The sequence below is a fragment of the Kogia breviceps genome, chromosome 2, assembly GCF_026419965.1.
Source record: "Kogia breviceps isolate mKogBre1 chromosome 2, mKogBre1 haplotype 1, whole genome shotgun sequence".
In the NCBI taxonomy this organism is placed as follows: Eukaryota; Metazoa; Chordata; class Mammalia; order Artiodactyla; family Physeteridae; genus Kogia; species Kogia breviceps.
The window spans coordinates 23296051-23440229 of NC_081311.1; the positions used below are offsets into that span (position 1 = coordinate 23296051).

The following is a 144179-nucleotide window of genomic DNA, read 5'->3' on the forward strand; positions in this document are numbered from 1 at the left end:
TACAGAGGAGAAAATTTTAATTTTAATGAAGTCCGGCTTACCAATTATTTATTTCACGGATTATGTCTTTGTTGTATCTAAAAAGCATCATCATTTCCAAGGCATCTAGGTTTTCTCCTATGTTATCTTCTAGAAATTTTATAGTTTTTCAATTTACATTTATGTCTATGATTTATTGTTTTTAAAATTACTACTCTATTTATTGGCTGTGTTTGGGCCTTCATTGCTGCATTCAGGCTTTCTCTAGCTGCAGCAAGCGGGGCCTACTCTTCATTGCCGTGTGTGGGCTTCTCATTGCCATGGCTTCTCTTGTTGTGGAGCATGGGCTCTAGGCACATGGGCTTTCAGTAGTTGTGGCATGTGGGCCCTAGAGCAGGCTCAGTAGTTGTGGCACACGGGCTTAGTTGCCCTACACTATGTGGGAACTTCCTGGACCAGGGCTCAAACCCATGACCCCTACACCACCAGGGAAGTGCCTATGACTCATTTTGAGTTAACTTTTGTCATGGGTGTAAGGTCTGTCTCTTTTTTTGTTTGTTTGGTTTTTTTTGCATGTGGATATCCAAGTTGTTTCAGCATCATTTAAGGACTATATTTGCTCCATCTTAATACTTTTGCTTCTTTGTCAAATGTCAGTTAATTATATTTATAAGGGTATATTTCTGGACTCTGTATTCTGCTCCATTGATCTATTTGTCTGTTCTTTCACCGATGCCATACTGTGCTGATTACTGTAGAAGTCAGGTAGAGTCAGCCCTCCAACTTTGTTCTTTTCCCTTTATTCTTTGTTTTTAATATGTGGCAAGATGTACTGTATTTGAACTGAGAACTTCAGAAAACTTTACAATTCCAGTATAGTTTACTTAATTTGAAGCATCCAGAAGGTCATGTTGAAATGTTTGTCAAGGTTCACTTAAGTAAAGAAGGGACTTGGTAGTGTACTCATTTGAGGAAACAAATCACACTGAGTGGGGATTTTTATGCATGTCTAATCCTGTTTTGAACTTGACATTAGGTCTGTTTGCTATGGTCTGTGTGTGTTATAAAGAAACATATGAATCCTGTCTGAAATGAAGATTCCTATTTTCTGATACAGTGAATATTTAGACCTTAGGCTAGCCTCACAACAATCTTCCTTGTGCTAAAATATTGCAAGTCAAATTTGGCCTGGCATTTAATCAGATTGTGTAATTTCAGGAATATGCATATGATCTTTATGACTCTTCTTTCTTCAAGATCTTCTTTGCTTTTTTTCTCTTTTTTAACCACTAGAACAGTGACTTAGTTTTTTACCTCAATAAAAAGAAAGCAATTCTAGGCTATAAATGAGAAAACAGACGTTCAAACCAGATGATTATAGATATTACCAACTTTGGGCTTTCCTATAGTTAGCTCTTAAGTTAATTAACAATAGCTAGATTGAAGTATGAGTAGAATCATCCAGAAAACTAATACTGCTGTAATTTTGTTCTTTATATTAACTTACACAAAGGACTCAGCACTGTACCTGATGCATGGAAATTACATTTTGCCCTGATTTTCTCATTTACTCCTCACAATAACATTAATCAGTATTATCATTATCTCAATTTTAAAAATAAAGAACTGAGGCACGGAGTAGAAAGTTGACAAGTCACATAGCTAGTGATCCAGAGCTGAGATTCAAACCCAGACTCTAAGTAACATGTATACTCAGACTCTTAATCCACTATGCTCTAGTGCCCCATGATTATTACTAAAAAGCCAAATGCTTATTTTGTGATGATGGAAGGGAAGAGGATACTAGTTAATATATATTAAGTGTTTACCACATGCCAAAATTATAATGATAACTTTAATCTCAGAAGATATAAGCAATATTTGGTATTTTCTCTGTTAGTACCATTCTTCTCCTAGTCAAATATCATGTGCATTATTAGTCACATTATGTAGGTTGTTTTTTCTTTTTTTCAGTTTAAGGCACAGAGATCTTTCTGATACAACTTAAAAATTTTTTGACTATAATATCCTAAACCTGTTTAAAATGTATAGCAGGGCTTCCCTGGTGGCGCAGTGGTTGAGGGTCCGCCTGCCGATGCGGGGGACGCGGGTTCGTGCCCAGGTCTGGGAAGATCCCACGTGCCGCGGAGCGGCTGGGCCCGTGAGCCATGGCCGCTGAGCCTGCGCGTCCGGAGCCTGTGCTCCGCAACGGGAGAGGCCACAACAGTGAGAGGCCCGCGTACCGCCAAAAAATAAAATAAAATAAAATATATAGAAACATATTTATAAAAAGCATAATCAAGTAGCCACATGTGTACTCTGTACAGATTAAAAAACAGAACACTGTTGAAGCGCTGTGTCCCTTCCCCACAGGGATAACCGTTACTTTAAGCGTGTATTTATCATTCTCTTCCTTAAAGACATAGTTATAAAATGAGACAGTCTCCCCATATAAAAGAATCTTTAGTTTTTATTGTTTTTAAACTTAACATAAATGCTGTTTGACTCTGTGTATTCTGACTTCATTTTATCAGACGACATTGTTGATACAGTTTATTCTCATGGATGCAGGGCAGCAATAGTTCATTCATTCACCAAACTGAATCCGAATATATCCCAATTTATTATACATTCCCCTTTCACTGAACATTTGGTTTGTTTCCAAAGTTTGCTGTTACAAACGTTTGTTTATCATGTCTTTTGGTACACTGATTGATTCTAGAGCTTCTCCAAAGGGTAAATGCCTGAAAGTGGAAATAATTGGTAAGATATGTGCATTTTCAACCTTACAAAATAACGCCAAAGTCTTTGTACCAATTTGCATTTCTCCTTATACTAGTTCTCATTGCATCATACCCTTATCAACACTTGGTATTATGTCTCTCCATCTATCATATAGATAGATGTCTACATCATATGTATGTCTATCTCTAGAGAGAGACTTAGTAATTGACTCAACAGCTATGTAAAATTTGTGATGTATGGAATAATGGAATAGACAGATTCACTCAGGAAATAATAAAAATTGGGAGGAGAAGTGAAGAGGAATTTAAGGGTTATGTAAAGTTAAAAACCCTGATCACAAATGATCTGGCCATACAGTAATATGAAAAATTCTTCAGTGTCAATAAATTTCTACAAGTAGGGACTTTCCATAGTTGTAAATTTCTAAATAGTGGAATCAAAACCAAAACGATATTCAGAAAAACGGAATACTTTAGTTCAGATGCAATAGAGAAAGGCATATATTTATCTAATTAAATTTTTATTATTCTAATTGGTCAGAGGTCTCCTGATAGTTTGCTTCACAATTCTTTTGTACAAATATGAGATCAGATTGTGTACTTTCATTTGTATCAGCTTTATTATAAGCCTACATTATTAGATATAATTTTGCTGCCTATAAAATGCTTCAGGGCTTCCCTGGTGGCACACTGGTTAAGAATCTGCCTACCAATGCGGGCGACATGGATTCGAGCCCCGGTCCGGGAAGATCCCACATGCCGTGGAGCAACCCCTGCTCACGGCAATTAGAGAAAGCCCACGCTCAGCAATGAGCAACGAAGACCCAATGCAGCCAAAAACAAATTTTAAAGAAATTCTTCATTATGCTTATATTCAGTGTTGGTTCCATCTCTTTTTTTCTTGGAGCCTTTCTCCATACAACCCTGGTCTCATCATCAGTGCCTTGTATTGCTTGTCCTGCGACAAAGAATATTGCTCTGGGGTACCATTCATGCCTGCCCTCCTCTGACTATGAGTGTTTCCATTAACCTTCCTCCTGATATTCTGTCGATCAGAATTTACCTTTGCTGGATCCCAGTCTAATTGAGATTACTCACAGGAGGGATTATTGGGTGCTCCTGGCATAAGTTATTTTTCATGTCTGCATTTGCGTCCTGTAACTGGAGAAAATGTCTCTTTAAGAAACCAGGATTTTATGGTACTATGACAGGGTAGATAGACTTTCTTCACAGAACTGCAAAATAAGGATTAGCACCTTCCTTTGGGTCCAGCCCTCCATGTGGGGTTTTATTTTTGGCAGTAAAAGTATTAGCTGATGAAATGAGGGGTTTTAATTCCTCAGGCCAAATTTAGGTGAAATCCCTATCTATCTCTATTTTAATTTCTTTATTGAGGGGAAATGAACAGCCTTAAATTGTATTACTGTGGTTTTGATGAAACAATCACACAATAGGGGGCTGCTCAGTCTTTGCTTAGAGTGAATAGAAAGTACTAACATCTCAAGGTCCCTTTGAAATACATTTGTTCCTTTCTCATTGTTTTTGCTTTTATTAAAAAGAATCCTTATGCAAACCCCCCCCCCCCACACACACACACACAAGGTATCAAACTGCATACATTAAAAGTTTCCAGATGATCAGATCATCTGGAAACTTTTAAGTAGAAGAGAAAATGCAATTGTAAATATCCTAGCCCAGTAACATCTGAATGAGTGTTAAATTCAGTTTGAATCCAGACACAAAGGTCCCTGAGTAACTGTACAGATTTTAAAGCTTCATTCTGCTACCATTTCTGGAACCTGTGGTTTTGCGTTTTTGATCTCGCTTCTTTCATGCCCCACAAAGCTCATAAATATTGTTCAGGCCAAACCTACTCATTGATGACCTTCCAATGACTTGGGTTTTATTTGTATGCATCAGCTGCTCTCATAAACATGATACATACATACATATATATACACAGACTATATATTTCTATTATAGAGCTTTCCTTTTTATAAATCATTTAGTTCCCTTCTTTATCCTCTACATCCTATGATAACCTGTACTTAAAACCAAGAGAACAAACTACCTGAAATTATTATGTGTTAGTGATCTGTTTAGTACTTGCATGAGACTACTAGGTGAAAGGTGATATATATGAAATTAGCTTCTCCCACTTACGCTAATAGCCAATGCCAGTTAGTGACTGCCTGGGGGAACTTTGCCCTTAAGGTAACACAGGGACGGCTCCAAGGTGTGTGTGTGTGTGTTGAGGGAGAGAGTGAGGGATATTTGAAATGCCATTGCTGTTCTCTCTTTGGAGATGCCACTAAGGTTAGGAACAGTACTGATTGAAATTTTTAACTGTAGCATAAAGGATAAAAGAGACCCCCCCCCCAAAGGACCTTTTTCAACTTCTTTAGGGTTCCTTTATCTACTTTTCCTCAAATGAGAGATTGAGTATATGTGTACTTTGTTGGATACAAAATTTTCTTTCACTCGTTCTGGAGTACTCTGCCAGACCTTGGTGCTACCTTATCACATTGACTATATTCACCAGTAATAATAGTAGAGCTGTGGCTGGCCGATGATATTTATTTGCAAGAACCAGATTATTAAATCCTTAAATCTCTTAGTAATGCCCAATCTCTCCTAAATATAATGACTTTTTAATTGAATAATTTTAGAATCAGATTTAGTAAGTATCAGTGCCAAGCACTTGGACCCACCTAATTTTTTTGACATTAGAAACACTTACTTTTTTAAGATGACCAATAGGCAATCTGAACCTATACCTTTTTTCTCTATGACAATGTTTCTCAAAGTATTGCCCTTGAACCCTGCATCATAGCATCTAGAGTGACTGCCAAAAACTCAGATTTCTGGACTGTATCCTAGACCCATTGAACCAGAATCTCAGGGAGGGGGTAGGATGAAGGAATATGCATTTTAACCTGCATTCTTCTATCATAATTATTTTACTGATTGACATTGGCAAAGCAGTTATCTGGAACAAGTGAAAATTCACACTTGAGCTCCTTTTACTCTGAACATAAGATGATGCTAACAATATATTAAGTCATTCTAGGATCTGCCAGTGCTCTCAGTTCTGCCATTCCTTTGCTTGTATAATGTTGACCAGGATAATTCTGGTACATTAGAAGTAAGTTGGGAATTGAACCTCGTCTTGCAAGTCCTGACTCTTATCATTTATCAGCTCAGTAAGTGCACAAGGCAGATACCGAGAGTTTCCAAATCTCAGCCACTCATGTGAAAAATGGGGTTAGTAAGAGTACCTTTCACTTTTGTTTCATGGCATTACTGATGTTGGGACTTTTTTGAGACCTTGTATGTGCTCTAGTGAGGAAAACATAGATTGAATATTTATTTTTCCTTAAAATCTTTGGTTTGGGTTTTTCTCTAAGTAGAAGCAAGTAAGAGAAATTCTAAAATTATGAGTACTTTGCAAGGTACTCCCATTTACAATAAAGAATAACTGAAACAGCCAGTCCTATGAAATAGTTCTATAGTGTCTCCTGTTGTTGAAGATGTAGTATGCAATGATTTGTTAATTATTCATAATATGGTTAACAGATGGTGAAATTTAAATTTGTAGGGGAACAATGTGTGTAAATCTGTATAGGTACCTGGAGCTACATCTGAACCTTTTAAGGATATAAATATGTAAGCACCATTCTATTTGTGAATACGTCAGGGTGTTGTGATTTCAAGAAATGTAAGAAATATACGGTTGAAATGTGAAACTTACAAAATATTTATGAGTTGATTCACTAACAAAGATAATGCTGATAGATTTTGATTCTTTCTCAACTGAGAACTGGAAACCATATTTAAAGATTTGAGACTACTCTTTGGGTTACTCGCTGTCAGTCTCTTTCTGTGTGGGTATTAGTTCTTGTTGCTCATCACAGTGAAGTAGGCTTTGGTGATGCTCAAGACAAATTATGCAGTTAAAAAATGTTATAACAGCTATCGATGTCTAAAGACAGGAATCTAGGGGTGACTAGTCAAAAAGATATATCTTTTCTCACTTTTAAACACCTTTAAAAATCTTAAATATCTAATAACATGCATAGTGTCTGAAGTTTAACGAAATCATCTCAACATAGTTCAAAGAGTTTTAAAACATTTGGTTGGTTTTGTGTCAGTGTTTCTCAATTCATATTACTTTGACTTATAAATAGCTGGACTCCTCTAGTTTAATGGAACAAACAGGACAATTTGTCACTTACCTCCTGATAGAAGATTCTGAAAGAAAAGTATCTTGCCATCTGGGTCTCACTAAAAGCTGTTGTTGGCTGCTGCATAGATGACCCACAAGAGAATCTGGTGTGCTGCAAGTTATTAGTAGGTCACTACTAATAAAACTTGAAAATAATTTTCTTTAAAAAATTGCACAGTTTCAAGGTTTACTTACAACAACCTTATTCTCACATGCAAGCTTTATGATATGCTTTCTTAAGCAGGACAGGATAGATTCTTACCTCATACAAATATTAGCCTTACCTTGTGCATAGTTCCGAATCAAACGTGAAAATTATGTGGTGTGTGTCATAAGATGAAAAAAAAACGTTGCGATCCACTTGCCTGTAAATTGTATTTTTGCCTCCTGAGGTTGCAGAGGGAAGAGTAGTAGTTTAGTGTCAAAATCTCTGTGTTCTTCCTTTCTTGGGAAACTGTACACGGTACCTTAAAAATAAACAAGCATCAGGAGGCTTTAATATTTTCTTGGGGCTGTTTGGGTAAACCCTTTGAGTTTGCTATTTGTTTCCTCTGGGATACTTACTGACTGATATACTTGTTCTAAAGGTTTCTAAAGTTAGGGTAACTTTTACAGATTTTAAGGGTCAAGTTAATTAAACAGCAACAAAACAGGTGATGCACCCAGGGACCAGGAACCAGCAACAAAGGCAAGCCATTACCACCCTTAGTCCTGATGGAGGGAAAGGAAGGAGTTGTACAACTGGAACCTTTAGAATGTGTTGAGCCATGAAAGAGAGATCATCCCATAGGACCTGTAATTACTGAGTGCATTTACCAATCAGTAAAGGAGTAGAGGAAATAAACATCCCAATCTTCTAGTTCCTGACAGTTCCTCTCACTGGCAAACTCAGCCAAAAGAGAGAATAGAAGCCCAGGTGACACAGTCCATAGAGGTCAGTATCCCAGAGCACAAGCCAGACAAAGAAGGGCACAGGGTGAGTCTGAGAGGAAAAGGGAGGGTCAACCACAAAAGGATTACCTTGTTAGATGTGAAGCAAATTAAAAAAAAAAAAAAACAAAAGAAAACCCGATTCTTCCTCTGTCCTCCAGCTGACTTTGCCAACTCCCAATTTCTATGTACTGAAGGAAAAGCAGCGAGCAGAAACATCATGCTAGGGAAATCTGGAGCTAATGTATTATCTAGTTCCACATACTAAGTTAGACTTTTACTTTGGATATTTTAACTTTAAGCAAAAGAGTCCAGGCTAAGCCAGCTCTATGTTATTTCTGCATTAAAATCCAGATGGGAGTGGTGTTTTTCTTTGATGGCTGGTCGGCCTTTGTTGGGACTATGGAAGATAATGTATCATTTGATGATCTCTCTACTTTATCTGCTTCTGACAAGTGTGATCTTCTATTTCAGTGTGTGTTATTATTTCTGTTCCTAGAAAGAAAGGAAGAAAAATTATTAAGCCATTAAAAAACCTTTTGAATATTCATAACAATATGCCCGTGCATGATTATTTAGAACAGGAAGTCAGTATAAGATAAATAAGTAAAAAATGAATCATTTTTCTTCTTCAGTCAGTTTCAGGACAATTACTTACGGTTAATCTTCATTATTGCTAAATTATTTTTGTTTGGAGTCTCTCTCTCTCTCTCTACTAGCAAAGGTGCGTAGATTGTGGGGAGCCATCCACATCAAAATTAGTGCTTGAACAAATAAAATGGTTTACTTGTTATATATTAATCATGGATGAATGTGGGATGGAAATAGAGTTGGCTTAGTAAGTGCTGGAGGTTTTCTTAATCAAAATGTGCTTGAGGAATGCTTTTTAAGTGAGAAATGTTTTTTAAGAGAAGTTACGCACAAACTTTTCCTGACTCCCGCTGTATATAGCTGTAATAGATTTTTTTAAAAAGTCTGACCAGTAAAATGTATTACAGAGTGTATAAATATATATTCCATGCAGATATAATTAGGAATACCCATGTATGGGCAAAGACAGTGAAGAAGACTTGGTGATACTAATTCACCAATTAAACCACTGATGTAATAACTATTATATATATATATACACACATGCATAAAGTTTTTTCCCCAATTATTGTAGTTAATATGCAAACATATTTTATTAGTAATATCATTGTATACCTCACTTTTCCCCACTACACTGTGTTCCCTTGAGGGCAATAATGGATCATAGGAGGTATTTAAAAATATTATAATGAATATATAAGTGCGTTGAATATAAACATGTTGAAGTTGAATGAGTTTATGAATATGATATATCAAGTTTCAGTTCAAAAAACTGAAACTTGATATATCATATTCATAAACTCATTCAACTTTAACATGTTTGTTTATATTCAACACACTTATACAAAGGGAGGCATCTATATCACACATGACTTTTTTCTTACACAAAACTTGCTAGTATTGGAGGCATTGATAACTCAAGAACATCCTCTCAAGGTATAGTTTCCCTTTGGAAAAATCAGAATTTACGTTACTGTCAGAAATATATTAGGCTCCAAACAACAAGAGCAACAACAATAAAAACTTGGATTGTCACAGTTAAAATAGAATTATTTACTTACTTTCCTATGTTAGTCATTAATGTCAAAGCCCAAGACATCTTCTCTTATTCCACTCTGCTATGCTTGAGGAGATGTTATTTTGCCTCATAGTCGTAAGAGAGCTATGCTAGTGCTAGCTATCGTACATATGTTTAAGGTAGGAGGATGGGAGAAAAGAGCAGTGCCAAATGCATCTATACCCTTAAATCTATGCATCAAAGTTTTGCTTAGGTAACATTGACTATCACTGGACAATTGGGTCTTGTGAGCATGTGTTAAATGAAGAGAGTCAGAAGATACTGGGAAAACTATAAAAGCTTGTATCAGGACGTTACTCAAGGAAGATCTGTATGTTATTCAGATCTGGAGTTTCCCATGGAAATATGAGTAAGGGAGAAAAAGAAAGGCTAGGTCCCCCATTCATAACAGAGGAAAGTGGAATTTCTCTGGTTCCTTTGTAGAGATTCCATGAATGTTTCATTTGATAAAGTATCCTATGAAAAATGCTCTCGTAGACCTTTTCCATCTATGTTATCTTATTTTGTATAAATTAGAAGAGAAACTAAAGTATCTCTCATCAAGTGTAAAGCCTTACCCTATTCTAATTATCCCCGGAGACAATACAACTGTATCACACATCATTTGGATATGAGTTTCCACTTATTTTTTTTAGAAACTTATATGTTTGAGTAGATTCTAAGGAAAAACAATTCAAACTCTTATAATTGTGATTGAAATATAAGTTAATTTCCATACCTAGAGGAAAGTAGGTAGATATCTACACACATGGGATATCCATCTACAGCTGATATATATCAAATATAGATGCACATATATGTACATACATACTTGAGCTAGATATACTTGGGATATATATTTATATACTTTATAGGTATACCTGATAGATATACTTACTTGATAGAGCTATACATTTTCATATATATATATATGAAAGAATGGATAGGATTGGAATCTGTAAAATTCGGGAAAAAACTAATAGAACATGAAGGATAGAAATGGAGGAACTTAAGTTTGGGGCAAATAAAGTAACAATCTACTTTATGCAAATGGGTAGAAAATTAAGAAATAAATGCCTTTAAACTTTGAAAAGAGTATAGGTGTGTCTTAAGCTTATGAACTGTTTGGACATATAACAGACAAGTTGTTTTTGACATACTCTACATTATTTCATAGTATATGCTGTTAGTCACTGGCCTCTTCTAACCAAAATTCCTTGGTGTTACTGTTCTCCCCAAAAACATAGTGGTAAAGAGATCAGACTGACTGAAAGGTACGTTTTCAAAATTTTTGTGAATCAAATATATTTACATCTCTCATTCTGCACAATTCCCCATGCTAAGCACAGTAAAGCCTACAAAGAAACATAAGTTACAATGCCTACCTTTGTGAGTGCTTACCACCAAATTAGGAAGTTAAAATGTACTTCCATTTATTTTTCTATATGTTAACATATGGGCACACAATGTGAATTCAATGACTGTTAGCAATTATTACATTCTCACATCTATCATATAACAGTATTATTAACAGTATTATTATCCCTGTTTTGCCGAAGAGACTGCTCAGTATTACCCAACAAATAAGCAGTGTCGAGAGTCTCTTTATCTTCACTTATTGAGATGCTCAGAACCATTGCACTATAATACATTTTCGATGATAAAATTAATCTAAACCTTTTTTTTTCCCCTCAAGCCTCTTTTGCCCCAGCAGATGACATCGTCCCCTCCTAACAAAGAAAACTGAGAGCTTGGATGAAAAACTCTGGGATCTGTGTTTTGTTTGTTTTTTCTTTTCTTCTTCCCCGAGTTAGGGAAGAAGAAGAAGAAGGAAACAAAGATGAGTACAGATGTAAATAAAAGCCTTGCCAAATAATTCTATCACCACTACTCTTGAGACTTCCTGGACATCTTTTTATCTCTCCCCCTCCTCCCATATACCTTTCACTTCTCCCTCTGTTGTGACTAGTTTACCTCTGCGTTAAAATGTGAACACTTACTCTATTTTCCCTAAATAAATGTAACATATCAAAATCACTATAATGTTAAAAGAACACAACCTTTTCCTTTTTTCCATTCTGGCCACCAATTTTTCATTCATGACTACATTCAGTAAAGAAGCACTAACCTTTTAAGTGTTTTACTCTTAAACCTCAGAGCATGGGCCTACTTCATCAGTCTATTAAGAATGGCCTTCTAAGAATACCAAAGACCTGTGAGCTGCCCAATTCAATGAAAAATCGAGAATGCTTACTTACCCAAACTAATGATATTTGACACTGTTGATGATAATTTTTTTCTTGAAAATGAATATCTTCTCTATCATCTTACTTTCTGGAATACATAGCATTCATCTCTCAACATTCCTCTTTGTTGTATTCTCAAATGTCAGTGCTCTCCTGCAGCCTATCCCTCCCTTTCTTCTCTTCTTCTGGATGATTCTATGCATATCTCTATAATACAGTCTCTATAGCAATGAATTGATGTCATCGGTTTTTACCTTTCTCTTGAGCTCCAATCTCCAAAGCAGTCCTCCAGTACCTCCATTCTGATAGTTTTTTGAACCTGAAAATCAACATATTCCTTTCAAATCTCATATTTTTTCATCCAAATCCTCTTTGGTTTCATCTTTGAACACTATTCATACTTTGCTTTTTTTCCACCTTATGATCTAATCTCTGCCCAAATCTGCAATATTACTAGTCCTGATCTCTCCTTCCTTCTTGTTCCAACTTTTCAGGACATATCAATGTTTGAATTCTCCTTGAACTTCTCAAACTTTATATATAGACATAGATATATCTCTGTTACAAAGCTCACTCCTATTCCTACTGCATTTCTATACATCCTCCATGAGCTAGGAGTGCTATCACCAAGATGATGGCATAAGTCATACCTGATTTTACTCTGCTTTACAAGAATAACAACTAACAACCCCTTTTAAACTCACATCCAAAAAATAAAATACTTAGGAATAAACCTGGCCAAGGACATGAAAGACTTATATGCTGAGAACAATAAAACATTAATTAATGAAACTGAACTTGATTCAAAGACAAGGATAGATATCCCATGCTCTTAGATTGGAAGAATGAATATTGTTACTACCCAAAGCCATCTACAGATTTAATGCAATCCCTATCAAATTACCCATGACATTTTTCACAGAGTGAAACAAATAATACTAAAATTTATATGGAAACATAAAAGACCCAGAATTGCCAAAGCAATCCTGAGGAAAAAGAACAAAGCAGGAGGCATAACCCTCCCAGACTTCAGACAATACTACAAAGCTAGTAATCAAAACAGCATGGTATTGGAACAAAAACAGACATACGGATCAATGGAACAGAATAGAGAGCCCAGAAATAAACCCACACACCTATGATCAATTAATCTTTGACAAAGGAGGGAAGAATATAGAATGGAGAAAAGACAGTCTCTTCAGCAAGTGGTGTTGGGAAAGTTAGACAGCCACATGTAAATCAGTGAAGTTAGAACACTCCCTCATACCATAACAAAAACTCAAAATGGCTTAAAGTCTTAAACAACAGACATGACACCATAAAACTCCTAGAAGAGAACATAGATAAAATATTCTCTGATATAAATCATATCAATATTTTCTTAGGTCACTCTCCCAAGGCAATAGAAATAAAAGCAAAAATAAACAAATGGAACCTAATCAAACTTACAAGCTTTTGTATAGCAAAGGAAACCATAAACAAAACAAAAAGACAACCTACGGACTGGGAGAAAATATTTGCAAATGATGTGATCGACAAGGGCTTAATTTCCAAAGTATACAAATAGCTCATACAATTCAATGACAAAAAAACAACCCAATCCAAAAATGGGCAGAAGACCTTAATAGACATTTCTGCAAAGAAGACGTACAGAAGGCCAACAGGCACATGAAAATATTCTCAACATCACTAATTATTAGAGAAATGCAAATCAAAACCACAATAAGTTACCACCACAGGCCAGTCAGAATGACCATCATTAAAAGGTCTACAAATAACAAATGCTGTAAAAGGTGTGGAGAAGAGGGAACCCTCCTGCACTGTTGGTGGGAATGTAACTTGGTGCAGCCACTATGGAAAACAGTATGGAGATTCCTCAGAAAACTAAAAATAGTGTTGCCATATGATCCAGAAATCCCACTCCTGAGCATGTATTCAGAAAAAACTATAGCTCAAAAAGATAAATGTACTCCTATGTTCAAAGCAGCACTATTCACAATAGCCAAGACATGGAAACAACCTAAATGTCCATCAACAGAGGAATGGATAAAGAAGCTGTGGTACATATCTATCATGGAATATTAGTTAGCCATAAAAAAGAATGAAATAATGCCATTTTCAGCAACATGGATGGACCTAGAGATTATCATATTAAGTGAAGTAAGTCAGACAGAAAGGCAAATACCATGTTATTACTTATATGTGCAATCTAAAATATGACACAAATGAAGCTATCTGTGAAACAGAAATAAACTCACAGACATAGAGAACAGACGTGGTTTCTGAGGGGGAGGGGGAGTGATGGTTTGGGAGTTTGGGGTTAGCAGATGCAAAATATTATATATAGAATGGATAAATAACAAGGTCCTACTGTATACCACAGGGAACTATATTTAACATCCTGTGATTCATATATATATATATATATATATATGAATCACTTTGCTGTACAGCAGAAATTAACACATTGTAAATTAACTATACTTCAATTTAAAAATATATAAATAAGAAACAGCTAACAACTATTCATGAACAAGACACCACTGAGAGAATCCTCGAATATGGAGGCAAGGCTAAAGAACCCCCCGGCAACACAGAGACCAGGACAGGCTCCATCAGAAGGGTAAGAGGAGCTGCTACGTGCTGACCACATTGTTCCTCCCCAAGGCTGGCACAACACCATGCTGATAGATCTCCCTTGAGCTTACGATTCCTCCAGTGGGAAAGAGAACACAGGGTGGACATACAGCACCTCTGCCAATATTGTGCGTCACCTCTTGCGAGCCCCCTCTCTGGTCTCACCCCACAGCAATTGCAGGGAAATCTCTGAGGCTTTACTACTAGGAACCTCTTTATGACTGAGAAAGGGAGAGGAACCTGCAACAACCAGCACTCAAATCTCAGCAGACAGTTCCTACCTGCAATGAGCGAGTATAAATCCTGGCCAGCAGCTTCGCTCATCTGCAGAACAAGGTCAGTTGCATAGTCAGACCAAGGAACTTAGCAGGGTACAACTCTGCCTACTTGGGCTCCTCAAACAAAGAGATGTGCTGGTCCTGGAGCCTGGTCTGCCCTCACCCAGGCAGGTAAGCTGAGTTATAACCCCAGCCTTTGCTGAGTGAAGCTTCCAGCCCTGCTGGGCCAAAAAATCCTGGACAAAATACATGGAAAACTGGGTAGCCCGAAAACACTTGAACAGAGAGTCTGGCAGCAGTGATGATAGTCTGTGGAGCAAAGCCAGTGGCTCTGTTTAACCAAGGAACTTAGGGCATGGGTTGGCTTTAGACCATAAATGAAGAACCTTACTGGCCTTGGAGCTAGTTCTACTGGCCCTGAACAGGGAAACTAATTTGCAAACCTGCCCATTGCTGAATACATCTTTTAGCCTGCCCAACCAGGGAATCTAACCAGAGCACATAGGAAGATGCATAGCCCATCCAACAACCCTGCTTACAGTGGCACATGAACAGAGAGAATAGCCCATGACTCTCCCTGTCTGCAAAGCATAATCATTGGCTCTATCTGGCCAAGGAGTCAGGGTTCCTTGAAACAAGCTATGCAGACCCCAGGGCACTTCCTGCTACCCTGCCAGGGCAGAAAAAGTAATTTGTAACCCCACCTACTGCTGAGTTTAGTACATAAACCTGACTTTCTAATAAGCCTGACTAAACAATCCAATCCAGGTGATTGTGGAACCCTCGCTAGAGCAGGAAACCAACGCTGCAGTCTTGTTCAACTGTTTTCAACCAAGGGCCTCCTCCAACTCCTGAGCTTGGGTAGTTGCTTCACCCCAAAGTAGACCCTGATAGCAAGCGCTAACTGCCTAAGGCATTATCAGCAGACATGTCGAGAAAACCAAACTGAGCTGACTGGTGAAGAACTGCCTTTGCTGAAGCAAATCTATACGTCTGGAAGAGGAAACTACTTACTTAAATGTGCAGATACCAATATAAGGAATTAAGGGTCTCAAAAAAATCTGGTAAATGTGACATCACCAAAACAAAAAACAAACAAACAAAACCTAATAAAACTTTAATAACCAACTCTAAAAAGTGGAGATCAATGAACTGTCAGACAAAGGATTCAGAATAATTCTCTCCTTAAAGCAGCTTAGTGAACTACAGGAACACACAGATACCTGAATGAAGTTATGAAAACAAACAATGCATGGACAAAACAAGAAGTTCAACAAAGAAAAAATCAAACAACAAAAACCACATAGAAATCCTAGAGCTGAAAAATATGATCACTTAACTTGAGAATTCAATAGAGACGTTCAAAAGCAGAATCAACCATGAGGAAGAAAGAATCAGTGAACCAGAAGGGAGGACATTTGAAAGTATCCAGTAAAAGAAGCAAAAATGAAAGAGTGAAGAAAACCTATGGGATATATGGGACACAATCAAAGAAAAGATATGGACCTGACAAGAATTCCAGAAAAAGAGAAAGAAAAAGGGAAAATGTATATTTAAGTAATAGTGGCTGAAAACTTCCTAAATATGGGAGAAAAAATGCACATCCAAATCCACAAGGCCCAAAGGAACCCCAAGAGGTTGAACCTAAATAGGGCTACACTGAAAGAGCTTATAATTAAATAGTCAAATATACAAGACAAAGAAGGAATTTTGAAAGCAGCAAGAGAAAAAAATTGCATAGAAGGGAGCTGCCATGAGACTATCAATAGATTTCTCAACAGAAACATTTCATGCTGGAACGAATGGGATGATATATTTAAAACACTGAAAGATAAAATTGTGAACCAAGAATTCCATATTCAGCTAAACTGTTCTACAGAAATGAAGAAGAGATGAATACTGTCCGCAAAAAACAAAAGCAAACAGCCTTACAAGAAGTGAAGGGAATTCTCTGATTGGAAATAAAAAGATGCTGATTAACATGATAAAAACACAGAAAGGTAGTGTAAAGCTCACTGATAAGTAAATATCGATATATAGTCAAATTTTGATTCTATTATATGGTAATGGTGGTATGTAATTCATTCACAACTCTAGTTTACAAATTAAAGAAACAAATGTAATAAAATTTACCATAACAATAATAATTTGTTCTTAGTAACATCATATAAATGATAAGTAAACATCAATAACCTGAAATGTGAGAGCAAGGAGAAGTAAAATTGTAAACTTTAGGAATGCTGTTGAAGACATTATCAGTTTAAAATGGGGTGTTATAATTTCAAGATATTTTATGTAGTCCTCATGGTAACCATAAGGGAAAACCTGTAGTAACTATACAAAAGAACATAATAAAATCGAAGCATTCTGGTACCAAAAGGCATCAAAACACACAAAAAGGTAGTAGTATATGAAACAGTAAACAATGGATCTAAAAAACATCCAGAAAATAAAACAAAATGGTAATAGTAAGTTCATAGCTGTCAATAATTAATGTAATTAAATTATCCAATCAAAAGCTGTAGACTCTCTGAATATATTGAAACAAACAGACAAACAAGATCCAAAAATATGTGACCCCCAAAGATTCACTTTAACTTTAAAGATACACATAGAATGAACGAATGGGAAAAAGGTATTTCAATCAAATGGTATCCAAAAAAGCAGGGATAGCTATATTTAGAGCATACAAATTAGACTTTCAGCTAAAAATAGTAGAAAAGAGAAAAAGCAGCTTATTATATATTGTGAAAAGGTGTCAATCCTTCAAGAATATAAAACAGTTGTAAATATTTATGCATCCAATATCACAACACTACAATATATACAAAGCAAAAACAGAGGTAAAAGGATAAATACACAAAAATATAATAATAGCTGGAGATTTTAATACCCCACTCCCAGTAATGGGTAGATCACACAGACAGAAATCAATAAGAAAAGAGCGTATTTGAAAATCACTATGGACAAAATGAATCTAAGACACATATACAGAATATTCTATTCAATGACAGCAGAATACACATTCTTCTCTAGTGCATATGGAACATTTTTTAAGGATACACCACATGTTAAGCCACAAAACAAGTCTTAGCAAATTCAAGAAGACTGAAATCTTACCAAGTATCTTCTCTGACCACAATGGTATGGAAGTAGAAATCAACAACGGAAGGAAAATTAGAAAAATTTATGAATACATGGAAATGAAACAATACTTTCCTCAATGACCAACTAATCAGAGAAATTAATGGTGAAATAAAATTGTATCTTGAGACAAATGAAAATAGAAACACAACATATCAAAACTTATGGGATGCAGCAAAAGCATTTTTAAGAGGAATGTTCATAGAAATAAATGCTTACATTACCAAGAAACATCTCAAACAACCTAACTCTATGCCTTAAAGAGCTAGAGAAAGAAAAAACTGAGTGCAAAATTAGCAAAATAAAAGGAATAATAAATAACAGAGCAGAAATAGAGAATAGGAAAACAATTTTTAAAAGATTAACAAAACTAAGAGTTGGTTCATTGAAAAGATAAACAATTCAGAGATTTTTACCTAGACAAATCAAGAAAAAAAGAGAGAGGACCCAAATCAACAAAACTATAAATGAAAAGGAGACATTACATCTGATACCACAGAAATACAAAGGAACTTAAGAGGCTACTATGAATAACTATATTCCAACAAACTGGACAACATAGAAGAAATGGAAAAATTATTGGAAACAATGTAACAAGACTGAATCAGGAAGAAATAAAAAAATCTGAACAGACCAACTATCAAAAAGTTGCCAACAAAGAAAAGCCCATGACTAGGTGGTTTCACAGGTGAACCATGCCAAATATTTAAAGAAATAATGCCAATCTTCTCAAACTCTTTTAAAAAACTTGAAGAGGAGGGAACACTTCCAAACTCATTTTACAAGATCAGTATTACCCTGATACCACAGCCAAAAAAAGGACACTACCAGAAAAAAAACGAACAACCCCTCACTCCCAGACTACAGGCCAATATCCCTGATGAATATAGATGCAAAAATTCTCAGTAAAATACTAGTGAACTGAATTCAGCATCACATAAAAAATATTATTCACCATGACCAAGTGAGATTAACTCCTGGGAATTGAGGGTGGTTCAACATATGCAAATCAATCAATCAATCATATTAATAGCATAAAAGAAAACAATACATGCAGAAACATCATTTGAGAAAATTTAACATCCACTCATAATAAAACGCTTAACAACTTAGGTATAGAGGGAACATACCTCAACACTATAAAGGCAATATGTGACAAGCCCACAGCTAACATCATACTCAATGGTGCCAAGGTATAATGCTTTTCCTCTAAGATCAGGGCCAAGACAAAGGTGCCCACTCTCATCATGCTTATTCAACACAGTACTTGAAATCTTAGAGCAATTAAGCAGGAAAAAGAAAGAAAATGCATCACAATTGAAAAAGAAAAGAGAAAATGTCTCTATTTGTAGATTACATGATTTTTATATATAAAAATATCTCAAAGTCTCCCACCAAAAAAAACCTGTCGTATCTAATCAATGAATTCAGTAAAGTTGCAGGATACAAAGTCAACATGCAAAAATTTGTAGTGTTCCTATATACTAACAGTAAATTACCTGAGAAAATAAAGACAATGATTCCATAAACTATAACATCTAAAACAATAAATACTTTGGAATAAATTTAGCTAAGGTGAACGATCTCTACAGTGAAAAATACAAGACATTGACAAAAGAAATTGAAGAAGGTGTTCTGTGTTCTTGGATTGGAAGAATCAAGATTGTGAAAATGTCCATTCTACCAAAAGCCATATATGGATTCAATGCAATCCCTATCAAGATTTCAATGGCATGTTTATAGAAATAGAGAAAACAATCCTAAAGTTTATTTGGAACCACAAAAGACCCTGAACAACTAAAGAAATTTGAGAAAGAACAACCAAGTGAGAGTTATCATGCTTCCTGATTTCAAGCTTTATTATAAAGCTATACTAATCAGTATGATTCTGGCATAAAAACAGACAAATAGACCAATGGAACACAATCAAGAGCCCAGAAATAAACCCAAGAATATAAGGTCAACTAATATTTGACAGGAGAACCAAGAATACTCAATGGAGAAATGACAGTCTCCTCAATAAATGGTGTGGGAAAATGGGGAAATTCTTTCACATGTAGAAGAATATCTTACACTATTTAGAAAAGTTAACTTGAAATGGATTAAAGACTTAAATGTAAGTCTGAAAGCCATAAACTCCTAGGTGAAAATATAGGAAAAATCTCGTTGACATGGGTCTTGGCAAGGATATTTTTGGATATGGCACTTAAAGTTCAAGCAATAAAATAAAATGTAAACAAGTGGGAATACATCAAAACTAAAAAGCTTTTGCATAGCAAATGAAATGTTGAACAAAATGAAAAACTATGAAATGAGAAAAAATATATTTGCAAACCATATAGCTAACAGGTTAATATCCAAAATATATAAATAACTCTTACAACTCATTATAAGAAAAAAATAAAATAATCCAATGAAAAAGTTGGCAACAAACTTGAATAGAGACCACCCCCAAAAGAGGATATACAAATGGCCAAAAGGTCCATGAAAAGATGCTCAACATCACTATCATTAGGGAAATTCAAGTCAAACCACAATGAGAGATCATGTCACACTTGTTAGAACAGCTTGCATCAAATGACAAGAGATAATAAATGCTGGCACGGCTGTGGAGAAAACCCCTTGTGTACTGTTAATGTGACTGTAGACTGGCACATCCACTAAGGAAAGCAGTATTGAGGTTCCTCAAAAGATTAAAAATAGAACAACCATATAATTCACTTCTGAAAATATATCCAAAGGAAATGAAAACACTATGTTGAAGAGATACCTGCACCCTCATGTTCATAGCAGCGTTATTTACAATAACCAAGACATAGAAACAACCTAAGTGTACAGTGAATGGATAAAGAAGATGTGGCATATATACATATATGTAATATTCACTTGTGTATATATACATAAGTGAATATTATTCAGCCATAAAAAGGAGGAAATCCTACCATTTGTGAAAACATGGGTGGACCTTGATGGCATTATGCTAAGCAAAATAAGTCTGACAGAGAAAGAAAAATACTATATGATCTTAATTATTTGGAGATTAAAAAAAAAAAAAACCTCAGAAAAAGAGATTCAATTTGTGGTTACCATTGGTGGGGTGTGGGGAGAGGGGAAAGGTAGTGAAAATGTACAAACTCCCAGTTATAGGTTTTAAAAAGTACTAGGGATGTAATGTACAACATGTTTGCTATAGTTAACACTGCTACGTGGTATGTATGAAAGTTAAGAGAGTATATCCTATGAGTCCTCACCACAAAGTTTTTCCTTTTTTCAGTGTGTGTCTGTATGAGCTGGTGGATGTGAACTACATTAATTGTGGTAACCATTTTATAATATATGTAAGTGAATCCATTATTCTGTACAACTTAAACTTACACAGCACTTAATAAACTTATACAATAGTACATGTCAATTATATCTCAATAAAACTAGAAAAAATAAAAAAATAAGTGCCCTACCATATTCATTATCCCTCCAGCTTAAAATCTCTACTGTCTGGCACATATTAATGATCATTTTAAAAAAGGAATAAACCAGTACATTTTTAAACTCCTTTCTGTTCCTTGCATTCCCATTTCCACATTCAATTTTCAAGTGCTTCAAAGTACCTTCACAACATCTTTTGAATTGGGTCTCTCTTTCTCCCTATATCCATTGTTAGATTCTCATTGTCTATACTGAAATAACATTCTACCTGATTTCATGATCTTCAGTCTGTTTGCCTTTTATATGTCACTGATGAATTAATAAAACTGAAACATAACACTGGTCCTGTCTTTCAAGAGGCTCAAATTTTTCTTTGATCACCATTTCCCTGTGTCCCCAAACTAATACTCATTTCCATGTTTCTACTTCCATTAGCCTTATTCAGCATATATTTGAATGAATAAATAGATAAAACTATTCCTTTTGTCTTCCTTTTGATTTTTACTCAATTTTCATCATTTTCTGTTATCACATCTTAACTATAAATCTAAGTGAACTCTACTTTTCAAATCTCGGTTAAAATGCTTCATGAGGACTTCTGACAAGACGGTGGAGTAGGAGGACCTGAGCTCACCTCCTCTCACGAAAACACAAAAATCATAACTGCTAAACAACCATCCAAAAAAAAAAAAAAAAAAAGACTAGAATCTACCAGAAAAGATATTGTACTTCCAAAGACAAAGAAGAAGCCACAATGAGAAAGTAAGAGGGGTACATTCATGATACATTAAAATCCCATACTTGCCAGGTGGATGACCCACAAACTGGAAAATATATCTCAGAAGTTCTCCCACAGCAGTGATGGTTCTGAGCCCCATGTTAGCTGTCCCCCATGTCCCCAGTCTGGGGATCTGGCATTGGGAGGAAGAATGCCCAGAGCATTTGGCTTTGAAAGCTGGCAGGGTCTTATCTAGGGAACTCCAAAGGACTGGGGGAAACAGAAACTGCACTCTTGAAGGATGCACACAAGGTCTCATGTGCACTGGGACCCAGGAGGAGAAGCAGTGACTTCACAGGAACATGAGCCAGACCTACCTCCTGATCTTGGAGGGTCTCCTGGGGAGGCTGGGGGAGGCTGTGATTCACCGTGGGGACAAGGACAATCCTGGCAGAGATACTGGGGATTATTCATTGGCATGAGCTGCCCTGGGGGCTGCCATTTCACACCAAGACCTGGCCCTACCCAACAGCCCATAAGCTCCACCGCTGGGTTGCCTCAGACCAAACAACCAACAGGGAAGGAACATAGCCCCACCCATCAGCAGACAGGCTGCTTAAAGTGTCCTGAGTCCATAGCCTCCTCTAAACATACCCCTTCAAAAGGCTCTTAGACCAGCCTCATCCCCCAGGGGGCAGACACCAGAAGTAAGAGGAACTACAATCCTGCAGCTTTGGACTGCAAACACAGAAAGTTAGACAAAATGAGATGGCAGAGGAATATGTTAGAGATAAAGGAACAAGATAAAACCCCAGAAGAACAACTAATTGAAGTGGAGATAGACAATCTACCTGAAAAAGAATCCATAGTAATGATAGTAAAGGTGATACAAGATCTTGGAAAAAGAATAAAGGCAAAAAAGGAGAGGATACAAAAACTGTTCAACAAAGAGCTACAAGATATAAAGAACAAACAGAGTTGAACAATACACTAGAAGGAATCAATAGCAGAATAAATGAGGCAGAAGAACAAATAAGTGAGGTGGAAGAGAGAAATCACTGCTGTGGAACAGAAAAAAGAAAAAGAATGAAAAGAAATGAGGACCGTTTAAGAGACCTCTGGGCAACATTAAACACAAAACATTCACATGATCAGGGTCCCAGATGGAAAAGAAAGAGAGGAAAGGCTTGAGAAAATATTTGAAGAGATAATAGCTGAAAACTTCCCTGACATGGGAAAGGAAACAATTACCCAACTCAAGGAAGTGCAGAGAGTCCATTACAGGATAAACCCAAGGAGGAACACACTGAGACTTATATTACTCAAACTGACAAAAATTAAAGATAAAGAGAAAATATTAAAAGCAACAAGATAAAAGCAACAGATAATATACAAGGGGATTCTTATGAAGTTATCAGCCGATTTTTTCAGCAGAAATTCTGCAGGTTAGAAGGGAGTGGCACAATATATTTAAAGTGATGAAAGGGAAAAACCTACAACCAACAGTACTCTACCCAGCAAAGCTCTCATTCAGATTTGATGAAGAAATCAAAAGCTTTATAGACAGGCAAAAGCTAAGGGAATTCAGTACCACCAAACTAGCTTTACAACAAATGCTAAAGAAACTTCTCTAGGTGGAAAAGAATAGGCCATAACTAGAAACAAGGAAATCATGAATGGAAAAGCTCACTGATAAAGGCAAACATACAGTAAAAGTAGGAAATCATTCAATACACAAATATGATATCAAAACCAGTAATCATGAGGAGAGTACAAATTCAGGATATTGGAAATGCATTTGAAATTAAGAGACCAGCAATTTAAAACAATCTTCTTTACATGTAGACTGCTACATGAAAACCTCATGGTACTATCCTAGGTGCTGAGGATGCAAAAATTAGTAAGAAACACACCTTGCACCCTTAAGAAGCTCAGTATTTGCAGTGAGTCTCTCTCTAGTGGGTTTAAAAAAATAAATTGTCTAATCTAGTTATCTAGTTTATTCCCAAAGGACCTGCTGATTATACAAGGTCCAGATAACAAGGAAGATGAGTCTCTTCTTTCCTATTTTCTCTTGAATCCAAGCCAGGGGAAGAGTAGCCGGCTCAAGGAATGTGATACTATTGTTTTATTGCACTTGAATTGGATGCTTTGCTCACATTCTTTTTTTTTTTTTAACATTTTATTGGAGTATAATTGTTTTACAATGTTAAGTTTCTGACCCAACACAAAGCAGGTACCCCCCAAAATGTGTATGTAAAACAAAAACTAAAACCAGTATTTATTATTAGGTTTTTATTACTATCATCATCATTATATCCAGGTAGATCTAACTTTGTACCTTCCATTTGGGATACTGTAGATAAAGAAATATGTTCTCTAATAAAAGAAAACAAACAAACAAAAACCTCATGGTAAGCAAAGACCAAAAATCTACAGTAGATATACATACAAAAAGAAAAGGAATCCAAACGCAACACTAAAGACAGTCATCAAATCACAAGAGAACAAAAGAGGAAGGGAAGAATAAAGACCTAAAAAAACTAATCCAAAAGAATTAACAAAATGGCAATAAGAACATACATATAAATGTAAATGGATTAAAAGCTCAAACCAAAAGACATAGGCTGGCTGAATGGATACTAAAACAAGACCCATATATATGCTGTCTATGAGAGACACACTTCAGACTTAGGGACACATACAGACTGAAAGTGAGGAGATGGAAAAACATATTCTGTGCATATGGAAATCAAAAGAAAGCTGGAGTAGCAATACTCATATCAGACAAAATAGACTTTAAAATAAAGACTGTTAAAAGGGACAAGGAAGGACATGGCATAATGATCAAGGGATCAATCCAAGAAGAAGTTATAACAGCTGTGTATATATATACGTCCTCAACATGGGAGGACCTCAAAATATAAGGCAAAGGAGAAATTGACAGTAACACAACAATAGCGGGGGACTTTAACACCCCACTTACATCAATCGACAAATCATCTAGACAGAAAATCAGTAAGTGAACACAGGCCTTAAATGACACATTAGATCAGATGGACTTAACTGAAATTTATAGAACATTCCATCTGAAAGCAGCAGAATACACATTCTTTTCAAGTGCATATGGACCATTCTCCAGGATAGTTCACATGCTGGGCCATAAAGCAAGCCTTGGTAAATTTAAGAACATTGAAATCATATCATGCATCTTTTATGACCACACACTATGTGATTAGAAATTGACTACAAGAAAAAAACTGTGAGAGACACAAACATGTGGAGCCTAAACAGTATGCTATTAAACAATGGATCACTGAAGAAATCAAAGAGGAGATCAAAAAATACCTAGAGACAAATGACAACAAAAACATGACAATCCAAAACCTATGGGACACAGCAAAAACAGTTCTAAGGGAAGTTTATAGCAATAGAATCTTACCTCAGGAAACAAGAAAAATCTCAAAAAAGCAACCTAAACTTACATCTAAAACAACTAAAGAAAGAATCAAAAAAGAAAATCCAAAGTTAGCAGAATGAAAGAAATCATTATGATCAGAACAGAAATAAATGAAATAGAGACGAAGAAAACAATAGTAAGATCAATAAAACTAAAAGCTGGCTCTTTGAAAAGATAAAGAAAACGGATACACTTTTAACGAGACTCATCAAGGAAAAAAAGGGAGAAGGCTCAAATCAATTAAATTAGAAATGAAAAAGGAGAAGTTAAACTGACACCAGAGAAATATAAAGAATCATAAGAGACTATTATAAACAACTATATGCCAATAAAATGGACAATTTAGAAGAAATGGACAAATTCTTAGAAAGGGACAATCTCCCAAAACTGATCCAGAAAGAAATAGAAAACATGAAGAGACCAGTCACAAGCACTGAAATTGAAACTGTGATTTAAAACTCCCAACCAAAAAAAGTCAAGGACCAGATGGCTTCAAAGGCAAATTCTATCAAACGTTTAGAGAAGAGTTAACACCTTTTCTTCTGAAACTATTTCAAAAAATTTCAGAAGAAGGAACACTCCCAAACTCATTCTATGAGGCCACCATCACCCTGATACCAAAATCAGGCAAAGATCACACAAAAGAAAATTACAGGCCAATATCACTAATGAACATAGACTCAAAAATCCTCAACAAAATACTAGCAAACCAACTTCAACAGTACATTAAAAGGATCATACACCATGAGCAAGTGGGATTTATCCCAAAGATACAAGGAACTTTCAACATCTACAAATCAATCAGTGTGATATACCACATTAACCAATTGAAGAATAAAAACCATATGATCATCTCAATAGATGTAGAAAAATTTTTGACAAAATTCAACACCCATTGATGATAAAAACTCTCTTAAAGTGGACATAGAGGGAACATACCTCAACATAATAAAGGCCATATATGCCAAACCCACAGCTAATATCATAATCAATGGTGAAAAGCTGAAAGCATTTCCTCTAAGATCAGGAACAAGACAAGGATGTCCACTCCCACCACTGTTATTCAACATAGTTTTGGAAGTCCTAGCCATGGCAACAAGAGAAGAAAAAGAAATAAAACGAACCCAAATTGGAAAAGAAGAAGTAAAACTGTCACTGTTTGCAGATGACGTGATACTATACATAGAAAATCCTAAAGATGCTATCAGAAAACTACTAGAGCTCATCAATGAATTCAGTAAAGTTGCAGGATACAAAATTAATACCCAGAAATCATTTTGCATCTCTATACTCTAACAATGAAAGATCAGAGACAGAAATTAAGGAAACAATCCCATTTACCATCACATCAAAAAGAATAAAATAGGAGACGGCTTAAAGATGGCGGAAGAGTAAGACGCGGAGATCTCCTTCCTCCTCACAGAGACATCAGAAATACATCTACACGTGGAACTTCTCCTATAGAACACCCACCGAACGCTGGCGGAAGACCTCAGACCTCCAAAAAGGCAAGAAACTCCCCACATATCTGGGTAGGGCAAAAGAAAAAAGAATAAACAGGGACAAAAGAATAGGGACGGGACCTACGCCAGTGGGAGGGAGCCGTGAAGGAGGAAAGACTCCCACACACTAGAGGCCCCTTCGCGGGCGGAGACTGCGGGTGGCGGAGGGGGAAGCTCCGGAGCCGCGGAGGAGAGCGCAGCCACAGGGGTGCGGAGGGCAAAGCGGAGAGATTCCCGCAGAGGATCGGTGCCGACCGGCACTCAGCAGCCCGAGAGGCTTGTCTGCTCGCCCGCCGGGGCGGGCGGGGCCGGGAGCTGAGGCTCGGGCTTCAGTCGGATCCCAGGGAAAGGTCTGGAGTTGGCAGAGTGAAGACAGCTTGAAGGGGGCTAGTGCGCCACGGCTGGCCGGGAGGGAGTTCGGGAGAAGTCTGGAGCTGCCGAAGAGGCAAGAGACCTTTTCCTCCCTCTTTGCTGCCTGGGCGCGAGGAGAGGGGATTAAGTGCGCTGCTTAAAGGAGCCCTAGAAGCGGGCGCGGAGCTGCCGAAGAGACAAGAGACTTTTTCTTGCCTCTTTGCTTCCTCGGGTGTGAGGTGAGGGGATTAAGAGCACCGTGTAGAGGAACTCCAGAAATGGGCGCGAGCCGCGTCTGTCGGCACGGACAGTAGAGACGGGTGTCGGACGCTAAGGTTGCTGCTGCCACCACCAAGAGGCGTGTGTGTGAGCACAGGTCACTCTCCACACAGGCCCTCCCGGGAGCCCGTGCAGTCCGCCACTGCCGGGGTCCCGGGATCCAGGGACAGCTTCCCCGGGAGAACGCACGGCGAGCCTTGGGCCTGTGCAGCGTCACGTCGGCCTCTGCCGCCGCGGACTCACCCCGCCCCCGTGCCACTCCCTCCCCCCAGCCTGAGAGAACTGGAGCCCCCGAATCAACTGCTCATTTAACGTCGTCCTGTCTGAGCGAAGGGCAGTCGCCCTTGGACAACCTACACGCAGAGGCGGGACCAAGTCCAAAGCTGAACCCCAGGAGCTGTGCGAACAGAGAGGAGAGGGGGAGGTCTCTCCCAGCAGCCTCAGAAGCGGCGGATTAAAGCTCCACAATCAACTTGAAGTGCCCTGCATCTGTTGAAAACCTGAATAGACAACGAATCATCCCAAGTTGAGGAGGTGGACTTTGGGAGCAAGATATACTATTATTTTCCCTTTTTTTTTCTTTTTGTGAGTGTGTATGTGTGTGCTGCTGTGTGAGATTTTGTCTGTATAGCTTTGCTTGCACCATTTGTCCTAGGGTTAGACCGACCCATTTTTCTGGTTTTCTTTTTTTTTTTTTTTTTTCTTTTTTTTTTAAAGGAAATTTTTCTTCTTAATAATTATTTTTTATTTTAATAACTATACTTTATACTACTCTGTCTTCTCCCTTTCTTTCTTCCTTTCTTCCTTCCTTTCTTCCCTCCTTCCCTCCTTTCTTCCTTCCTTCCCCCCTTCTTTCCTCCCTTCCTCTCTTCCTTCCTACCTTTCTTCCTCTGCACCTTCCTTCCTTCCTTTCTTGCTTCCTTCCTTCATTTCTTCCTTCCTTTCTTCCTTCCTTCCCTCCCTCCCTCCTTCCTTCCTTTTCTTTCCTCTCTATTTATTCTACCTTTTATTTTGAGCCGTGTGGATTAAAGGTTCTTGGCGCCCCAGCCAGGCACCAGGGCGGTGTCCCTGAGGTGGGAGAACCAACCTCAAGACACTAGTCCACAAGAGACCTCCCAGCTCCACGTAATATCAGACGGCGAAAATCTCCCAGAGACCTCCATCTCAACACCAAGACCCAGCTTCACTCAAGGACCAGCAAAGAACAGTGCTGGACACCCTATCCCCAACAAAGAGCAAGACAGGTCTACAGCCCCATCCATTAGCAGAGAGGCTGCCTAAAATCATAATAAGGTTACCAACATCCCCAAACACACCACCATACGAGGACCTGCCCACCAGAAAGACAAGATCCAGCCTCATCCACCAGAACAGAGGCACTAGTCCCCCCAACCAGGGAATCTACTCAACCCACTGAACCAACCTTAGCCACTGGGGACAGCCACCAAAAACAACAGGAACTACAAACCTGCAGTGTGCAAAAAGGAGACCTCAAACACAGTAAGATAAGCAAAATGGGAAGACAGAAAAACACACAACAGATGAAGGAGCAAGATAAAAACACACCAGACCTAACAGATGAAGAGGTAATAGCCAATCTACCTGAAAGAGAATTTAGAATAATGATGGTGAAGATGATGCAAAATCTTGGAAATAGAATGGACAATTTGCAAGAAACAGTTAACAGGGACCTAGAAGAAATAAAGAGGAAGCAAGAAACGATGAGCAACACAATAAATGAAATTAAAAATACTCTAGACGGGATCAGTAGCAGAATAACTGAGGCAGAAGGACGGATAAGTGACCTGGAAGATAAAATAGTGGAAATAACTACTGAAGAGCAGAATAAAGAAAAAAGAATGAAAAGAACTGAGGACAGTCTCAGAGACCTCTGGGACAACATTAAACGCACCAACATTCGAATTATAGGGGTCCCAGAAGAAGAAGAGAAAAAGAAAGGGACTGAGAAAATATTTGAAGAGATTATAGTTGAAAACTTCCCTAATATAGGAAAAGAAATAGTCAATCAAGTCCAGGAAGCACAGAGAGTTCCATACAGGATAAACCCAAAGAGAAACACGCCAAGACACATAATAATCAAACTGTCAAAAATTAAATACAAAGAAAACATATTAAAAGCAGCAAGGGAAAAACAACAAATAACACACAAGGGAATCCCCATAAGATTAACATCTGATCTTTCAGCAGAAACTCTACAAGCCAGAAGGGAGTGGCAGGACATATTTAAAGTGATGAAGGAAAAAAACCTACAACCAAGATTACTCTACCCAGCAAGGATCTCATTCAGATTTGATGGAGAAATTAAAACCTTTACAGACAAGCAAAAGCTGAGAGAGTTCAGCACCACCAAACCAGCTCTACAACAAATCCTAAAGGAACTTCTCTAGGCAAGAAACACAAGAGAAGGAAAAGACCTACAAGAACAACCTGAAACAATTAAGTAAATGGTAATAGGAACATACATATCGATAATTACCTTAAATGTAAATGGATTAAATGCTCCCACCAAAAGACACAGACTGGCTGAATGGATACAAAAACAAGACCCATATATATGCTGTCTACAAGAGACCCACTTCAGACCTAGGGACACATACAGACTGAAAGTAAGGGGATGGAAAAAGATATTCCATGCAAATGGAAATCAGAAGAAAGCTGGAGTAGCAATTCTCATATCAGACAAAATAGACTTTAAAATAAAGACTATTACAAGAGACAAAGAAGGACACTACATAATGATCAAGGGATCGATCCATGAAGAAGATATAACAATTGTAAATATTTATGCACCCAACATAGGAGCACCTCAATACATAAGGCAAATACTAACAGCCTTAAAAGGGGAAATCGACAGCAACACAATTATAATGGGGGACTTTAACACCCCACTTTCACCAATGGACAGATCATCCAAAATGAAAATAAATAAGGAAACACAAGCTTTAAATGATACATTACACAAGATGGACTTAATTGATATTTATAGGACATTCCATCCAAAAACAACAGAATACACATTTTTCTCAAGTGCTCATGGAACATTCTCCAGGATTGATCATATATTGGGTCACAAATCTAGCCTTGGCAAATTTAAGAAAATTGAAATCGTATCAAGTATCTTTTCCGACCACAACGCTATGAGACTAGATATCAATTATAGGAAAAGATCTGTAAAAAATACAAACACATGGAGGCTAAACAATACACTACTTAATAACGAAGTGATCACTGAAGAAATCAAAGAGGAAATCAAAAAATACTTAGAAACAAATGACAATGGAGACACAACGACCCAAAACCTATGGGATACAGCAAAAGCAGTTCTAAGAGGCAAGTTTATAGCAATACAATCATACCTTAAGAAACAGGAAACATCTCGAATAAACAACCTAACTTTGCACTTAAAGCAATTAGAGAAAGAAGAACAAAAAACCCCCAAATTTAGCAGAAGGAAAGAAATCATAAAGATCAGATCAGAAATAAATGAAAAAGAAGTGAAGGAAACAATAGCAAAGATCAATAAAACTAAAAGCTGGTTCTTTGAGAAGATAAATAAAATTGATAAACCATTAGCCAGACTCATCAAGAATAAAAGGGAGAAGACTCAAATCAATAGAATTAGAAATGGAAAAGGAGATATAACAACTGACACTGCAGAAATACAAAAGATTATTAGAGATTACTACAAGCAACTGTATGCCAATAAAATGGACAACCTGGAAGAAATGGACAAATTCTTAGAAATGCACAACCTGCCGAGACTGAACCAGGAAGAAATAGAAAATATGAATAGACCAATCACAAGCACTGAAATTGAAACTGTGATTAAAAATCTTCCAGCAAACAAAAGCCCAGGACCAGATGGCTTCACAGGCGATTTCTATCAAACATTTAGAGAAGAGCTAACACCTATCCTTCTCAAACTCTTCCAACAGATAGCAGAGGGAGGAAAACTCCCAAACTCATTCTATGAGGCCAACATCACCCTGATACCAAAACCAGACAAAGACGTCACAAAGAAAGAAAACTACAGGCCAATATCACTGATGAACATAGATGCAAAAATCCTCAACAAAATATTAGCAAACAGAATCCAACAGCACATTAAAAGGATCATACACCATGATCAAGTGGGGTTTATCCCAGGAATGCAAGGATTCTTCAATATACGCAAATCAATCAATGTGATACACCATATCAACAAACTGAAGGAGAAAAACCATATGATCATCTCAATAGATGCAGAGAAAGCTTTTGACAAAATTCAACACTCATTTATGATAAAAACTTTGCAGAAAGTAGGCATACAGGGAACTTTCCTCAACATAATAAAGGCCATATATGACAAACCCACAGCTAGCATCGTTCTCAATGGTGAAAAACTGAAACCATTTCCACTAAGATCAGGAACAAGACAAGGTTGCCCACTCTCACCACTCTTATTCAACATAGTTTTGGAAGTTCTAGCCACAGCAATCAGAGAAAAAAAAGAAATAAAAGGAATCCAAATAGGAAAAGAAGAAGTAAAGCTGTCACTGTTTGCAGATGACATGATACTATACATAGAGAATCCTAAGGATGCTACCAGAAAACTACTAGAGCTAATCAATGAATTTGGTAAAGTTGCAGGATACAAAATTAATGCACAGAAATCTCTGGCATTCTTATACACTAATGATGAAAAATCTGAGAGTGAAATTAAGAAAACACTCCCATTTACCACTGCAACAAAAGAATAAAATATCTAGGAATAAACCTACCTAAGGAGACAAAAGACTTGTATGCAGAAAACTATAAGACACTGATGAAAGAAATTAAAGATGATACAAATAGGTGGAGAAATATACCATGTTCTTGGATTGGAAGAATCAACATTGTGAAAATGACTATACTACCCAAAGCAATCTACCGATTCAATGCAATCCCTATCAAACTACCACTGGCATTTTTTACAGAACTAGAACAAAAAATTTCACAATTTGTATGGAAACACAAAAGACCCCGAATAGCCAAAGCAATCTTGAGAACGAGAAATGGAGCTGGAGGAATTAGGCTCCCTGACTTCAGACTCTACTACAAGGCTACAGTAATCAAGACAATATGGTACTGGCACAAAAACAGAAATATAGATCAATGGAACAGGATAGAGAGCCCAGAGATAAACCCACACACATATGGTCACCTTATCTTTGATAAAGGAGGGAAGGATATACAGTGGAGAAAAGACAGCCTCTTCAATAAGTGGTGCTGGGAAAACTGGACAGCTACATGTAAAAGTATGAAATTAGAACAATCCCTAACACCATACACAAAAATAAACTCAAAATGGGTTAAAGACCTAAATGTAAGGCCAGACACTATCAAACTCTTAGAGGAAAACATAGGCAGAACACTATACGACATAAATCACAGCAAGATCCTTTTTGACCCATCTCCTAGAGAAATGGAAATAAAAACACAAATAAACAAATGGGACCTAATGAAACTTAAAAGCTTTTGCATAGCAAAGGATACCATAAACAAGACCAAAAGACAACCCTCAGAATGGGAGAAAATATTTGCAAATGAAGCAACTGACAAAGGATTAATTTCCAAAATTTATAAGCAACTCATGCAGCTCAATAACAAAAAAACAAACAACCCAATCCAAAAATTGGCAGAAGAACTAAATAGACATTTCTCCAAAGAAGATATACAGATTGCTAACAAACACATGAAAGAATGCTCAACCTCATTAATCATTAGAGAAATGCAAATCAAAACTACAATGAGATATCATCTCACACCGGTCAGATTGGCCATCATCAAAAACTCTAGAAACAATAAATGCTGGAGAGGGTGTGGAGAAAAGGGAACCCTCTTGCACTGCTGGTGGGAATGTAAATTGATACAGCCGCTATGGAGAACAGTATGGAGGTTCCTTAAAAAACTACAAATAGAACTACCATACGACCCAGCAATCCCACTACTGGGAATATACCCTGAGAAAACCATAATTCAGAAAGACTCATGTACCAAAATGTTCATTGCAGCTCTATTTACAATAGCCAGGACATGGAATCAACCTAAGTGTCCATCAACAGATGAATGGATAAAGAAGATGTGGCACATATATACAATGGAATATTACTCAGCCAAAAAAGAAATGAAACTGAGTTATTTATAATGAGGTGGATGGACCTGGAGTCTGTCATACAGAGTGAAGTAAGTCAGAAGGAGAAAAACAAATACCGTATGCTAACACATATATATGGACTCTAAGGGAAAAAAATGTCATGAAGAGGTTAGTGGTAGGACAGGAATAAAACACAGACTTACTCGAGCATGGACTTGAGGATATGGGGAGGGGTAGGGGTGGGCTGTGACGAAGTGGGGGAGTGGCAGGGACATATATACACTATCAAATGTAAATTAGATAGCTGGTGGGAAGCTGCTGCATAGCACAGGGAGATCACCTCTGTGCTTTGTGACCGCCTGGGGGGGTGGGATAGGGAGGGTGGGAGAGCGGGTGATGCAAGAGGGAGGAGATGTGGGAGCATGTGTGTATGTATAACTGATTTAGTTTGTTGTAGAGGGAAAACTAACACACTATTGTAAAACAATTATATTCCAATAAAGATGTTAAAAAAAAAAAAAAAAGAATAAAATACCTAGGAATTAACCTACCTAAGGAGGCAAAAGACCTGCACTCTGAAAACTATAAGACATTGGTGAAAGAAATCAAAGATGACACAAACAGATGGAAAGATATACTGTTCTTGGATTGGAAGAATCAATATTGTCAAAATGACTGTATTACCCAAGGTATCTACAGATTCAATGCAATCCCTCTCAAATTACCTGTGATGTTTTTTGCAGATCTAGAACAAAAAAATATTAATTTTTGTATGAAAACACAAAAGACCCCAAATAGTCAAAGCAATCTTGAGAAAGAAAAATGGAGTTCAAGGAATCAGTCTTCAAGACTTCAGACTGTACTATGAAGTTACAATAATCAAAACAGTACGGTACTGGCACAAAGATAGACTTGTAGATCAATGGAACATGATAGACAGCCCAGAAATAAACCCATGCACCTATGGGAGGCAACAATATACAATGGAGAAAAGAGTCTCTTCAATAAGTGGTGTTGGGAAAACTGGTCAGCTACATGTAAAAGAATGAAAATAGAATATTCTGTAACACTGTACACAAAAATAAACTCAAAATAGAGAAAAGACTTAAATGTAAAACAGGATACTATGATACTCTTACAGGAATACATAGCCAGAACTCTCTGACATATCTTTTTGGATCCACCTCCTAGAGTAATGAAAATAAAAACAAAAATAAACAAATGGGATTGAACAAAACTTAAAAGCTTTTGCACAGAAAAGGAAACCATAAACAAAATGAAAAGACAAACCACAGAATGGGAGAAAATATTTGCAAATGATGTGACCTACAAGGGATTAATCTCCAATATATACCAATAGCTCATGCATCTCTAGCATCTCTATGTCAAAAAAACAGACAATGCAGTAAAAAAAAAAAAAAAAAAAAAAAAAATAGGCAGTAGATCTAAATAGACATTTCTCCAAAGAAGACATACAGATGTCCAACAGGCACATGAAAAGGTGCTCAACATTGCTAATTATTACAGAAATGCAAATCAAAACTACAATGAGCTATCACCTCACACCAGTCATAATGGCCATGATAAAGTCTACAAACAATAAATGCTGGAGAGGGTTTGGAGAAAAAGGAAGCCTCCTACATTGTCAGTGGGAATGTAAGTTGTTACAGCCACCATGGAGAACAGTATAGATGTTCCTTAAAAAACTAAAAATAGAACTACCCTATGACCCAGCCATCCCACTTCTGGACATATATCTCAAGAAAGCCATAATTTGAAGAGATACATGAACCCCAATGTTCATTGCAGCAGTATTTACAATTGCCAAGACATGGAATCAATCTAAAAGTCCATTGGCAGAGGAATGGATAAAGAAGATATGGTACATATATACAGTGGAATATTATTCAGCCATAAAAAAGAATGAAATAATGCCATTTGCAGCAACATGGATGGCGCTAGAGATTATCATACTACTTGAAGTCAGACAGAGGAAGACAAATATCTTATGATATCACTTATATGTGCAATGTAAAAAAATACAAATGAAGTTATTTATAAAATAGAAACAGACTCACAGTCTTAGAAAACAAACTTATGGTTACCAAAGCAGAAAGGTGGTGGTGGGCAGGATAAATTAGGAGGTTGGGATTAACATATACACTCTACTATATATAGAATGGATATTCAAAAAGAACCTACTGTATAGCACAGAGAATTCTACTCATACTCTGTAATAACCTCTATGGGAAAAGGATCTGAAAAAGAATAAATATACGTATATGTATAACTAAATCACTTTGCTGTACACCTGAAACTAAAAGAACTTTGTAAATCAACTATACACAACATAACATAAACATTTAAAATAAACAAATAAATGAATGAAATGCTTCATAAACATTTTCCTGATCTATCTAGTCAGAGGCAACTCCTTTCTCCTCCAAAATTCAATAGCACATTGAATTTGTACCAACATAACATGTATTATTGCTTATCCTTTCAATATTGATTTTATCTGTTTATTGAAACATTATTTATTGAGCACCTGCTGTGTCAGGCAATACTAGATTTCCAAGTGGCAAAACTGACTCAGAGTATGGCCACTTAAAGTTCATAAGCCAATGGGAGAAAGACACTACAATTGTCAAGAGTCCTGTGAAAAATAAATGCATAAGAACTAATGAAAAAACTGATCTTAATTTTGTTTCTTTTTATGGCTGAGTAATATTCCATTGTATATATTTGCCACATCTTCTTTATCCATTCATCTGTCGATGGACATTTAGGGTGCTTCCATGTCCTGGCTATTGTAGATAGTGCTGCAATGAACATTATTGTACATGTCTCTTTTTGAATTATGGTCTTCTCAGGGTATATGCCTAGTAGTGGGATTGCTGGGTCATATGGTAGTTCTATTTTTAGTTTTTTAAGGAACCTCCATATTGTTTTCCATAGTGGCTGTATCAGTTTACATTCCCCCCAACAGTGCAAGAGGGTTCCATTTTCTCCACACCCTCTCCAGAGTTTATTGTTTGTAGATTTTTTTGATGATGGCCATTGTGGCTGGACCTAGAGACTGTCATACAGAGTGAAGTCAGAAAGAGAAAAACAAATACCGTATGCTAACACGTATATATGGAATCAAAAAACAAACAAAAAATTGTTCTGATGAACCTAGGGGCTGGACAGGAATAAAGATACGGACATAGAGAATGGACCTGATGACACGGGGTTGGGGGGAGAGGAAGCTGGGATGAAGTAAGAGAGTAGTACTGACATATATACATATATACTACTAAATATAAAATAGATAGCTCATGGGAAGCAGCTGCATAGCACAGGGAGATCAGCTCGGTGCTTTGTGACCACCTAGAGGGGTGGGATAGGAAGGGTGGGAGGGACGCTCAGGAGGGAGGGGATATGGGAATATATGCATAGATATAGCTGATTCACTTTGTTATACAGAAGAAACTTACACAACATTGTAAAGCAATTATACACCAACAAAGATGTAAAAAAAATAAAATTTACAAAAGTATTGATAACATGAAAAAAAAAACTGATCTCAAAGATATCACATTTGTGTTAAGATAAGAAGAATTAATGAATACAAGTATTTTCCTTGATAAACTTGAATTTATCTGGCAAGGACTTTACATGCTTTGTATTTTTATCTCCTATACCTATCAACTCTGCTTTTCACTTGATACATAAGAAATATTTTTTGAAGGAATATGTCTAAATATTGCCCTAGTACCTATCCTATCACTATTTATTTATTTATTTTTGGCTGTGTCGGGTCTTAGTTGCAGCACGCGGGCTCCAGAGCGTGCGGGGTATCCTATCACTCTGAAGACTATAATTTTGGAGGTGCACTCTGAGGGGTGGCCCCAAATGAGTATGCTTCCCAGCCCATGAAAATAAGAGGCTCTGCCTACTATGACAAGAGCACCTGTTTCTAATTAACGTTGGCATATTCTTTGTAGTTGGTGGGGCTGATGGTGACCCATGCTGTGTTCTAGCAAATCATGTCTCCTTAGCTGACACAACTGAGGTGGGATCCTATAATGTAGGTGTCACCTTCAATCATCATCCCAAAGGAATTTTTTTCTTCAAGAAGCTAGAGAGGATGGTGTATCAGTGCCTAAGACAAAATTCAGCACGTCCTCTTCAGTGAAGTGAAATGTCGTCACAAAGCAGTATGTTCCTGCTGCTCCCTAAATGCCACAGTCTTGATTTCACTGATCTCACAGTGGTATTGTTTTCTCTCATATGAAGCACTTGATGAAGATATCATTACTCAAGTTCTTAAATGCCGTTACTTGACATCGCTGCTGAGAAATGATTCATTCAAGATATTGCCATCAAAAGCAGAAGACTTAGTCACCCAAGTATCTAAATCCAAAAACAGAAAGCAAATAGTTTTTCATTTCCAATGCACGCCTGTATCAATCAGCAGTGGCTGCTTGGAGTACACTTTGGAGAAGGGTTCTGAGTTTATACTAGGCTCAGCCAAACATTAGGATCTTTAACTCTCTCCCAGCCTTCAAAACCTTGTGCCTCCCTTTTTCCCCTTAATTTACACCATTCTTCTCTTAACCTTCCATTTTTCTCAATATTTCATTCCAATATCTCAATCCTACCTTCAATTAATTCTATACTCAAAATAGACACTGACTAATGATGACTCCAACTGTTCTTTTACTTTCAACTCACTTTTCACCTTATCTTTCTGCCACTCCTGTTCACCCCAAAGCCCCCCAAAAGATACTCACTGACATACATCTGATTTAACTGTAGTCACCTATGCATAGCTTAATTAGGATGAGAGTAGGATTCCAGTGAGTCCCACAAAAGTCAAAAATGAAGTTTAAATAAGTATGATAAGAAACATGTATAAAGTTTCTATAATAAATAAGGCAACATTCTATACTCTTCCTGAAAGATATATAAATAAAATTGTGTAAGTGTTCAGAAACCATAACTACCTGTTCACATCAAGAAAATTTTTCAGGAATTGGTATGTTTTCATGTAAACATTCAGAGAGATGAGGCTGAAGTAGGGTTTCCTGAATTGGAGACTTTTCTAGACCATTTGGATCTATACACCTGAACTATTCTTAATTCAATTTACTGAGGACAAAGTATTAAATAGTTTGTATTTCTAATTAGCTATTGCCTTGGATTTAATGTGTGCTGTGATCTTACATACAGGGGTTGTCAGACTTTTCCACTGAGAGGTGTGTGTGTGTGTGTGTGTGTGTGTGTGTGTGTGTGTGAGAGAGAGAGAGAGAGACAGAGAGAGAGACAGAGACAGAGAGAGAGAGAGACAGAGAGAGACAGAGAGAGGAGAGAGAGAGAAAAAGAGGGACAGAGGGGTGGTGGGGGGTGAGAGAGGGAGAAGGGGAAGGAGAGGGAGAGGTCCTGACCCAAGATAAATTTATTTAATCATATGCTGTTGGTTACATCTGTTTGTTTGTTTTTTAAGAAATTTGTTTTCAATAAGAGAGGGAGCTCTCATAATTTTCCAGTAGTTCCCCTTTAGACATTGGCTAATTATAAGTCAATTTATTAGAACTTATGTGATATCATACAAATACCCTAGAACTGAATCCAGTTTTTTAAAAATACCATCTTAATGGTCTTGGATGAATCTTCTAGTTTTATCATTCTTCATTTTATCTATTCATAGAATTTAATTTCATAAAATTTTCAACTTAGAGGTAAATGAACATTTTACCTGTTTGGTATATTAAAGTTGTATTTTAAAGAGATACATTCATATGAAAAATCATTTTAACCTAGGATGCAGTGATAAAAGAGTTCATTTGGCTTATTTTTGAAAGGATGAAGACACATTCAGAAGTGAAATTATTTTGATGAGGACCCATGATCAGTAGTTATTCCACACTGTTAAATTTAGATATTAAATCTTACAGATCATGAAAATAACTAAAATAATGAAATGGAGTGGTATCAAAGAACCTACATGGGTTGGCCCAAGGTTGTTCAGACAACTTGAAAATGTGACTCTTTAGTAAGAACAAAATAAAGGACTGAAAAATTTCCAAGTTCTGCTATACAAACAGCTCTATCCATGCCTCTTAATGACATTTTGGTCATAATGTTCTCCTCACTTAGGCTGCTAGATTTGAATTGCCATTTCATTGTCAGAACTCCCAAGATTCTGGATTTAGGAGATTGGAATACTTTGCTTGCCATTCCTCAAAATGAATTTCACAAGGTTTCAAGCATTATGCTGTTAAAGCATCTACTGGGCATGCTAAATAACACACTTTACCTATTTCAGCATTTCATAAGAGAGTTAAGAAGCATGATAGTATGTAAATACAAAACGCTTGGATTTTCAGTATAAATGTTCAATAGAAGTACAAACAAGTATTAAGTGCTGCCTGCTAAAAAGTGCCTTAGATGGTTATCAATAATTCCTGCTCAAACTGAGTCTACTTCCATCATTAAAAAAAATAGATATTTCATTTACACAGCACTTTACACATATTGAAAGCTTCCACAACCTCCATTTTCTCAACCTAACGGGGTTTTTTTGTTGTTTATTTATTTACTTATTTAATATCACAAATGGGGAAACTGGAGGAGGTTAATCAGCTTTTCACTGAAATGAAGGGTGAGTCAGTGACAGAGCCAGAAATAGACACCAAGGCTTCATCTCTTCTCATCCTGGTTCACATCATGAGAAAGAACTTTCTGCTTATAAATACATTTAATGATGTGGTTCCTGGAACTGTTAATTAGGGTAGTTTTAAAAACCCACCTGGTTCCAGAGATGGAAATTTCCAAAGTTAAGCATGTTTGGATGAAATGTTTCGGAGCTTTGTGTCAATTTTGTGAGACTTGGGAACTTTGTGATGTACTTAAGGCAACTTAAAAAGAATGAAATAATAAAATTTGTGTATATTTTCCTCCACATGTACTTACTAAATATGGTCAACCTTGTTGTCCTGTGTGAGTTACAACAGTTGTGTTTATAACTTCTATATCAGGTAAGACCACACTGATTTCATTGGGAACGCACATATGAAAGACATACACATGTAAAATGGAGAAAAACTGGTATAAAAGGGAATAGAATCAGGATTGTCCTCATCTGTCTTAGTGGCATATTTGACACAGAGTTAAGAGTTTCTATCATTGATGAGTTTATAGAAACAGTGAGCTTATAAACATCAGAGAAGACTGCCAATAATAATAATAATGATGATGATGATAATACCACCTAGCTTTTATTAAAATGCAAGTATGAGGAAATGTTTTTGTTTTTTTCCAACTCTACTGGGTAGAACACACAGAACTGGTTTAGTTAGAGAAAAGCAACTGGTCATATTTTTAAGCTTGTAGCCAGAGCAAAGAAGACCCTTGAAAATTATTGATTTATAAAGGTGGAAAATATTTAAATTGGAGAAGAAAAGATTCATGATAATATTAATATTTTATGAGATATTGTTTGGAAATGGCATTAGGCTCATCCCATATGGCACTAATGGAGAGAATCAAAAAAAGAATGGGTGGAAGCTATAATGGCACAAAGTTTAACTCCAAATGAAGATGAGATTTCTAACAGAGTTGTGCAAAAATAGAATGGGCTCAAGACATTTCTGGGGGTGAACAAGCCTATGCATTAACACTCAGCGGACTCAAGCACTGAATGGATTATTGATTTAATTGGAATTTAAGGTCCTTACAAGCACAGAGAGTCCATTATTCTTATTGACAAGATGTGTAGTGAAGCAGTAATTTCTATCGGGAATTCAGGACAAAGAAATGGAGAAACCACTGTGGAGAGACTGCAAGGACTTGAATTTGAATGGAAGTTAGAGTTTCCATAGATAGAAAGGAACATTGAGTCCATTTTAAAGATCAGCAAGAGATAAATGGGAAAAAAAGTAGCCTGTGCTTATGAGAAATTGTCAAAAGACCTCAGCCTTGATAGAGTTGAATATAGTACATATTCAGATTGTTAATAAGATTTAAATATCAAGAATATTGTTTTAACTTGGTTTAACAAGTAATATGTTATAAAGGAAAAAGAATACAGACTTTGGGACCAGAAATATTTAGATTCATATGCTAATTTAAAAAATCTTGAACTCTAAAATAGTCCAATTCTCAGAAACCTAATTGTTACCAGGGGCTGAGGGGAGCTGTTGTTTAATGAGTGTAGAGCTTCAGGTTTGTAAGATGAAAAAGTTCTGTTTCACAACAATGTGAATATACATAACACTATTGAACTGTACATTAAAATGGTTAAGATGGTAAATTTTATGATATGTGATTTTTAGCAATAATGAAAGAATACCAAAAAAAAAAAAAAATCTCTAAAACCTGTATTTAAGCTCTCTGAAAACTCAGCTTTCTCTTCTGTAACAACTTTGCATGCTTGTTGGGAGTCTTAAGTGAGTTCTACTAAATGAAATGAGAACCTACTGTATAGCACAGGGAACACTACTCAGTGCTCTGTGGTGACCTAATTGGGAAAGGAATCTAAAAAAGAGTGGATACATGCATATGTATAACTGGTTCACTTTGCCATACAGCAGAAACTAACACAACATTGTAAAGAAACTGTACTCCAATAAAGATTAATAAAAAATAGATTCTCAAAAAAACCTTAAAAAATGAAGTCATTACTATATAGTTCATCACATGAATGAAAATGTCAAAAACATTTTCACTGATCTCCATTTATTTCCCTCTCTCTAACTTGTCATGAATTTTATCGAGGAAAACATAGGGAGTTACATGAAATTACCATTTTTGTGCATGATGGTAGTAAGTGTTCAAGTCAGTTTCTAAGGTAAAAATGGCATATAGTAAGAAGTTCCCTTGGATAACATTTTAATTTTGCAATACCTTTTCTCAGGAAGTATACAGTTATTTTTTACCCAAATCTTAGCACATTGTTGTTACGTTGTTTAAATAGTACTCCAGACAGTTTGGCTTATGTGTAACAACCATGTTGCCTGGAAAATATAAACTTGATTTTCAAATGAAAAATCACATTCAGCTCACACAGTGAGAGAACAAGGCAACCAAGACTGAGGCAACAGTAGACCAACATCTTCAATCACCTGCTTACTCCAAGTCAGTGGCTCTTAAACCCTTTGGGCATCAACATCATCTGGAGCGCTAGTTAAAAGCCAGATTTCTGGGCCCCACCCCTAGCGTGTCTGATTCCGTGGGTGTAGGGTGGGTCTTGAGAATTGGATTTCTAACATCCTAGGCGAAGGCGGATGCTAAGTGCATCATTAGCACTTAAATAACCACTACTCCAGCTCATACACTTCCTGGGTCAAACAGGAGAAGGTATCTCCAAAATTATTCAAAAAGTCTCTCTTCCTCCCTCCCTCTCATAAACAAAATCACACATGTGAGGTAGCTGGCTTTATAAGACCTGATTATATACCTAACTCCTAAGCAAGTAAATTTCTAAAACCAGAAGAAAAAAATTACAAAGGAATAAAACATACATAAAATGAACACATTCTTTATGGATGAAGTTTCTTGGCCACTTATGAGGAAACCTACCAATTCCACATTCCAATCTGAGTCAAAGATAAACTGTCTAGTCAAAGTTAGTCTCTTGTTGGTTTGACTCATCATTAAAGTTCAAGCAGTGACAGCTCTGGTACTGCTGATCGGGAAGAGTACTGATTTGATGACTGGGCTGGAACTGAGGGCTAGAGTCTCCACTTGCACTAAAATTTTGAGGTCATATAATATGCTGAGGATCCTTCTCCAACAATTTATACCCCTTCTAATATTACAATACACATGGATTTAAAAGGTACCCCCTTTCTTTACTGACCGCACTATTTAGGCAAATAAAATCAAGGCGCTGGCCTGCTTCCCCTGAAGCGATACGAGATAAAAGAAAAAGCCATGGTTCATCTCTTTAGGCAAGAGATCAAAAATTGAAACCACATGTGAGAAGCCTGATTTATGTGTGCCAATGTACATGTTTTTTCCTGAACACTATATCCATTTTTCTAACTACTTTATTCAATTTGCTTTTGTAAAATCAGTTAAAGCTCTTGTTTTAAATTGCTTCTAGTATACATGGCCCCAGATTGTTTACTCAGTTCTATTTGAATCAAAACTTTGTTTTTCCTTTCAGGACTCTCATTTCTCTACCCATTATGCACATTTTCACTAAAAGAATCCTCTCCTGGGAGGGTTATTATCATGCCTCTCTTAATGGTACGGTTAAGGTTGTGTCAAAAGGGTGCTTGCATGCTAAGATTAACTACTCTTTTGTAAGATTTGCCGAAATCAAAGTAATTATTTCCAGTTACAGTGGTATCATGGTGAATTTACTCTAAGTAGAAACTGAAAATATTTAAACTCACTGGTGGAGTGAACTCAGCCTAGGCAAGTAATGGGGGAAAAAAGGCTAAATCTTATCTTAAACTTGCAGTTAGTTATACTCCTCCAGAGCATAAGGGCATGGAAGAGGATTGGCTTCTAGATTTTCAGGAAGATAAATTGTCTTTCTTGCATTTCATGTTGGTGCACTGTGCATTAAAAAGTATAATAAATGAATTATTTCAGTACTGGGATGGCATAGTAAGGAGGGTGGAAGGAGAGAGAGAGAGAGAGAGAGAAAGAGAGAGAGAGAGGGAGAGAGAGAGGGTGGGGGGGTGCTTGTTCAGGCTTTCACGAGAGGCTGTCATCCCAAGTTTATGTATCCTCAAATTTTTGTTGAGTGCATTAAGGACAACCCTAGCTTGAGCAAAACACAGTGAGAGGAGCCAGGTCTTTACTTCAAGTTTTACCACTATCATTGTTTTCTAAATTACAGTATGAAACATACCTCCTTACAAGAAGGAGGCAAAAATAGGAGTTTTACTGTACTATTTTTATACCCAAGGAGTATAGAAAAGTCTCGTCAACATCAAAATCCTAAGAGAGAAATTGACTGATGTAGTATGTGTTTACTGTTATACACACACAAACACACATACATACACGCACACGTACATCTTAAGTCCTGACTACTGAGATGAATGAGATGGCATATAGAATGATCGTTTCTGGGGTCCGCACAGATGGCAGTGATGATAAAACCCGAGCAAGGTAAGACTACCTGTTCATTTCTTAATAAACAAAAATTTATCAGGTTGTCAAGAATTCAGTTTTAATAGTTTATGTTCCCACAATGAAAGCTGTCCAACAGAATTAAAGTAACTCAAAAGGCGGTGCTTTGCTTAAACATTTCCATAGAATTTCTGCATTGTAATATAAATATCTATGTTTTGCAATCTTGAGGTGAAAAAAATTGGTATTTGGATGCCCCCAATTCCATTTAAACTAGTAATTACATGGAGAATCTTTTAAAAAATCACTACATTAATAACTCCTGCATAATTGACAAACTAAAAATAAGGTGAAAGAAATCAAAGTAGAATCCTTGCTCTTAGGGGTTTGTTTCATGTATTCAAAAATAAGTATGTGGGTCTGTTATGCCCAGTTCAAATCAAGAAACTCTTCTGGAATGCTGTGATTGTAAAGATACAGTCTAGGCCATGTACTGAACAGTGGGGATTAAAGCAAGTTCTTTTCTTCATTAAGCACACAGTCCAATAGCAAAATTAGGTAAATTCAGGCTCCTTATGGTGATTAGTATTATGTGAAATCATTAATTTCTGCAAAAGTGTGAGGCAGTTATAGGAAAAGAAAGATTGAGTATGGCCAAGAAGCATTTAAGGAAATGTCTCTGAAAGTTTTGGTATTTGAGCTTGACCTTAAACAATGGATAGATCACTGCTTAAGTCTCACAACCTCAACAGAATGCCATATCTCATATCTTGGCATGTCAAAGGCATAGAAGAAGCAGAGTCCAATCTATACGTAGGCAATGGGGATGAGTAGTCCGCTGCAATTGGAAGGTGTGTAGCGAAGTGTACTTTGAAATGTGCTTGAAAAAGGAGTCTGGGTGATTAAAGATGTATTTAATTTCTAAAACCACCTTATGAATCAGCACAGACATCATTACCCCTATTTTATCAATGAGGAAAAGGAATATAAAAAGTTTAGACCTAACTCTATTGTGAGAGTTGACTGAACAGTCTATATAATTCTGTCTTCTCTGGGGCTGAAGTCAGCAAGGCTAGCAGTCAAGAAGGGGAGATGGACATGGAATGGGAAAGGCCAGGGGACAAATCTGGATCTAGGAGGACTGTGTCTTGTTTCTCAACTCTCCCAATCTCACCGATGGTGATGAGCTCGAGGATAAACTCGCACCTTTCCCACAAAGTTGCGCATACAGCTGTCCCAGGATTCAGAAGAGGTAAGGAAGGTGTCTGGTAGAAGCTGGAGGAACTGTTAGCCCATGTACTGCCTCACTCTACAGGTGAGCCAGCAGATCAGTGACAAGTATGAGTTGGAACAGCACTCATGCCTTCACCTATGCCTTGTAAATCTCATGCAAATTTCTCTTGTGGCCAACACTTACTCAGAACCAGATAGAGAAGAGAATTCTGGCAAAGTAATGCTGGTTTAGCTGAAGTGACATGTTCAAAGTCACCATAGTTGTAGAGATTCTAGATAATGTTATATTCCCCTGAAGAGTGATTTTTGTTCGAGAAGGTAATTGATATGACTAGACTTAAACTGCATACTCTGTCTCCTGGGCTTGGGCTGCAGTGGAAATCTTCATTCATTTTCTTCAACTTCTTGGGGTCATGCTGATGCCCGTGTTGTTCAGCAGTAAGATTTAGGAAGATTTCTTATGTATTCCTTCTGTGTCTCCCTTCTTTCTGGGATTTCCCCACCTAAATCTTAGTTTGCCATACCAGCACCAAACTCTGTCCTCTGAAATCTCAGGCCAATAAATAAGGTGTAGTTTTCTGCTGCCCCAAGCCATATACAATTTGAGAATTTCCTCAAAGGGGGAAAAAAAAAAAAAAGCACCAACAGGCTATTCATTGCGTATAATTCCTTTTTTCCAGAGGTAGCATTATGGACTGAAAATTTATGTTCCCCCAAATTCATATGTTGAAGACTTAACCCTCAATGTGATGGTAGTTAGAGGTGGGGTCCTTGGGAGTTAATGAGGTTTAGATGATATCATGAGGGTGGGGACCTCATGATGAGATTAGTGTCCCTATAAGAAGAGGATGAGAGAGACCAGAGCTTGAACTTTCTGAGCACACACAAAAAAGAGGTCATGTGAGCACACAGCAAAAGATAGCCACTTAGAAGCCAAGAAAAGAGGCCTTGGAATGAAACCTACTTTGTTGGCACCTTGATCTTAGACTTCCCAGCCTCCAGAAGTGTGAGAAATGTTTATTGTTTTAGCCACTCAGTCAATGGTAGTTTGTTATGGAGCCCCAAGCAGACTAAGACAGATGTTGGTACTCAGATGCGGTATGTTTTGTAACAAATACCTAAAAATGTGGAAGCAACTTTGGAACCCAGTAATGGGTAGAGTCTAGAAGAATCTTGAGGTGAATGCTAGAAATATGGACATTAAAGGCAATTCTGGTGAGATCTCGGAAACGAGGAACATGTTATTGGAAACAGGAGAAAATACAACCCTTATTACAAAGTGGCAAAGAACTTGGCTAACCTATGTTCTAGTGTGTTATAGAAAGTAGAACTTATGAGTGATGAAAATGGGCATTTAGCTGAGGAGAATTTTGAGCAAAGTAGTTGGAGAGGCTTGGCTCCTCCTGACTGCTTATGGTAAAACACAAGAAGAGACAGATGAATAGAAAAAATTGTTAAGCAAAAAGGAACCATAACTTAAAGACTCAGAACATTCTCAACCTGTCCATATTGTAAAAAAAAATGAGAAAGCATGTTTGGAAAAGAACATCAAAGGTGTGGCTGGAATATCACTCGATAAAAAGATTGTAGGTATAATTCATGAACTTAAACAGCCATCACAACAGAAGCAAGGAATAGAGAAGGGATTATATCAGCAGAAACACTGCCAGGTTGTGCTAAAGGAGACAGAGTCACATGGGTAGAAAGAACCCTAGGTATAGCCTAGGTAAAGCTCTAGCAGAGAGCCATAAGGTGGTGCCCCATGGAGCCAAAGGAGTAGGTCTGCCATGCCAAGCCACAGGGGTGACATTGACACCCCAGCAGGCCTGCAGAGCAGAGCAATGAACCAAAGAGGATGATTCTTGAGCCTTAAGATCTAATGGAATTTGTCTTGCCGTGTTTGAACTTATTGATATCTGTCACTCTTCTTTCTCATTTCTCTTTTTTGGAATGGGGATGTCCATCCTATGCACGTCTCACCTTAAATTTCTACTGTTTAAGCCATCTGGTATATGGTATTTTGCAATGGCAGCCTGAGCAGACTAAGACATGTAGTCTCCACTACAGTTTCAGCCTTCAAATAGTATGCTGTGCATTTTTTTGCTAGAATATATAATTATTCTCTGTGGGAGGATTAGTCTGATTAAGCTATTGCACTGTTACCAGAAATCAGACCTATTTCTTGATGGCAATATATTATTAACAAAATAAATCATGTTTCAGAAGTGTGTTCCATATATAATGCCTTTTAAAATTTCTAAATAAACATTTATATATGTATGGAAACAAAGATCTGGAGGAACTTTCAGCAAAATATTGAGTGGTTTTGTTACAGTGATGAGTTTGTGGGGTTTTTTTTTTTTTCTATTTTCTCATCACATTTTCTCTGTTTTCTTACACTGATCATGTAATATTGTATAATTTTAAAACTAAATATAGAATAAGGTGAAATAAAGAAAAGCAAGTTAAGCAAAAATATTATGCTGTCAGTTCACATTTGCAATATTTTTGTCTTGAGTTGAGACTAACCAAAATCAAGAAATTTGTTTTTATTGCTAATTTGTGTGCACCCAGTGACCTCATTCACTATTAAAAGTTAATACTTGGATCTAAAGTCAGCAAATCTGGCAGTATTCACTGGGAACTAGCAAGTGTTAGAATCAGCCGGAAGGTTTTATTTTGTAATCATGACACTATGTACTTATATATTAAATAATCCTTTGCAAATCAGTTTACTACAGTGGTGTGCTTCAGTGTTTTTTATTTTCTTAAAAATTGGAATTCCCATTTTCTACATAAATTGTCAACTGATATTCTCTCCCTTTATCCCCTTCCCTTTTTTCCCTCCCTTCCTCCTTTTTCCCCCTCGTTTATTCCTTCCCCCCCCCCCCGCCATTCTTCCTTCTAATATTTACCAATTTTTTACTCTGCCAAATATTACACTGGGCTCTGGAGATCCAGAGTTGAATAAACTGTGGTTTCTCAAGAGGACTATTTGGGATGACAGGCAAGTGCGTGAACTATTACAATGTGATATCATGATGGCTGAAAAGGGTATGCACAAGGGGCTGAGCATCTCTAGAAAATCAGGAGAGCAAAGACTCGCTGCTTCTGAATGGCTTTTATAAGAAAAGATATAAACAACATATTCAGGTTGTTTATCTCCATTTTCTCCCCTACAGATTCAGATTTAAATTATGATTTTTCATTTTATGTTCTCTTTTAGTAGGTAGAGACAAAGGAGAGCTGTTTCATATCAAGTAATAATTGTATAGTTATCATAATTTATATTTCAGAGCTATTTTGTTTACTTTTAAAAGTACGAAAAGAACCCTTATAGACACCTAAGGATTGATTCAGTCATGATTAGGACAGTAGTGACAGAATCACATTTCCCTTACAGTCTAGATCAACCACATGAAAGTTGAGAAAAATCAGTGCCTTTTAGCTGATAAGAGATTTGTAAGTATCAAAATGACTCTAGTATTAGCATTTGGATCAAGCCTCACTTAAAGAGACATAAAAATAAAAATTTTCACAGTAGCTTTAAATGACTTACGATGAAGCTGATGGATCTCCTACATTAGGCAGAGAAAACTAAAATCCCTCAAGGAAACACTTAACATGAATAAAAAGCAGGGAATATTAATACAGTCTGTCTGTGGGTCCTGCATATTTTATTTCCTTCATAGTTCATATAACGTTCATTAAAAACATAGTGCCTTCATGCATATTTGAAGTAAAACTCCCCCCTGACTTCACTGGGTAAAGTATGCAAGATAACAAATGTATTTAGCCTTTAAATGAACTCATCAGAAGTGAAGGGTGCTTTACAACTAGTGATGGGCAGAACTTGGGAATTTGGGGAGGTTGGCACACATTTGAATATTTTATCTGAGGCTAATGTGAACTATTTGATTCAGCATTATGGGCTGAAAGTCTCACAGGAACAGAATTAGCACAATCAGCAACATCGCAGTAATATAGAAGTTAACATTTGTTAGGCAGATGAATATTTGTGTCAAACATAAAAATAGGATATTTTTTCCCCCTGTAACTTACTGTGGAGACCCATGAGGACCATAAATCTGAAATGTTGTGCCTTTTGAAAAGAGAATGTCAAAGATTAATTATTTCTATGAGAACAGCACAGAGCTTTTGCATTATTCACACTGACAGAGAGAATATGCCCTGTAATTTGAAAGGGGGGAAAAACAGGATATTTCTTACATATACTCAGGAGAAAAATCTTGAAAAATAAAGTTATCATCCCATTTTATACATAAATTTTTAAAGATATTTATCTTTTGGAAAAATAGATATAGATATGCCTTTTATTTCCACGTGATCTTTACATTAATATATGAGAAATTTAACCAATTCAGGTTTTATTCATAAAATATATAAATTCAATGACTACTAGCTTCTCTTTAACTGTCTTCCACACTGCCAACTACCTCAAAATGTAAATCAGATGAAGTCTCATTCTGACAAATTTTTGGAACAATAGAACCAGGTTACATTCATCTCAGCGTCTTGGTGCCCCGTATGTCCACAGGGACTATGAATCCAAAATGGGGACGTGAACAACATACTAAATTAAAAGTTCAGCTCAATTCCAGTCAAGAAAATTTATTCTCATAGTAACTCCTTCCACAATATTGGTTATTTTCCAGGCATGAGGGAAAGTTTGCCATGATACCACCAAGCTCCTTGTCTTGGTTCATCCCATAATGTTTTTTGTGACTTTATGATCTGAGCTATAAGCGATTTCTGGGGGTCCTTGAACCAAGCCTGTATTAGCTCATAAGGAAATAAGGCACATTGTGAGCCACTAGAGGAAGGCAGGACATTCCTGACCCGCACAGTATACTGTTGGCTAACTATGCTGTTCATTCAGAAAATATACTGCACTTTGAAGCTTCACTTAACCCAAGAAGAGAGCAAAGTGGGAGAAGGAATCAAAGTAGGGAGGGCAATGAGTCTTGGCTTGGTACTGCTCAGGAATGAGTTTTAGAGGTCTTAAGTGGGGAAACACAAGGAAGAAAAATTAGAGCCGAGGAGGAGGAAACAGGTAGAGTGATTAAGAGCTTAGACTTTGGAAGAATGCAGCCTCAGCTTCTTTGCTTGCTTCACCACTCTACCGAATTGGTTTGGGCACATGCCATAATGCTTTTAAGTTCCAGGATTTTATTTTCCATCTATACACTTCACACATTTACAGTATCTTTTTCATAGCATTATTGTGAGATTTAAAATGAAATAACAGTAGTAGTAATAAAACTACATTACAGTACTTCATAATTATACACTTAATATGGTTACATAGTCCCTGGCAAGTAGTATGATCTTCAACATCATTGCTTTTATTAGGGTGCTACTCTGATTTTTATATCAGCTCTGCTTTTATCTTTGCAGTACTGGTTAGATGAGTCTCTATAATTCTCCAGACCTTCGTTTCTCGACTCAGAAATGGCAAAGATTGGTCAACTAGCCTCCAGGGACTCACCTAACGTTAACAATCTATGACTTGGTCTACTTTTACAGACTGCACTTCTGAGAGTCACCAACTATATACACATATTCACATGCAATTCCAAATTGGGGGACTTTATGTGGTGAATAGAAATGGAAAAATAATCTAAGAAAATAATTACAGGAAGAACATATGACAGAAAGGCCTCATAAAAATCCCTGCCTATTTCCAAAGTCTGTTTTTATACTAATGCATTCCCCATGAGACTGCCCAAATGCAATTGAGAGAGACACTGAATTGGATTCAGAAAGTTGAGTGTTTTATGATTTTTTTGTCTCTAAGTGACATATGTCTTTCTGCAAAATCAGAAAATAGATTTGTTCAGTGCATGGGGTGGAGTATTACTGATGTAATTGGGTAAGCCTGGCAAGATATGTTCAATTTTAGTTGATGACACTGAATAAATCTGTCAGGAATAAACTGAGTATTCATGGAAGCTTCAATGTACCTATGAACATGGACCAGCACAGAAATCTGAGCGCTTGATCAGATTTTCCTATATAGATTCAAAAGCATTATGAAAATTGACTCAAATGTAGAGGAAAAGGCAGCTGTTGAAACCCAGCAGTTTATAAGAAAACAGCTTCTCTGCAGCCCATTGGAATTGTGTGTGTATAAGCTGGTATGCAATGCTGTGATACAAAAGTTGACCAGTGAGCCTCATTTCTTTTGGATCTCTTATTAACCCTAACTTGATCCAGCTTTCTGGTCTTTCTTGCCCAAATTAACATAAACCCTAATGCATTTGATTTGACTACATTTATAGAGGATGCTATGATGGTCAAAATTTCATCCTCACAGACTCCTAGCAAAGAGGACTGATGATGAAATAGGACTTATGATTGGCACACAATACTCATAGCACTTAAAATAATATTAGTTGGAGAACATACCTTGTACTATTTCAACTTTTGAGGTTTGTTTTATGATTCATTATACAGACTATCTTGGTGAATGTTCCAGGTACACTTAAATAAACTATGTGTTCTACATTTATTGGGTATATTATTCTGTAAATGTCAATAATTGGGTCAAATTGGTTGGTAATATTGTTCAGACCTCCTCTATTTACTACTGATATTTTTCAAGTTATTCTATTAATTACTGAGGGAGAAGGGTTAAAGTCTCTCATTGTGATTTAAATTTTTTTTCTCCATTTAGTTTCTGTCAGTCTCTTAAACTACTTTGAGGATCTGTTATTAGATGTAAATACGATTAAGATCTTATATCATTCAGATTTCTCACTCTTTACCATCATGAAATAATACTTCTTATGATTAGTAATATTTTTTTCCTGAAGTCTACTTGTAGACTTGATATTGATATACTCATGCCAAATCTGTGTACTTACTGATAGCAGGTACATATGTTTCATTTTTACAACCTGTCTGTATCTTTCTATCTAAAGTGTGTCTCTTATAGACACATCTGTTTTTTGTCTTGCTTTTTCACTTCTACCCAGTTCAATAATCTTCACCTTGAGATCATAATTTTTCTTCCATTAACATTTAATATAATTACTGACATGGTTGAGTTTACATATACATTTTATTATTTTCTTTTTCTTCTGTGCCCTCTCTTATTTGTTTCTCTGTTTCTCATTTTCTGATTTTGAGGGTGATAATCAAAAATTTTAGAATGTTTCATTTTATTTTCTTTATTGGATTTTTAGCTATAACTCCTTTCTTTCTTATTTTTTTGTGGGATTGCCCCAGGGCTAGCAATATGCAACTTTAACTTATTAAAGTCTACTTAGAGATAATATTATCCTGCTTTAAACATAACATTTCACAGTTCCTAACCATACTTTACATGTTTTTCTTCACAAATATCATAATAAAAACACTGTTAAAGAATTAAAAAAGCAAGAAAAAATTGTAAAACTTATATCTGACTAAGGAGTTATTTCTAGTATATACAAAGAAATCTTAGACTGGACAATAAGATGATGACCAATGAAAATATGTGCAAATGATCTGAATAGCTACTTCACCAAATAAGATATATGGGTGCCAAATAAGCACATGAAAAGATATTCAGCATCAGTAGTCATCAGAGAAATATAAACTGCAACCATGAGATACAATTGCAAGTCAATTATACTGTCTAAAATTAAAAAGAGTACAAATACCAAGCATTGGCTAGGATGTATGCTAATAGAAAATCTCATACACTGCTGGTAGGAATTGAAAATGGAGTAACACTCTGTAACCTCACCCTTGAAAGGCCCCAGTCAACCTAGTTCAGTGCAATATACCCCCCACTCCCAATTAAAAAGCCACTGGCTGAAAAAAATTTTCTCCAATCCACTTAAATGTTCCCTATTACAGAAATTTATCGCTTGTCAAAAAAGACCCATTTTTTTTTTCTACTCTCTTAAAATTTTCCCATTTGAACCCAAACCTGAATCATTAGTGACTGAATTTTTTTTTTCTTTCTTTTTAGGATTGGAAGGAGCTCACTCTTTAAAGCATAATGCCTTATCTCAGTCCCTTTGAAGGAAAGGAAATGGGGGGTCTTGGTTGTGGAGAGGGGAGTACCTGCTGCTTCCCCACCCCTAGGATGAATTTTTCCTAATACAGACATCATCTTCAACAATAAAAGAGTGCCAAAGTGCTGCTACATTAACATCAAATTGAATATTTATATTTTTCTATACAAATACATTTCAAATAAATATGAGTTTCCTTCAGCACAATTTAACAAGAAAGGTGAAAATTGTCACCTTTGGAGATCTATTTCACATTGAACTTAAGCTATCTAGAGTGCTTTAATACAGTCCCATCAAGAATAAAGGAAATATACAGTAGGTGCTTTATCTATTTCTTTCAACTAGAAGATCCCTAAGATACAGATTCTAACCAACTGTTCTAAGGATCATCCAGTACAAAATATTTTTGATGTCACAGTAACTAGGAAGACCTTGATGAGGATAACAATTTCCAATCTAAATTGAAGTTTCCTATAACTCATCCTGGGGCAGAATCTAATCTCAGTACAAGAGTTAACTCAGCACTGTAGGGAACATGAATAGGGTCCAATCTCCAGGAAGAAAGGAGATAACTGTCAGTGTTATCTCAGTGATGAACATAACCCTGAATAAGTGCACCCCTATGAAAGACCTTTGTGGGAGTTCTGGTTTAAAAAAAAAATTGAAAACATCTCCATGAACAGGTTGAGAATAGATTCAAGTGAAGGATCTGAGAAGATATAAATACAAACAAACAAAAATTTAAAAAAAGAAATACTTCATTTTTAAAAATATCAACTGTTGCATAGGTGTCTTAGCCTGGGTTCCTCCAAAGCAGATCCTGAGGCCAGGTTATGCATGTAAGTACTTTTCCCTCCCTCTTAGAGGAGGGAGGATTGAGAGCAAGGGACAGACGTTTCACTGGGAAGATGGAAAGTCATGGAGGATGTATATAAAGTTATATACTAAGTTCCTCCATTATATCCTTTGAGATTAAAAAAAAATTACTGTTTTCCCCCTCTGGATAATGTGGGAATTTTGATATTTGGCAGACCCCATAGGAAAACCTGGGTTTTATTTCCTTCATGTACAGTACAATTATAGCTCTCTGTCTCAGCCTAAATTGCAACACATTTTCTCTCCTCTAAAAGTTGGAACAAATCTAAAAGTACATTTATGTTAGTTTTGGAATTTTTCAACTGACGGAAGTTTCCCAATAATATTATCTGCATTAAAATATTTCATTGTAAGCATCCTTCAAATGTATCTTTTGTTGTCAGGGAATTTGGGCTTCGTTTTTTATGAAACACAATTAATTATACATACAACATATTTCATATTCTTACAGCCAGAAAGTAAACCTGTCACCATCCAACTGAAAATAGGTCCCTGATTGATATAGTACTTTGCCAAGTAGCCTCTGTGAAGTGATTGACCCCCTTGTGACTCAAAAATTTGTGCATCTCAGCAGTGATTATTCATCTGTCCATGCACCCTTTTTTTTTTTGCGGTATGTGGGCCTCTCACTGTTGTGACCTCTCCCGTTGCGGAACACAGGCTCCGGACGCACAGGCTCAGCGGCTATGGCTCACGGGCCTAGCCTCTCCGCGGCATGTGGGATCTTCCTGGACCGGGGCACGAACCCGCGTTCCCTGCATCGGCAGGCGGACTCTCAATCACTGCGCCACCAGGGAAGCCCCATGCATCCTTTTATACGACATTGTTTTGTGTTTGATTTAATTCAACAAACCTATACTGAATATATGCTATGCATCGGGAACTGTGTTTTGCTGGGGAAAAAAGAGATTAAGACACTCTACCTGTCTTTGCAGAGCTCACAATCTAATGAAAGAAGCAGAGATACCCAAAGTCCTATAATACGAGCAAAGTGATAATAGAGATAAATGATAAATTCCAGGAAAGCTAACTAAATTAAAAATCAAGCTTGCCTGAAGATGAGAGAGATTGGGAAATTTTATACAGGAGGAAAACAAGAATTAACACTGAACTGGGTATTAAAGATTATATTGAAGTTTGCCAAGTGGACATGAGACAGAGAGAAGGGATTCAGATTTTTTTGAGATGGACCAGCATATACATAAATATAGTGGGAAGTCAAATGACCTGCTGTGTTTGGAGAATGGCAAGTGTACCCACCAAGAAAAGATGGAGAAAAAAATGAGTGAGGATGAAAAGCCTAGTTATAAAGGGCACTGATTCCTTGCCAAGAAATTTGGAGTTTTTCATGATCTGCCAGATGTTACCAAAAACACCTTACCTGCTAAGCTGCCAAGATGTCTCTAGAATTAGATGTTTTTCCCCTGTAGCCAGTAAAGGCTTTTTTTTAGCCACAGCCCTCGGTCTTCTTAAAATTCAGGAATAAATTACAAAATCTCTAGATTTCACTCTTGGGAAGAAAAGAGAAACTTCACTGGGGTTGGAGTAGACTTTTGAACACTAAACTATCCCGCTGACCAATATCATCTTTGACACTGGGAGAAAAAAATGAATAACTGGCCCTGGCCAGTAGAGCTGCCTTAGAATAGCAAACACCGCCATTACTTGGTTTGTATACTTATTTGAGTAAAAATAAATGAAAGTGAAAAGATTTTAGCACTTGTAAGTTTATACACTTGGACCTCATTTTAGTGCTTGGAAGAAGAGAGCTTGTAAGCAGATTTCCCCAGAAGGGGTAGGAGAGAGAGAAAATAAAGACATAAAGTCAGTAAACAAATCCATGAGGCTCTGCCAAATGATCCTGTTTCCCCTTGAATGCTGTATCTGTATGAATTGCACACTGATGACAAATGGAAGACCTCCATTTACTGGCAGGGCAATCCAGAGAATTCGCAACTTCTGATGTATAGCTCCAATTTCTATACTCTGAGAAAACTTTCCTTTCCTTATGCAGCTCTTTAGAATTCTCCCTTGGGGATTCGTTGCCTACAATGATGAAAAGACAGGCAAAGAAAGGAAACATCAAATGGAACCCAAATGATGAGAATAAACATAAAGGGAGTTTCCAAGGGCTATTTGCTGCTGAATGAGTGCAGTCACGTGCTATTGTGCATATGTCACGCGATCCAGGTTCAGCCTAGTCCCAGAGGTCAATACCCATTACTAATCAAAATGGCCTAAGAATCATAGTGCTACAATCACATAAGTGAGAGCAAGTGGCTTTTATTGTACTCTCAACATTGACAGCCAAACATGTGCTTCAAGGCTAGAAATTAGTGGAAGGGATAATTATCAACTAGCATTGGAACGGTATTCTTATTCTCCAAACTAATGATTCCATGTGCAGGAAATTCCCAAGAGCAACACACATGGCTTAGCACTACACTTCTACCTTCTCCACATATAACTACCCACCACGAGCAGACACTTTTCTCAGGAAGAGCAATTTCTTATAAGGCAGTGAGCACTGAAGATTCAGTCTCTTTTCTTCACTCTCCTCCCTTGACTGTTTTAAGTTTAATGATTCAGAACCACTCTACAGAACTCACATCTTTCCTTACGTGGGTTGTCCCAAAGCCACACTGGGGGATGGGTGAGGCTAATGATCTAAGTCAGGGGAGAGAAAACTTTAGAAAGCTTGTTTGTTCTCTGAAATAAGTCACATTCCCCAAGCAGCATTATCTGTCATACAGATGATATTTCAATTTTTATTTTCCAGACTCTTCTATGTTCTCATTGAATCCAAACTAATGCAAAATCCAGAGTTTAGTCATAGAAGATATAGGATCCCAATAAATATCGTTGCAATTCAGAAGCAGTACTATCTTTACTTTCTTCTTAGTACTGTGTGTAGGTGTGCATGTGCAAAACTAAACGAAAAGTTGCTAAGTTCATAAAGGCCGTGGAAGTATAGTAGAGTGGAAAAGGTAATAAACTGGGTCATGGATATGCTATTAATTAGCTGGGGAACTTGTATGAATGACTTAAACTCTATTCTCTAATTTCCTCCTCTCTAGTAATTATTGAATACAATATCTTTACTTTAAGATATTTAGCATTCCGAAATTCCAAAATGCTAGTTCTCTGTTTACTATGTACATGACTCACTTTTGCTTTCCCGGGTTACGGATAGCTGTGACCTGTTGGTGGTAATACACACACACACACACACACACACACACACACACACACACACACACAAATGCTTAGTGAATGGAAAGAAAAAAAGTGATTATGTGTATTACCAATAAATTAAAACCTATTGAACATGCTTATTCATTTATTTGACAAAAGCAGAAAAGCAAGGGAATTCTGCCATCAAAATTTGAATGGTGGTAGACTGATAGAGCAATACTGAAAATACTAATTTAGAGACTGTGAAAGATTAGATTATTAATGAGCAAATATTTACTCTTTCCTTCAACCATCAAGGGAGGAATGTGTTTCCCCATCTCAAAAATGTTGGACTTGGCCATATAAGTGATTTGGGGTAATGGGATGTAAGTAAAAATACAGTTTAAAGTCCTTATCTGGGGCCTTAAGAGATAGCTCATGTCTCTTCTTCCCCTTGCCTTTCTATCATGAAAAGAACATGCCTTGGTTATTGGCCATTCAGTGATGATGAGGACACATGGAGAAGAACTGGACCCAACCCAGAACTAGGAGCCAAGCTAAAAAGAGCCCAGGTTAGATCAGTTGAAACTTATCTGATCCACAGATACCAGACTAAGAAAAAAATCTCTATCATTTTATCTTTCTAATATATTGTGGTTGTTTTTTATGCAGCATCAAATAGCTAAAGACAAATGTTAGGGTGAATGTGGAAGAAAGAGAACACTTAAACACTGTTAGTGGGAATGTAAATTGGTACAGCTGTTATGGAAAAGAATATAGAAGTTTCTCAAAAAACTTAAAAATAGAATTATCATATGATCCAGCAATCCCACTACTAAGTATATATCCAAAGGATATGAACTCAGAATCTTGAAGAAATATCTGTGCTCCCATGTTCACTGCAGCATTATTCACAGTAGCCAAAATATGGAAACATAAACATCCTTCAAAAGATGAGTGTATAAAGAAAATGGAGTATGTGCATATAAACAAAATATTATTCAGCTATATAAAAGGAAAACCTGCCATTTGTAACAACGTGTATGAACCTGGAAGGCTTTATGCCAGAGAAGGACAAATACTGTATGGTATTACTTATATGTGGAATCTTTTAAAAAGGTGAATTTATAGAAATAGAGAATAAGAGAATAGAATGGTGGTTGCCAGGAGCTACGAGAAGAAGAGGGGGAAATGGGGAGATACAGGTCAAAAGGTACAGACTTTCGGGCTTCCCTGGTGGCGCAGTGGTTGAGAGTCCGCCTGCCGATGCAGGGGACACGGGTTCGTGCCCCGGTCTGGGAGGATCCCACATGCCGCGGATGCGGCTGGGCCCGTGAGCCATGGCCGCTGGGCCTGCGCGTCCGGAGCCTGTGCTCCGCAATGGGAGAGGCCACAGCAGTGAGGGGCCCGCATACCACAAAAAAAAAAAAAAAAAAAAAAAGGTACAGACTTTCAATTACAAGAAGAATAAGTTCTGAGACTCTCACATACAGCATGGTGACTATAGTTAATAATACAGTATTATATACTTGAAAGTCACTGAGCATAGATCTTAAGCTTTCTCACTTCACACACACAAGAAAGAATTAATCATATGAGTAATACATGTTTAATTATCTTGATCTTGGTAATCATTCCACAATGTATAACAAACCACGTCATATACTTTTAAAATATATAATTATATTTGTCAATTATTCCTCAATAGAATTGGAAAAAATAGCTGCCAAGACTCAACAAGTTCAATTGCACACTTTACTTTTTATAAAATTCAAAGTCACAGCACAGTCAGTAAATGCATTTATTATTTTTACATATCTTCAGGTAATTCGGCCCACCACAGAAAAGACCACTTGATATGTAAGAGGACTGTCTTCCACCACACTCACCTTGGATAGAACTGCATAATTAACTTCACTTACTTTTACCTTCAGCAACCATGAGTTGAAACACCACCATTAACAGAAAGTTCAACTGTCCCTCCTACACTCTAAAGAGCCATCACCATGGCTCAGGGGAGATTGACTTAGTTAAATATTAATACAATTTTCATTGCTTCTTCATGACATGGTGAGTCTTGCTGAGGCCTTGAACCTTCCAGAATTAGTTGTACCAAACCAGCAAGAAATTTCACTTTCAATAAGTGGCTGAAGAGAATTTATATTATTAACACATTGGAGTGTTATAATGCTTTCATCAGCCACCTGAAGCTCTAGGTTACTTCTACCAAGCAAGACTCTGGATTCTTTCCTTTGTTAACATTAAAACACTCCACAGCTGTACTTCTACAAACTTCAGATCCTTACAACTCAACATCAAAAAAACCAAACAACCCAATTAAAAATGGGCAGAAGACCTGAATAGACATTTTCCAAAGAGGAAATGCAGATGGCCAACAGGCACATGAAAAGATGCTCAACATTGCTAATCATCAGGGAAATGGGGATCAAAACCACAATGAGATATCACCTCACACCTGTCAGAATGGCTATCATCAAAAAGCGATCTGTGTTTTAACAAACCCTCCAGGTAATTCTGACACATGCTAAAGGTTGAGAACTCCTGGTAAAGAGTTCAAGTTTTGGTGATAGGGCCAAATGGAAAGATTGGGGCCAGGTTGTAGAGGGACTTGTGAACAGCTCAAGTAGCCTGGACTTCGCCATAGGCAACTGTGTAGAGAGCAGTGATCAGGATGTAATTGTCCTATGTTGGGGAGAGAGCTGAATGGTGTAGACTTAGGTGAGTTTCCTAGTCAATCTTTTTAAGTTTGAAATGTTTCTATAATTTGGTATTCTTTCTTTAATAAACTGTTCATTTATGCATTTATTGTATTTCTATAAGATTACAGCTTTGTTATAAATCTTTGCTCTTTTAATTTGAGGTTAGTAAAATTCTGAGATATTACTGATACTAATATTCATCTTAATGAGTTAAGTTTTTGGAGAAGTAATCTAATATTTCTATCCTTGAAATTAAAAAAAGTATTTTCTTCAAATTATAATCTTATCAGATGACATTTGTCTGTAAGCTGCATTCTTTTGCAGTTTGGAATGATTCATCATGTCTTTTTCTCCAGAAATAGACTTCTTCAAGGAGTTCCTAAAAGGACATTGTTAAGAAAATATCCTCATGAACTTTATTACCTTCTTACTGGAATTTTCACTTTGAAAAGTCCAATTCGTATTGCAGCATTCAATAGCCAAAGTTCACACTCTCCAATGATAGAATGAAGTGCACTAATTAGACCCACTTGACAGTTCCTGAGGCAGGAGAATGAAGAAAAAAAAAAAATCAAATGCCCTTAGAGATCATTTTTAAAGAGTAAATACCTGCTTTCCCAAATGGAGACCCTTTGAAATAAGTGGGTACTTATATTTTGGCTGCCATTTTAGGAAGCATCAAGTGACCGTTACAACAAATCTGGGAGTCATTCTCCCACTCCATCTCCCTATCCTTTACCTCCTGTAGGGAGTTAAAGATAAGAATGTAAGGAAAACACATCTTCTTCAAAGAGACCTGTTTTTCTCACTGTGCTCTAAAAAGTGTAAGGGCTATTTTGTTTTCTCTTTCCATACTGGTTTTCACTTATATGTATGTATGTATTTGTCAGCTTGTTTCTTTATTTGTATGTTCATGTATTTACTTATTTAGTGAAAATGACTGAGGTGCATTTTCTGACTTCTCTATTTTTTATTTTTTTTCAATTTCTCCTTTGTTCTCCCTTAGTATCTAGTCTCCACTTTCATGGAGAAGTATCTACCAGTAGGGTTTTATTGACAAACAGGAGGGATGTAGTCAGTGTTAGAGAAATTTAATTAAAAATAAAATCTCCTCCCAATTCAGAAAACCACTCTCCTCAAAGAGGTTTCCAAAATAATTTTTTTATTGAATAAGCATTAAGCCAGACGTGCATCACAGGTAAGTCAATAAGGAGACTGCAAAGACAGAGAAAAAAAATCTCACTTTTTTATAAAGCCAAGCAGATACAACCCACTGCATACATGCTCACAAGATAAACAATAACTAGTCCTAAGTAGGAGGACTTGACAGCACTACTTGTCACACATAGTTTACCCTAGATCCACCTGGTCGTTGGGGTGGCCATCTGTGGTAGCTAAATGTCTTTTTCCAAGGGAAAAATAAACTTCTTTTAGCTTTATGACAGAAAGCAGTTTGGGAGAAAGACATCAGCCCCACTAAAGGTAGGCTACTGCCCTTACGTAGAAACTGCAAGGTAAGGCTGTTATCTTCCTTGATGATTACATTTGAAAGATGTGGTTCCCAGGTCCTTAAAGAGACATTTCTGGATCCTAAAGCTGGTAAGAAGATTATTTAGTTTTTAAAAAATTTACTGTACATTTCAACCAGAGAAAGAACTTTCCGTTCCAAGCTTTCCAAAATAAATGTTCTAAGAAAAGAGAGTGGGGTGAAGTCTCTTCTCTTACTTTCAATAAGAAGTATTAAGCCTTTTGTTTTAAATTTGTAATTGTCCTTACATCAGCCAAATACATCACACTAGGAATCAGAAAATTAGGCATCAGTCCTTGATTTCTCTCTCAGTGGCTGTTACTTAGCATTCTATGAACCTCAGTTTATATTAGGAGTTCAGGCTAATAACCACAAAATATCTAAGACCTTATATATAATGTGCCAACAGCAGAAGGACCAACAGCAGTAGGGCTTGTTGGATAAACATAATCTCAGCCTCCCTTCCAATACTAAGTCAATGTACATAATTTAAGAGTACTTCTGATGATTCAGCATGTTTCAGAAGCATTAATCTAAAGTCATGGTTCTCAAAGTGTGGCCTTATACCAGGAGCATCAGCATTATCAAGGAACCTATTATAAATGGAAAATTTGAGCCCAACCAGATCTACTAAATCACAAATCCTGAGTACAGTATCCAATAATTGTATAATCATGTGTGCGTGTGTGTATTTGTATTTGAGTAAGATTTGCTGAGATAAAATCTACATATTGTAAAATTCATGCTTTTCAGATTACAAATCAATTAATCCTGACAGTCTTGTAACCATGACCACCATCAAGACATGAAACATTCCTATTACCCCTAAAAGTTTCATCATTTCCCTTTATACTTAATTCTCAACTTAACCTCTAATCCTAATGACAACTAATCTGTTTTACAACCCTATAGTGTTGCTTTTCCTAATGTCATATGTGTAAAATAATACATTGTGTAGATATTTGAGTCCAGCTTTTTTCACTTAGTGTAATGCATTTGAGAATCATTCATGTGTATTGTTTTATACTATATATTTTTGAATTTTCTAATTATTTTTCTGTTATTGACTTCTAGTTTTATACCATTATAGTCAGAAATATGATTTAATATGATTTCAATCTTCTTGAATTTGTTAAGACTTGTTCTGTGGCCTAACATTTTATCTATTCTGGAGAAAGTTCCATGTGTGCTTAAGAAGAATGTTCCATGTGTGCTAAAGAAGAATGCTGCTGCAGGATGGAATATTTTGTGTATGTCTATTAGGTCCATTTTGTCTAGCCAGTGATGAAAGTGGAGTATTGAAGTCTGTTACTATTGTACTGCTATTTCTCATTTCAGTTAAAAAGGAGAGACCACTTACAAACTCATTTTTTGAAGCCAGCATTATTATGGAAGAAAGCTAGAAAAGTATACTACAAGAAAACAAAATTACAAACCAATATTCCTGTTAAAAATAGATGCAAACTCTCAGCAGAATACTAGAAAACTGAATTCAACAGTACATTAAAAAGATCATACTCTGTGACAAAGTGGGATTTATCCCTGGGATGCAAGGATGGTTTGATTTATGCAAATCAATAAGTGTGATACACCACATTAACAAATGAATGTTAAAAAATCATAATCATTTCATGATTTTGAAAATGTAACATCTTTTCCTGATAAAAACTCTTGAATTAGGCATAGAAGAAATGTACCTCAACGTTATAAAGGCCATATATAAGAAGTCCATAGCTAACATCACATTCAGTGATGAAAACGTATAGCTTTTTTCTAATATCAGCAACAAGTCAAGGATGCCCATTCTCACCACTTCTCTCCAACACAGTACTAGAAATGCGAGCCAGAGCAATTAGAGAAGGAAAACATATAAAAGGCCTTCAAATCAGAAATGAAGAAGTAAAACTGTCTCTGTAGATGAAATGATCTTATATATAGAAAACACTAAAGACTCCACCCAATAAACTAATAACTGAGTTCAGTAAAGTTGCAGGGTATGAAATCAAGGTTCAAAAATCAGTTGTGCTCATATACACACAAAAATGACCTATCTAAAAAAATAAATTATGAAAACAATCCCATTGAACATAACATTAATAAGAATACAAAAAGTAAATATAAGCAAGGAAGTGAAAAATCTTTGCTCTGAAAACTGTAAAACACTGAAGAAAGAAATTGAAGAGGATACAAATAAATGGGAAGATATCCTGTGTACATGTATTGGAAAAATGAATATTGTTAAAATGTCAAAAATGCCCAAGGAATCTGCATATTCAATTTCTATCAAACTTCCAATGGCATTTTTCACAGAAATAGAAAAAAAAAATTCATATGAAATCATAAAAGTCCCCAAACATCCAAAGCAATACTGAGCAAGAATAAAGCTGGAGGCATCACACTTTCTGATATTAAATTAAAAACCCATAGTAACCAAAATAGTATGATACTGGCATAAAAACAGACAAATAGACTGACTAAAGAGAATAAAGAGTCCAGAAATAAACTTACACATATATGGGTGACTATTCTTCACCAAGGATATCAAGACTATACCACGAGGAAAGGATTGTCTCATAAATAAATGGTGTTGAGAAAAGCTTATATACAGATGCAAAAAAAATAAAAAGAGAAAAACAAAGAAGAAAAGAGAATGAAATTAAACAGTTACTTTATACCACACAGAAAAATATCAAATCAAATGGATTAAAACTTAAATGCAAAGCATGAAATTATAAAAACTCCTAGAAGTACATAGGGGAAAACTTCCTTGACATTAGTCTTGACAATGATTTATTGGATATGACATCAAAAGCAAAGGCAACAAAAGCAAAAATAAACAAGTGTGATTAAGTCAAACTAAAACACTTACGCACAGCAAAAGAAACAATCAACAAAGTAAAAAGGTAACCTATAAAATGGGAGAAAATATTTGCAAGCCATATATCTAAAGAGAGTTTAATAACCAAAATATGTAAGGAACTCATACAACACAATAGTAAGAAAGAAATTAATAATAATAATAATCCGATTTAAAAATGGGCAAAGGAACCGCATAGGCATTTCTCAAAAAAAAATACTAACGGCCACCCCCCTGCCCTCCAAGGCCACTCCAGGCTGCGTGGGTCCTTGGGGGCACAGGAAGGAGGCCAGGGGGATCAGGAGAGGTAGGCAAGGGGGGCCCTCTGGGAGGAGTGGGAGAGGAGCAGAGGGCGATTGCCCCACCCACTCGGGCATGGGCAGCCTGCTGAGCTACCAGGCAAATCCCCTGCCCTCCAAGGCCCCTCCAGACTGCATGGGTACTTGGGGGCATAGAAGGGAGGCCGGGGGTTCAGGAGAGGCAGGCAGGAGGGACCCTCCCAGACCCCAGACTGAGGAGCAGGAGAGGAGAGGAGGGTGTTTGCCCCACCCACTTGAGCCCAGGAAGCCCGCTGGGCTCCCAGGTGAGGTCCCCTGCCCTCTGAGACCAGGGGTGGGGGGCATGCCTGGGCCCCTTCTGTTCCTTGAGCCTAAGCCCCACTCCCCACAGCCCCCCGGGCCTTTTCCAGCCCTGTGAGTACTGAGTATTGGCCCCGTCCACTGCAAAAACCTCACCCTTGTTCAGGCCCCACTCTCCACAACCAAGGTCTTCCCCTCTCTTATTTTTTCTTTTCTCTCCTCCACTTTTTTACTATTGTAGTACTAATGTACCTTCCAGTTGCTAATTCATCTACATTTTTATTTTTACATTCTAACATATCTGTTAGTTTCTGAGTCTAATTTTACTTTTTACTTTGTTATACTTTTTTTTTTTTTTTTTTTTTTTTTTTGCCACCTCATGCAGCTTGCAGGATCTTGCTTTGTGAGCCTGGAGTTGGGTGGAAGCTCCTACAGTGGGAGCTCCAAGCATGAAACACTGGACTAACAGAGAACCTCAGACCCCAGGGAATATCCATCAGAGTGAGGTCTCATGGAGGTCCTCACATCAGCACCAAGACCCAGATCTACCCAACAGCCTACAAACTCCAGTGTTGGAAGACTCAGGCCAAACAACCAGTAAAACAGGAACACAATCTCACTCAAAAAAAGAAAAAAGAAAGAGAGAGATAGCAAAAACATATGTCACAGGTGAAGGAGCAAGGTAAAAACCTAAAAGACCAAATAAATGAAGAGGAAATAGGCAATCTACCTGAAAAAGAATTCAGAGTAATGGTAATAAAGATGATCCAGAATCTTGGAAATAGAATGGAAGCACAGATTGAGAAAACAGAATAAATATTTAACAAAGATCTAGAAGAACTAAAGAACACATAGACATGAAAAACATAATAACTGAAATGAAAAATACACTAGGAGGAATCAATAACAGAATAACAGAGTCACAAGAATGAATAAGTGAGCTGGAAGACAAAATGGTGGAAATAATTGCTGAGGAGCATAATAAAGAGAAAAGAATGAAAAGAATTGAAAACAGTCTCAGAGCCCTCTGGGACAACACTAAACACACCAGCATTCAAATTATAGGGGTGCCAGGAGAAGAAGAGAAAAAGAAAGGGTCTGAGAAAATATTTGAAGAGATTATAGTCAAAAACTTCCCTAACATGGGAAAGGAAATAGTCACCAAGCCCAGGAAGCACAGAGAGTCCCATACAGGATAAACCCTAAGAAAAACACACCAAGACACATATTAATCAAACTAACAAAAATTAATTCAAAGAAAAAATATTAAAAGCAACAAGGGAAAAAAAAAACATGGAGAGGAATCCCCATAAGGTTATCAGCTGATTTTTCAGTGGAAACTCTACAGGTCAGAAGGGAGTGTCAGGATATACTTAAAGTTATGAAGAGAAAACTTACAACCAAGATTACTCTACCCAGCAAGGCTCTCATTCAGATTTGATGGAGAAGTCAAAAGCTTTTCAGACAAACAAAAGCTAAGAGAATTCAGCACCACCAAACCAGCTTTACAAGAATGCTAAAAAAAACTTCTCTAAGCAGGAAACACAAAAGAAGAAAAAGACCCACAAAAACAAACACAAAAAAATTAAGAAAATGGTAATAGGAACATACATATTGATAATAACCTTGAAATGTAAATGGATTAAATGCCCCAACCAAAAGACACAGACTGGCTGAATGGATACAAAAACAAGACCCATATATATGCTGTCTACGAGACCCACTTCAGACCTAGGAACACATACAGACTGAAAGTGAGGGGTTAGAAAAAGATATTCCATGCAAATGGAAATCAGAAGAAAGCTGGAGTAGCAATTCTCATATCAGACAAAATAGACTTTAAAATAAAGACTATTACAGGACACAAAGAAGGACACTACATAATGATCAAGGGATCAGTCCAAGAAGAAGATATAACAATTGTAAATATTTATGCACCCAACATAGGAGCACCTCAATACATAAGGAAAATGCTAACAGCCATAAAAGGGGAAATGACAGTAATAAAATCATAGCAAGGGACATTAAGCCCCCACTTTCACCAATGGACAGATCATCCAAAATGAAAATAAATAAGGAAACACAAGCTTTAAATGTTACATTAAACAAGATGGACTTAATTGATATTTATAGGACATTCCATCCAAAAACAACAGAACACACTTTCTTCTCAAGTGCTCATGGAACATTTTCCAGTATAGATCATATCTTGGGTCACAAATCAAATCTTAGTCAATTTAAGAAAATTGAAATCATATCAAGTATCTTTTCTAACCACAATGCAATGAGACTAGATAACAATTACAGGAAAAAATGTGTAAAAAATACAAACACATGGAGGCTAAACAATACACTACTAAATAACCAAGAGATCACTGAAGAAATCAAAGAGCAAATCAAAAAATACCTAGAAACAAATGACAATGAAAACACGATGACCCAAAACCTATGGAATGCAACAAAAGCAATTCTAAGAGGGAAGTTTATAGCAATACACTCCTACCTCATGTAACAAGAAACATCTCAAATAAACAACCTAACCTTACAGCTAAAGCAATTAGAGAAAGAAGAACAAAAAACCCTAAAGTTAGCAGAAGGAAAGAAAGCATAAAGATCAGATCAGAAATAAATGAAAAAGACATGAAGGAAACAATAGCAAAGATCAATAAAACTAAAAGCTGCTTCTTTGAGAAAATAAACAAAATTGATACACCATTATCCAGACTCATTAAGAAAAAGAGGGAGAAGACCCAAATCAATTGAATTAGAAATTGAAAAGGAGAAGTAACAACTGACATTGCAGAAATACAAAGGATCATGAGAGATTACTACAAGTAACTATATGCGAATAAAATGGACAACATGGAAGAAATGGACAAATTCTTAGAAAAGTACAACCTTACGAGACAGAACCAGGAAGAAACAGAAAATATAAACAGACCAATCACAGCACTGAAACTGAGACTGTGATTTAAAATCTTCTCACAAACAAAAAGCCCAGGACAAGATGGCTTCACAGATGAATTCCATCAAACATTTAGAGAAGACCTAAAACCTATCCTTCTCAAACTCTTCAAAATATAGCAGATATAGGAATACTCCCAAACTCATTCTGTGAGGCCACCATCACCCTGATACCAAAACCAGACAAAGATGTCACAAAGAAATAAAACTACAGGCCAATATCACTGATGAACATAGATGCAAAAATCCTCAACAACATACTAGCAAATGGAATACTACAGCACATTAAAAAGATCATACACCATGATCAAATGGGGTTTATCCCAGGAATGCAAGGCTTCTTCAATATATGCAAACCAATCAATGTGATACACCATATTAACTAATTGAAAGATAAAAACTATACGATCATCTCAATAGATCCAGAAAAAACTTTTGACAAAATTCAACACCCATTTGTGATAAAAACCCTGCAGAAAGTAGGCATAGAGGGAACTTACCTCAACATAATAAAGGTCATATATGACAAACCCACAGCCAACATCATTCTCAATGTTGAAAACCTGAAAACATTTCCTCTAAGACCAGGAACAAGAGAAGGATGTCCACTGTCACCACTATTATTCAACATAGTTTTGGAAGTTTCAGCCATAGCAATCAGAGAAAAAATAGACATAAAAGGAGTCCAAACTGGAAAAGAAGAAAAACTGTCACTGTTTGCAGATGACATGATACTATACATAGAGAATCCTAAAGATGCTACCAGAAAACTACTAGAGCTAATCAAAGAATTTGGTAAAGTAGCAGGATACAAAATTAATGCACACAAATCTCTTACATTCCTATATACTAATGATGAAAAATTTGACAGAGAAATTAAGGAAACACTCCCATTTACCATTGTAACAAAAAGAATAAAATACCTAGGAATAAACCTACCTAGGGAGACAAAAGACCTGTATGCAGAAAAGTATAAGACAGTGATGAAAGAAATTAACGATGATACCAACAGATGGAGAGATATAGCATGTTCTAGTGTTGGGAGATTCAATATTGTGAAAATGACTATACTAACCAAATCAATATACAGATTCAATGCAATCCATAACAAATTACCAATGGCATTTTTTATGGAACTAGAACAAAAAATCTTAAAATGTGTATGGAGACACAAAAGACCCCAAATAGCCAAAGCAGTCTTGAGGGAAATAAACCATCAAACTCTTAGAGGAAAACACAGGCAGAACACTCTGTGACACAAATCACAGCAAGATCCTTTGTGACCTACCTTCTAGAGATATGGAAATAAAATAAACAAATGGGACCTAATGAACCTTAAAAGCTTTTGCACAGCAAAGGAAAACATAAACAAGACAAAAGACAACCTTCAGAATGGGAGAAAATATTTGCAAATGATAAAACTCACTAAGGATTAATCTCCAAAATATACAAGCAGGTCATGCAGCTGCATATCAAAAAAACAACCCAATGCAAAAATGGGCAGAAGACCTAAATAGACATTTCTCCAAAGAAGATATACAGATTGCCAACAAACACATGAAAGGATGTTCAACTTCACTAATCATTGGAGAAATGCAAATCAAAACTACAATGAGTTATCACCTCACACCGGTCAGAATGGCCATCATCAAAAAATCTACAAACAGTAAATTCTGGAGAGGGTGTGTGAACCTTCTTGCACTGTTGGTGGGAATGTAAATTGATATAGCCACTATGGAGAACAATATGGAGGTTCCTTAAAAAACTAAAAATAGAACTACCATATGTCCCAACAATCCCACTACTGGGCATATACCCTGAGAAAACCATAATTTAAAAAGAATCATGTACCACAATGTTTATTGCAGCACTGTTTACAATAGCCAGGCCATGGAAGCAACCTAAGTGTCTATCGACAGATGAATGGATAAAGAAGATATGGCACATATATAAATGGAATATTACTCAGCCATAAAAAATGAAATTGAGTTATCTGTAGTGAGGTGGATGGACCTAGGGTCTGTCATACTGAGTGAAGTAAGTCAGATAGAGAAAAACAAATACCATATGCTAACATATACATATGGAATCTAAAAAATAAATTAAAAGGTTCTGAAGAACCTAGGAGCAGGACAGTAATAAAGATGCAGATGTAGAGAATGGACTTGAGGACACAGGGAGTGAGAAGTGTAAGCTGGGACGAAGTAAGAGAGTGGCATGGACATATATACACTACCAAATACAAAATAGATAGCTAGTGGAAAGCAGCCGCATAGCACGGGGAGATCAGCTCTGTGCTTTGTGACCACCTAGAGGTGTGGGATAGGGAGGGTGGGAGGGAGGGAGATGCAAGAGGGAGGGGATATAGGAACATATGTATATATATAACTGATTCACTTTATTATACAGCAGAAACTAACACACCATTGTAAAGCAATTATACTCCATGAAGATGTTAAAAAATATAAATAAAAAATAAAATACGGAAATCCTTCCATTTGCAACAAGATGTATGATTCCTTTTTTAAAAAAATTAATTTATTTATTTATGTTTGGCTGTGTTGGGTGTTCGTTTCTGTGCGAGGGCTTTCTCTAGTTGTGGCAAGCGGGGGCCACTCTTCATCGCTGTGTGCGGCCTCTCACTATTGTGACCTCTCTTGTTGCGGAGCACAGGCTCCAGATGTGCAGGCTCAGTAGTTGTGGCACACGGGCCTAGTTGCTCTGTGGCATGTGGGATCCTCCCAGACCAGGGCTCGAACCTGTGTACCCTGCATTAGCAGGCATATTCTCAACCACTGCGCCACCAGGGAAGCCCCAAGATGTGTGATTCCTGAAGGTATGATGCTAAGTGAAACAAGCAAGACACAGAAAAGGGAATATTGTATGGGCTCACTTTTGTGTGGAATCTGAAATAGTCAAACTTGTTGAAGCAGAAAGGGGAATGGTGGTTAACATGACTGTTGGGAGGGGGAAATAGGGAGAAAATGGTTAAAAGGTACAAAGTTTCAGTTATTTAAGATAGACAAATTCTGGAGATTTACTATGTACACAGTACCTGTAGCTAACAATACCTTTTTATATATTTAAAATTTGCTAAGAGGGTAAATTTTATGTTAAGTGTTCTTATCATACACACACAAATAATAATAAAGGAGATGGAAGGAAACTTTGGGAGGTGGTAGATATGTTTACGGCCTTGACTGTGGTGATGGTATTGTGAATATATTCTTACTTCCAAACTCATCAATTTATTTACATTACATATCTACTGCTTTTTCTATGTCAACCATTACTCAACAATTTTTAAATAGTATGTTAGAAAAATAATTATAATTTATAGTCTAAGAAAGAAGAGAAAATGCAATCATATAACATGCTCCACTAAAACTATAGAAAAAGAGTGGGAGACCAAAAAGTAAAAAGAGAAAAGACTTTAAAAAAGCAACTAACAGAAAACATTTACCAATAGGTAGATATTAAACCAACTATATCAATAATCACTGTAAATATCAGTGTCCAAATACACAGAGTGGATTTAAAAGGAAACAAGATCCAATTACATGTTGTCTATAAGAAACCTACTTTAAATATAAATACACAAATTAAAAGGTAAGGGGTGGAAAGAAATACACCATGCTAACACAAATCAAAAGAAAGCTGAATTAACCATATTAAGTTCAGACAGTGCAGGCTTCAGAGAAAAGACAATTTTCAGGGTGAAAGAAGAGAATTCACCTAATGATAAAGGAATCAATTCTCCGGGAAAAACAAACCGATTCTAAATGTGTATGCATTTAACAACAGAGCACCAAAATACATGAGGCAAAAGCTGGTAGAACTTCAAGGAGAAATAGACAAATTCACTATTATAGTTGTGGATGGAGACAACACCCATTGATTAGTAATTATCATATCCAGCAGGCAGAAAATCTGGAAGGATGTAGTCGAAATGAACAACATGATCAATCAAATGAATATAATATAAATAGAATATTCCATCTTAAAACAGCAGACTACACACTATTTTCAAATTTACATGGAATTCACCAAGATATACTAGTATCCGAGACATAAAACATGTCTTATCAAATTTAAAAGAAGCTAAATCATATAAAGTATGTTCTCAGACCAGAGTGTTACTAAACCAGAAATCAATAACAGAAAGATAGCTAGAAAAATCTCCCAAAGTTTGGAGATTAAACAACACACTTCTAAATAACACCTGGATCAAAGAAGTCTCGAGAAATTTTAAAACTGTTTCAAACTAAATGAAAATACACTTTATGAAAATTTATGATACAGTGAAAGCAGTATTTAAAGTGAAAGTAAAGACATCAAATGCACATAACTAAAAAGAAGATCTAAATGTATAATCTAAGCTTCTACTTTAGAAAACTAGAAAATAAAGAGAAAACTCAATTCAATGTAAGATGAAGACAAGGAATAATTTTAAAAATAGAGCAGAAATCAATAAAACTGAAAAAGAAAACCAACAGAGAAAAAAATCAATGAAATAAAAGCTGGTTCCTTAAAAAGACTAATCAACTTGAAAAGCCTCTAGCCAAGTTAAACAACCCCCCCCAAAAAAAAGCAGACAAAAAATAAAAATTGTTAATAACATAAATGAAAGAGGTGTTATCACCACGGATCCCATGAAAATTGAAAGGATAATAAAAGAACATAAAAACAAGTTTATGTTCCAAAATTTGGTACCCTAGATGAAATGGACCAATTCTTTGAAAGATATAATCTACCAAAACTCACAGAAAGAGAAATAGATAATCTGAATAGACTTATAGCTACTAAAGAAATTGAATCAATAATTAATAATCTTCTAAAAAGAATGTAAGAAGCCCAGATGGGTTTACTAGTGAATCCTTCAAAATATTTAAAGAAGTGATACTAATTCTCTACAAACTGCTCCAGAAAATACAAAAAAGGGGAACTATTCTGAATTCAATCTATGAGGCAAGCACTACCTTAATACCCAAACCAGAGAAAGACATTAAAATAATGGAAAACTGCAGGCCAGTATGTCTTATGAACACAGATGCAAATATTCTCAACAAAATATTAACAAAAGAATTTATACCATGATCAACTATGATTTATCCACATTATGCAAAGCTGTTTCAGCACTGCAAAATAAATTGATGTAATCTATCACATCTACAAGCTAAAGAAACAAAATGAATGAGCATATAAAAAATACAGAAAAAGCATTTGAAAAAATGCAACACCCATTTATGATAAAAACTACCAGCAAACTGTGAATAGAGGGAAACACCTTTAACTTGACTTTTAAAATCTACCAGAAAATTACACTTAATGTTGAGGAACTAGTTATGTTCCCACTAAGATCAGGAACTAGGCAAGGATGGCCACTCTCACTACTCCTATTCAACATCATGTTGGAAGTTCTAGCTAAAGCAAAAAAACAAAAACAAAACAAAACCAAGAAAAATAAGTAAAAGGTATACAGGTATACAGCCTGGGAAGAAAGAAAAAAAGAGCTTTTTAAGTCCAACTGGTCTATTGTGTTATTTAAGACCTCTGTTGCCATGTTGATTTTCTGGCTGGATGATCTGTCCATTGATGTAAGTGGGGTGTTAAAATCTACTATTATTGTATTGTTGTCAATTTCTCTCTTTAGGTCTCTCAATATTTGGATTATATATTTAGGTGCTCCTGTATTGGGTGCATATGTTAACAAGTGTAATATCCTCTTCTTGTATTGATCTCTTTATCATTGTATAATGTCCTTTTTTGAATCTTTTGTTATAGATTCTTGTTTTAAAGTCTATTTTGTCTGATATGAGTATTGCTACCCTTGCTTTTCTTGTTTCCATTTGAATGAAATAGGTTTTTCCATCCCTGCACTTTTGATCTGATTTTCTATATTTTTATTTGTTTTCTGTTTCATTGATTTTTTAGCTCTTACCTTTATTATCTCTTTCCTTCTGTTTGTTTTGGATTTAATTTGTTCTTCTTTTTCTCATTTCTTTCTTTTTGCGGTATGCGGCCTCTCACTGTTGTGGCCTCTCCCGTTGCAGAGCACAGGCTCCAGACGCGCAGGCTCAGCGGCCATGGCTCACAGGCCCAGCCGCTCCGCGGCATGTGGGATCTTCCCGGACTGGGGCACGAACCCATGTCCCCTGCATCAGCAGGTAGACTCTCAACCACTGTGCCACCAGGGAAGCCCTTTCATTTCTTCTATTTGTTTCTGCTTCAGTCTTTCTACTTCTTTGCTTGGAATTCTAATTACACATATGGTAAATTGTTAGATATTGCTTTTCAGCTCTTAAGTGCTGTGTTCTGTGCTCTCTCTCCATTGCACACACTTCCTTTCTCTCTCTCTTTTTTCTCTGATATATCTTCTACTTATCTTTATAAGATTTTTTATATGACTCTTTTAGTTTCCATTTTTTTGATGAAATTCCCCAAGTCCCCATGCATGTGCACCTTTTCCACTAGATCTTTAAACATTAATCATAGTTATTTTAAAGTGTCTGTCTGATGACTCCAGTTACTAGGTCATCTCTAAATATGGTCCTTCCTTATTTGTTGCCTTATTTTCTTGACAATGCAGTTTTTATTTTTTCTTGTTTTCTATTTTGTCTTTTAATTTTTGATCGAATGCCATACATTGTATCATAATATGAAGTATATTCAAGGCTAAGATATGTAGTATAATACATAATATCTATATATTATTATTTATATGAAAATATACCCATCTTTTCTCAATCAATAAGTGTGGAGGATTGACTCAATCTCATCAGGAATTTAGCTGAGTAGATTTCATTGTTGTTCTGCTTACCTTCCACATGCACCAAGAACTTCAAATTTCCTTAATTATGCCTTGTATTTATAAAGGAGGCTCTGATAGTTAAAGAGTTCTTCTCAATATTTTTGCCACACCCTTGTCTCTCAGCCATCTCTGTACATCTCTGCTTACAGGGTGTATCTTTGTATGCTCTTTAGCCTTCTAGGAGTAGTAAACTCCTCTTGCTTGCTGTTCAATGCTTGCCAAATTGAGAATGGAAGACAGGTTCAGTTTTGTCCTGGTCCAGCCTCAGTGTTATGTATGCCCTGTGTTCCTGGGCCTTGGAGATAGGTTCTGTCAGCATTCTTTCCACCTGTACCATAGCAGGAAGCTAACCTCTGCCTTGCATCTGTAGTGTGGCTTGTGTAGGAGAGTTTATTACCTTCTCCACAATGGTGTGAGACCTCAAATGGTAATAGTGTGGGATCTTGGGCTCTATACATTTTCCTGTGATTATAATAAAGAAGTAAGAATTTACTAATGGCAATGGACTTCATTTTACATTACATATTTTTGATAACTATTCAGTTCTTTCTACTTTTAAGTCCTTTGGAATGCATATTGAGTGAAACTTCACACATATAGAGATCTAAAACATTTGAACAAATCACACATTTCCCTTTCTATATTATGGTTGATAATCAGCATTTTCTTTTTATTTTGTCCCTTTTCTCTTTTATTATTTCCTTGAAACAACTTTTTTGGAGCCTGGACATCATTCTTAAATTTTAGTTGGAGGACTGCTTTGCTTAATTGAATCCCACGTTGCCTGAGAGTGGTTAATTATCAGAACAGCCACCATGTTTTCCAAATCACATGAGTGAATGGCCTTTTCTTTGTGTGGTAAAAGAAATCAATCAGGCAGAACAATATATGTGGATAATTTAGAAATTTTATATGAGAAAAGGGGATCTATACACAACTACCATTCAAGGTCTTCCTGTCAAGGGTACTAGTCTAATCAATTATCACTTCTAAATTCACATGGTCTATTTATCTCTTGTGCTGAAGTGTTGAAAACCAAGATTAATGATAGCAATAGGGAGTGTAGCTTTTGCAAAAGATGGTGAAGAGATATCCTTGGAGAATCTTCTCTGTGTTATCCAATGTCTTCTAATAGACTAGTATGAAAGTAGAGGTATTTTGGTTACTTAACTTTCTAATTTGGGTATAAATGTTAAATATTACATAAATTATTCAGACAGATTGTATCTAATGTTATTTTCCCATTAGTTGAATGGTTCATTGCTTTATATCTAATCTTGTTTTTTTCCTGACTCTATTGCATAGACTGTAACAAATCCAATTGACTTCTCCTGGATATTTTTATAATCTTTCATTGCAATTTGCTCCATTTTGTTTGGAATTAACAAATTAGCTGACATTAAATGCTAAGATAGTAATAAATGATGATCATGTTAATATCCTTGTGTTACCACAATTTTGGTTAGTCTTATTTGTTTAAAGAATAGTGATAATAAGATTAAATTCATCAATATTATTCCCATGTGGTCAATACAAAGAGAAAAATAACAAAAACAAAACTTTTGTTTCCTCTCCTGTATATGCCTTTGCATAGTCAGCTATAACATACATGCATAATAAAAATAAAGTGTTATAGACAGTATTTAAAAAACTATTTTCTGGTACTTCACTATCTGTGGGATAAAGGTTCAACTTCTTAGCATGCATGATGTAGAAAAAGCCCATGTAAATCTTACCTTGCCCTATTTTTCTACCTTCACCTGATGTTTTTGCCTGAAAATGCAGTGCTATAAAAACCCTTAACTTATGACTAATCTCAAACATTTGGTGCCCTCTAAGAATTTTCTACCTAGGTATATGCCACTTCTTTTGGCCACTTCCTTTCCTTGGAATATCCATCCTATCTCTGCTCATCACTCAGTCTTAATATCCAGTTCAAATGTTACGTTGTGTTCCTGCCTTTTATTTTTCACTTTTTTTTCACAATAGTAAATACATTCTTCTATTATGGAACCTATCATAATATATTGTAGTTTTCTGTTTATATTTACATTTTATAAGAATTTTATTCTGTATTTCTTCCCTCCTAGGTTGACTATTGAAAGAGCAGTACTGTATCGTTATATTTACAGTCTCAGTGTCCTACAATATTACTTCTCATCCAACATGTATTCTTTGAGTTATAAAGGACTAAGTCACATATTTGATGATGTGTTGACTGAAATAATAAATAAAAGAGTGAATTTGGATCAGCACAGTTATATTTTTATGAGGAAGAAAAGCTTAAAATATTGATATATTATCTTTTGGCAATGACCACATTGCTTATCTGCAGAGAACTCTTTGAAAAATTTAAGAAAATAGAGAAAGTAGATACCAAAGACTGTTTTCCTTCATTTCTCTCATCCCAAGCACAGAGTACTTCTATTGGTAAGGTTCAAGCATTTTATCACAATTTTGTTGCTGCTACTTTATTAAATAGCATATATTTAGTGCTTATGTATTATGCTATGTGCTTTGAAACACTTAATTTTTATAACAACCTATGATCAGAGTTCTATTAATCTGACAAATATTCAATAGTTAATAAATGTCAAGCCCAGGTGGCTTATGCCGATTGATCTCAAGCCCAGTTGTCTCCACTGATAGCCTCATTAGAGTCTCACAGTTGCTCAGATTCAAAGATGCTGGCTCATGCTAACAAAACACAAACTAAATCAGTATGTAAAACCATAGTGACAACTTGCTAATTACCCATGGGACATGTAAAATTCTGGACCAATGGACAATACTTTCAGTTTAACCAGGATTGTCTGACTGTAGACTCGTAACACAGAAGTATGCTTGGTGATCAGTAGCTGATAAATGGAAAATGGAAGTTATAATGTAGGCTGTATAATTAATAGCATTGAATTCTGATGGGCCTGCCAGGCAGCCCAGGTATTAACTTCAATCTGTTAGGGTGTCCTCCCTTGCTGACCAGCTTGAATATTCATTGCCAATGTTTTACCCTGTCACTCACTTTTTCTGTATCTATTCCTTCACTGATAATCTTTCTCCTTATGATTGTCACAATCTTTCTCTTGGTATGTTCATATTGTCAGTCAGTCACTCTCTCATTTTGGTGCCCAGGAGTCTCCGTAAGACAGTTAAATTTTGAACATCTCTATTGTAAACCATCACAGCAAGAGTGAGTTGATATTTAAATTCGTCATGAACCAGTTACTGTACCAAATATTTTCTTGTTTTAATTTAATTTTCATAACAACCTTTGAAATAGATACTTTTTGTTTATCCCTGCCTTACAGATAAGGAAACGGATCTTAAGGAATTTAAAAATCCCTACTTAAGAACACAAAATGTTATGCAGAGAAGTCAGAGTAAAAATCAAGCTCTATGTGTCTTCAGAGCCTGAGTACTTAATATTGAGATGATTATGAGTTGATTTCATTACTTAGCTCTCAGAGAGAAAGATTATTTCCAGCTCCAGTTTTTTGAAGACATGCCATTGTTGCCACTATGTGCTTCCTATAGAGCTATTAGTCCCTTTTCACAAATGAAGAAAGTGATGCTTAGATAGGGGAACTGCACCAAATCATACAGCTAACAAGCAGCATAACAAACTAGAATCGAAGCTCTCCTGATTTCAACATTTTTTTTTTTTTTTTTTTCCTGCGGCACGCGGGCCTCTCACTGCTGTGACCTCTCCCGTTGCGGAGCACAGGCTCCGGACACGCAGGCTCAGCGGCCATGGCTCACAGGCCTAGCCGCTCCGCGGCATGTGGGATCCTTCTGGACCGGGGCACGAACCCGTGTCCTCTGCATCGGCACGCGGGCTCTCAACCACTGCGCCACCAGGGAAGCCCTCAACATTTTTGATCTTTCCACTCCATGATGTCGGTGAAAAATTTGCCAGTCTACTCAAATTAACCAGGGAAATGGAAATATTTTAAGTACTCAGCTGAAGAGGGGTTGTCTTCTAGCGGATGAGTTGCACGGAGTTACACTAACTTAGACTCTTAGAAACAGGTAGTTTTACACAATGTGACCTGTGTTTCTCAATCACCTTAGATGCTGACATTTAAGAGCTTAAAACCCTTCAGGGTAAAGTGATGAGCTGGTATTTCATGTAGTAAACACAGCAGACTATGAAAAATTCATTTGGAAAATATCATATACTGCTTTCTAGAATTTTTGAAAGAGAATGAAATAAGTTTTATCGCTTTTCACAAAAGGTTACATTCCTCCATGTAAGTAACAGATTTCTCTAGAATTTAATATACATAACATATAGATGACTATGATTAATTTTTCTACACCCTAAATTATCTACAAGCAGTATTCCCAAATATTTAAGGTTCACAGATGAATCAATTGGTTGAAAAAATATATACAAGCTTGCCTCCTTGTATCATTTTTCACTCAGCTTTCAAATGATAAAATGGTTGGAAAAACAGCCTTGCTTCTTTGGACCCAACAGTGATGTGGCAGGGGAAAAAAAGCCACATCACTTAGAAACTTAAGTGTTAATTTTCATTCTAGTGACAACAGCATATATAACTAACAAAAACTAACACCATCATAACAATCAGTTATGAGTTATTAAGTTCCACTTATATATCAGAGAATTATCTCTCTTCACATTAGTACCATAAATAACTAATATTAGTTACATTTTTAAAGTGAGGAAGGAAAAAAAAAGATTGAATCAGAACATCCTTTTGTAACTTGCTCAAAATCATGAAGTTAGTGTATCGGGTATGGTTCCACTAGGAAAACAGAAATAGAGATCATTTATAACACAAGAAATGGATCACACAGGTAGCAAAAGGTCAGTTAGAGGGCAGTGAGGCAGCCTAGAGGTTGGCAGTAACAGGAAGCCACTCTTACTCCTAGGCTAAAGGGACAAAATGAAGGAGACAGGCAGTGTTGTACCTAAGTTACTGAGTGGAAGATGGAACTATAAAAAGACTGGCTGTCAGAAGCTGAAGGTAGTTATGATGCTGCTGGTCAAGATATTGTCCAAGGCACAGAGAATAGGGACAATTTACTTTTGTTCTGAGGGCAAACAGACCTATCAAAACATGGGTTGATAGACACTTGTGATTAGTTTTAAGATCTGTGCTCTTTCCAGGTCACCATGTTAATTCTATGTATTTCCAAAATACTATACGATTTGGGGGAAAGAGTTTAATTCCCTGGGCCTTTTGTTCATTGTTTTGAAGAACTTCTGTAAAGCTGAATACAACCATAAAACTCAGACCTCCTGAAATTGTCAGTGTAGGATTCCCTCCACATCAATCTACCTATAAGGACTTAAAAGAACTGATGTTTTATATTTTAATTGAAACCATTTTCTTTCCATTGCATCAGTTTCTTGTTTGAATAGTAAATTGTAGTATGAACAGTAGATTTGTACAAAGCTAAAAAAAAAATCTCAATTACCTTTAGAGGCTTAAGGGCTTAAAATAGCTTATTAATCTTAAAAGACAGGTAGATCAATTCGGTAAGAGCTATATCTCCCAGAAAAATTCCTATATCATTGGAATTATATTCACCTGGGACTGAGCCTAAAAACAGGCTGGTGACATTCTATCTCATGACACTGTTAAACACCACAAAAACATTAGTGGCTGGACAAGCAATCAAAACATAGGATTGTATTACAGAATATGCAAGAATTGGACAATTTGTTACAAATTCTTTCCAAGAATTCTATTAGACTATAACTAGTCAGTAAATCTATATGGACAGGCAAAATCCAGGAAGTAGGAACAAACCATAGATGACTTTCTGCCAGCACTAGCTCAAGTGAAACCCTTAAACTCTAAGTCAATTTGAATACCAAGTTATACAAAGATTCAGACAGTGGAGATCCATTATGATCCTAATTTTTATTCTGAGCCTAGGTTTCTTTACTCAGGGGAGATGACCAGCAACAGTTTCTTGACATCAGGCTTGCTAAGAAAGTAACCGTGACAAGCAGAGTTGTGCAAATTAGATGACAGGCGATTAATATTCAAGGAGGAGAAGTTACAGCTGCTTGGCTATCCATTCCAATCTGAACTCACAGATCCCTTCCTACTGCAAGAATGCTAGGAAAACTCAAATGTCCCCAAGAGAAGACCAGACTAAGCCCCAAGATATTATTCTCCTCTTGGTGGGATAGGGCAGTTAGTGAGATTTGGAATTTGGAGTACTCAGAGGAAGAAAAGAAAATCCCATGATATAATCATCTTTGTATGTTATGAATGCCTCAGTACATAGAGAAGACAGGCCATTGATGAGATATGATAATATCAAAAGAGATAAGAACGAAAGATGTGTTGAATCCATTTGAGAATCTATCAGCAATGAATATTTGTCATTGATAAGTATCTAATAAAGAATGTGTGAAAGTCATCTTGATAATTCACTTCCAGTAAAGTTTGGTGGTGATAACATAGTGCCTTATCATGTGATTCTTACTCTTCTCTGAATGTGCAGTTAGGAAGAGCTGACCTAAGACAGTTTGGAGATTTTGACTGTGCAATAGGTAGGTGAGTGGGAAATGGCCATTTATTCTAGCAACTTTGCATGGATAGAATCAGGGATTCTGTTCTTACTTTGGTGTTTCATTTTCTTTATACAGCCTAAAATAGGCCCTATACATTTTCTATCTTCACTGAAAAGGAAATCAGACTAAAAGATAACAAGATCTTGAGTATAACTTTAATATCAATGTACTTTATAGGGTTAGATACATAAACTATGAACATTCTGTTTGAAACTTAGAGCAAACACAGTTGAAAGGAACTATTTTGAAAGACTATTATCTGATATATAAAAAGAGCTGCTGACTTATTTAGGGAGGAGATTTTTGTTAATGCCATGTTCAAATAATTTAATTTCATCACCTTTTTTGTTTTAAAATATCTGGTAGAAAAGTTGCTTACTTGGGCGTGTATGGAGTTTTGAAATAGATGGTCTTTTAAGTTTTAGAATTTTTAATGTATTGTGCAATACATTATTTCCAGAATGTTAGAACACTAAAAGACCTTGGGAATCTGGTCCAATTACATCATTTTCCAGTAAGTGGTAAGGAGGTTCCTTACCTCAAGTTATTAAGCAATTGGGGATCAAGAGGATTTCCTCAAGTCCATGAATTTTAAAATGTTACTCTAGCAGATACTTTGTCAGGAATAATACCTACAATCTCCAGAAATATTAATATAAGAGAAAATAAACTAGTAATCCTGCTAGAATGAGAAATATTAGACAAGTCCCGAGAATCAGGGATCAGTGGTGATTTCAGGTGTTTAACATACTGAGAGAATAACTAGTCAGTCAAAATGTACAAGGTACTACCAAGTTCTGCTTCCTATCAGCCTCTATCTAGTATCTGGGATACTGACTGTTTGGCCTCATCTTCTTTCAGCTATGACCCTAAACTGTTCCCTTGGATCACCATGTTTTTGACTACTGATTCTTTCCAGTTTGTATAATACTGAATCCTGATCCCTTCAGCTGATAGTCTGATCAAGGTCAAAAATTTGAAACAAAGCTATTCAAATCATCCCTAGAATTAGCAAGAAGTTAAAGTCTACTAGCCAACTGTCTTCCCAGGCTTACCACACCCTTCCCACTTATAACTTGACTGAAGAATTCTGTGACATACTTAGCTCCTCTCTGAAACTTGCCTTGAGAGAAGTATTTCCATTTGGAGACAACAGACAGAGCTAGCGTTTGGAAACCCTGAATGTCCAGAATAATGCTCAAGGCTTGGTCACTTCTAATTCTAATTAGGCATCCAGTCAGATGAACTGTATAACTCCATTCATTATCGAGCTCTTTAAGCCTCAGAAATCCCACAATGATCACTGGCCAACAATAAAGCTTCTCTCTTCTCATCTAATAACTGCCAAATATTATGTTTATACTTCCAAATGTAAATGATACTTCAGCTATCCATCAGCTGAAAGCCAAACGTGAAGTTCACCCAAAAGTAAAACAGGCAGTTAGCTAGGCAATTGCTTCATTTTCAAAAGTTCTACATTAAATTCAAATGTTATTCAAGGTTACTGCCATTCATATTAAATTGACATTTAGAAAGAAAATATGAATTCTTTCCTAACCTTTAGAAATAACATAGGATTTAGACATTTCAATATTGTTTCCATCTCCCTTACTTGTGTTTCTTATCAGTTTATTCAGTGCCCAAACAATTATTTCTTAACTTTGACAGGATGTGATGAGCTGGTCTAAGAACAGCAACTAGTAGACACACTTAAGTACTGCAATAGAGCTCCTAAGAGCATTTTATCTCATTTTCTCTGTGATTTTATTTATACCAATTTTTGAAAATCAATTAAAATTAAAAAGAAATCAAGTACTTTTTGTTATTTGTTTTGGAGTGTGAAATCCAACATTCTCTAGGACCAAATGGAAATATTTTCTGTCTGAGTAAAAAAAAAAGAAATAAAGCACACACGTCTGTTATCAAATTACTCTCCCCAGTCTTTAACCAAGGATATAGTCAGAGACAACTACTTCTACTCAAAATGTTAAAATTGGTCAGAATATTTCCTATGCAAAAAGATAAAACCATAAAATTAATAGTGGAGAATATTAGCTGAGCATTTCTTCCAGAATGAGCATGGAATACAGAGAGAGTCAGGAGTCAGATCTTACGTGAAGTTCATTCATGGATTATTCATGCACAAGAATGTGAACACTGTAATATGATGGCAAAGGAAATTTAAAGGAGAAAGGAGTGTTTGTTCTTTAAGAGTTAGTGATAAGATAATTGTGCAATGGTAGAGCTGAGAAAGACATGACTTTTGGTCATTACATATAATTTAAAAGGACAAAGGCATATGATTTAAGGTATAATTTTAAAGTGGTGGAGTAGACTGATGTGAAAGTTCTCCAGAGGGTATAAATCCATTTATCCATTTACCTATAGACCAATTTCTCTGACCACATGTATAAACAGAAGGTGGTCATATTGTCACAATATTAAAGTAGAGAGTGTAGGTTCAGGGGGCCAGTGTTATAATCCTTAGTCTGTCAGAAAGTAAGAAAGTGCTCAAAAAACAAAGTAATGGTGGTAAGTTACAGGGACAGAGGAGCTACCTGAAAGAGCTCCCATTTGCTGAAGATGGAACACCTTGAACAACAAAACAGAAAAAGCAGTAATGTATTATAACCACCACAGTATAAAGTAAATATCCATGTGTCCATGTTGATGGAAATAAGTAATTGAATACATTTTAAAATGGGAGATGAGACAAATCTACCATATAGAAGTATTAGCAATAATTCACATAGATATTCTTCCCTCAGGAAGCACAACTCCTCATCTTTTCAGTGTGGACTATGCTTAGTGATTTACTCCCAAAGAGTACAATGTAAAAGGGAAAGAATGGGAAATAACGTTACAGTGAAGAAACCAGGCAAACACTACCTTAGCCAGATGATCATGAGGAATGAATCATATCAACAGCATATATCCATGATACGTGATTAGAATCACATATTAGCACTTTACTTTTGTGGATTTTTCTCCAATAACTAAAAACTCCAGTCTACACACGAGGAAAAAAAAACTGACAACCCCAAATAGAGGGGCACTCTATAAAATATCTGACCATTGCTCTCAAAACTAGCCAGGTTATCAAAACAGTGGAAATTCTGAGAACCTATCACAGCCCAAAGGAACCTGAGGAAATAATTAAATATAACACAGTATCCTGGATGGGTTCATGGAACAGAAAATGGACAATGATGGAACACTAATGAAATTGGAATAAAGCACAGAGTTTAGTTAAAAATAATATATAAATATTGGTTTCTTAGTTGTCATGAATGTGCCATAGTGATGTAAGATGTTAATAGAGGAATCTGGTTACCGGGTGTTCAGGAACACATTGTACTACTTTGCAACTCATCTGTATTTTATACTAAAATTTTAAAATGTATTTACATATTTTAAAATGGCAACATTGGATGTCTTTTAATAAATATATAACATAATTAGAAAAGTTTTAAATGGTTCAAACCCACAATTCTAAAATTATATTTCATTTTCATTTTGTATGTCAATGTATTTTCATTCTAGTAATATTATGACATGTCCTCATACTTCAAGAATCTTCCGTAGGGGGGAGACCTTCAAGATGGCAGAAGAGTAAAACATGAAGATCACCTTCCTACCCACAAATACATCTACATGTGGAAAACTCTGACAGAACACCTATTGAATGCTGGCAGAAGACCTCAGACTTCCCAAAAGGCAAGAAAACCCCCACGTACCTGGGTAGGGCAAAAAAAGAAAAGAAGAAACAGAGACAAAAGAATACGGACAGGACCAGCACCTCTGGGAGGGAGCTGTGAAGGAGGAAAAGTTTCCACACACTAGGGAGCCCCTTCACTCATGGGGACAGGCGGTGGGCGGGGGGTAAGCTTAAGAGCCATGGAGGAGAGCACAGCAACAGGGGTGCAGAGGGCAAAGCAGAAAGATTCCTACACAGAGGATCGGAGCCGACCAGCATTCACCAGCCTGAGAGGCTTGTCTGCTCACCAGCCAGGGCAGGTGGGGGCTGGGAGCTGAGGCTCAGGCTTTGGAGGTCAGACCACAGGGAGCAGACTGGTGTTGGCTGCATGACGACAGCCTGAAGGGGACTAGTATACCACAGCTAGTCAGGAGGGTGTCAGGGGAAAATCTGGACCTGCCAAAGAGGCAAGAGACTGTTGTTTTTGGGTGTGCGGGGAGAGGGGATTCCTGCTCTGTGCAACCACAGAAGGCAGAGCACTGCCTAAGTGAGCTCCAGAGTTGGGTGCGAGCTATGGCTATCAGCTTGGACCCCAGAAACAGGCAGGAAACACTAATACTGCCACCACTGCCACCAAGAATTGTGTGTGCAAGTGCAGGTCACTACCACCCCCTCCCCCCAAGGAGCCTGTGCAGCCCTCCACTGCCAGGGTTCCATGATCCAGGGACAACTTCCCCAGGAGAACACATGGCATGCCACAGGCTGTTGCAATGTCATGCAGGCCTCGGCCACCACAGGCCTGCCCCCCATTCCAATTATGACTACCGTATCCCCTCCTTCTCCCCGGCCTGAGTGAGCAAGAGAGCCCTAACCAGCCACTGCTTTAATGCCCTCCTGTCTGGGTGGGGAACAGATGCCTCGGGGTGGCCTACACACAGAGGTGGGGCCAAAACCAAAGCTGAACTACAGGACCTGTGAGAAAAAAGAAGAGAAAGGGAAATTTTCTCCGTGCAGTCTCAGGAGCAGTGGATTAAATTCCCACAAACAACTTGATGAACACTGCATCAGTGGAATAACTGAAGAGACAACGAATGTTCTCGAAATTGAAGCGGTGGACTTTGGGAGCAACTGTAGACTTCGGGTTTCCTTTATGTATCTGATTTGTTTCTGGTTTTTATGTTTATTTTATTTAGTTTTTAGTGCTTGTTATCACTGGTGGATTTGTTTATTGGTTTGGCTGCTCTCTTTTTTTAATTTAATTTTTTTGTTTTTTATTTATATATATATATTGTTTCCTTTTTTCTCATTTTGTGAGTGCGTATGTGTCGTTGGGTGATTTTCCCTAGGTTTTGTCTAGGTTTGTGTTTACCATTTGTCCTAGGGTTCTGTTCGTTCTTGTTTATTTGTATTCTTTTTATGCATGTGTGTGTGTGTGTATGTTTCTTGGTGTGATTTTGTCTGTTTAGTTTTGCTTTAACCATTTGGTTTGGGGTTCTATCTGTTCATTTTTTCCCCTTTTTTTCTTCCTTTTCTTCTGAGCTGTGTGGCTGACAGGGTCTTGGTGCTATGGCCTGGTGTCAGGCATGAGCCTCTGAGGTTGGAGAGCCAAGTTCAGGACATTGGACCACCAGAGACCTCCCGGCCCCATGTAATATCAATTGTCAAGAGCTCTACCAGATATCTCCATCTCAATGCTAAGACCCAGCTCCAACCAACGGCCAGCAAGCTCCAGTGCTGGATGCCCCATGACAAACAACTAGCAAGACAGGAACACAACACCACCCATTAGCAAAGAGACTGCCTAAAATCATACGAAGTTCACAGATACCCCAAAAGACACCAAACAGATGTGGCCCTGCCCACCAGAAAGAAAAGATCCAGTCCCACCCACCAGAACACAGGCACCAGTCCCCTCCACCAGGAAGCCTATACAAGCTACTGAACGAACCTCACCCACTGGGGGCAGACACCAAAACAATGCAAACTACAAACCTGCAGCCTGTGAAAGGGAGACCCCAAACACAGTAAGTTAAACAAAATGAGAAGACAGAGAAATATGCAGAAGATGAAGGAGCACGGTAAAAACTCACCAGACCAAACAAATGAAGAGGAAATAGGTAGTCTATCTGAAAACGAATTCAGAGTAATGATAGTAAAGATGATCAAAAATCTTGGAAGTAGAATGGAGAAAATACAAGAAACATTTAACAAGGACCTAGAAGAACTAAAGACCAAATAAACAAAGATGAACAACACAATAAATGAAATTTAAAATTCTCTAGAAGGAATCAACAGCAGAATAACTGAGGCAGAAGAATGGATAAGTGACCTGGAAGATAAAATATTGGAAATAACTGCTGTAGAGCAGAATAAGTTAAAAAAAATGAAAAGAATTGAGGACAGTTTCAGAGACCTCTGGGGAAACATTAAACGCACCAACATTCAAATATTAAGGGTCCCAGAAGAAGAAGAGAAAAAAGAAAGGGACTTAGAAAATATTGGAAGAGATTATAGTTGAAAACTTCCCTAATATGGGAAAGGAAATAATCAATCAAGTCCAGGAAACACAGAGTCCCATACAGAATAATTCCAAGGAGAAACATGCCAAGACACATATTAATCAAACTATCAAAAGTTAAATACAAAGAAAAAATATTAAAAGCAGCAAGGGAAAAGCAACAAATAACATACAAGGGAATCCCCATGAGGTTAACAGTTGGTCTATCAGCAGAAACTATGCAAGCCAGAGGGAGTGACAGGACATATTTAAAGTGATGACAGGGAAAAACATATAACCAAGATTACTCTACCCAGCAAGGATCTCATTCAGATTTGACAGAGAAATTAAAACCTTTACAGACAAGCAAAAGTTAAGAGAATTCAGCACCACCAAACCAGCTTTACAGCAAATGCTAAAGGAACTTCTCTAGTCAGAAAATGCAAGAGAAGGAAAAGGCCTAAAGACCTGTATACAGAAAATTATAAGACACTGATGAAAGAAATTAAAGATGATATCAACAGATGGAGAGATATACCATGTTCTTGGATTGGAAGAATCAACATTGTGAAGATGACTATACTACCCAAAGCAATCCCTATCAAACTACCACTGGCATTTTTCACAGGATTAGAACAAAAAAGTTCACAATTTGTATGGAAACACAAAACACCCCAAATAGCCAATGCAATCTTGAGAAAGAAAAATGGAGCTGGAGGAATCAGGCTCCTGGACTTCAAACTATACCACAAAGCTACAGTAATCAAGAGAGTATGGTACTCACACAAAAACAGAAATATAGATCAATGGAACGGGATAGAAAGCCCAGAGATAAACCCACACACATATGGTCACCTTACCTTTGATAAAGGAGGCAAGAATATATAGTGGAGAAAAGAAAGCCCCTTCAATAAGTGATGCTGAGAAAACTGGACAGCTACATGTAAAAGAATGAAATTAGAACACTTCCTAATACCACGCAGAAAAATAAACTCAAAATGGATTAAAGACCTAAATGAAAGACCAGACACCATCAAACTCTTAGAGGAAAACATAGGCAGAACATTCTATGACATAAATCACAGCAAAATCCTTTTTGACCCACCTCCTAGAGAAATGGAAATGAAAACAAAAATAAACAAATGGGACCTAATGAAACTTAAAAGTTTTTGCACAGCAAAGGAAACCATAAACAAGACAAAAAGACAACCCTCAGAATGGGAGAAAATATTTGCAGATGAAGCAACTGACAAAGGTTTAATCTCCAAAATATACAAGCAGCTCATGCAGCTCCATATCAAAAAAACAAACAACCCTATCCAAAAATGGGCAGAAGACCTAAATAGACATTTCTCCAAAGAAGATATACAGATTGCCAACAGACACACGAAAGGATGCTCAACATCATTAATCACTAGAGAAATGCAAATCAAATGAGGTATCATCTCACACTGGTCATAATGGCCATCAGCAAAAAATCTACAAACAATAAATGCTGGAGAGGGTGTGGAGAAAAGGGAACCCTTTTGCACTGTTGGTGGAAATATAAATTGATATTGCCACTATGGAGAACAGTATGGAGATTCCTTAGAAAACTAAAAATAGAACTACCATATGACCCAGGAAACCCACTACTGGGCATATACCCTGAGAAAACCATAATTCAAAAAGAGACATGTACCACAATGTTTATTGCAGCACTATTTACAATAGTCAGGACATGGAAGCAACCTAAGTGTCCATCGACAGGTGAATGGATAAAGAAGATGTGGCACATATATACAATGGAATATTACTCAGCCATAAAAAGAAATGAAATCGAGTTATTTGTAATGAAGTGGGTGGACCTAGAGTCTTTCATACAGAGTGAAGTAAGTCAGAAAGAGAAAAATAAATACCATAGGCTAACACATATATATGGAATCTAAAAAAAAATGGTTTTGATGAACCTAGGAGCAGGACAGGAATAAAGACGCAGACATAGAGAATGGACTTGAGGACACTGAGAGGGGGAAGGGTAAGCTGGGATGAAGTGAGAGAGTAGCATTAACCTATATACATTACCAAATGTAAAATAGATAGCTAATGGGAAGCAGCCACACAGCACAGGGAGATCAGCTCAGTGCTATGTGACCACCTAGAAGGGTGGGAAAGGGAGGGTGGGAGGGAGGCACAAGAGGGAGGAGATATGGGGATATATGTATACATATAGATGATTTACTTTGTTATACAGCAGAAACTAACACAACGTTGTAAAGCAATTATACTTCAATAAAGATGTTAAAAAAAATTAAAGTTCTAAAAAAAAAAATCTTCCATAGTATTTTAATGTTTATGAACCTCAGTATATTGAAATGTAGATTACAAAGTTTTCTTTTATAGGTACTACCTCAAAAATATTTTTGATCTTTAAATTATTTCCCTAGAAGGGAAAATGCTGGATCAATGTGTATGAGCATTTTAATAGCTTTTGCTATGCCTTGATACAATTTTGTGTAAACAATCTGTATTAATTTTCAAGATCATCAGTACTGAAAATATGTAGAATTTTCACCAAAAATTTGCCAGTATTGAGATTTATTTTGTAAGAGAAATATTAATGAATGAGTATTCAAGATGGTGGTAAAGAGAAACCCTAAACTTACCTCCTTTCATGGACAAAATGAATCCACAACTACATATGGAATAATTATTTCTGAAAGGGACTGGAAAACTGGATGAACAGAGCCTCCACAACTATGGGTAAAAGTATAGCACTGAGATGGGTAGGAGAAGCAAAAATACAGTTTTGCCAAGGGAAAAAAGTTTAAAAATTAAAAAAATAGACACACCCAGCCACAGCAATCCACAATTGAGAGAGATGAAAAAGGTACAGATTTTTTTTCCATGAGGAGAGAGGTATTCAAGCTCCACATCAGGTACCCCAAGCACGAGATCCTATACAGGACAGAAAAGTCCACAAAACACCTGAATTTGAAAATCAACAAGGAACATGTCTGGGAAAACTATGGAACTCTAGGGAATGCATGATGAGGAAAGAAACAGAGAGGAACTACAAAAACAGCCAGAAAGCAATTAACAAAATGGCAATATGTGCATACCTATTAATAGTTACCTTAAATGTAAGTGGATTAAATTTGTTATTCAAAAGGCAGAGTGGCTGAATGGATCAAAACTACAAGACACATTTATATACTGTCTACAGGAGACTCAAGTCAGGAGAAAGGACACAGACTGAAAGTGAAGGGGTGGAAAAAGATACTCTACATGAATGGAAATAAAAAGAAAGCAGAAGTAGCTATAGTTATATCAGATAAAATAGACTTTAAAACAAAGACTGTAATAAAATATGAAGGACATTAAATAATGGTGAAGGGATATTACAACAAGAAGATATAACATTTATAAATGTATATACACTCAACATAGGAGAACTAAGTTATATAGAGCAAATATTAATTGAATTAAAGGGAGCAATTGAAAGTAATACAAATAGTAGGGGATTTTAACACACCACTTGCACCACAGATAAATTATCCAGACAGAAAATCAGTAAAGAAACCTGGGACTTAACACTTTAGACCAAATTAACTTGATATATACAGAATATAACTTGATATATTCCATCCAAAGCCACAGAATACACATTCTTCTCAACTGCACACAGAACATTCCTAAGGATAGATTACATGTTAGGTCATAAAAGAAGCCTCAATAAATTCAAGAACATTGAAATCATATAAAGAATCTTCTCTGACCATAATCATATAAAACTAGAAATCAATTAGGAAAAATATGAAAGCATACAAAAAGCATGGAGATTAAACAATATGGTACGGAACAACAATGGGTTATCAAAAAAATCAAAGGATAAATTTTAAAAAAACTCAGAGACAAATTAAAACAGAAATAAAATGTACTAAAATCTAACAGATGTTGCAAAAGTTGTTCTAAGAAGGAAATTCACAGCAATACGGGCTTACTTCAAGAAACAAGAAAAATCCAAAAGAAAATATCTAAAGGAACTAAAAGGAAAGAAAAAATAGAACACAGCCCAAATTAGTAAAAGAAGGGAAATAAAAAGATCATAGAGGAAATAAATGAAATAGAAAAAAAATAGAAAAGATCAATGAAACTAAGAGCTGGTTCTTTGGTAAAACAGATTATTGACAAACCTTTAGGTACACTAACCAAGAAGAAAGGAGAGAGGCCGTAAATAAATAAAATCAGAAATGAAAAAGAAGTTACAACTGATACTACAGAAATAAAGGATCATAAGAGACAACTATGAACAATTATACACCAAAAATTGAACAACCTAGAAGAAATGGATAAATTTCTAGAAACATATCTTCCAAAACTGAATCATGAAGAAATACAAAATCTGAATACATTGACTACTAGTAAAGAGACTGAAACAGAAATAAAAGTCACCCAACAATCAAAATCTAGGACCAGACAGCTTCACTGGTAAATTTAGCAAAATATTCAAAAAAAAATTTAACACCTATTCTTCTCAAATTCTTCAAAAAATAATGAAGAGGGTGGGACACCTTCCAAACACATTTTATGAAGCCAGCATTACCCTGATACCAAAATCAGACAAGGACACCACACACACATACACACACACACACAAATTACAGGTCAATATCCTTGATAAACATGGATGCAAAATCCTTAATAAAATACTAACAAACCAAATTCAACAATACATAAATAGGATCATAGACCAAGATCAATAAGATTTATTCCAGGGATGCAAGGATATTTCAACATTCACAATTAACAAAATGAAGAATAAAAATCACATGATCATCTTAGTAGATGCTGTAAAAACTTGTGACAAAATTTTCAACAAAGTGGGTATAGAGGGAACATACGTCATCACACTAAAGGCCATAATTGACAAGCTCACAGTTAAAATCATACTCAACAATGTAAATCTGAAAGCTTTTCCTCTAAGATCAGGAACAAGACAAGGATACCCACTCTCACTACTTTTATTCAACATAGTATTGGAAGTCCTAGCCACAGCAATTAGGCAAGAAAAGAAAAACAAGTCATCCAAATTAAAAAATGTCACTATTTGCAGATACCAAAATACTATATGTAGAAAATCCTAAAAACTCCATCAAAAAACTGTTACAGTGAATTCAGTTAAGTTATAGGATACAAAATCAATACACAGAAATCTGGGTTGTTTCTTTACACTAATAATGAACTATAAGAAAGAGAAGATAAGAAAGCAATCCTATTTACAACTGCATAAAAAAAGAATAAAATACCTAGGAATAAATTTAACCAATGAGGTGAAAAACTTGTAACTTGAAAACTATAAAAAGCATTGATGAAAGAAACTGAAGAAGAAACAAATAAATGGAAAAATATGTCATGTTCATGGATTGACAGAATCAATACTGTTAAAATATCTATACTATCCAAAGCAATCTATAGAGTCAATGCAATCCCTATCACAATTCCAATGCCACATTTCACAGGATTATAACAAATAATTCTGAAGTTTATATGGAACCACAGAATATTCTAAATAGCAAAAACAATCTTGAGAAAAAAGAACAAAACTGGAGATATCACAATCCCTGATTTCAAACTATACTACAAAGATATAGTAATCAAAATGTTATGGTACTGACACAAAAATAGACAGAATTGAACAGAATTTAGAACCCAGAAATAAACCTACATCTGTATGGACAATTAATTTATAACAAAGAAGCAAAGAACATATAATGAAGAAAAGACAGTATCTTCAATACACCATACACACAAATGAACTCAAAATGAATTAAAGACTTGAATAAAAGACCTGAAACTATAAAATTCTTAGAAGAACACATAGGTGATAACCTCATGAACATTGGTCTCACTGATGATTTTTGTGGATCTGACTCTAAAGGTAAGGAAACAAAAGCAGAGATAAACAAACAGGACAAAGCTTCAAATCTACAAAGCTTCTACACATGAGGGAAACTATCATCAAAATGAAAGGGAAACCTACTGAATGGGAGAAGATATTTGCAAATTGTATATCCAATAAGGGTATAATATATATATACACATATATATATATATATACACATATATATGTAATATAATATCCAAAATATATAAAGAACTCATACAACTCAACAAGAAAAATAGTCTGGTTAAAAATAAGTACAAGATATGAATAGACATTTTTCCAAAGAAGATACATAGATAGCCAAAAGGAACATGAAAAATGTTCAACATTACTAATTATTAGGAAAACACAAATCAAACCACAACAAGATATAGCCTCACATGTATTAAAATTGCTGCTATCAAAAAGATAAGAAATAACAAATGTTGGAGGGGATGTAGAGAAAAGGGAACCCTCATACACTGTTGGTAGAACTATAAATTTGAACAGATACTCTGGAAAACAGTATGGAGATTCCTCAAAAAATTAAGAATAGAACTATCATATGACCCAGCTCTACCTCTGGGTATTTATCTAAAGAACATAAAAACTCATTTGGAAAGATATATGCACCCCCATTCATAATTGGGGTGCATTTGTGACAGAAATACTGTCATTTGTGATCATGTGCACTGACGTTGAAGGTATTATGCTAAGTGAAATAAGTGAGACAGAGTAAGACAAATACCATATGATTTCACTCATAAGTGGACTCTAAAAATATAAAACAAACAGAAAGCAAAACCAAAAACAAACTCATAGATATAGAGAACAGATTAGTGGTTACCAGAGGGGAAGGGGGTTGGGAGAAGGTGAAATGGAGGAAGGGGTCAGCTGTATGATGATGCATGATGACTAAACATTTGGTGGTGGTCACTTTGTAATGTGTACAAATGTTGTATTACAATGATGCACACCTGAAATTTATATAATAAAAAGAGGAATTATGAACTAAACTTTTGGTTAAATTCAGTTCTCATATTTGAATAATAAGTAACATATTCCTAGATGCTTTGAAGATTTATATTTAAAATGCATGGAAATTTTAAGATACTCAGAACTCCTGATTTACCAAATATCATAAATCTCAAGATTAGAAGAACTAAAATCAATCATTAAATATTTCTATTATTCTGAAGTTGTGAATTATAATGGTTGTGTCTTTTAACATTTATTTTATTGTTCTTTAGTCATAGAATGATTTTGAATACTTTAAAATACACTTTAAAACTCAGTAACTATGATTCTTTACCATGATCAAAGGTGTATAAAAATAAAATCACACAGTATGCATCATTTACTGTTATTTATGTTCTATCATAGTTGGCTTAAAATAGAGTTCCTTGTAACAAAATACATAAATTACAAACTACCTAATCAATGTCTCACATGATTTCAGATTAGTTAATATAGATATATTACTATCAAAGATATACTTATCAGGTATTAAAATTTATAAGTAATGTAAAAATCTGAAATAGCATGAATTACTTTTGCTAATTCTATTTTCTTGTATAAATTAAAGTGAAATAAATTTTAATTTAAAAAAGAAATAAATATAATTTAATGTATATATAAATTAATAATTATATTAATAAATATAATTAAATCATGACTTGAATATTCACTGTGTGTTGTGGCCTTTGGCAAATAACTTCTCTGCCCCTTGTTTCTCTCATATATAATCTGAAGATAGTTTTAATAATTCTCTAACAGGGTTATTATGAGAATCAAATGAGATAGTATGGACAAGTATTTAGAATGAGGCTAGTACGTAGTAAATAATAAATAATGGCTATTGTGACTATAATATTAATTTAAATTTTAAATCTCCTCTGTTCTTTTTTTCAATTTAATTCTCATCTTTGTTCCCAGATGCAACCACTTTCATAACTTTGGTAAAAAATTTGTAGACCATGTTTTAATAACTATACTACATATTTATAACATTGTGAATGTGACACAGTATAACAATCAAGGCATCATTCTATGTGTGCCTTTACTGTCTATATTTCCTCTATAATTTGACTATAATTATTACCCATTAATTTATTTCTATCTTGATTTCTTCCTATCAGGTTTTATTGATGTGTAAAGCCTACATCTTTGTAGGCTGTATATAATCACTGTTTTCCATGTTTAATGAAAATATTTTTTCTAAACTCATCTTCCTTGCTTTGCTTTGGCTTGTTGGTTTTTATTTAAAGAGTTTATTTTTTTGTTTTTTTGCGTTATGCGGGCCTCTCACTGTTGTGGCCTCTCCCGTTGCGGAGCACAGGCTCTGGACGCGCAGGCTCAGCGGCCGTGGCTCCCGGGCCCAGGCGCTCCGTGGCACGTGGGATCTTTCCGGACCAGGGCACGAACCCGTGTCCCCTGCCTCGGCAGGCGGACTCTCAACCACTGCGCCACTAGGGAAGCCCTAAAGAGGTTTTTTAATGTTATATATTAGAATCTGTCAATCTTTCTCTTTGAGACTTTTTTTGTGTTAAATATTTTTATTTCTTTGTAACTTTGATAAATATCCCATCTTATATTTTATTAATTTTTTAAAATGAATTTTAATCCTCCTGTATATTATATGGGTTTTGGCATAAAACCAAGATCCCAATGTCATAATTTAATTACCATATTTCTATCTAGTTTTTAATTTTTTATACTTACAGTCAACCCAAATTTCAATGGCCTTTCCTGATGTTCATCCACATACTATAAATTTAATAAATGGACAATTTCTTGATGGTTATAATTCTGGAGTACAATGTGATTTGCATATATGTTTTATGATTTGTTTATGTTTCACTAGGTCTTAGGAATGAAGATTGAACTTGTAACTTTCAGCCACTTATTTCTCTATAGTAAAAAAAATTCATGTTCTTAGCTTTTTCACAAGTATGAATATGCCAGAGTGCATGATCCTCATTGGTCTAATTGTTTTCTCATCAAAAGTTGGTTTAGAAAGATAAACATGGGATAAGTAACTTGCAGAATTCTCTTCACCTTTGAAAGGGTAATAAAAACAAAAATTTACCCCAAATAGCTTTGCTCTCTTGGGACCCAATCATTACCATCACAGAAGGATTTATTTAGTAGCTGTATTATCCAGGATTTTATCCAATTAAGAAACTCTATATAAATGTAAAATTAACCCACACTCTCGTTTCCCCCTTCCACTCTTTAAATGAAGAGAGTTATCAAAATCTACAAATTAGGGAATAGATATTTTTAAAGAAAATATTAAACTACCTGTCAATTCTCTGCATCTGCAGCCTCCTTATTATAAATTACGTGCCGCTTACAAAACTTCATTTATATATATTATGGAGTGTAAGGCAAACAACACAAAAAGAACAATCCCACATAATATATTTGACACAGTCTTCAGAGAGAAATGATTAAATAAGTTATAAAAATCTCCATAAAGTGGCTGGGTTGATGGTTTGACAGGCATTGGAGTCTGCCCTCATTTTCTTTATAGCTCAAATCATGCCTACTGCTCACATCAGAAATAGCTTAATTATCAGGGCTAATCTTGGGCTTGAATTCTTTAAAAACAAGGAGGGCTAAGAATAAGGTTTGGGTCATTTATTGACACCATTTCAATCAGTCACTTTATTAACATCTCCAGGTTCTGAGCCATGCCCAGAATATAGATCATTGTGGGTAACACAATTTCTGCCACAAGCTAGGGGATCCACTTTACGCTGCACTGGTTTTGGGCTGGTTGAAGCAAACTTTGCATTATAGACAATGTGGTAGCGTAGAGAGGCACTAGATACAATTATTACTTCCACGTTCCGGGGAAAATTCCACCTGCTACAAGTCACACAGATGAATGAAATATGCCTTGTCATTGAGGAAAGTTGAGTGTAGAAGGAGAGAGAGAGGAATAAACAAATAGCTGAGAGTATAATTTGTGGTTTAATATACAGATGCACAAATTGATACAAGCCTATAGGAAGACATTTCAACTCTTCATGGGAAAATTCAGGATTTTGTGAATAGCCAATATTGAAAGAGGAGTGGAAATTTCACTGAGGGAGAAAAACAATAGGGCTAGTAAGAAGTCGGTGAAAAAAAAAAAGCCTGGAGGCTTGAATGTTTATGAAGTTTGGGGTTCTCAGTTGTAATTCAGTGTGATCATTGAAACCAGGAAGGAAAATAGATTAAGCCAGATGTTAGCTTGGGAATGGATTATGAAGAGCTATGCATATATGTAATGATCAGGAGTATGGTAGCAAGTTATTGAAGGCTTTTGCCTCAAAATCAATTTTTTTAATTGGTTTCAGAGATATAATATTAGTGTGAAGAGTGGATTATAGAAGGAAAAAAATGAAAAAGGGTAATAAATGAAGGTTGTTTTAGTCATCTAGGCTGGAAAAGATGGCGGCCTGAATCCTAGCAGTGAGAATAGAGGACCAACTTTTTTGGAAAGTATTCAGGAAATTAATCTGCTGGGCTTATAATGATTTATTGGGAGAAAGATGGAGACATCTGTTTGGGGCTAGGAATAATGGCATAGGGGAAACCAGAGGAGAAATGGAAGAAAGACAGTTTAGTTGCAGAAGGACTGCATTTTAAATTCTATAGGAATATCTACAGAAAATATATATATTCTAGGCAGTTAGAAATCTGGATGTGGAACTCCAGAGATGGCTGATTTTAGTGTTATTGATTTGTAGGTACCCAGTGAAGGGAATGGGGTTCCCCAGGGACAGTAGAAAGAGAAAGAACATTATCAGTATGACTTTCTCGTAAAGCCCAGGTTTGAATGCCAGGTTCTGCTATTTATTAGCTCTGTGATCTTGGCCTTATATTTTTCATAGACAGAGTCAACAACAGTCACATTCCTGATAACTCAGTTACTTAAAACATCCAGTGAAAGGTGAATGTGCTTTGGTAACCCTTAAAACATGTTCCATACTTTTGATCATAACATTTTTCCAACAGCACCTATAGATTAAGATGTTCACTGGAGCATTTTAAGGAAAAATTGGAAATGGCCTAAATAACTGTAGCTAGTGATCACTTATATTAAAAAAGAAAAAAAACCTCATCACTGTACATGCAATTATTATTATGCTGCCAGTAATCTGGCTTGCTACAGAGATTGTAAAAATCACAGTAATTGTTTACACTGTTCCATCAAGTGAAAAAAGGTACAAAACTGTATATATATCATATTCATTATTACCTAAACATCTATACAGAGAAGATAAAAGCTGGAAAGAAGATTTCTAAAGTCTTAGCAATTGTTGTTTTGAAAGGATGATACTATGGCTGATATCCTTCCATTTTACTGCTATAACTATTTTGGGGGGAGAACTTAAATGTTTCTTGAGTAGTTGATTCACTTGTGAAGCAAATAAGCAAGTCTACTTTTGTCATGTAAAATCTTTTTTTTACATTTGGTGGCATGTAGAATCTGAACCCTGAAAAGAAATTTAAAATTAACACACATCAATTACAGATAGATAATTTGAAGCCCCAATAAAGGACATTATACCTTTCAAAGATTTCATGGCAGAGCTGAGCTATAACCTCAGGAGTCCTGGACTCTTATTGCAGAACTAAAGCAGGTTAGGTTAAAAACTCCCAGATAAGGCTCCCTGTACTGCAGCCAGTTGTTGAGTAGACAGGACAAAAGCAATTGCAGCCTGTGCCACAAGGTATGGATAGGGATTTGATTTCCACATAACAGCTGTGGAGGTGGGCAATAGATCAGAGGCAAGAAAGAAGACACACATATAGAGAGTTTTTTCAAGGTGGTTTCTTCTCTCTGAGTCACCTTGTCAAAAGATACACTGTTTTGTGCAGTTCTGGTTCTGAAGGGTCAAATCCAATTAGGAGTTTTCTAGAAAGGACTTGAACAGCTCAAGAAGATAATACTGTGTTCTCGGAAGGCCTAGCTCTTTTACTTAATCTTCTGTGTGGACTTGGACAAATTATTAAGACCATTTATCATTTCATCTTTAAAGTATAGCAATAATACCTACTTTGTTGAGATTTCAAAGATCATTTCTGTAAAGTGCTGAACAGAAGGGATTATTGTGGTTGTGGTGAAGGTGATGCTGGTGAAGAGGAGGAGGAGGGAGTAATAGTAACAAAAATCATAAAGATGACGAAGTTGACAACAATAACAAAGGTGACGGGCAAGATGAAGAGGAGGGTAACTGCGTGACGATGAGAATGCCTGATGACAATGAGGAAAAGGATGAACAGCCTGTTCTCCTAAATTTGTAAAGAGGTTCTCCGAGATAACTGTGTTTTACTTATGCGTGTCGATGGTTCTCCTGTCTGCCTGATGGTAAACTTCAAGAGAGTAAGTCACAACTGCTTGTATGTATTACAGCAGATAAGAAAGCGAGCTGCTTTCTGCAAGAGGCCATTTCACTTTCTCCTGCAGGGGAAAGATGGGGAAAACAGTGCATTTTAATTTAGCTGGCTGCTTCTGATTTCTTTTTCATGGAGTTTTTTTTTTTTTTTTCTTGAGGGGAAAAAAATGGTTTTCTTTTATATTTTTTGATGGATTCATTCTGGTGTTCTCTTTAACTTTTTAAAACTTGGGTCTTGGTACTGCAGAATTGCCCTCCAGACTTTTTAAGAAGGCTGACTGATAACGTTTGGGAAGAGCTATCATTCAGCGTCTTGACAAAAAAAAGGAATGAGTTTTAGTAAATGTGATGGGCCGTGGTCAAAGGATTAAGTTAAGAGAATGTATTTGAGGTACACTTGGCAACATGCATGATGTATGTTACTAGGGCCTTGGTGCCAGGAGTGTGCCTGTAGAACTTAAACTAAAGATGTCTGTCCTCATGTTCACATCTGTACGAAAATAAAAGCCATACAAATTGCATCTATAAGTGGCATGTAATTTATTTTCATGGCTGCTAGCTTCAGAGATACTGATATTCAATAAAGTAAAATTTACTGGACAAATTATAATTCTGTTCTTCTACCTTTATAACATGGATGTGTGAAGAGCAAAAAGGCACATGTTTTGCAGGTATTCTGCATTAGTACCCAGGAGGGACATGGGTTTCCTGCAGTGAAACAAGTCCATGCCTCAGTACGATGCTTCAGAGCAGTACTTTTACTATAGTAGTTCTTGCTTTATGACTCAAATCACATGTTGAAACATAAAATTAAATAACAGAACACCAGTTCTCAAATCTTTAAAGATTTATACATGACAACTTTAGAGTAGGTACCCTTCAATATCACATAGTTATCAAAGAAACAGCATTTTTCTCTAACATGTCTTCAATAGAATGAAACAGCAACCGCCATTTTACAGGTGAAAAAAAGTTGAGGTAATGACTGCAGTCTGTTTTCATAATTTATGGGGAATCATAATTAGAAGATCAATTCTCAGTTTCCCTGATCCGGAGTAATTTAAAAGCTGGATCCATTATTTTAGAATTCTATGGATTTATTGCCTCTTATTTTAGTCATTCATTCTTTCCAACAAGTAATTATTGAGATCGTGCTATGTGCAAATTACTTAGCCTTCTAGGGAGTTGGATACTTATGTTCTTACCGATGATCTAATTTACAAAGCTTATTATTGTTTAATATTTAAATGTTATGGTTAAAATAATGTTTGTTGTAAAAAATTTGAGTGGTACATCATTATAAAATTAAAAATAACAGCCCTTCCCCTATCTCTATTCCCATAAGTAATTTTTATTAAAACGTTTATATAACTGTATTTATCCTAATGGTATCATATGATACATACTATTTTGCCTACTGCTTTTCTTCTCTTACTTGTAAGTGATGGATGTAGATGGAATTCTCTTGCTATTTTTAATAGCTGACTAGTATTTCTTTTTATAATAACTACATGAATTTTACAAGTCCCTTATTGATGGATTTTTTTCTTTTTCACATTTTAATGTCGCTAGATTTAATTGCCTATGTTTAGTTCCTAGTTCAGGCCAGCATTATTTAAAGGTCAGATTACCTCAAATGTGTATGGACTACAATTTTTCCTGATGATCTACCGCCCTCTGAAGTCTTACCACCATCCTGCCTGCACATAGCTACCAAGGTCATCATATAGAGTCCCAGGCTAATCAATTTCTCCTCACTCACCACTAAGTGAAGTTCACACTCCTAGTGTAAGATTCAGTGCCTTTTAAACTCACACAACTAAATAGAAAAGCAAACAAATAATCCAATGAAAAAAATGGGCAGAGGATCTGAACAGGTATTTTTTTAAAGAAGACATACAAATGACTAACAGGTGCAATTAATCTACTACAAAGGAGGTAAGACTAGAAAATGGAGGAAAGACAGTCTCTTCAATAAATTGTGCTGGGAAAACTGGACAGGTACATGTAAAAAAATGAAATTAGAACATTCTTTAACACCATACACAAAAATAAACTCAAAATAGATTAAAGACCTAAAAGACCAGATACTATAAAACTCTTAGAGGAAAACATAGACAGAACACTCTTTGACATAAATCGTAGAAAGATCTTTTTCGATCCGCCTCCCAGAGTAATGGAAATAAAAACAGAAATAAACAAATGGGACCTAATTAAAAGGAAAGGTTTTTTGCACAGCAAAGGAAACCAGAAACAAAATGAAAAGACAACCCACAGAATGGGAGAAAATATTTTGCAAACAAGGCAACCGATAAGGGATTAGTCTCCAAAATTTACAAACAGCTCATGCAGCTCAATATAAAAAAACAAAAAAAACCACACAATCAAAAAATGGGCAGAAGACCTAAAGAGACATTTCTCCAAAGAAGACATACAAATGGCCAAGAAGCACATGAAAAGATGCTCAACATCGCTAATTATTAGAAAAATTCAATCAAAACTACAATGAGGTATCACCTCACACCAGTCAGAAGGTCCATCATCAAAAAACATCTACAAACAATAAATGCTGGAGGGGGTGTGGAGAAAAGGGAACCCTCTTGCACTGTTGGTGGGAATGTAAAATTGGTACAGCCACTATGGAGAACATTATGGAGGTTTCTTAAAAAACTAAAAACAGAATTACCATATGACCCAGCAATCCCACTACTGGGCATATACCTTGAGAAAACCATAATTCAAAAAGACACATGCACCCTAATGTTCATTGCAGCACTATTTACAATAGCCAGGACATGGAAGCAACCTAAATGCCCATCAACAGACGAATGGATAAAGAAGAAGTGGTACATATATACAATGGAATATTACTCAGTCATTAAAAAGAATGAAATAATGCCATTTGCAGCAACATGGATGGACCTGGAGATTATCATACTAAGTGAAGTAAGCGAGACAAATACCATATGATATCACTTATATGTGGAATCTTAAAAGAAATGATACAAATGAATTTATTTACAAAACAGAAACAGACTCACAGACTTAAGAGAACGAACTTATGGTTACCAGTGGGGAAGGGCAGGGAGAGGGATAGACTGGGAGTTTGGGATTGACATGTACACACTGCTATATTTAAAATAAAATGCCTTTCCATGAAAAAAAAAAAAGGTGCTCAACATCATTAGTTATTAGGGAAATGCAAATAAAAACACAATGAGATATTACCACATACCTGTTAGAATGGCTGTTTTCAAAATGATAAAAAATAATAAGTGTTGCCAAGGATGTGGAGAAAAGGGAATATTGCTGCACTGTTGGTGGGAATGTAAAATGGTACAGCCACTATGGAAAACAGTATGGAGGTTCCCGAAAAAATTAAATAATAGAGGTACCATATGGTCCAGTAATTTCACTTGTGGGTATTTATGTAAAGGAAATAAAATCACTATCTCAAGAAGATATCTGTACCACCATGTTTATGGCAGCATTATTTACTATAGCCAAGACAGAAACAAAGTGTCCATCAGCAGATGAAGAGATAAAGACAATGTGAATATACATAAATATCACTCAGCCAGAAAAAAGAAGGAAATACCGCTATTTGCAACAACATGGATAGGCCTTGAGGACATTATGCTAAGTGAAATAAGTCAGAGAGAGAAAGACAAATACCATAAGATCTCATATATAGAATCTAAAGAAATAAACAAACTTATAGATACAGAGAACAGACTGGCAGTTGCCAGAAACAGGGGGCAGGGAAAGGGCAAAATGTGAAAAAGTACTCAAAAGGTACAAACTCCTAGTTATAAGATAAATAAGTCCTTAAAAAAAAGATTTTGCCTTCCGAAAGCTATCAATCTGAGGTCTCATCAATCACCCTCATAAGAACTCTCTACATTTTAGTCAAACTAAATTCTATCCCCACCTTTAAAAACATTTTAATTTTTCTCCCAAAATTCTTCTCTTGAACACTCTCTTCTGTCTCTGAAATCTTTACTGTCATTCAAACTACAGTTCAAATTATAAACCCTTCGGAATTCTTTCTTCCTCTACCTCACATTTTGTACCAATATAGCAAGGACTCAGTCTTCATCTTTCCGGCCTATCTGGAAAACTGTTTGGTACCACATAGTCTCTGTCTACTGCTTAGGAACAAGAAATTTAGCAGAGAAGGACAGCAATATTGCACATAACTGTAATTCAACACTCAAAATGTCATATGTGTTTCACGTATCTCCCATCAACTTTTTAGTGCCACCCCCTGCCATGTGCTTGTGCATGTATTAAACATTATAGTGATAATAATTAAGATTTACTGAATGCTTATTACGTGTACTAGACATCACATCCAATATGTAAAGTAACCATCTTATTTAATCCTCCCAACAAGCACACAGGATAGGTACTATCAGTATTCTTAACTTACAAATGAGAAAACAGCCTGAGAAGGTTCAGCTACAAAGTCATTGAGCTACTACTTAGTAAAACCAGAATTTGAAGCCAGGTTGTCAGAATTTCTAAGCTTTATTGTATTTCTTTCCTTAAAATATGTAAACTGAATCAATAAAATAGTCTTTGGCAGAATTAAATTGGTAGTTTATGACCTTAGGTTCATGACACAAAATGTATGGAAACTCCTTTAAAGGCAAGCAATTGGAAAATATTATCCTTTACAGACTGATGATTAACCAATAATGACATGCCTTTGCTTAAGAGCTAATTAAAAGAATTATATCCTTAAAAGATCAGATAAATTGCCAACTAATTTGATTAAAAAGCATTTTCTTCTAGGCCTCAAATATCTACATAACTTGTCATTTTTTTCCTGCTGCTCCATTCATTCTAGATCTAAAAGAGCATTCTTCTTCACTGAAGGATATTGACAAGTGGGTAATTCATCTTTGCTCAAAGCAAATTATGTTTCATGTCCTTCTGGAAAATGAAATCATTAGGGCAAATTCTGCCTGTATTTACTCTTTCTAAGGAAACCCTACATTTGTCAAAATGAATGACCATTTTCAATGAAATATTTACTTTGATATGGATTATAGTAACTTCCTCATTTGTCTCTCTCCCAGCAGTTTCATCATCTGTATTAGTTGTCTGTGGCTGCTGTAACAAATTACCACAAACTAAGGCTTAAAACAACCCAAATTTATTTCCTTACAGTTCTTTAGGTTAAAGTCCAACATCGGTCTCACTGGGCTAAATTCAAGGTTTCAGGAGGGCTGCTTCCTTTCTGGAGGCTCTAGCAAAGAATCTCTTTCCTTGCCTTTTCAACTGTCTAGAGGGCCTGTGCATTCCTTGTCTCATGGCTCTCTGGTTCCTTCTTAAACTCCAGCAACAATAAGTTGAATTCTTTTCACATCACATTACTCTTATATCCTCTTTTTCCCACCTGGATAGTCCAGAATAATTTCCCCAGTTCAAGGTCCTTAACGTAAGATCATCTGCAAAGTTGCTTTTGCCATGTAAGGTAACATAGTCACAGGTTCAGGAGACTAGGATGTGGACATCTTTGGCCATTATTTTGCCTACCATACTACCCATTATTCCCATTCATTCTCCAAACCATTATCAGAGTAAACTTTCTCAAATGCATATATGAATATTCATGTCCATGTGAAAAATTCTTTAATAGCTCACCGTTGTACACATGACAAACAAGGTACTTCAAAATCTGGCTTTTGTTTACTCAGTCATTCTCACACTTACCTGTTTTGCTTCCACTTTTATTCTCTTCTACCACTGAATTTATAAGCTGCTTCCTTTACCAAGCATCCCCTCCTCTTGTGACCACCTCAAACGTCCGTATTTTTTTCTTCAATTCTTAGTCCAAGGCTTACCTTTTCCATAAATCTTTCTCCAACTCTTCCCAGGGAGTTTTTAGGAGCACCAATAAGAGGTTTCTCCTGCTGTTCAGGTGTTAGGGAATGATGATGGCTGAGTCACAGTTGGTTTGGGCAGGATATATTCAAAGACATACCGGGAAGACATAATTTCATTTAGTGCCTGATGATTAGCTGTTAATATAAGAGGGATCTTTACAGACAAATACAGCCACTGATCAGAGGTAGGAAGGTCATCTGGAGTTATCTACTACTGTTCCTGTCTTGACACTACTGGTCCAGGACCTATTCAAAGATGTCCATCTTTCATTCACAAGACAACTTACTGCAGCACTGGGGATAGAATTCAGAATTGAGGACTGGGTATGGTAGGTGGTAACAGAACTCTAACCCCCTGTCCTTTGTTCCACTTTTCCTATGGGCCTGGGATCCCTTCTCTTTGGACCCTTGAATACTAAGGGCAGTTGCCTTATTGCCTTCAGTCTGGATGTTTCCCTTTCTTAAACTTCAAAGTGAAGGGGATGGTTAGACTCCATTTTCTGGAAGGTAGAGTCATTTGCCTACATTCCGATGGTCAGTTATTCTCACTGCTTTCCAACAGCCTAATGACATCAGGATTACTACTCATGGCTAGGGCTGGAGGTTATTTTGTATTTTTCAAATAATCAAGGCAAATTTTTGGAAACAATCTGGCTACAGCAAAAAAAAAAAAAAAAAAAAAAAAAAAAACAAAGCAACAACAAAACAGCACAAATTGCAATTTTTTAGGTCCTCTCACTATGATACCATAAATTGGTTCATCAACAACTATAAGACTGTGAGTTCCTTTAGGTAATATAACTTGTTTTCTTTGTTAGCAATCTTTAGACTCTAGCAATGTAACTAAAACAAAGAATGAGACCAGGAAAAAAAAGAGGTACAAATATAAATGATTTATTTTGAAACAAGTAATTAAGTAATGGACAGAGACCACAATTCTCTCCCTAGATGATCTTTAATATTTCTATTTTTAAGGGTCTATCCTATGACAGCCTTTAACTTGTAATACATAGCCACCTTGAATGAGAACTATCCTGATTTGTTTAATTACACTACTTGCAGCAGATTTGTATTATAGCTGACTAAAAATTAAAGTAGTATCTCAGTCCAACTAGACTGGTAGGGAAATATGGATGTATTATATATAAAGGTTTACTTAGAAAGAAAAAGGCAAAAAAAGAGCCAACATAATCCTAATGAAGAAAAATAAGGTAAAATGATTTGTTCTATTGGATAACAAGACTATTATAAATTTATCAGTATCAAGATAGCCTGTTACCACAGGTATAGCCAGATAGAGCACACGTACATAGAAACTTGACATATTTTAGGATATCACTAAGGATAAGGGAGAAAGGGATTATCTATTCACAAATGATGTTGCAACACTTGGCTATCCTAATGAGAAAAAACACTGGGCCCCTACCTCACAGCATACATAAAATTTATTACCACATGAGTCAAATACTTAAAGATAAAAGGTAAACAATAAAACTTGTAATGTAAAAGATGAGATGTCTCTATGAACCTGGAGTACGGAAGGAATTCTTATCCAAGGCATACACACACACACAATGACTAACCAAAAAAGGAAAGATCAATGAATTATAACATATTAAGAATTTGAGAGAACGCAAGCAACCACAGAGCCCATCCTACAGCCTCACTTAGGGAAAGAAAAAAGCCAGCATTCTTCTTAGGGAAACATGGAATATTTCCTGTGATAGACCATATATTAGGTCCCAAAACATTTCTTAGCAAATTCAAGAGGATTGAAATCATACAAAGTGTCTTCACTGACTATAGTGACATGAAGCTAGAAATCAATATCAGGATGAACACTGGAAAATTTATGAATACGTGGAAATTGAACCCTCCTCAGCAACCAATGGATCAGAGAAGAAATTAAAAGGGAAATGAAGTATCTTGAGACAAACAAAGAAGGAAAAGCAACATAGCAAAACTTATGGGATGTAGCAAAAGTGTAACTAAGAGAGAAGTTCATAGCAATAAACACCTACATCAAGAAACAAGACAGATTTCAATCAACCTAACTTGACTTAAGGAACTAAAACAAAAAAAAAAAAAAAAAAAAAAAAAAAAGAGCCCAAATTAAGGAGAAGGAAGAAAATATTAAAAATTAGAGCACAAAAAAATGAAATAGACAACAGGAAAACAATAAAAAAAGATGAACAAAACTAAGAGTATGGTCTTCAAAAAGATAAACATAGTTGACAAATGTTTAGCTAGACTAAACAGGGAAAAAAGAGAGAGGACCCAAATCAACAACATTATAATGAAAAAGGAGACATGTCAACTGATACCATAGACATACAAAGGCTAATAAGAAGCTACTATAAACAATACACCAACAAACTGGACAACCTAGAAGAAACGTAAAAATTCTTAGAAATGTTCAACATTTCAAAACTGAATCAGGAAGAGATACAAAATCTGAACAGGACAATTACTAGCAAGGAGGTTGAATCAGTAATCAGAAATCTCCCACCAAAAAAAAGCCCAGGACCAAGTGGCTTCACTTTTTATTTTACAAAATATTTAAAGAATTAATGTCAATCCTTCTCAAACTCTTCCAAAAAATCTGAAGAGAATACTCCCAAACTCATTTTACAAGGTCAGCATTACCCTGATACCAAAGCCAGAAAAGGACACTACCAGAAAAGAAAACTACAGGCCAGTATCCCTGATGAAGAGAGATGTAAAAATTATCAATAAAATACTATCAAACCAAATTCAGCAGCACATTAAAAAAAATAAACAAGTGGAACTACATCAAACTGAAAAGATTCTGTACAGCAAAAGAAATAATCAACAAAATGAAAAGACAAACTACAGAATGGGAAAAAAATATTTGCAAATCATATCTCATAAGAAGTTAATATCTCAAATATATAAAGAACTCACACAAATCAATAGCAAAAAACACAAATAATCCAACTGAAAAATGGGCAAAGGATCTGAATAGACATTTTTCCAGAGAAGATATATGAATAGCCAATAGGTATATGGAAAGTTGCTCAACATTACTAGTCATAGGGGAAATGTAAATCAAAATCACAATGAGATATCACCTCATACATGTTGAAATGGCTAGTATCAAAAAGACAATGGGTGGTAGACAAGACAAGTGTTGGCAAGGATGTGGAGAAAAAGGAACCCCTGTGCACTGTTGGTGGGATTGTCTGCCAGCACAGCCACTATGGACAACAGTATAGAGGTTTCTCAAAAAATTAAAAATAGAACAACCATAGGATTCAGCAATTCCACCTCTGGGAATATATCCCAACTAAATGAAAACACTATGTCAAAGGGATATGTGCACCCTCATGTTCATAGTAATATTATTCATAACAGCCAAGACATGGATACAACCTAAGTGTTCATCAACAAATGAACAGATAAAGAAGTTACATACATACATATATATACACCCACACCCCCCACATACACATATGCACAGTGGAATATTAATCAGCCATTGAGAAGGAGGAAATCCTGCCATTTGTGACAGCATGGATGGACTTTGAGGGCACTATGCTAAGTGAAATAAGTCAGACAAAAAATGACAAATACTGCATCATCTTAGTTGTATGTGGAACCTAAAACAAATGAATTACCTCATAAAAAGGAGGTCATACCTGTGGTTACCAGAGGCCAGGAGTGGGGGAAGGGGAAATTGAATGAACTTGGTCAAAAGTAAAAACTTTAATTATAAGATAAACAAGGACTAGGAACATAATGTACAATATGATGACTATAGTTAACATTGCTATATGGTATGTCTGAAAGTTATTAAGACCATAAATCCTAAGAGTTCTCATTAAAAAGAAAAGTTTTTTTCTTTTTTTGTATTTATATGAGATAAAGGATATTAACTAAACTTACTGTGCTACCATTTCATGGTATATGTAAGTCAAATCATTATGCTGTACACCTTAAACTTATACAGTGAGACTTGTCAATTATATCTCAATAAAACTGGACAAAACATTTCTGTACATCAAAAAAAAGTGAAAAGAAGCAACAAACTGGGAGTGCAAAGATTTGGAACTCAGAATAAATAAAGAACTCCCATAAATTCATAAGAAAAGGACATCCTATCCAATAGAAAAAGATGGCAAATATCTATCAGTCACAGCTTCAATAATACTGCATAACAAACAGGTGTCAGATCACAATGGCATACAAGAATAACTTTATTTCTCACTCACATCTCTGGGTCAGCTGGGCCAACTCTGCACTATGTGATTCGTTCTAGGGCTCAAGCTGGTAAATGGTAAATTATGGCTACTTGCAGTTTTTATCTCATGGCATGGCTGAATACTCAAGTGGGTCAGCTCAAACACAAAAGCATATTTCAAGTTGTTAGTCACATTACTTTCATTCATACCCTATTGGTCAAAACAAAACACCGACCAAGCCCACAGACAAGAGAGAGAATAAAACACAGCCCATCCACCAAGAGGCTATATACATCTAACAAGGACATCTATAACGTTATTACAGGGGAGTGAAACACTGAAGCAAAAACCAATCAACTACACACAAGAACCGGAATTTCACAAAATAACAAATCAAACAATGACGAAGTACATGAAAAGTTGCTCAAAACAATTAGCAACATGAAAAAGTGAATTCAAAATCAAAATAAGATAGCAACTTACATCTATCAACTTGGTAAAAAATGAAAAGTTAAACAGCAAGTGCCGGCAAGGATGAAGAACAATGGAAGTTTTGGTACCTTGCTGCTCAGTGTGTAAAGTTTCTCAATCTTGGGAAAATAATTTGGCATTATCTACCAAAAGTTGAGGCTACACATATTCTACATTCCAACAGTTATACTTCTGGGTGTATATGCTGGAAAAAAATGTATCTCTGGAAACATATACTATAAGAAATGTTACCATACTTGTGTTTATATCATACATACACACAAACAGCAAAACAAAAATACTGGGAACATACTAGATGTTCATCGTGGAAAAATAGATGAACAGATAAACATACTATGGCAAATTAATATAAAATTCTATTCAGGAAGTGAAAATGGAGAACTGCTTCTTCACATATCAGCATGGGTGTAACTCAATATAATGCTGAGTAATAAAGTGATAAAATAACATCTAAAGTTAAAAACATAGAAAAGTAAAGAATCTATCATTTTGGAATATATAAAGTGAAATATTACACATATACATATTTTATACAGAGAGTAAAATGTAATAAGATGTTTATATCATATTGAACACATATAACTATTCTTAGACTACCGAATAAGAAACACAAAAATCGAGTGGGAGCTGAAACAAAGTCAGGGAGAAGCACATGGTGGATGTGTTGCTGATGTTTATTTTCATTAAGTGGGGGGATATATGCTTATCATTATTATTATTAATACAATTGTGTCTTACATGTGTTATAGATCTTCATTTGTATCTTATAATTTAAAATATGTAAATATATGAGGTGTTCATTGAGGACATGTAATTCATTTATCCCTTTAAAGGATATCTAAAAGTTATTTTCTTTTTTTTTTTTTTTTTTTTTTTTTTTTTTTTTTTTTTTTTTGCGGTGTGCGGGCCTCTCACTGTTGTGGCCTCTCCCTTTGAGGAGCACAAGCTCCAGCTCCGGACGCGCAGGGTCAGCGGCCATGGCTCACGGGCCCAGCCGCTCCACGGCATGTGGGATCTTCCCAGACCGGGGCACGAACCCGTGTCCCCTGCATCCGCAGGCGGATTCTCAACCACTGCGCCACCAGGGAAGCCCTAAAAGTTATTTTCTAAAGAGTTCTTTTGAGTTTATATTTGTACAAATTATTCCATGTAATATCAAATAAAAGCTAATTGAAATATAAATATACATCTAGTTTATTAATAATCAGGGAGTTAAAAATCCCACTCTTATTAAAAATAATCAAATGCAAATATCAACTCAGTTCATTATGTGTTTCCACTTGAAATGTACAGCACTTCGTAATTTGAGGACTCCTGGTTATTCATCTGTGCCTTATTGTCATGGTCCCCAATTACAGCTACCTCTTCCCTTTCTTTTATGGTCTTTGAAATTTTATGTCAAACGTGTCCTTCTATCCTTTCCCAGTGGATCTTTCAGTCCCACAGGTAAGCTGTTCCCACTCTACGAACTACATTTTCAGAGGCCTCAATGCTCCTTAATGGGTTTGCAGGACCAGCCATTTTATAAGAGGGCACCAAACTCATTAGGGAAGGGGAATTGTTCCTACTGTGGTTCTGATGGTCAAAATTTATAGAGTCTACTTTGCAGGCCACAGATCCATCACCTCATGTACGCACTATCCTCTCTCCCAGAGTTTTATTATCCCCCAGGGCATTTTGCTGATAGCTTCAGTCTTCCAAAGAGACTTGTCACATCAAGCCTGGGTGCTAGAGTGCAAATTCCAAACCATATATAATGTGAGATTTATCTGGAGTCCCCTTTTTATTCTTATTGTATAATCATCATAAATAAACTTTCATGTGGAAAAGAAAGCAATTAATGGTATAGTTTTCAATGCTAAGAAAGAAAAAAAATCAAACAACATACACAGACATGCTTATAGATAAATACCAGACAAACCAGAGACCAAAAGGAACATCCGTTCAGCAAATTTCTTCCAGCACAGCTTTATTTATATTGAAAAGTATTAGCAACACAAAAATGCATTCGCTTTGCTATGCTCAAACTTACTTTGAAGATATACCATTATACAAATGAGCTAGAAGTTCTTGAATATGTAAGAGTTCATGAAAACACATTAATGAACATACATGCAAATTTTAAAAATGAGATTCACACTATGAATTTCTACGTTGATGCTCTAGGTCGACATTATCATTGAACTAGCAACAGGATCATAAAAATTTGTCTGAAAGACCAGCAGAGGAATGAAGCTAATTATTTACCCTAAATTTTCAAAAAAGGTGCTTAAGCACACAAGTCTGTTTAATCATGTTTATATTGTTAGTGGTGGACAGATCAATTAGAGCCAAAGCACCTATGCCTTTTCTTCTAATCAGTGAAAATGACTATCTTTTCCTAAGCACGTTCTAGGAAACTCAAAGTTTTTCTCTTTGGATTCAATCAAGCAGTAAAAAGCTCCATGCCCTTCCAGTACAGCCCTATGTGTGTGGTTTTGCTACACTGTGTTTTCTGTTTCTATAAACCAGAGTGAAATCAAAGTGCAGCAGAAACACTGAACTCTAGAAAGCACATCATTCGTCAGGGGTCTGCGTTCAAACCCTGTCTCACATTTCAGCCATGAGACCTCAGGCAATTTACCAAACCTATACAGGCTCCTGTTTTCTCATCTTTAAAAGAAGCTGTGTGGATTAAATGATCTCTACGTTCCCTCCAGAACTAAATGCCTAAGATCATCATCTCTGTGTTTCTAAGCAGAGTCCTGGTTCTAACCAGTGGAAAACTTTCTGATGTTTACACATCCCATCATACCTATCCATTATATAATTCTTTAAAAATTCATTATCTGTGAAATGTGACTTTATTTTTAGAAGGGGCTGAAGCCCCTGCCCTGAACGAACATGGTCATCACACATCTACATTTAAAACAAGTGTGTGATATAACTTTGGAGATTTCTCTACCATCCTTCTGTCTTTTCCTTCCTGGGTATCTGGTAGTTCCATGAATGCTGTTCTATTTGCATAGAATACATGCATGAGCAAGTAGCCAGGTTATCCACCAGACACAGAGTGATACACTCACAAGAGCAAACAAGACACAAGAAGACCTTTGTAACTGCTTGTTCTTCTGAGAAAAACTATTGCATTTGATCATCTCCAAAAGGCCCCCTGCATAATAGATAACTATCCCTACCTAAATAAAAATGGGAAGGAATTCCTACTATTTGACTTATCCCTCTTCTACAACGACTTTGTTTATAACTTTTGGATTTATAGATCTGTTTTCCGTTAGTTAATATTCTCCTTTTCCTATTGTAGAATATGTCATTTTGATGACGAATTTAAGATGCTCTTATGTAAAAATAGCATTAGAGAAGGCACTGCTTTTGTGGAATTCAGTGTATTTGTACTGCAAGGATATCCTTTAAATCCCTCTTATCAAGGAATGTTGGATTTTCCTTCCCAGTCTAAAAATGTAAATGAATGCCTGTTCAAGGCCAGGAAGGGTAGTGGAAGCCTGTTTCTGTTTCTGGCTCTGAGTGTGAGCAAGTCTGGAAACACTTTAATCACATAGTAATACAGCATGTTTGGGGGAGACTTAACTCCCCAGACTCTTGTAAAGTTACTGTTCCAATTCAGCCTCTGGTGTGTAGAGAAAATGTCTCTAGAAAACAAGAATATTGCTTTTAATCAGACCTTACAAATTGGGAAAGCCGGAAAATCTGTACTAGCAGGCAGGTTTACTATGGGTGATTGTGGACTACATCTGTGCTATGCACTAAATAGTAACTGCCAAAAAAAAAAAAAAAAAAAAAAGAAAAGAAAAGAAAAGAAAATCTCACACATTTAAAAACATTTGAGAATCCTGGCCTGACTGGCCCACTGTAGGAATGGATTTTTTTGAACCACCCATGGCTGTAGGGCTAGCAGGATCTTTCCTTGTAATAGAACATTTTCTTGTTGTAGGTATGAAAAAGGAGACTCCTCTCCCCTTGTTTTCATCTCTATAAAGGACTTTCAGGAGTCCTCTGAGACCAAGAAGATGGCTGAAGGCCAGGAATAGAATCCCTAGTTGCTCACCCAGGACGGGAGCCTTTATTATCCCCAAGATTACAAACATGTATTCAAACAGCCACTTGCTACTTCTGAGTTTTCCACTCTACAACTGTCCTTCTGACTCTCACTGGGGTGGGAGAGAAGGAAGGGTCGTGAAGAAGGGACTTCCTATGGTCATCGCATGACACATGAAACAGTGCTCATTTCTTTATCTCTGGGCTGTAACACACTGATGGGGCACACTGGGTCTCTGGATTGAACTCCTGCAGGAGTCAGACTGAGGCCAAAATGAACTCCATGAAGAAGAGGGAAAACAAATGTCAGTGTCACGGGAGGTTCATTCCAGAGTGTTGGACTGAATTCACAAGGGTTTGCTCTGTCCCACTTCAGAGCTTTTGAACCATGCAGTTGTTTAAAACTTATTGCTGACAAATAAACTTTTTTAGAGTACTTACTTTGGTCAATTGTTGCCTTTTTTCCCCATGTAGTTTAACTGAGAATGGCATGAAGATCTTAATCATTTCTTTAGATAAGATTTTTGAGCAATTACTAGATGAAAATATGGCGAGTAAGTGAAACTCTCTAGGAAGCACATTAAAGCTGATATGTGAGCAGGAGGTGAACATCCCACATGGTTTGAGCCACCTCTTCTTTCTTTTTCTTGCTCCTACTTTCATCTCAAAGAGACACTTTTGGTCTCTGTGTGTTCCTGTGTTTCAATGTGTTGCTATATAAAGTTCCAAGGCTGAACAGTGTGTCTCATGTGTCAGAGAGTACAATGCAGACGGGAAGCTGTTACTCCGTCCAGACTGGTTTGGCTCATCTCTACATGCCATGAAATTGAGCCTCAGTTCTTAAAACAGAACTGACATCCTCACTCCTGAAAGGTAAGAATTTTTAGCAAAACAATACTCTCCCTAGGCTTCTTGGCAACACAGTGGCCTTCCTAGTTAAGAGAGATGAGTGATTCACATAAGTAAATCTGTAGACACCCAGGCAATCACCCTGTTAGGCAACTGATATTTCCCTGTGCCTACCTGCAACTCTCTCTCAGCCATCTACTTTATGTCAAATTGTCTAATTTAATTGCCCAGGTAGGTTTTTGTGTGAGCTGCGTTCACTGTGATGGAGGCTGAATGCTGTGGGGAGTCATAGAAAACAACACGGAGAAAGAACGTAGCAGGTCCAGCTTGAGCCACAGCTAGATTCTACTTCTGATGGATTTGGTAGTGAGTCTAAGGTGGTACCTACCCTCCTTCATCATTTAATCCTTATAAATTATGAATTACATTATCAATTCATTTCTTCCTAACACAAATTTATATAAAATACTACTCTTTATAAAATACTGCATCAGGCCCTTCTGGGAATTTAAGGATTTATTGGTTATAGGAAAGGTACATAGATAACTCTTAATATAAAACAGAACTAATGTGGGCTAGAATGGCATAATAGGCTTAATGCCTAGAGAAAGCCTCCTGGAAAAGATAACGTTGACCAGGGTCTTAAGAGATGAGTAAACATTTTGAATATAGAGGGTTGTAAGGCATGACACTTCAGGCAGTGCTAGTAATGAACACAGACCTAAAGAGAGAAAAGCACATGCTTTGTTGCTACTATAACAGAGAAAAATAAAACTACTCACTTTAAAAGACCTCCAAGAAAACAAAGTTCAAGATCCTCACTGTGCTAGATATAGAAGTTTCCCAAAATCAGAATTCCAGTCTGCAGAAGGCCTCAGTGAATGAATTCACATTGATGAAACTGAATATTATTCTGACATGCTCCTGTTTTTGTTTTTTTTTAACCCCAAACTGAAGTGCTCTTCTTGATTAGCCAATCAATAATTATCCCTTCTTGTGTGACTTGATTTGGGAAGCATGTTAAGAGAAGGCTTGTCCTGTTCTATAAAGGAGTCAGAGACTGACTACAGATTAGGAGTCACCAAAACTATTGTTCTAATCTTAATACTTGCCATTGTATGAAAACTCCACAGTACTTTAGGATGACAATCACAGAATTTAAAAACAGGAAGAAGCTCTTGTTTTTTAAAGTTTCATATATGCAGTTATCATTGTATAACCTTTGGATTTAGATTAACCAGAATTCAGATTCGCCATTTTTCTCACACAACCTTGGGAATATGACATAGCTTTCTGAACCCCAATCTTGTTATCTGTAAAATGGACATAATAATATATCACTGAAAAGCTTAGTAGCAGAAAAGTTTGGCAAAGTGTTTTGTATGAAGTAGGCACGTAATTCATAATAGGCTTGTCCCTTTCCTCTCCATCATTGCATATATAAAGGGTCAGAGACATGATGAGCGAGGTTGAGAAACTCACACCAGCTAATGAAACTAATTAGCAGCAAAAATAGAATGAGAATCAGGTAGTCTTGTCCTGATATGGCATTCTCTCCTTTCCAACATGATGCTTCTTGGACCATATTTTCAGCAAAATTTTCATTTTCAGCATGTCAGAGCTCAAGTGGAATTCATTAAACATGTGTCTATAGAACATTAGGAAAAAGGCACCCTTACCTATGACATTCAAGTGAAGGACACATTCTTTTGAAGCTTTTTATATTTAAAATAAGAGTAAAACCAGGGTGGCCTAATTTTCCTTATCTTACACCTTAACTTTATTCAGTGCTCCTCAGTTAATAATATGGATACGATAAGAACACATCTGTATGTGTGAACTTAGTTTGTTCTGAATCAGATACCTTCCCCCTCATTTGCAAATTCAGACTAGGAAAGCACAGTGGGTGTCTGGTATCTGATTTTTTTCACAGATACTGCTTCTGCAGTCCTAATCTCAGGCAGAAAGGAAGGCAACACAGACCCAACATGGAACAAGAATAACCAGGTTTAACTGCAACTCAGACCATCAATCACTTTTATTGCCCCCAAGGCAGTGTTTTCATTATTTATGCTGCTGGGTTATCTGCTATATTTATGATACAGCAAGTTGTTATGCCTTTAAAAATATGATGGATTCTGGGCTTCCCTGGTGGCACAGTGGTTGAGAGTCCGCCTGCCGATGCAGGGGACATGGGTTCGTACCCTGGTCTGGGAAGATCCCACATGCTGTGGAGTGGCTGGGCCCGTGAGCCATGGCAGCTGAGCCTGTGCGTCCGGAGCCTGTGCTCCGCAACGGGAGAGGCCACAACGGTGAGAGGCCCGCGTACCACAAAAAAAAAAAAAAAAAAAAAAAAAAAAAAAAAAAGTCTCTCCAGTTAGTACTGCTAGACAAACAAATAACAAAGGAACAAGGCATAACAAATCATGGCAAATAGCCAAGTTGTGGGTATTTTCCATGAGGTTTAGAAGAAAAAAGATACAAGATATTCTGGGATTTTTAAAGTTCATAATGATTACTTTATTATAATAGTAATATACGTGAACAATAAGACATTTAGGAAAACATAGATTTTTAAATGAAGAAAATAAGGTTGCTATTATAACACCTCCCAGAAATCTTCAGTTTCAACGTTTCAGTGAATATCATTTCAGTATATTGTATCTCATTCTCCTTTTGTCTTTCCATGCTTATTGAATGCTCTCAGAAGTAAACAACAACAGTAATAATGTCTAAGATAGTCTTTAAAAATCTCTGAAGGATGACGAAGATTTGGCACACTTATTGTGCTGACACTCTTCCAAGATCAATTCATGATCACAAGATGTTTTCTTGGAAGTAGATTTTAGAGATTAAAAATGTTTAATGACTACAGAGTTGATGTCAAGTACCTTACTGTCATCAGCAATGAGAATTTTATGAGGAGATTGCCACACTCATGGGAAATAGATACAGTTGAGTATACAGGGTATATGTCTGGAAATGTGATCAATAACAGATTGCAGAACTTGGCGAGAGCCAAATGTGTGGTGCAGAACTCTTGGTTCACAGATTGGCAGCAAAAAGCATATGGCTGGGAGCTTGTTAGAAATACATGAACTCTGTCCTTGTTTCAGATTCAATGAGTAAAAATATGTTTTTTGTTTTCCAAAATTCATAAGTGATTCTTTTGCACATCAATTTTGAAATCACTTGCAAATATATGTTGAGATTGTTCATTGGAGCAAGTATTCAATGAAGCCATGGAGGTTAGGGACTCTTAGAGGAAGCTCCAGGTATACCAAAGAATTTCTATATGAGTTATAAGGAAAACAACCAATGACATCAAACTACAACAAAATCAAAACAGGATCCTGAGATGCACATGCGTACTTCGGAGACAATCAAATAGATGAGCACCACAAAGGGACCGGTGGTTTAAATATAAATTATGGATCACAGACTTGAAATTGAGGACAGTCTATCCATTAATGCATTTTTTCCCTGCCTTTTTGGGGAAAGGTAGCCCAAAAACTATTTTAAAGATGTACCTGGAAATACCAACGAAAAATCACTGTTTGAGAAATATTAGCTAATGTCAGAGCTGAAAGAGAACATTCTTGTTTCACTTTTAGGAAATTATTTATTCTTTAATTATATGCCAGCTAAGTACTTTCCACCTAAGAGAGAGTCAGTCAAAACATGCAAACCAGGCTAGACAAACAAGACTACCAGGACAGTTGAGAATATAACACTTATGATTTGTTGGTATGCAGGAAGAAAATACTGATCTCTAGTTTTTTAAATTTATCCTATTTTAAATTTATAATAGTGTTCCTACTGTTTAATATACAGGACATTAGTAAAATTTAATGCCAATACAGTCTTTAATAAACAATGCATTGAGTTTCATATTGAAAAATGTTTTACTGATCAAGATACACTTACCACAAAATTATATATTAACAGATTTTACTATATATATCAGTTTTACTTTACCAGTAAATAAAATGTAATGATTTTTTTTTTTGCATTTATATTTAGGAGAAGGTTATGTCTCCAAGTATGAGCAATTATTTTAAGAGATTTTTAAAATAATCATCATTGATAAATTATGCCAATAAGCTTTGTTCTTACATTATTCAATCTCGTATGATTCAAAAGTTACCATTTTACTAGCTAGAGCAGAGCAGCAACAGAAAAAGTACAAGTGAGTACTTCATAATGGCTTTATGAACATATTGTTATGAACTAGTTGTCTCTAAATATATGTTGATTAGTTGATGTGTTGATTACTTAAGTAATCACATACCTCCCAGGCACAATGAATAGCAGTACAGTTTATATCAGTGTTTCTCAAAGATACGTTCCCTATTTTGTCTGTATCAGATTCACCTAGGGTTTTCTGAAATACTAGATGGGCACAGGACCATACCTATTCATCATAATATGGGTGGAATCTAGAAATCTGTATTTAATTAAAATGCCCCAAGTTATTCTAATGTATATTAAAGTTTGAAGACCAATGAGATTCTAGATCTTTACCCTGATATAAAGGATGATTTCCTTTTAGGACCAAAAACATACCACAAAATTATTGGAAGCTTTATTCCCAGAATTTCCATACCTTTCAAGTGAAACTATTCTGGAAGGCTATAGCACATCACCCTGATTACTGACATCTTGTTTTGGTTGTTATCCAGTTATCAAGATTTATTGTAGCATAGGGTAAATACTGACCTCATCATTGGCCTATCATTAACACATTAACTGTGTTCATCTTCTCTGCCTCATCAGGAAACATCTGATGCATCTTTGATTGTGGACACACTGATTTGACCTATTACCTGACATATGGTGGAGGAATTGAAAGGCAACACTATTGATGAGGAGAGGAGTAGGACAAAAATTGATTCATGTAGCAAGATAAATGGGCAGCATTTTCGGAAACAAGCTTAAATCATAACACTCAGATGCCAAAAACACACGTGCAAGAAAAATCTGAATGTAGAAAGTCTGTCTTTATGATGGCAGTATACTGAGCTTTACAATTAAGGTCAGTGTATCTTTATGGAATAAGTGAAACAGTTTTCAAAGGACATAGTGTCTGCACCCAACATAGGAGCACCTCAATACATAAGGCAAATACCAACAGCCATAAAAGGGGAAATCGACAGTAACACAATCAGAGTAGGGGACTTTAACACCCCAATTTCACCAATGGACAGATCATCCAAAATGGAAATAAATAAGGAAATACAAGCTTTAAATGATACATTAAACAAGATGGACTTAATTGATATTCATAGGACATTCCATCCAAAAACAACAGAATACACATTCTTCTCAAGTGCTCATGGAACATTCTCTAGGATAGATCATATCATGGGTCACAAATCAAGCCTTGGTAAATTTAAGAAAATTGAAAGTGTATCAAGTATCTTTTCCGACCACAACGCTATGAGATTAGATAACAATTACAGGAAAAAACCTGTAAGAAACACATACACATGGAGGCTAAACAACACACTACTTAATAAACAAGAGATCACTGAAGAAATAACAGAGGAAATCAAAAAATACCTAGAAACAAATGACAATGAAAACACGATGACCCAAAACCTATGGCATGCAGCAAAAGCAGTTCTAAGAGGGAAGTTTATAACAACACAATCCTATCTTAAGAAACAGGAAACATCTTGAATAAACAACCTAACCTTGCACCTAAAGCAATTAAAGAAAGAAGAACAAAAAAACTCCAAAGTTAGCAGAAGGAAAGAAATCATACAGATCAGATCAGAAATAAATGAAAAAGAAATGAAGGAAACGATAGCAAAGATCAATAAAACTAAAAGCTGGTTCTTTGAGAAGATAAACAAAATTGACAAACTGTTATCCAGAATTATCAAGAAAAAAAGGGAGAAGACTCAGATCAATACAATTAGAAATGAAAAAGGAGAAGTAACAACTGACTCTGCAGAAATACAAAGGATCATGAGAGATTACTATAAGCAACTATATGCCAATAAAATGGACAACCTGGAAGAAATGGACAAATTCTTAGAAATGCACAACATTCTGAGACTGAACCAGGAAGAAATAGAAAATATGAGACCAATCACAAACACTGAAATTGAAACAGTGATTAAAAATCTTCCAACAAACAAAACCTCAGTACCAGATGGCTTCACAGGTGAATTCTATCAAACATTTAGAAAAGAGCAAACACCTATCCTTCTCAAACTCTTCCAAAATATAGCAGACGGAGGAACACTCCCAAACTCATTCTACGAGGCCACCATCACGCTGATACCAAAACCAGACAAAGACGTCACAAAGCAAGAAAACTACAGGCCAATATCACTGATGAACATCGATGCAAAAATCCTCAACAAAATACTAGCAAACAGTATCCAACAGCACATTAAAAGGATCATACACCATGATCAAGTGGGGCTTATCCCAGGAATGCAAGGATTCTTCAATATATGCAAATCAATCAACTTGATACACCATACTAACAAATTGAAGGAGAAAAACCATATAATCATCTCAATAGATGCAGAGAGAGCTTTTGACAAAATTCAACACCCATTTATGATAAAAACCCTGCAGAAAGTAGGCATAGAGGGAACTTTCCTCAACATAATAAAGGCCATATATGACAAACCCACAGCCAACATCACCCTCAATGGTAAAAAACTTAAACCATTTCCACTAAGAACACGAACAAGACAAGGTTACCCACTCTCACCACTATTATTCAACATAGTTTTGGAAGTTTTAGACACAGCAATCAGAGAAGAAAAAGAAATAAAAGGAATCCAAATTGGAAAAGAAGAAGTAAAGCTGTCACTGTTTGCAGATGACATGATACTATACGTAGAGAATCCTAAAGAGGCTACCAGAAAACTACTAGAGCTATTCAATGAACTTGGTAAAGTAGCAGGATACAAAATTAATGCACAGAAAACTCGCATTCCTACACTAATGATGAAATATCTGAAAGTGAAATTAAGAAAACACTCCCATTTACCATTGCAACAAAAAGAATAAAATACCCAGGAATAAACCTACCTAAGGAGACAAAAGACCTGTATGCAGAAAATTATAAGACACTGATGAAAGAAATTAAAGATGATATAAATGGAGAGATATACCATGTTCTTGGATGGAGAGATATACCACGTTCTTGGATTGGAAGAATCAACATTGTGAAAATGACTCTACTACCCAAAGCAATCTACAGATTCAATGCTATCCCTATCAAACTACCACTGGCATTTTTCACAGAACTAGAACAAAAAATTTCACAATTTGTATAGAAACACAAAAGACCCCAAATAGCCAAAGCAATCTTGAGAAAGAAAAATGGAGCTGGAGGAATCAGGTTCCCTAACTTCAGACTATACTACAAAGCTTCAGCAATCAAGACAGTATGGTACTGCCACAGAAACAGAAATATAGATAAATGGAACAGGATAGAAAGCCCAGAGGTAAACCCACACACATATGGTCACCTTATCTTTGATAAAGGAGGCGAGAATATTGAGTGGAGAAAAGACAGCCTCTTCATTAAGTGGTGCTGGGAAAACTGGACAGCTACATGTAAAAGAATGAAATTAGAACATTCCCTAACACCATACACAAAAATAAACTCAAAATGGATTAAAGACCTAAATGTAAGGCCAGACACCATCAAACTCTTAGAGGAAAACATAGGCAGAACACTCTATGACATAAATCACAGCAAGATCCTTTTTGACCCACCTCCTAGAGAAATGGAAATGAAAACAAAAATAAACAAATGGGACCTAATGAAACTTAAAAACTTTTGCTCAGCAAAGGAAACCATAAACAAGATGAAAAGACAACCCTCAGAATGGGAGAAAATATTTGCAAATGAAGTCACTGACAAAGGATTAATCTCCAAAACATGCAAGCAACTCATGCAGCTCAATAACCTAAATAGACATTTCTCCAAAGAAGATATACAGACTGCCAACAAACACATGAAATAATGCTCACATCATTAATCATTAGAGAAATGCAAATCAAAACTACAATGAGGTATCATCTCACACCAGTCTGAATGGCCATCATCAAAAGGTCTACAAACAATAAATGCTGGAGAGGGTGTGGAGAAAAGGGAACCCTCTTGAACTGTTGGTGGGAATGTAAATTGATACAGCCACTATAGAGAACGATATGGAGGTCCCTTAAAAAACTAAAAATAGAACTATCATACGACCCAGCAATCCCACTACTGGGCACATACCCTGAGAAAACCATAATTCAAAAAGAGTCATGTACCAAAATGTCCATTGCATCTCTATTTACAATAGCCAGGGCATGGAAGTGACCTAAGTGCCCATCAACAGATTAATGGATAAAGAAAATGTGGCACATATATACAATGGAATATTACTCAGCCATAAAATGGAATGAAACTGAGTTATTTGTAGTGAGGTGGATGGACCTAGAGACTGTCATTCAGAGTGAAGTAAGTCAGGAAGAGAAAAACAAATACCATATGCTAACACATATATATGGAATCTTAAAAAAAAATGGTCACGAAGAACCTAGGGGCAAGATGGGAATAAAGATGCAGACCTAGTATAGGATGGACCTGAGGATAAGGGAAGGGGGAAGGGTAAGCTGGGACAAAGTGAGAGAGCGGCATGGACATATATACACTACCAAATGTGAAATAGATAGCTAATGGGAAGCAGCTGCATAGCACAGGGAGATCAGCTCGGCGCTTTGTGACCACGTAGAATGGTGAGATAGGAAGGGTGGGAGGGAGATGCAAGGGGGAAGAGATATGGGGACATACGTATATGTATAACTGATTCACTTTGTTATAAAGCAGAAACTAACACACCTTTGTAAAGCAACTATACTCCAATAAAGATGTTTAAAAAAAAGGACATAGCGTTGGTTCATAGAAGCAATTATAGGTTTGCTGGGAGGCCGTCTTACAGGGAGAAACTGAAAAATAAAGGAAAACAATGTAGATGGTGGCCACTGTGGGCTTCTGGCAGAATCTCCTGGGGAAACGAAGAAAAGGGCCCTTCATTCCAAATAAATCTGAGTAGGAGGTGGCTCACTCTGTGGATTAATGTATCACAACACCTTGGGAAGTTAAAAGAGTTGGAGACTGCAATTCGGCAATGCAAAGTCCCCAGCTCATGCTGGCATATCCTCACGTAAGCCACTTTCTTCAAACAAAACATAACCTTCCATTCTGAAGAGACAGAAACACTTTGCAGGGATTTTTTGACTGTGGGTTTGGGTTTGGGGGTATTATTTAGGGGGTATTTTGTTTTGCATTTTCTCCAATAACAATCCACATTAGCCTCTTGTACATTAAACATCCGCAAAGGAGTCTAGGTAGTTTATAAACTTCCTTTTGCAAAAGAGTGCATCCGAAACCTACGGCATCATTCTCAAAAGCATATTGAACACCCTTCAAGGACAGAGTTTCGCCCTTTGCTTTCTGCAGTAATGTCCCAACTTCCCTTTGTGACAGCATGATTTGTCCTAATGGTTCTTGAGAGACATTTGGGAAATCTGACTTTCTCTCTGGGTGAAGATGCCACACAAGGAAGTCACCTCCATGTGATATGACGGAGGGGCCCTGTGCTTGAGAAAAGGCTACAGCTGCCATGTCTCTTGGAAGTTTCCCCAGTGGTATTTGACTAACTTTTTGTGAGCTGCTTCCAAGAGTCAGTGTTTAAGAAGTATGTTGCTGGCTGTCAAGCCCCAATGCTGCCTAAATTACTCTGATAAGGAGTTCTAATAAGATACTTTAGAAAGTCACTTATGCCATAAGGTATTCACATTATCTCAAGACATTTCTATTTGGGTAATAGGAAATGAAAGTGTGGATTAATGCCTTTCGCATGCCATTAAAAAGCTGAGAGGCAGAAGCCTCCTTTCAGCCACCAGGGGCCTCTTCCTCATGTCTGTTCACTGCTGTCTCAGCTAATCACTTCTGGTGCTTTCAAAAGCAAAGGATAAGTTTTGATTTCATAGAAAATGAGTTTAAACCAGAAAGTCCATGTGGCCTCCAAACTTTGGATTACTGCCATGGCATGCTGCATTTCACCTCTGATTTAAAGATAGGGAACATGTGGCTTCCTAAAAATGAAAAACTCTTCTGTACAATTCCCAAAAGGCTAATGCAAACAACTGGTAAAGGAGAAATAAAAAGACAGACACCAGAAGTCCAAAGAAGAAAAACTTAGTGAAACTGGGTCACCAATCACCTCCCTGTAACCCTAAGGAGTCAGGGTGGCAAATATGTCCACTTCTCTCTTTATCTGACCCATGATCAGATATAAAATTGTTAAGTGTTGCCATAAGTATAAATCCTATAGAATGTGACCTTGGTAAAATTAAGAGCAACAGGAACAACAATAATATCATGAACTAACATTTCGTGATTAAGAGCCAGGCACTGTGCTAAGTGTCTTATATGTATTATTTCATTACATCCTACTAAATTTATGAGGTAGGAACTAGTATTATTATTCTATTAGACTTGCTAACTTTAGTCTCCATTACTGGTGAGTGATAGAGGTGGCCTGAGAGAAAAAAATAGTCTGATTCTTTAGACCACATCTTTAACTGCACTTGAAAAAATAAAGGTGATCAGCAATTAATTTTCTTCAGTTAATTCTTGCATTGGACAAGTGCTTCAACACTTCTAAATAAAGGATCTCTCAAATAACATCAAGAGACCTGAATGTTTTGATAAGGAAATTGTTACAGCACTAACAAGCTCTTTCAGGAAAGCAGATGGTGCTGCCTCAGAAGAACAGCCCACCTCTCAGCAGATGAAGGTGGAAAGTCCATTCAATGACATGAAATGCTCCTCCAAGGTTATACGTCATGTGGGCATGAAATGTAAGAAGGATGCCATTTAGATTAGGACAGGGGGTGGAGCTACACTGCTTTCAAATAGGAGGGTCTTCTTTTCCTTTCAGGGAACATGCAAGTCATAACCTTCCTTTTTCTCTTCTATGAAATAGTGTTTTAGTTGATGGATTCCAGAGGTGAGCTTCACCAAGTGAAAACTCACCCTGCTCCTTCTAGAACCTAAATTAATGCCTACTCTTTCCCCAGAGCTCTCGTTTATGGACTCCAAAGGACTGGAGATTTGAAGATCATCTAACACAAGCAGAATTTAGCTTCCCCAAGATCCATTTTCTTCCTTTTCCCACCCTGGAGCTCCCCACCTCTTTCCAGCAGCCAGCCATCCCAGCAAAGCAGAATTATCACTCACAGTGAAAGAGAAAAGCCTCAGAGTTAGGCTGTGGCAGAAGCATGCCATAAAGTTACCAGCTTAATTAAGCCATTACAGTTTTTAGGGGTTTTTTAATACAGGCAATTTGAATGTATAATTGAGCCTGAGTACAGTCTCATTCTATGTTTTCCTTGGTCTGCTCAGAACCAGATTGCGAATGGGAAATAGCTGGGGTAACATCCTGTGGCAACAAGGTCAGTTGCTCATTTTTACTGTGACCTCCACAACGAAGTTACGAAATGTTTATTTCTATTGGCTTGGCCCAGCAGCGAAGGGCTTGGAGTCTTGAAGTGCCAAGCAGACAGGCCAACCACACAGAGAGTGCTTTGACTGTCAGCCTGTGCCCAGTGTTCTCAGGGACAATATTCCACACTTCCTTGTACAGAGAAGCTACAGAATATGGTTAGAGGAAACATTCTCTTTGGAAAAATGATTCTGAACTTCAGCCCTGAATTTAGATAGGGGAAACTACGAAAGATTACAAACCCATGTTCTTCAACTTTGACCAGTAGAGGAGAAGGCCAATTTGAGTCTCCCCTTGGGGGGAAGTGTATATTTAGGAAAAGCACATGAAGCCCACTGCTTATGCTGTGAATATAGCTCAGCACTTCACAGATTAGGCGATTTTACTAGTTGACAGCTGTTTATTCCAACAGCATATATTTTATGTAGCAGTACATTCGATACATTAAGCTATATTTCAGATTTACTCTAATCCCCACTGCCCCCTACCATATATGTACAAGTGCACACACACGCTGAGATGCTAAAAGAAATTTTGCTGTGTTCGCTTCAGCAGCACATATACTAAAACCAGAATGATACAGAGAGGGTTAGCATGGCCCCGAGCAAGATGCACACAGATTCATGAAGTGATCAAATATAAGACCTGAAACCATAAAACTCCTAGAAAAAAACATAAGCATAAGCAACTTGACATCAGTCTTGATGATTTTTGGGATTTGATACCAAAAGCTAAGGCAACAAAAGCCAAAATAAACATGTGGGATTATATCAAAATAAAATGCTTCTGTACAACAAAGGAAACCATCAACAAAACAAAAAGCAACCTATAGAATGGGAGAAAATATTTGCAAACCAAATTTCTGATAAGGAGTTAATATTTGAAATATATAAAGAACTCAAACAACTTAATAGTAAGAACAAACAATCTAATTCAAAAATGAGAATATCTGATTAGCCTTTTCTTTTTTAAAGGACACATACAGATAGCTAACAGGTATATGAAAAGGTACTCAACATCACTAATCAACAGAGAAATGCAAATCAAAACCACAATGAGATATCACCTCTCACCTGTCAGAATGACTATCATCAAAAAGACAAGAAATAACAAGAGTTGGCAAGGACAGAAAGGGAACTCTGGTGCATTGTTGATGGGAATGTAAATTGGTGCAGCAACTATGGAAAACAATATGGAGATTTCTCAAAAAGTTAAAGTAGATCCATATGACACAGAAATTCCACTTCTGAGTATTTAACCAAAGGGCATGAAAATGCCATGTTGAAGGGATATCTGCACCCCATGTTCATTGCAACATTATTTAGAATAGCCAAGATATGAAAACAAACTGTGTCCACCAATGAATGAATGGATAGGCAAATGTGACACACACACACACACACACACACACACACACAGAGGAATATTATTCAGCCATAAAAGAAGAAAATCTTGCTATTTACAACAGCATGGATGGACCTTTAGGGCATTATGCTAAGTGAAATAAGTCAGACAGAGAAAGACAAATACCGTATGATGTCACTTATATTTAGGATCCAAAAACAAAACTAAAACAAAAACAACCCGCAAAAAACAAAAAAAAACATGAACTTATAGACACAGAGAACAGATCAGTGTTGCTGCCGGAGGTTGGGGGAACAATTGTGTAAAGGGGGTCAAAAAGTACAAACTTCCAGTTCTAACATAAATAAGTCATGGGGATGTAATGTACATTACATGGATGTAATGTACAACATGCTATACAGTATTAATAATACTGTATAGCATATTTAAAAGTTACTAAGAAAATAGATCTTAAAAGTTCTCATCAGAAGAAAAATAATATGTAAGTATGTATGGTGACTCACATTAACTAGCCTTGTAGTGATCATTTCTCTCTATACATATATATCACACACACACACACACACACACACACACACACACAAGTATTGAATCATTATGTTGTATACCTGAAACTAATATAATGTCATATGTCAATTATACCTCAAAAATTTTTTTAAATAAAAAATATTTTTTGTTGTGTATGTGCTCATGGTAAAAGAGTCCCAAATCCCATACCCACCGTTTCAGCCTCTGGCAATTGTGTCTCCTCTCCTTAAAACTAGTTCAACCTGATAGAGAGGTAGGGGTGGAACTGAGAAAGCAGAGGGGTGGGATGATATGGGTTGGGGGAGGTGGGCTGTAATGGGTCACAAAAGAAAATATGAAGTATCAGTGATCTAAGGGTACCTGTGGGTTTCCTCCAGTTCTAGTAATTCTTTACATCGACAGAATACTTGCACAGTGATCAAGCAGTTTGTGTTGTTAGATCGTACTAATAAGACGCTGAACTTGGCATTAGACCATATGTCTAATTTATCAGTGAAGAAAATAAATCTCAGAGAAGAAAGTATGCATTTTAGGTCAGATTATATAAATAAATTCTCTCTCTCTCCCCCTCTTTCTCCGTCTCCTCTACTTCTAATACAATGCTAAGCTAACTTGGACTTTAATTTCACTTGTGTTTGTGTACAGGATTGAGGTCTGCCTTCCCAACTGTAGCCTCCGCGAAAGTTTCTATGAACCGCCCCCCATCATGTGTCCATCTGCAGTGCTTCTTTCCTGTTAAATGTTAACTCAGTTGAATCCTACTCTGTGTAAACGCGGTTATATGAAAACTTAAATTTGTTAAAATAAAACGTACACCGTGGGCTTCCCTGGTGGCGCAGTGGTTGAGAGTCCGCCTGCCGATACAGGGGACGAGGGTTCATGTCCCGGTCCGGGAAGATCCCACGTGCCACGGAGCGGCTGGGCCCGTGAGCCATGGCCGCTGAGCCTGCGCGTCCGGAGCCTGTGCTTCGCAACGCGAGAGGCCAAAGCAGAGAGAGACCCGCGTACCACAAACAACAACAACAACAAAACGTACACAATTAAGGGCGTTTCAAACAGATTCTCTGGAGTTTTTCTTTAGAGAATGAGTTCCTCTAATGAGCTTAAACGCTTGGATTAAAAGAAACGTAAAATGGCTGCCCCGTTTTCTGAGTAAATAGCCTACATTTTAGGAAGGTAACTTTTCGAGCTTTGTGCAGCTTCTGCAGCAGAGAAAGGGTGCCAAGTGAAGATGTTCATTCTTGTCCAGGAGGTTGAATTCAAAAGAAACTTTCCCTGAGATATATTTGCATACAGTAGGTAACGTCTTGTTTGTCTTCAAGTTAGGCCCAGTGTTTCCCCCGCTTTTTTTTATGAGATCTTTTCTTTTGTTGTATACCTTACAGTAAGACCTCATAAATCTTTGTTTTGAATCACCCCCGATGAGAGAAACACTGGAAAGCAAAATCTATGTGACAAAATGAAAGGAAGAATAGCTGAGTATGGATAGTCAAATCTAAAAAGATAAAGTAACTTCAGTCCCTCCTTCGACAGCCCCAGGTTTTACCAACTCACATTTAGAATTCTCTGATTTTCTTCGTCTTTCTTGGGCCACATGGAAAGAGAATACTGTATATTTCCAAATGCACACAGCCAGCTATCCAAGCACCTCCAAAGTTGAGCATGGTTCCTTTGAAATGAGCTCACCAACTCCCACAATTCCTGAGACCAAAGGTAACAGCTGCCCCTTAGTTTTATGAATTACCCCGTGGCTTACAGCCAAATGCTATTGGTTCGATTTCCCAGAGCAGTTCTCAAACTTTAGCAAGCATCAGAATCACCTGGAGGGCTTGTTAAGCCACAGAGTGGTGGATTCCATCCCTAGAGTTTCTGATTCAGGAGGTCTGGACTAGAGCCCAGTAATTTCAAATCTAACACATTTCTGGGTGATGCTGCTGCTGCTGCTGCTGCTAGTATAGGTATGGTGACTACTCTTTGAGGACCTCTAACTTGGAAGGCCCAAGTACCCATGAGATGAACAGCAGTTGACGTGTGTCAGCAAAGTCCCCCGTACTTCTGGCTTCAGTGAGATTTTAAGGGGGCGTAATGGGAGGCATGGGCTATGAGCAGGAGGTGAGAAGGTCAAATGCATTCGATTTTTATTCCCTCCATTATCTATGGCTGAGAACTACAGGTATTCTTGGTGCCCAGTGGGTTTTCAGGTTATTAAGCTTTTAAAGGATGAAGTCTGCCAGCTTACAGTTTGAGAGCAAGCAGCCAAACACTTGTGAGAGGAAAAAAGATATGACCTTAAGGTGCTTGCCCAGAAGCTTTGAATTTATCTGATATAACCAGGTCATAATTTGAGGGGGAATAAATTCTCCTTGTTAAAATAATCAGTTACATTCCTGGGGAGAAGACCTCAGGGAAAGGTAGTTCTCTTTAAACTCTATAGACTTGTGCATTGCTTCCCCTCACAGGTGTAGCCATTTGATACTGTGTAATTAAGAAGAAAGGAATAGTTTAGGAACATCTGCATAAGGAATTAGGATGATTAGAATGGATCACACATCTTTCATGGAGGAACTGATGTTAGCACGTGCATCATAGCTTGATTATCAAGCTATCATTAATAGAAATGGAGCACATATTAAAGAGAGATTTCTGAGCTGAGGGTTGAAGGACAAATAGAATGCAGGTGTTCCATTTATCTGTGGTACTCAAGTAAATTGGAAAGAGACACTTTTCATTGTGCAGTCTTTATTGTAGTATGGTTTTATTTCCCTGTCCTTGCCCTCCTTTCCTCTTTCAGTTTTACAGATACAACCTGAGTCCCTACTATGTGCAAAGCAGTGTACCAGATCCTTTGTTTGATGCAAAATTAAGTAGAACATGTAAGCCTCTACTCTTAAGTAAGAGGCTATGATGCCTATTAGATTACAAAGTGTAGGAGAATGCCATCAGCACATACAGAGGTCCAGAAGGTATTATCTGAGGCATGTTAAGAAAGTCATATTATGTTTCCCTCTTACAATAATCCTCCGCTAAAAGAATCACTCTGACTCGCCAAGAGGTTCAATGAGACTAGAACCATGTGTGATGGTCTCAGTGAAATTAATGATGGAGATTCCTGTTGACTTCACAATTAGTGGGAGAGCCAGTTAGGCCCAAGATTCAGAAACCGAAGGTTGTATACCCTCCTCCTTAAAGTTAATCCCCATGACCCTGGACTTTGATTCACACAGGCATCCTAATCCTGTAGCCAACCTCTTCAGACTACAGCCTGTTACACTCTAATCTAGTTCCTTAACCCAGGTACCTGGGCTATATTTATGCACATAATGTGTTTCTTCATGCTAGTCTTCCTTCCTGTGGATGCAGAATCTCTTTATTTCTTTTATCCTCCTTTCCAGGATAGCTTCTCTATTTCTTTCTTTGAAATGCAAGCCACAAGACTTTCTTTCCTCAGAAACAAAACTTCAGTTCAATTGCTTGTTCATGATATCTAACATGAGTAATCCTAAATACAGATATTAGAGGATGAGACCCCTTGACAATTTGGAATGATCTGGAGTCCTGAAGAGACAGTGATAGAAGATGCAAGTAGTCACTCCAACACACTTTGTCACTGTGTGCTCAAGAGAGCTGGGATTTGAAAATAAACTTCCAATGGTTAATGGCATTTGAAATAATTTTAAAATACACTGGGGTGGGGAATGTTTGCATAGTCAAATAGACTTATTCATAAAGCAGGGTGGTGGTTTCTAGAAGCTGAGAGTATTGTAATATTTACCTGATCTACCCTTCTGGCATGGGCTACTCAAATGTCCTCAGCTCAGTGTACACCCAAAACTTCTGTCTCTGCTGCTTTAGGCATTCATTTATATGAGCTATTTGATCAGTTTATTCTGTTTGCAGTCCTCAATTTAAAAAGAAAAATGATCAGTCTCACTTTCTAACATTCTACATAGGGTTTTAATTTTCTTGCGCTATTTTAGGAATTGGACTAAACTTAAGTCAATGGCAAATCTTTTTTTGGATAATTAAAAAGGTTTCTGCAAGAAAAAGGTTGTATGGAACTAATCTATTTCTCAATTACATCGTTATTTTTGAGAAAAGAGGGCAAATGAGTTTCATTAGCTGACTCAGTGACCAACACTGTCAGCTGGCTAGACAATGTCCAGTAATTAAAGTTGTTTCCCAAGTATTCCCTGATAATCAACCACAAAAACATCATCAGTGATTCTCATGCATTCATTTTGTTAGGGAGCAACTGGGGATAGTCCAAAACTTTAGAACTAAACACTGGAAATTATTTCTCTTCACCACCTAATTTATTGCAAAATAGTCTTGTGTGAAAAGAGGTGCCATCCAATGTGAATAGTTTTTGCAAGGCATATGCCTGGGGCATAATCCTCAGAAATAGAGTCGTGTAGTTGAGCCAGATTTAGAGAGATAACATATCAGTGAGGTCCTCCTCCCTGTTCCAGCTGCATTCTGATCACTTCATTTTGAGTTCCATTGAGTACTTCATCAATAGGATCCAAGAGACAACCTTAAATACTCAGAATAAAATTGGCTTTACCACCCCTAGACAACAAGCTTCCATATATGCCAGTGAAGAGCTGAGCTTCAGATCTAGAGCCCTCCTTAAAGCTCCAAAATGATAGCCCCACCATGATTATATGCCTTGAAAGCATCAAGATAATTTTATTATTCCCTTTGGCTCTGTTCATGTCAGTTACCAGAAGAAACCCTAGGCTTCCAGGTCATACCCTAGAATAAACCATTATCATTTCACCTGGATGATAGGAATAGCCTCCTAACTCTTCTACCTGGTTTCACTTTATTCATACTAGTGGTTACACACAGCATCCAGAATGATCCTTTTAAAACGAAGTTACCTATGCCTCTGTTCAAAACTATGGTTTTCTCCATAAGACACAGCTTTATTTTTTTTCTTTGTTACATTCACTGTTGTCTCTACAATGCTTAAACAGCATATAGTGAGCACTCAGAAAATATTTATCAGATAGATAGACACAGAGAGAGATAAATAGGGAATATTTCCTCTTTTCAATGCTCTCTTCTACTGCCTTTGCTCAAGTCCTTATTATTTCATTTGGCTTATTTTTTATTTATCATAATATAGTAGTATATGCATATAATTCTATAAAAACATGAAACATAAATAAAAATAAAGAGGAAAATAAAAGTTATATAATCCACCATCCAAAGTTAACATTTTGGTTTATATTCTTCTAGATATTTTCTATAGTAGTAGTTTCTTCCATTATATTCCAGCCCAGATCCTACTCCTATAACAAACACAGTCTTAATGTCACCAGTTGCATTTGTTTCCTGTGGCTGCCATAACAAATTATCACAAGCTAGTGGCTTAAAACAAGATAAATTTATTCTCTCACAGTTCCGGAGGCCAGAAGTCAGAAGCCCAGGTGCTGTCAGTGTTACACTCCCTCTGGGACTCTAGGGGAGAAGCCTTTCTTAACCTCCTCTAGTTTCTTGTGGTTTCTGGCCTCTTGGCTTCTAGCAACACCCTTCTGGGAAGTCTTCATGTTGACTTCTCTTGTGTTTGTGTGTTATCCTCTTTCTGACTCTTATAAAGACACCTGTCATTGGATTTATTCCCCCACCCAGATAATCCAGGATAAACACATCTCAAGACCCTTAACTTAATTATATCTGAAAATACTCTTTTTTCCAAATAAGATTACATTCACAGATTCTAGGGATTTGGTGTGGACATGTCTTTGATGGGGGTTCACCATTTAACCTACTACACCAATGTTAAATTCCTCAGACAAAATAAATTTGTTTGTGTCACTGCTGTGTGTTAAAAATCCTTCAGTGGTTCCCCATTATCTAAGTATGCCAGACTCCTTTGGATGGCATGAAAAGCATTTATGATCCTTGACTAATCTTCCAAGAAAACAGACTTCATAATGGCAGACAATCCATCATGGCCACTCCATCCCAATGATTTGTAGAGAGAAAAACAGAGGAGGAGGTCTCCTCAGGAAAACTGGACTGTGTCCTAATTAAACAGCTAGAGGTACACAACACTGAGATGTGGTATTTAGTGTTAATGTGACAGTTTGAATTCAGCAGTGGGTCAGAGGATGGTTCATAGAGATTAGTTTACACTTGTATTTTTTCATCACCTGGAAAATATGTGACATTAATAAATTATTAATTTGTTTTGATAAAAGGAGTGAATAGATGCAAGTATTAAATTCATGGTTCAAGGACTCAAATTCTCTTTTCCCTCATCCAGTGTTTGCCTCTTTGTTACCTCTCCTAGCTGAAGATTTTTTCTATGAATTTGCTTCTGAATCTCTCTTTTAGAAGAGTATACTTATTTATGTCACATTGAATTAATTTCTCCAAAAACGGAGCCCATCATTCCTGTCTCTCTCTATTGTTCAGATGTTGTATTAGTGCCGGATGATGGTAGCAAGGCAGAAGCTATGCTAAGTGACAAAGTGTGAAATTCACATGTATTACTTATTCATTTTCCTTCTTCTGTCTCTTTATCTTAATGTATTAAAGGTAATAGTCTGAATCAAGCCTCTACAGTTGTTTACTTTCTTCTGACAGAATTAGCTGGGGCAGTTCAGTTTCTCTGATTTATTGTTGAGTCTCATCCACTTTCCATCACTTTCAGGTGTAATTTTTCCTTTCATTTCCTTTAAAAAAATTAAAATTGCCCACAATCCTCCTTCATGGTTACTTGGTTTGACAAATTTATCAGAAAATGTAGGAAATGGCTTAGAGTAGATCATATCAGACTTGGTGTATTTGTGATACAAGATCATTAAGTGTACAGGGAATTGTTCTGAGATGGTGGGAGATGAAGCCCCAGAAAGAAGCAGAGCAGTGGTTGGGTACAAAGGGCAAGTAGTGGGAGTGGTCCATCCTACTGCAGGCAAAATTGGGAGTGGAGGATGTTGTCTCTGAAGAATTTTAAAACAGTAAGAAAACCAAATAATGTCAGTTCTAAATTTTTTAAATTAAAACTTAATTTTTTAGAGCAGTTTTAGGTTTACAGCTGAATTAAAGGGAAGTAATAGAGATTTCTCATTATACTTCCTGCCCCCCCACCACACACTCACAGCTTCCCCCATTATCAGCGTCCTTCATCAGAGAGGTATAACTCTTATAACTGATGAACCTACATTGATATGATACATCATAATCATTCAAAGTCCAGAGTTTATATTTCAGTTCACTTTTGCTATTGTACATTCTATAGGTTTGAACAAATATATAATGACATGTATTCATCATTATGGTATCATACAGAATATTTCCACTGCCCTAAAAATTGTGTGCACTCTGCTAATTCAGTCCTTCACCTGCCCTTTAATACTTGTCAAGCACTGACCTTTTTACTGTCTCCATAGTTTTTAATTTTCTAACATGTCATATAATTAGAATCATACAGTATGTATCCTTTTCAGGTTGGCTTCTGTCACTTAATAATAGAAATTTAAGTTTCCACCATGTCTTTTCATGAGTTGATAGCTCATTTCATTTGAGCACTGAATAATATTCCACTGTCTGTATGTCTCACAATTTGTTTATCCATTTATGCACTGAAGAACATCTTGACTGCTTCTAAGTTTGGGCAATTATGAATAAAGCTCCTGTTAATCTATGTGTAAGTTTTTGTGTGGACATACATTTTCAACTCCTTTGAGTAAACACTAAGGAGTATGATTTCTGGATCATAATGATTGTAAGAATATGTTCAGTTTGGTAAGAAACTGCCAAATTGTCTTCCAAAAGTGTACCGTTTTGCTTTCCCACAGCAATGAAAAAGAGTTCCTGTTGCCCACATCCTCACATATCCTTACCAACATTTGCTGGTGTCAGTTTCTGGATTTTGGTCATTCTAATAAGTGAGTAGTGGGATCTCTCAGTCTACTTTTTATTATGACTCTGAACCAATAATTCTAAAAAATGTCAGTGATTAAATACTCCCAGAGGAGAAAGGAAAACCAGATTGGAGGGACTCAATGATTCTTCTCCAAGGTATTTCTAAATGGGCTTAGGAGATTAGCAAGCTTCATTTTCAGAATGTTTCTGCAGTGATTCAGCCATGTGGCTGACAGGGTTTTGGTGCTCCAGCCAAGTGTCAGGCCTGAGCCTTTGAGGTGGGAGAGCTGAGTTCAGGACATTGGGCCACGAGAGACCTCCCAGTCCCACATAATATCAATCGGCGAGAGCTCTCGCAGATATCTCCGTCTCAAGACAATGACACAGCTATACTCAATGACCAGCAAGCTCCAGCACCGGATGCCCGATGGCAAAAAACTAGCAAGACAGAATCACAATGCCACCCGATAGCAGAGAGGCTGCCTAAAATCATAGTAAGTTCACAGACACCCCAAAATGCACCACAGAACACAGTCCTGCCCACCAGAAAGACTAGATCCAGCCTCATCCACCAGAACACAGGCACCAGTCCCCTCCACCAAGAAACCTACACAACCCACTGAACCAACCTTAGCTACTGGGGACAGAAACCAAAAAAAAACAGGAACGATGAACCTGCAGCCTGTGAAAAGGAGACCACAAACACAGTAAGTTAAGCAAAATGAGAACACAGACAAATATACAGCAGATGAAGGAGCAAGATGAAAACACACCAGACCAAACAATTGAAGAGGAAATAGGCAACCTACCTGAAAAAGAATGCAGAGTAATGATAGTAAAGATGATCCAAAATCTTGGAAATAGAATAGAGAAAATAAAAGAAACGTTTAACAAGGACCTAGAAAAAATAAAGAGCCAAAAAACAATGATGAACAACACAATAAATGACATTAAAAATTGTCTAGAAGGAATCAATAGCAGAATAACTGAGGCAGAAGAACGGATAAGTGACCTGGAAGATAAAATAGTAGAAAAAAATATCGCAGAGAAAAACAAAGAAAAAAGAATGAAAGAATTAACGACAGTCTCAGAGACTTCTGAGACAACATTAAATGCACCAGCATTTGAATTATAGTGATCCCAGAAGAAGAAGAGAAAAAGAAAGGGACTGAAAAAATATTTGAAGAGATTATACTTGAAAACTTCCCTACTATGGGAATGGAAATAGTCAATAAAGTTCAGTAAGCACAGAGAGTCCCAACCAGGATAAATACAAAGAGAAACACTCCAAGACACATATTAAACAAACTCTAAAAAATTAAATACAAAGAAAAAATATTAAAAGCAGCAAGGGAAAAGCAAAAAATAACATACAAGGGAATCCCCATAAGTTAACAGCTGATCTTATTATTATTGTTTTTAAAAATTTTTTTTGCGATATGTGGGCCTCTCACTGTTGTGGCATCTCCCATTGCGGAGCACAGCCTCCAGAGATGCAGGCTCAGAGGCCATGGCTCACGGGCCCAGCCGCTCTGCGGCATGTGGGATCCTCCCAGACCGGGGCATGAACCCGCATCCCCTGCATCAGTAGGCGGACTCTCAACCACTGTGCCACCAGGGAAGCCTAACAGCTGATCTTTCAGCAGAAACTCTGCAAGCCAGAAGGTGGTGGCAGGACATATTTAAAGTGATGAAAGGGAAAAACCTACAACCAAGATTACTCTACCCCGGAAGGATCTCATTAAGATTCAATGGAGAAATTAAAACCCTTACAGACTAGCCAAAGGTAAGAGAATTCAGCACCATCAACAGCCTTACAACAAATGCTAAAAGAACTACTCTGGGCAGGAAACACAGGAGAAGGAAAAGACCTACAATAATAAACCCAAAACAATTTAAAAATGGTAATAGGAACATACATATCGATAATTACCTTAAATGTAAATGGATTAAATGCTCCAACCAAAAGACATAGACTGGCTGAATGGATACAAAAACAAGACCCGTATATATGCTGTCTACAAGAGACCCACCTCAGACCTAGGGATACATACAGACTGAAAGTGAGGGGATGGAAAAAGATATTCTATGCAAATGGAAATCAAAAGAAAGCTGGAGTAGAAATTCTCATATCAGACAAAATAGACTTTAAAATAAAGATTATGACAAGAGATAAAGAATGACACTACATAATGATCAAGGGATCAATCCAAGAAGAAGATATAACAATTGTAAATATTTATGCACCCAACAGAGGAGCACCTCAATACATAAGGCAAATGCTAATAGCCCAAAAAGGGGAAATCGACAGTAGCACAATGATAGTAGGAGACTTTAACGCCTCACTTTCACCAATGGACAGACCAACCAAAATGAAAATAAACAAGGAAACATGAGCTTTAAATGATACATTAAACAAGATGGACTTAATTGATATTTATAGGACATTCCATCCAAAAACAACAGAATACCATTTCTTCTCAAGTGCTCATGTGACACTCTACAGCACAGATCATATCTTGTTTTGCCACAAAACACACTGTGGTAAATTAAAGAAAACTGAAGTTGTATCAAGTATCTTTTCTGACCACAACGCTATGAGACTAGATATCAATTACAGGAAAAAATCTGTAAAAAGTACAAACACATGCAGCCTAAAAAATACACTACTAAATAACCAAGAGATCACTGAGGAAATCAAAGAGTAAATGAAAAATTACCTAGAAACAAATGACAATGAAAATGCAATGACCAAAACCTATGGCATGCAGCAAAAGCAGTTCTAAGAGGGAAGTTTACAGCAATACACTCCTACCTCAAGAAACAAGAAACACCTCAAATAAACAACCTAATCTTACATCTAAAGCAATTAGAGAAAGAAGAACAAAATAATAGTTAGCAGAGGGAAAGAAATCATAAAGATTAGATTAGAAATCAATGAAAAAAAATGAAGGAAATATAGCAAAGATCAATAAACTAAAAGCTGGTTCCTTGAGAAGATAAACAAAATTGATAAACTGTTAGGCAGACTCATCAAGAAAAAAAGGGAGAAGACTCAAATCAATACAATTAGAAATGAAAAAGGAGAAGTAACAACTGACACTGCAGAAATACAAAGGATCATGAGAGATTACTACAAGCAACTATAGGCCAATAAAATGTACAACCTGGAAGAAATGGACAAATTCTTAGAAAAGCACAACCTTATGAGACAAAACCAAGAAGAAATAGAAAATATAAACAGACCAATCACAAGCATTGAAATTGAAATTGTGATTAAAAATCTTCCAAAAAACAAAAGTCCAGGACCAGACGGCTTCACAGACAGATTCTATCAAACATTTAAAGAAGAGCTAACACCTATCCTTCTCAACCTCTTCCAAAATATAGCAGAGGGAGGAACACTCCCAAACTCATTCTACGAGGCCACCATCTCCCTGATACCAAAACTAGACAGATGTCACAAATAAGGAAAACTACAGACCCATATCAGTGATGAACACAGATGCAAAAATGTTCAACAAAATACTAGCAAATGGAATACTACAGCACATTAAAAGGATCATACACCATGATCAAGTGGGGTTTTTCCCAGCAATGCAAGGATTCTTCAATATACGTAAATCAATCAATGTGATACACCATATTAACAAACTGAAAGAGAAAAACCGTATGATCATCTCAATAGATGCAGAAAAAACTTTCAACAAAATTCAACAACGTTTATGATAAAAACTCTCCAGAAAGTACGCACAGAAGGAACCTACCTGAACACAATAAAGGCCATATATCACAAACCCACCACCAACATCGTTCTCAATGGGGAAAAACTGAAACCATTTCCACTAATATCAGGAACAAGACAAGGTTGCCCACTCTCACCACTACTATTCAACATAGTTTTGGAAGTTTTAGCCACAGCAATCAGAGAAGGAAAAGAAATCAAAGGAATCCAAATGGAAAAGAAGAAGTAAAATTGTCACTCTTTGCAGATGACATGATACTATACATAGAGAATCCTAAAGATGCTACCAGAAAACTACAAGAGCTAATCAATGAATTTGATAGAGTAGCAGGATACAAAATTAATGCACAGAAATCTCTTGCATTTCTCTACACTATTGATGAAAAATCTGAAAGAGAAACACTTCCGTTTACCATTGCAACAGAAAGAATAAAATACCTTGGAATAAACCTACCTAAGGAGACAAAAGACCTGTATTCAGAAAATTATAAGACTGATGAAAGAAATTAAATATGACAGAAACAGATGGAGAGATATACCATGTTCTTGGATTGGAAGAATCAACCTTGTGAAAATGACTATACTACCCAAAACAATCTACAGACTCAATGCAATCCCTATCAAACTACCACTGGCATTTTTCACAGAGCTAGAACAAAAAATTTCACAATTTGTATGGAAACACAAAAGACCCCAAATAGCCAAAGCAATCTTGAGAAAGAAAAATGGAGCTGGAGGAATCAGGCTCCCTGACTTCAGACTATACTACAAAGCTTCAGTAATCAAGACAGTATGGTACTGGCACCAAAACAGAAATATAGATCAATGGAACAGGATAGAAAGTCCCGAGATAAATGCACGCACCTATGGTCACCTTATCTTTGATAAAGGAGGAAAGAATATACAATGGAGGAAAGATAACCTCTTAAATAAGTGGTGCTGGGAAAACTGCACAGCTACATGTAAAAGAATGAAATTAGAACACTCCCTAACACCATACAGAAAAATAAACTCAAAATGGATTAAACACCTACATGTAAGGCCCAACAGTATAAAACTCTTAGAGGAAAACACAGGCAGAACACTCTATGACATAAATCACAGCAAGATCCTTTTTGACCCACCTCCTAGAGAAATGGGAATAAAGACAAAAATAAACAAATGGGACCTAATGAAACTTAAAAGCTTTTGCACAGCAAAGGAAACCATAAACAAGATGAAAATACATTGTGAGAAAATGTTTGCAAATGAAGCAACTGACAAAGGATTAATCTCTAAAATGTGCAAGCAGTTCATGCAGCTCAATATCAAAAGAATAAACAACCCTATCGAAAAATGGGCAGAAGACCTTAACAGACATTTCTCCAGAGAAGATACACAGATGGCCAACAAACACCTGAAAGGATGCTCAACATCACTAATCATTAGAGAAATGCAAATCAAAACTACACTGAGGTATCATCTCACACTAGTCAGAATGGCCATCATCAAAAAATGTACAAAGAATAATTGCTGGAGGAGGTGTGAGGAAAAGTGAACCCTCTTGCACTATTGGTGGGAATGTCAATTGATACAGCCATTATGCAGAACAGTATGGAGGTTCCTTATAAAACTAAAAATAGAACTACCATACGACCCAGTAATCCCTCTACTGGGCATATACCCAGAGGAAACCATAATTCAAAAAGAGTCATGTACCACAATGTTCATTGCAGCACTATTTACAATAGCCAGGACATGGAAACAACCTAAGTGTCCACTGACAGATGAATGGATAAAGAAGGTGTGGCACATATATACAATGGAATATTACTCAGCTATGAAAAGAAATGAAATTGAGTTATTTGTAGTAAGTTGGATAGACCTAGAATCTGTCACACAGAGTGAAGTAAGTCAGAAAGGGAATAAAAAATACTGTATGCTAACACATGTATATGGAATCTAAAAAAAAAAAAAAAGGTTCTGAAGAACCTAGGAGCAGGACAGGAATAAAGACACAGCCATAGAGAACTGACTTGAGGACATGGGGACGGGAAAGGGTAAGCTGGGATGAAGTGAAAGAGTGGCATGGATACATATACACTACCAAATGTAAAATAGATAGCTAGTGGGAAGCAGCTGCATAGCACAGGGAGATCAGCTCGGTGCTTTTTGACCAAAGAGGGGTGGGATTGGGAGGGTGGGAGGGAGACGCAAGAGGGAAGGGATATGGGGTTATATGCATACATACAGCTGATTTACTTTGTTATGCAGCAGAAACTAACACAACAATGTAAAGCAATTATACTCCAATAAAGTTAATAAAATAATAAAATAAAATACTCCCAGAGAAATATCATGTTGATCTAAGTTCTAAACAATTCCTCCAATTTTTGCTGTATTTTAAAATATATGTAGAAGATCCAAATTATTATGTGTTTATTATATATTCTTTAATAAACATTGTGTTCTGCATGGAAGGTAGTCATACTAACCCCCACATATTACTTCTGCCTTTTTAATGTTCACAGTTGTTTAAGCTTGTTTCAGGCACATTTCATCTGTAGGTTCTATGGCACCATACATTCCTACATTTAAAAAGTAGATTCAACGTAATAACCCAGGGATTACAAAGACCAAGATACAGAACATGAGTTACTTTAATTATGTTATTCTATTTAACTGCTTGGAATTTTTCATTTGTGTTTAAATTTTTTCTGCTGAAGAAACATTTGAAACCTCACAGAATCAATTTGTAAAAAATGACATGAAATTATGGTGATTTCTGGAATTTATTATGTAAAGAAATTTGTATGACTTTGACAAACTTATCCTGGAGTTTAAAACTTTTCTTAATTATTTGTATGTATATTGCTTCATGTGAAAGAAGCTTTGGAAATTAAAATTAATACAATGTGTTCTTCAACTAGTCTACTGAGCAAGAATATGTCAAAAGGATAAATTTTGATGAGATCATTTACTAACTTGCAGAAGGTAGGTGTAAAAACAGAAACTGTAACATTATTAATTACTATATCCAATATGGTATACATTTTACTCCTTTTT

The 144179-nt window shown here is 36.5% G+C and overlaps 1 long non-coding RNA gene across 1 annotated transcript; it reads right to left on the reverse strand.

Moving 5' to 3' along the window:
- Window positions 1–8354: 8354 nt before the first annotated feature.
- Window positions 8355–106505, reverse strand: LOC136793682 (uncharacterized). The gene is made up of 3 exons (XR_010839294.1): window positions 106447–106505; window positions 12027–12091; window positions 8355–8373 (listed from the first exon to the last, which is right to left on the reverse strand). It is a non-coding gene; the product is annotated as an uncharacterized lncRNA (long non-coding RNA).
- Window positions 106506–144179: the final 37674 nt, after the last annotated feature.